This window comes from Vidua chalybeata, assembly GCF_026979565.1.
Source record: "Vidua chalybeata isolate OUT-0048 chromosome W unlocalized genomic scaffold, bVidCha1 merged haplotype SUPER_W_unloc_1, whole genome shotgun sequence".
Taxonomy (NCBI): Eukaryota; Metazoa; Chordata; class Aves; order Passeriformes; family Viduidae; genus Vidua; species Vidua chalybeata.
In genome coordinates, this window is record NW_026530320.1 from 238,013 (window position 1) to 382,191 (window position 144,179).

The 144,179-nt window shown below is 46.0% G+C and overlaps 1 protein-coding gene and 1 long non-coding RNA gene across 2 annotated transcripts; both read left to right on the forward strand.

Annotated features, from left to right (window-relative positions):
- The first annotated feature begins 30,226 nt into the window (after positions 1-30,226).
- On the forward strand, positions 30,227-98,404 carry LOC128782840 (E3 ubiquitin-protein ligase RNF38-like). Its single transcript, XM_053933329.1, is given in 10 exon segments — positions 30,227-30,423; positions 31,720-31,855; positions 31,961-32,182; positions 50,893-51,063; positions 58,811-58,972; positions 61,228-61,334; positions 69,324-69,408; positions 70,797-70,918; positions 78,580-78,679; positions 98,333-98,404. Coding segments are annotated over 10 exon segments (1,374 nt in total).
- LOC128782849 (uncharacterized) lies at positions 62,064-67,470 on the forward strand. The gene is made up of 2 exons (XR_008428904.1): positions 62,064-62,446; positions 67,343-67,470. It is a non-coding gene; the product is annotated as an uncharacterized LOC128782849 (long non-coding RNA).
- Positions 98,405-144,179: the final 45,775 nt, after the last annotated feature.

Sequence of the window (144,179 nt, forward strand, 5' to 3'; positions counted from 1 at the left end):
GCACCAAAACAACAAACAGGTGGATCAGGCTGCAAAAATAGAGGTGTCACAGATAGATTTGGACTGGCAACACAAGGGAGAGTTTTTCCAAACTTGATGGGTCCATGATGCCTCAGGCCATCATGTTCTGGTCTTCCTCCAGATCCCTCGAGTGGTGGTGTCCCATGTCCCCAAACCCAAATATTATATATGCTTAAATTCAGGTGGGGAATGCTTAGCACCTCCCCCAGGGTGGGGAGTTTCACAATGGAATGATGTAATACTGTGAGTCATGGGATATTCTGGGAGTCTTTGATGGTCTAAGTCACTATGATGCCTTAGGATTTTAGCTTTTATATTTTTCATATATTTGTAATCCTGCAATTCTTTAGTGTATAATTCTAAACTCTATATACAGTGTTAGCTACTGCTTTCCCATTTTTGGTCAGACAAAACAATTCCTCTCTAGGCCTGGGAATCAAGGACATGTTACTATCTCAGGCCTTGAGAAATGTAAACAAAAGTGAAGTGGAGGGGGGGAAGCAAACTTTGGGTTAATGCCTTCATTACCTGAAGCTGTAATTGGAAGATTAACCCCCAATAATGCAAATAGACCAAACTTATAAAAGTGTGAAAAGCCGTGAAATGTTGTCCTTTTTTGGGTGTAGCCCCTGGGGGGCTTTGTCTGCCTGAAATGTACCTGAAGGCCCTTCAATAAATATAACCGCTTTTTATTCCCTTAATTTTGTTTAGCCTCTGTTTTTAGGTAGTCTCGATAAGGCATCAAGTACAGCTGCCTATTCTTCTAATGTCATTTAGTCCATTATGGCCCATTAGATTAGATGATCCTCTCAGGATGGGTGGGACTGTGCTGATATTTCCTGGAGGGGAGCTATCACACCTGAGTCATTTGTGAAGAAAAAGAAAAGATATCCTGTCTCCCAGGGTTTACCTCTTTTTCCTTATCACATTTAACACCCAGCTTGTAGCCTGAGGTGTCAGTTGTGCATTGGGCAGCTACTGCAAATGCTCCATCATTACCAGTTCATCAGAACTGACCCACAGAGGAGTACACAGTTTGGTTTGCATCCACATAGTTGAAACTGACACCCTGTCGCTGTTGTATTAGGGATGGCCAAATAAAGCGACACCACAACTCCTATGTTGTCAGAAGGCAAATGCGAAGTTTATTTGACTTCCCATTCTTTTTATAGACAGTTCTGAGAAAGCTGGACCTTATTGGTCCTCAGTCAACACACCTCACACCATTGACTAATTAGGGACAACACCCTTCTTGTACACATCTTACAAGTAAACAAAAAATTCAAAACACCAGCTGCAAAGATGAAAGATTGTTTTAATTCTTTCTCTGAGCTTTCTCAAACCTCCCCAGAGCAATACCTGGGAAAGTTTATCTGACTTTCTCTCTGACCAGACTGTCAGCATCCACATCACCCTACTTCTCTAACCAGGAATATAAGAGGCAAATGTTTTGGCTACTGCTGTTCAGTGCTGGCAAGAAAATTAGAGCCATGCCTCCAACATTCCACCCCATCATCTGTAGGCTGGGTGTGGGCAAGATACTGGAAGGGGACACAACTATGCCCACTGACCCAAACTGACCAGAGGGATATTCTGCACCCTATGACGTCAGCTCAGATATAAAAGCTAAGTAAAGGAGGAAGAAGGGGAGGCATTTCTTATTTACAACTTTTGCCTTTTGTAGCAACTTTTACGCATACTGAAGCTCTACTTGCTGGGAAGTGGGCAAGCAGTGCTTGCTGATCAAAACTAGACAATAAATTATTTCTTTTTTCCCTTTCCTTGTTCATGCACAAACTTTCACTTTTGCTTTAGTAAATTGCCTTATCTCAATCTGCAAGATGTTTTTCATATTATTTTCTCACCGTTGTCCATCTGAGAAGGGGGATTGATAGAGCAGCTAGGTGTATTATGGCCTGGCATTCCCCGAGGGTCCGTCTGGCCCCCGGGGCAGCAAACGCCGTAGGTGTCCCAGATAGCACTGTGCTGATGAGGCGCAGCCTGCCTGGGCCCTCCGGCTAACTCCGAGCCGCTGGCTACTTTGCGTGCACTTGTGAAGTGATTTCAGCTCTTAGTGATTTCAGCTCTGTGCTCGCAAAGTGCCTCAGCAGACGCAGGGATGGAGAGAGGTGAAGGCTGTGTGGACTTCTGCGGAGATGTCTTTATTGGCAGCTTCTGCAAAGGGTTCCAGTGACAGCTCTTCCGTCTGAACTGGGCAATGGTATGGGTTTATATAGGCTATTGAGGGATCAGGATTTGTCCTATGGCTGAGGTCGAGGAGCATACGACCTATAGCCTTACAGAGAGATAACAGGGGTCTGATGTGCGGAAGAGGGGTAGCTCTGTTCCACTCATCATGACTCTGCATTTCTTATCTTAGGCTAGTGACCACCATGGAGGCCTTGCAGGGCCTCTGACTGCTACAACTCCACTTTCTGTATTTAGTAAAAATGCATATCCTATAGTTCTTTTGAAACAGTGGACAAAGCATGAGAACATAGTTAACACAATGACAATTACAACGAAAATCCACAAAATCCCCTTAACCAATGATGCAACCCATCCCGTTAATCCCCATTGACTGAAAATGTCATTAACCCAGTCTGGGTTGTTTTCTACTTTTAAGTCCTTCACAAGTTCCTTCAGTTTCTGGATGTTTGCGTGGATGGATTCCGAGCGTGAAGAGAGGTTGAAACAACACATCCCTTCAAAGTCTTCGCAGCCATGTCCGTGGGCTAGCAGTAGGAAGTCGATCACTGCTCGATTTTGAAGTGATGCATGTCTCATGGTTTCTTCTTCCTTTAGGTAGCATTGGCTTGCTTGCTGAGCCAGCACCCTAAGTGATTTATTTCCCCAAGAGCTTTAGCTGCAGCTACCCAGGGTAGGAATAGGGAGACTGCAATCCTTTTTTGTTTTATTCCAATCGTATAATTTTGGATCGCAATTTTCATCAAATTCTGTGTAGGATCTTTTGTGGTGTTTTAATTCGCTTTCTTTTTTCCAATTATGTAACAAGGTAATATTTGGAGTGACGGTGGAAAGTTTTCCAAGGCTACAGGGACCTCCCTGAAGGCGGGAGGGAATCCCAGCCCATACTCTGTCACCACAGATGAGAAACGTTCCCTTGGGTAATACTTTGGGGTGGAGAGAGGATACAGAGATCACCTGAGCGGTGTAATTGCACCAATCCGGATAGTTATAGGCTTTGTTAATGGGTGATACGTCCTTTCTGTATGTGTTTTTTGTCTGGTCAATTTCTGGCCAATTGCTCTTTGGACATCTAAAGTAAAATTTGATGCAGTATGTTGCCTTGGAGGACCCCAACAGGTCCAATTCTTGGGGTTCCTCTTGAGCATTGGGCAACATTTTTGTCCACTCGTCCCAAGTATCTACCATGTTGGGTCTCTTACCTGTGGTGCGGAGAAGCTCTGAATTGTAGGCGGGCCAATCGTCTGCTACGAATGGAATCCCTACTGAACATGTGGAAAGTGGGTTATCAATGCTTCCCATGGATAAGCACATGTTATCCTGTTTTAATGTTTTCGCTAAGGTTACCCAAACATTGTGGCTAGGCTGTGGGCTAATCCAACCACAGGCATACTGTACGGTGAAGAACATCCAGGCAGCGGTGAGGACAGCAGCGATGGAGATAATTTTCATCTTTGGATAAGGATGGGGCTTCTGATTGGGAATATAAGCAACATTTGTTATCTTTATGGTGGTAGGAGAGGGTTTTCTCCCTTGTTCCTTTCCTTCCCTTCCCTTCCCTCCCCCTTTTTTTTTTTTTTTTTTTTCTTCTATAAGCTAAGGATGGGGGAGTGGGTATAAGGTTAGAGGTTTTTGGTAAGAGTTAACAAGTTAGGAAGGGAAAGCAGTAGGGTTTTTTAGGGTAAACAAAGTTAATAACATATCATTCAGAGAACAATTTGTGTTCAGGCTGTTTCTAGCTTATGGCTTAACTGCTACAGCAGAATGTTTTTCCACTTTCTGTTTTGTCTGCTGTCGCGTGATGGGATGGTCTTTTCTTCTGTATGTGGACATTCGGTGACGTCTTTGTCTCCAGGCAGAACTTGTCTGATTTTGAGGAGGTCTTGTATTTGACTCTGGAGAATTCTTGTCACTATTTGTGGGAGTAGTGTTTGCAGTGCCTAGGTATGGTTTTATGTTTTTTCCTGGGTACCATCTTGGACCCGATGGTAGTAGAACACATGCATACCCTCTACCCCAAGTAATCAACTGGAAAGGCCCAGAAATTTGACATGTTTCTGGGTCCTTCACTAGCACTGGTGGTTTCTCAGTGAGCTTTGCTTGGGTGGTATTTGCAAAGTGGCGAAGTATTGGTGGGTCAGGCTCTGATGTTGTACCATTTAGGAAATTGATGACGTAGAGAGCCTTGCAAAGTCTCTCAACTGGATATATGGTTTTTGTCTCTCTTCGCTGCTGATTGAGGACTCTTTTGAGGGTTTGATGTGTCCTTTCCACGATTGATTGTCCTGTGGGATTTGCTGGTATATCTCTCTTGTGAACTATTCCCCATTCACTGAAGAACTCCCTTAATTTTCAAGAGGTATAGGCAGGTCCATTGTCCATTTTGATTTGTTTCGGTACTCCCAGGGTGGCGAATGCAAGGAGGAAGTGCTTTATGGTGTGCTGTGTAGTTTCTCCTGGATGAGCTGATGCAAATATTGCTCCCGAAAACGTGTCGACCGATACATGCACGTATTTTGACCTTCCAAAAGGTGTGAAGTGAGTTACGTCCATCTGCCCCAGCTGGCAGCTGTTCAGTCCTCAGGGGTTGACTCCTGTCCCCATCGAGGGTATCTGGTAATTTTGACAGTTTGGACATGTGGCGACAATAGCTTTTGCTTGATCTTTTGGAAGCTTGAACATTCTAATAAGGGCAGGTACATTTTGATGGTAGAATGCGTGTGACAACTTTGCCTGGGCAAAGATGTCAGGAACGTTAGCAGTTTCTATTGCCATGGCCAATGCATCCGCTTTCCTATTCCCTTCTGTGATGAAACCTGGGAGATCAGTGTGCGACCTCACATGCATTATATGGTAAGGTTCCTTTCTGTGAGAGATTAAACGTGTTAATGCCGAAATCAATTGATGTAACTTTGGATTGGAAACCTCTTTGAGAAGAGCGTGTTCTGCTCTCATAGCTATACCTGCGACATATGCAGAATCTGTGACCAGATTAAAAGGTTCGTCTTTGAATTTCTCAAAGGCTGTGACAACAGCTGCTAATTCTGCAATCTGTGGAGATCCCTCCACTATTTGGATATCAGACTCCCAATTTTGACTCTTAGGGTCCTTCCAAGTCATTACAGATTTATGGGATGACCCTGAGCCATCTGTAAAGATTGTTAGAGCTTTGAGAGGTGTTTTACTTTGGACTAATTTTGGGGTCAGATTAAAGACTGCATTAAAAAGTTTGTGTTTTGGGATATGAGTGGAAATTTGGCCTGTATAGCTGTCTGTCTAGGGCAAATTGGAGGTTTTCGTTGGTCTGGAGCAAATGTTCCAGATCCCCAGTGGTTAGTGGCAAATATATGCATGTGAACTCACACCCAGCAAGGGAGCGGAGGCGAGTTCTGGCCTTTTTTATTAAATGGACCGTTATTTCCTGGAAGGTGGTAATTGTCTTTGAAGGTTGGTTGTTTGTAAAGATCCATTCCAGTATCAATAAAGGGTCTCGGAATTGAAGATCCCACTGGAAGATCAGTCCATAGAACCGAGGTGCTTTTCCGAGGATGACGAACTGGAAAGGCAGCTTGGGCTTGAAGCGATGGGCTTGGCGTGAAGACAGGGCTTCTTGGACCTTGGCGATGGTGTCTTGGGCTTCTGCTGTGAGCGTGCGTGGAGAGTCTAGGTCTTCATTGCCACAAAGAAGGTTGAACAGGGGAGCGAGGTAATTCCTAGCAAGGGGCGTACCCAGTTGATGGATCCGCACACACTGTGTAAGTCTCTCAAGGTTTTTGGGTCGTCTCGGATAGCAAGCTGCTGGGGTACGATTGTCCTTTCTCGGATCAGGAATCCAAGATAAGTCCATGGGTTGGTGTATTGTATTTTGTCCTCACGGATCTCGAACCCTGCTTTTTCTATGGTTTCAATTTTCCCTTTAACTGCTTTTTCTAAGTAAGTTTTCTCTGATGCACAGACCAGGATATCATCCATATAGTGGTAGATAGTTGCATCTGGAAATAAGTTCTGAACAGGAGACAGGATGTGAGCGACGTACCACTGGCATATGGTAGGTGAGACTTTTAGTCCTTGGAGGAGATACAACCAATGGTATCTTTTGAGTGGAGCCTCTCTGTTAAGAGAGAGAACGGAAAAAGCGAACCGTGGAGCATCCTGGGGGTGCAGTGGAATGCTGAAGAAGCAGTCCTTAATGTCTATGATGTCAAGTGTCCAGTCTCGGGGCAGCATTGATGGTGAAGGCAGGCCAGGCTGGAAGGCACCCATGTCCTCGAGTACCGCATTAATTTTGTGAAGGTCATGGAGGAGCCTCCACCTGTCCGTCCCAGGTTTTTGCAGTGCGAAGACTGGAGAATTCCAAGGGCTGGTGGTCTCGACGATGTGACCTTTGGCGAGCTGTTCTTCCACAAGGGCTTGTAGTGCACGCAGTTTTACTTTAGAGAGGGGCCACTGGTCAGTCCAGATTGGGTCTTGGTATTTCCAGGTGAGCCGAGGTGTATCTGGTAGTGCGCGCTCCTCAGTGGCCCCAGTCAGAAATCCTGACTGGGAAAACGTAGGGAGGCCCCCCATTGGGATAGAACATCCCTTCCCCAAAAGGTGATGGGGGCTCTTACCACGAATGGGCAGATGGTTGCCAGCTTGCCTTCCGGCCCTTCAACGAGGATGTTGTGCTTGCTTCGCATGGACACTGTGGCTCCACCGATCCCTGAAATCATTCCTGCTACTGGTTGTAGTCCCCAGTGTGCTGGCCATTCCGAGCGAGCGATGATGGTCACGTCCGCACCGGTGTCCAGCATCCCTGGCAGGTGGAACTTTTCTCCTCTGTAGGATAGACCGCACTCGATGGTAGGCTTACTTACTCCCACAACTTGTGCCCACATTACTGTCGGATTAAGAGGAAGCTGTTCCCTGTGATTCTTTGGGAGTAGAAAGGCTTGTGCGATAGGAGTTCCCTTTGAAAGAAAAAATGGTAAGTCCGTGCAACACAGCTGAACAGAGATTTCTTGTCCTGGGTGCACTGTTTGTACCTCTGGAATGACCAAGATTTCCTCTGGGCCGTGGAGAGTGTCCCCTATAATTAAGATGTTAAAAGGACCACCTTTTGGCCCATGCTTGCCTGTGGGAACACGATAGACATCCTTATTATTAAAGTCAATGGATAAAGCAGTTACCAACTGGCGCCATGTTCCCATCTGTATCTCTCCGTGGGTTGGATCTTCTCCATGTGGCCTGGAATCTGCTTGGATGTCGCGTGACTGGATCTGGGTGGCTTTTGATTTGTTGTCTTTGCGCGGGTCCTGACCGCACTCTGCTGGAAGTTTCCCGAACGCTGCTGGTATCGCTGCTGGTTCTGGGGTCTTTGGTAGGTGTTACGGGGGTTTCGGGTAGGTGACCTGTCTGGACAGTCCTTCATGAAATGTCCAAATTCCCCACAGTAATAGCAGCGGTCCTGGTCTTTGGAAGTTAGTACTGCATACGCACCAGAAACTCCTTCTGCAATACCCTTAGAGACTGCTTGGGCCACTGTGTTTTCAGTGGACAGATGACGTGTGCAGCTTTCCACCATTTGCTCTATGGTGGGTTCTGTATCCAAGGGTAAAGCCCTCAGAATTGATTTACATTGTTCGTTTGCATTTGACAAAGCAAGCTTGCACAACAGTTCTTTTCTTGCTTCTGTGCTCTCTATCTGTTTTTCCAGAGCATCTTTAATTCTGTCTACAAACTTGATAAAGCTTTCATCTATTCCTTGTTTAATACTAGAGACGTGTTGGGTAGGAATAGAGTCATCTGGGGTAAGAAGCAATGAGGTTTTTGCTGCAATAGCCAAATCTTGTAGTGCTGCCTTAGGTAAGGTCTTAGCTTGGTCAGAGGGTTTCTGTAAATCCCCTTCTCCGGCCAGCTGTTGGACTGTAAAATCTGGCTTATTTGCATCTTGAGCATAGGTGTCTGATAATGTTTTTAATTGCCTTTTCCACTGTCTTTCCCATAGCATATATTCTGCCGGGGAAAGAAGGCAGTTAGCAATGTTTTTAAGGTCATGAGGGACCAGAATATGTGCCGAAAAAAGCACTTCAAGGAAGTTTCTGAAAATATGTGGACTTCTACCATGTTCTTTGGCTATATTTCGTAGTTGTATCAATTCTTTATTTGTGTTAGGTTCCCACATTGTTCTTGTAGTGCCCCCCCCCCTTTTCCCCTTTATATAATTTACTGGGAAGGCAGTAATTCTCTGAGCTAGTTCCCAATCTGCTGCCTGAGTCGCTTCCATTTTAATTAAAGTCCATGGATCAATTTCGTCTGTGTCAGATTCAGACTCACTGTCCTCTGATGAGGTGTGGTCAGCAGGTGCTCTATGTTTTTTTGGGCGTGTTGGAGCGACCTTTTGCAGGGGTGTGGGAGACTGGACAGAGTGTGGGGGGTTGCCGTTAGGTGGGCATTGAGGGTGGGTGGGTGGATGCATCGCTTCGGAATGCAGGCAGGGGAGAAGGGAGGGAGAGGAGGCGGTGGGGTTAGGGGCTGCTGCTGCTGCTGGCAACACGGCAGACAGGCAGGTAGGGGTGGTAACGGGGGTTGGGAGAGTCGCAGTGGCAGGGAGAGTCGCGGAGGTGGTGGGGAGAGGAGGGGATGCGCCGGGCTGCGCGGCGGGCTGCAGGGCGGTGTTGGGGCAGGGCGGGGCGGACCCGATCGAGACTGACGCGGTTATACCCGAGCGTGGGGAGGGGGTGCAGTGCCAGCACCGTGCTGTGCATTGCGTAACCAAAGGAGTTGAGTTCCGGCTTGCCGCGTCCGGAATGGGGGCGGAGGGATGGGGGGAGGTGGAGGGACGGGCAGGCTCCGCGGACCCCGCGGGTGCAGGAAGGGTGGGTGGGGGCGGCGCGGTTCCCCTGATCCCCCCACCAGGAAAGAGGGAGTCGATAGAGAGGGGACTGTTATCTGAGAGATTAGCATTTGGAGGATCTGCTATAGGAGATAAGTTTGGAATTTCCTCAGCTGCTGTTAAGCTGCTTGTGTTAGCTTTTTCCACTGCTTTTGAAATGTAGTGAAAGAGAGGCAGAAATTTAGTTACAGAAAAGTCTTCTTTGGTTTGGAAAAGGTATATTCTTGTCCCCAAGGAGTCCCAAAAGGAGTCTGAATTAATCATGCTTATGTTAGCGTCTGGAAACTGAGAAAGGATCCATGTTATAAATTTTTTCAAGTTAGTTTTTGAAAGATTGCCTTTAGAGAAAGAAAAGTTGTTAGCATTTAGGATTCCTAGGATTTGTAAATATATATCTTTCTCATTCTGGGATTGTTTTAATTTACTAGACTTTGATCCCATTGCTGTAAGTTCCCTTGCCCCCCCCAGCAGTAAAAAAGAGAAAAAAAAGAAAATAAAAAAACCCAAAACGGATCCAAATTACAAGCACGCAGAAAGGCTGTTTAAAACTTACACTTTTTCAGCCGAAACTGGGTCAGAAACTGCTGGGTGGGTGGTCTGCTCTGTCCAACTCCTGAGGACTTTTGTCCCAGATGGTGATGTTCAGGTTCGTTGGACGCCTCTTCCAGATAGCTTCTTCTATGACGGAGAAGTTACCCTCAGAGGGTCGTGGCGGGCTGAGGCAGCAACGATCCCCGAAGGATGCTGCTCTCAGGAGTACCAGGATGTCTGTTCTCCCGTTCGGGCTGCCACGTATTAGGGCTTGGTGGTCCCCGGGGGTCCGTCTAGCCCCCGGGGCAGCAGACGCCGTAGGTGTCCCGGATAGCACTGTGCTGATGAGGTGCGGCCTGTCAGGGCCCTCCGGCTAGCTCCGAGCCGCTGGCTACTTTGCGTGCACTTGTGGAGTGATTTCAGCTCTTAGTGATTTCAGCTCTTAGTGATTTCAGCTCTGTGCTCGCAAAGTGCCTCAGCAGACGCAGGGATGGAGAGAGGTGAAGGCTGTGTGGAGTTCTGCGGAGATGTCTTTATTGGCAGCTTCTGCAAAGGGTTCCAGTGACAGCTCTTCCGTCTGAACTGGGCAATGGTATGGGTTTATATAGGCTATTGAGGGATCAGGAATTGTCCTATGGCTGAGGTCGAGGAGCATATGACCTATAGCCTTACAGAGAGATAACAGGGGTCTGATGTGCGGAAGAGGGGTAGCTCTGTTCCACTCATCATGACTCTGCATTTCTTATCTTAGGCTAGTGACCGCCATGGAGTCCTTGCAGGGCCTCTGACTGCTACATCAGTGGGCACCTGGCATTAAGCCAAAGCCACCCCACCACAGTTCATTTTGTGCTCAAGGTGGGCTGAAAAAACACCAGTCATGTATCTTGGTATAGGAATAGCAGTTATTGAGTAGCAAGCTCCTGTGTGGGCCATGGAGTTTGTCAGGTACGCTGCTTATCTCTTTGTTTTGTTCAGTTTGGGAACACGTTAATATAAACAGTGGCTCTGTGCTTTGTTGTGACATTGATGGCTTTGTTGTGCTGAGGGAGCTGTATTCTGGGGACAATGAGAGAATCCTTCTCCCTATCTGGGATTGATGTGTATTGTTTTAGAATGCAGGCTCCCGTGTTCCTTGTTCTTCCTCATGTAAGCTGTTGAATACTATTAATACTATTAACTAATACTGTTGGCATACTATGGGGTTTGTGGAAACTGATGTCATCCTGCTGTAAGACAAAACAAACTGTAGGTGAGGAGATCTTGAAATGTGCCCTGAAGCGGCTGGTGCCTGGATGGCAGTGTGTGTGGAAGGATTTGGGCAGGTTCCTAGAGTGGTTATCACCTCACCTTGCCTGGGACTTTACACCTAAAGAGGCAATGAGCCCTGGCAAATGGACGCGTCACCTGATAGAAGGGTGCCTTACCTACCCTTATGAAACCCAGCAGCTTCTTGCCCTGTACAGGGGCCTGGCCTATGTCTGTTGAACCACAGTTCAGTACAGTCAGAGGAGTGTGGCTGAGGCAGGGACCCAAAGTGCATTTGAGGACACTATGGCTGAGATAGGGACCCAAACAACAACAACTACAGTAATTGCCCCCCAGAAGTGTCAAAGAAAAGGTGAATAAGGAGAGCCAAGGAGCAATCAGCAAGACTCACCTTTTAGTAGTCCCATGTGGTCAGTGCAAAAGTCTGATGGAGGATGGAGGTTAACAGTAGACCATCGTGGCCTGAATGAAGTAACACCCCCACTGCGTGCTCCTGGTGCTGCACATGTTAGAACTCCAATATGAACTGGAGTCAAAGGCAGCCAGGTGGTATGCTGCACTTGGCATTGTCAATGCATTTTCCTCAATTCCTTTGGCAGCAGAGAGCAGACCACAGTTTGCTTTCATGTGGCGAGGTGTCCAGTACACCAGGAATCGACTGCCCCGGGGGTGGAAACACAGCCCTACCATCTCTCATGGACTGATCCAAAGTGTACTGGAAATGGGTGATGCCCCTGAATGTCTACAATACATTCACGACATCATTGAGTGGAGCAGCGAGGCAGAAGAAGTGTTTGAGAAGGGAAAAGGATAGTTCAGAATGTTCTGAAAGCTGGGTTTGCCATAAAGAAAAGCAAGGTCAAGGGACCTACACGGGACATCCAGTTCTTGGGCGTCAAATGGCAGGATGGCTGCCACCATGTGCCTATGGATGTGGTTAAGAAGATAGCAACTATGTCTTCACCAGCTAAGAAAGTGGAAGTACCGGCTTTCGTAGGCCGCCTGGGGTTTTGGAGAATGCATATTCCAGGTTATAGTCAGCTTGTGAGGCCTCTCTATCGAGTCACCCGGAAGAAGAACCATTCTGAATGGGGCCTTGGGCAACAACAGGCCTTTGAGCAGATCAAAGAGGAAATAGCTTGCGCGGTAGCCCTTGGGCCTGTTCAGACTGGACTAGCCCTCCAAAATATACTCTACACTGCGGCTGAGTAGCATGATCTCATTTGGAGCTTCTGGCAAAGAACATCAAGAGAAACCCGAGGTCAACCATTAGGGTTTTTTAGCCGCGGTTATTGAGGGTCAGAAGGCCCACTACACTTCAGCTGAAGAAGCAATATTAGCAGTGTATGAGAGGGTTTGAGCATCCTCAAATGTTTTTCGAAAGAAGCCTGTCTCCTCTTGGCACTGCAATTTCCTCTGCTACACTAGATGTTCGAAGGAAGCATCCCTTCAATACATCGTAATGTCCTAGATTGCAAGGCAAGATGTATTCTTTTTGCCATCTGTTAGAGGTGTGGCAGTTATCTTCTGTTAATTGGTCAGTTTTTCCTTATCTCTCTCATAAACCAATCCTCCCTCCAGGGAGATATGTTCTGTTAATGGGCCACTGGCTGTCACTGCATGACTGATATAATTACAGCATCTCATTGTGAGATGCTCTCCCCAGAGGGAGGCGCCAAGCATTCATACCTGGATATTATCTCAGATTTTGGGACAGCAGAACAGCTTTTCCACTGGATTCCCAGAGGGACAGCTGCCTCTTTCACTGGACCTTCAGAGGAGGACTACACCCTTCTACAGGATCACTGCTCCAACAGAACCACACCTGACACTCCAGGAGGACTGCCGCCACAATTCTAATTGGACTGCTACCAACACCCTGAGCAGCAGGGTGTCAGGTTGTATTCTGACTCTGTCAGTTTTGTTTTGATTTACTGCATTATCTTTTTTATTTTTTAATTTTCTTCCCTAATAAAGAACTGTTATTTCTGCTCCCATATTTTTGCCTGAGAGCCCCCTTAATTTCAAATTTATTACAATTCAGAGGGAGGGGGTTTACATTTTCCATTTCAGGGGAGCCTCCTGCCTTCCTTAGCAGACACCTGTCTTTCCAAACTTAGACACGTGCAAATAGTGCTACATGGAGTAAGTGGGTGGGTAGCACTGATCACACAACGAGCTCGACTGGGGAAACCCAGTGGCTCAAGAATCCATGAAAGCCGGCAGAGATTTTGGAGCATTGATTTGCAAGGTGGCTACAGCTCAAGAGGCACCACCATATAATGAGTTATCAGAAGATGAAAGAGGCCATGCTCTCTTTACTGATGGATCCTGCCTTGTGGTAGGAAACCATCAGAGGTGGAAAGCTGCCATGTGGAGTCCCACACAATGAGTCGTTGAGGCCGCTGAAGGAGAAGAAAAGTGGCCTGTACTGTGTCTCTACAGTGACTCCTGGATGGTGACTAATGCCCTGTGAAGGCGGCTACAGCAATGGAAGAAGGCCAATTGGCAATGCAAGGGTAAACCCATTTGGGCTGCTGCGTTGTGGCAGGACATCACTGCACGGATAGAAAACATGGCTCTGAAGGAATGTCACGTAGATGTTTACATGCCCAAAAGCCATGCCACTGTGGAACATCACAACAATGAACAGCTTGATAAGGCTGCCAAAATTGAAATAGCTCAGGTAGACTTAGACTGGGAGCAGAAGTGTGAACTATTTACAGCCCGATGGGCCCATGGAACATCAGGACATCTAGGAAAAGATGCAACCTACAGATGAGCTTGTGATCGAGGGGTGGATCTGATCACAGAGGCTATCACACAGGTCACCCATGAATGTGAAGCATGTGCTGCAATCAGGTGAGCCACACGAGTACAATCTCCTTGGAATAGATGGCCAAACTGGGTTTTAGAGATGGCGAGGTTTGGCAAATTGATTGCCTTGGACCACTGCCATGAACATACCAAGGCAAGAGTTACACACTCATCATAGTAGAGGAAACTACTGGCTGGCTGGAAAAATACCCTCTAAGTCATGCTATTGCTCGAAACACCATCTTAGGCCTTGAGAGACACATTTTGTGGTGTCATGGTAGCCCAGAAAGAATGGAATCAATGGGGCTTGTTTTTGAAATAGCCTCATAAACTCTTGGGCAAAGAGTATATATCACATCCCTTATCACCCACAAGCCTCTGGAAAGATTGAGAGGTATGATGGACTGTCAAGAGGGTTAGGCAATTGGGCATGGAAGCATTGGGATGCAAATTTAGCAGAGGCCACCTGGCTGGTTAACACCAGAAGATCTGCTAACCGCGCTGGTCCTGCCCAAACAAAACCACTACATACTGTGGGAGGAGATAAGGTCCCCATACTGCACACAGGGGAGAGGCTAAGGAGGTCGGTGTGGAATTCTCCTCCCATGGGAAAAGGCAAACCTATTAATGGGATTGTCTTTGCTCAGGGACCTGGGTGAACTTGGTGGGTAATGCAGAAGGATGGGGAGACCTGGTGTGTGCCTCAAGAAGATTTAACTTTCAGTGAAAAATAATCTATGTGTAAATTTTATGTTGCAGGAAGTCCCTTGCTGGTGTGACATGAACCGGCGAAGAGACCATTTCGCTAGGAGCAAGGAGAGTGTGATGATGACACAGGCAGGGCTGGTGTTGGTGCTGAACAATGGAGTGTGCTGCCTCTTCTGTCCCGAGCACCCATCTTGATGGAATGGAGCCCAAGTTGCGGCCTGTTTTTAAACATCTGGATGGGTGGAAGAAGCCTGTGAAATGGGAAATAAATATTTATCTGTGAAAGGACAGGGGACAGTAGTTAATAAAAATGTATGCATCTGTGTTAGGCATATAGATGGATTTAGCACGGAATTTTAGTTGTAAACATTGGTAAGAAGGGACTTCAGTCATGACAAATAAATACAATGGAATTATTAGAAGATAGATATAGATCTATATATATAATTCAGTGAGATCTGAGTGTGATGCAAATGGTATGGAGTAAGGAGTGGAGATTGTATTGGGTGTTACTGAGATGGAGTTAATTTTCTCCACAGCAGCCCTCACAGTACTATGCTTTGCATTTGTAGCTAGAATATGTTGATGAAACCTCAGTGTTTTGGCTACTGCTGAACAGTGCTGGCACAGCATCAGTGCTGTCTCTCCAACATTTTGCCCCCATCGATAGGCTTCAGGTAGGTAAGATCCTAGGAGGGGACACAACTATGCCCACTGACCCAAACTGGCCAGAGGGCTATTCTGTACCATATTACTTCAGCTCAGATATAAAAGCTAAGTTAAGGAGGGGGAAGGGGGCACATTTGTTAATTACAAATTTTGCCTTTCGGAGCAACCCCTACATGTGCTGAAGCCCTGCTTCCCAGAAAGTGGCTGGACAATGCTTGCTGATGGGAACTAGCGGATAGAATGATTTTCTTTTTCCTCTTTACTTGTTCGCATGCAAGCATTCTCTTTTCCTTTACTAACCTGTGTCGCAGTGCGCTGTATTGTGCTGGGCAGTGACAGCAGGGGCGCGACTTTCCCCCTGTGAGCTCTGTTCTTCCCAGTTATCTCTTGGTCCGGCACAGGAACAGATAATGACGACACGGGACTTGGGGTAAAACTGGATGGATTTATTAGGTCCACAACCTGGGACCCCAAGATAAAGCCCAGGGTGTCTGCAGAGGTTTTTATAGGGGGAGTGGTATAGGGCAACTAACCAATGAGGGCATGGCAGGGGAGGAATCTAGGGCAGGACTAACATTCTATAAACCTATCAGGGAGAGCAGGGGAGGGGGATAATACAAAGCAACAAATGGGGTATCGAATACTACAAGATAGACAAGGAACACTCTGGAAAAAGGGGTAGGGATAGGGAGGATTGACAACTTGGGAGGGAGGAAGTTAGGGAAGGGCTTGGGGAGATGGGTAACTCGGGAGGGGAGGAGATTAGGGAGGAGAATAGTGGGCAAACACAAACTTAAAGCAAAAACCGCATCACAGCAAACCTGCTTTATCTCCAGTTCCGAGCTGTTTTTCATCTTATTTTCTCTTTTCTTTCTCCTGTCCAGTTGAGAAAGGGGAGTGATAGAGCAGCTCTGTCAGTACCTGGCATCCAGCCAAGGTCAACCCACCACATTTTTTTTTGATGCCGTTCAGGTGGGTCAGGAGAAGAGTCAGAGAACACTTGGAGAGATCTGATCTCTGATTAGTTTATTGAGTTCTAGTTGGTAAATTTATGTCCGTAAAATCTTTAAAAAGTACATATGGGTTTGTGGTAAATAGTCAGCTAGTTACTACACCTACTTTTAGTATGGGATACAAAGATTATCACTAAGCTTGTGAAAAGAATGTCACTTAGCACCCCACCCCATTGATGTCTGGTGTCAGGTAAGGGATCTCTGAGCCTCGAGGGGTAACCTTGAGAGGCGTCCCTTCTTGAGGGGAGTTCACTGCTGCACAGCCAGTTGCTATGAAGAGGGAACTTAACAGACCCTGATGACTGCACTTATTGGTATCATCCGGTGGTTGACTCTTAGTCAGATTTCTGCTGTGTTCATGCAGTTTTGGCTGTTTATTAGCCCAGACTCCAGGCAAAACAGTTTGTTGGCATTGGTGCTGGTTTCTCGCCAATACCCTCATGCAGTGGGGTTTTCTTTGCATAATCCTACTTGTTGATCATCTGCCTGGGCCAAAGTTCAGATAGTTCAAACAGGAGGAGTGAATCCATTATACCAGGTTTTCCCTAGCAATGACCCTAGAGCACTGAGGGCAGTATTCAAGGGCATGTTGGCCCAGGGTTTTTTTTCCTCAGTCCTATTGCTGGTGGGAAATGGCAGGAGAAAGACGGCACTGATAGTGTGCATCAGTAATTGTCTGCGGAGTTTGCACATGCAACAGGGTTTTGCGTTCAATGAGCTTGGGGCCCTGTGCATCTGTATCTGATTGAGAAAGAGGGGCTTCACCTCACTAAGAAGGACAAAGGTTGTAGCAGCCAGAGGCCCTGCAAGGCCTCCCTGGTGGTCACTTGCCTAAGATAAGAAATGCCTAGTCATGATAATTGGACCAAAGTAGCCCCTCTTCTGCATTCAGACCCTTGTTATCTCTCTCTAAGACTATAGGTCATATTCGCCTCGACCCTTACTATTGGACCATTTCCCAAAACCCACATACCCTATATAAACCCCCATTTCTGCCCATTTCGGCAGAAGAGCTGTCACTGAAACTCTTCGCAGAAGCTGCCAATAAAGACACCTCTGTGGAACCTCATACAGCCTTCTCCTCTCTCTCCCTGTGTCTGCCTGGGGCACCTTACCAAGCAAAGAGCTGCAATCACTGAAGAGCTGAATTCACCAAAGAGCTGATCTCACTTAAGAGCTGAGCTACTTGCTAAGATTGCCTGCGGCTGGGAGCTTTCCTGAGGGACCCGGACAGGTTGTGCTTAGCTGCCCAGCGCTATCCGGGACACCTACGGCAGCCAGGGTCAGATAGACCCCAGGAACCCCAGGCCGTAATACTGCTCCTACTATTTGTAGCATCTGATAAGGCAATTTAGAACCCTCCCAGGAGAGTAATGTCTGTAGGAGCGATGTTAAAAGGATCAGGATCACAAGTGATGTTGGTCACCTCTATCAGTCTCCATTCTAAGGAAGTGGTCCAGGAAGGAGGAGACAAATGGAACAGCTGAATGCCGGGCTGCGTAGCTGGTTCCATATGCAAAGTTTTGGCTTCTATGATAATGGAGCTACCTTTAACGAGCCAGGTCTGTTGGGAGCTGATGGGATTCACGTGACCAAGTGGGGCAAGAGGGTTTTTGCACCTGGCTCTCAGCGGCCACGGGATGGAGGTTCGCCGACTAGCTGTCCCACTTGTGGCTGGAGGCCAGACATGCGAGTGGCCACCCCCGAGTCTCTGCTGAGACTGTTGCGGGTGGCGGTGATTGCTGCGGCGTGGGTAGCACATCAGAGGCACAGAGCATGAGGAAACCGAGGCAAAGGAATAAGGGAAGGACACTTGTCTGAATCTCCAATAGTTTAATCTCGAAGTCGGGCAGAGCAAGTGACAAATCTGAACCTGAACAGACTACTTTTATAGGGTAGAGGGAACACGGGGAGGACACAACCTTTGACCAATAGGAGGGCAGGAGGGCATTAGGGGAGGGGTGCAGGGTAAGGGCTCCCCAATAGAAGCCAACATGGGGAAGGAGCAAACCTTACAATCCAATTCTGCCTTGAGGAAGGGATGAAAGACAGGGAGCACACCAGAACCAAAGGAGTGTGCTATCTTTGACAGACAAGGGTATGACAAGGGAACAAGGGAGGTATACAGGTAGATTGACATGTGTATTGACATATATTTTGGTGGGGAAAACTGTGGTAAACAACTCAGGACTGAACCATCAGGGAAGCCAAATGGGGTACATAGAATGAACCATTACGAACTTATAACAAGGAATATTAAAACATACTACAGAAGAACAAACTGTAAAATAACAGACTACCACAGGTCTTCACCAGCAAACTGGCCAGACTTACAAGGAGGGCTTTAAATGAAATTCAGCAGTGAAAGGGGATGGAGTTTTGAGCAACAGAGAAGGGCCAGGGGCTTCTGATGTATCGGGAACCAATATACTTGAGAAATGCTGCAAAGGAATTGGGGCTTGATCCTTGTCCAAAAAAGTGATGTGGCTGACAGCCCAACGGAAGTGCCTCTGTACCAATGCACTGTAACATCCCAAATCATTTAAATGCAAGGGGTTTACCAAGGTTCCCTTTTCTGTGTTAGACGCATGGGAGAAATACTGGCCAGATAGTCTCAAGAGGTCAAAATTGCACAAAGGTTTACTGGCAAAATATAGAAAATCAAGGAACTTTGGCAAATGATGTAATACAACATACAATTAACATAAAACACTTAGCATTAACCTAGCCCATTTAGCTTAGCAAACTTTAAATCAATTCAGTATTATGTTACCCAAATTGTTACAAGAGAACGGGATTAGAAGAAGGAGAAAGAGAGACAAAGACAAAAAATATATAGAAAAACACACATATCTACCAACTCCTGGGTTCCAGCCTAGACTCCAAGAGGGGGCAGGGTCAAAACATATGCTCACCTCATTGTCAGCCTTTTAAACCCCTGGGCCTCCATAGCCCCTGAAGCCCAAAACTGGGCAAGAAAATAAAACTCTATGGTCAGATGGCTACAGAGCAGGAATTTGTTTATTCAGCGCTGGGACAGAGGGGCATCTCTCTGCCAAAAACTCACTCAATCTTCGCTAGCCTTCAGTTACATTTTAAAAGTCCTTCCACACAATGTCACAATTACAACATATCATTAGCATACTCATATTTGCATAAAGCTGTGTCATGGTTTTACAACAGTTTGTTGCTTTTGTGTATGTGTCAGTTCCTTCTGTGGTGGTCGTCAGCCTTCTGGTAGTCTTTTGATGAAGGTTTCTGTAGTCTTCCTCACATTTGAACTTTTTACCTTTATCTTCAGTGCATGTCTGGTGCTTCTTGTTTTTTAGTCTAACCTGTTTTTAGCTAATTTTGCGCTTTTCAAGTTCCATTAAAATTTGCTATCTTGCTCTTGATCGTGCTTGTTAACTCACTAGCTTTGCTATCTTGCATTCTTTGCTATCTTGCTTGTTTTACCTGCACATCTTGTTGCAATGTTACTTGTGGTTAACCTTTTGTTACATACCACTTAGGATTCAATCCTCCATCCCCCAAGCTGGGACATCTGGTCACTGGGCCACTCAGGATCTGGTTTGGGCAAGACTTGGGCACTGCGTCTGGTGTGCCCTGATTGACAGACACTGTGGGGCTGGGGGTGTGGGGGCAAGGCACTGTCTCCCTAGAGCAAGGCCTGACCCGCTCTCTCCCACACACACAAGCATTCCAAAATGTCTCCAGACATCAGTCTCTCCATCCAGTCTCTGACAACCACCCTGTGGCTCGAGACATTGACCGGTAATGCAGCCTGGGGTCCCAGGGGCCCGTCCGACCCCGGGCAGCCATAGGTATCCTGGATAGCACTGGGCTGATAAGCACAACCTGTCCGGGTCCCTCAGGCAAGCTCCCAGCCGCAGGCAATCTTAGCAAGTAGCTCAGCTCTTAAGTGAGATCAGCTCTTTGGTGAATTCAGCTCTTCAGTGATTGCAGCTCTTTGCTTGGTAAGGTGCCCCAGGCAGACACAGGGAGAGAGAGGAGAAGGCTGTATGAGGTTCCACAGAGGTGTCTTTATTGGCAGCTTCTGCGAAGAGTTTCAGTGACAGCTCTTCTGCCGAAATGGGCAGAAATGGGGGTTTATATAGGGTATGTGGGTTTTGGGAAATGGTCCAATAGTAAGGGTCGAGGCGAATATGACCTATAGTCTTAGAGAGAGATAACAAGGGTCTGAATGCAGAAGAGGGGCTTCTTTGGTCCAGTCATCATGACTAGGCATTTCTTATCTTAGGCAAGTGACTGCCCCGGAGGCCTTGCAGGGCCTCTGACTGCTATAGACCGGGACCACAGTAATGGTACCTTTCCTCTCATGGTCTAATCTAGCAGACAGAGCAGAAAGGAAAGAAGAGGAAAGTATACTGGAAGTCTTATAATGGGCAATTGCTATTCCAATAATCAAAGTGTAGTCTAATTAATATCCTTCTATGCAGTTCATCTTCCCCCCCCCACCCTGTGAGTCTCTAAAATTGCATTCAAGGTTCGATTCAAATCAGGATTCAGAGGGAGAGTTCATGAACCAGTCTTTCATCAGTCTTTCAGCACCCAGAGTCCAGCAGCTTGGTCCAAGATTTCCTTTGTGTTCCTTGAGATAATACTCTTCTTCCACGAGTTTCAGCATTGTTGAATGTTATTGTCTCAGTTTGAGACAAGTTTAGGAGGAAACATCCTGAAATGAATGTCTCCTTTAAAGAAGTCAGGTTTTGGTACTCCCTCCCCTACTGATATGAAAGGAATTTCTTGGACAAAAGTGAAAAACCCTGTTTATTTAACAAACAGAGTGCTCACAGTCATGGGAAAAAAAAGAATAACTGTTAATATTGAACTTTCTCACTGCAGAGAAAGCTGGTGGGTTCAGAGTTCTTTCTGTAGCTGTGGCTCGGCTCCTCTTGAGGTCCGGAGCCAGGATGCGGTGTCCCGGGGCCTCCCTGCCGGCTCCTGGCGATGGTGTGATTTTTTGGACCAGAGCTAAGCTGAACAGTTCCAGAAGCCACAGAAATCACCAGAGAAATGGCTATTGCAGTCTCAGGAAAACTTCTTGCCTCAGCTAACAAAAAGAAGCTAGCTAAAAGCAAAGAAAGTACTCTGAAAGAAGCACGGGAGAGTGTGTGTGAGCTTGAACACAAACCTCTGAAAGAATTCCTGTGGCCTCCCCCTTTCCCCTGGGCCCAGCTTAAAGCTGTAGGACCCATTTCTGGGCATAAAGCAGATGATAGGGGTATTGTTATAAAATCACCCCAAGACAGTTATATACAATTTTATACAATTATTTTTTTATACTTGTTGGACTTGTAAGCTGGGCTCCAAAATAGCTTGGTGAGTTCAATTTAGGGTTCTCTATTGCTTATTGATAGTGTAGTACATTGCACTCCTTGTCCAAATCTAAGGATCAATAGTTTGTCCACCTTGCCTTTTGGAGTCTATGATTTTACAAGTCCAGGTATCCCCACAACCCAAACAAATATACATGTCCCACATTGCCACCCTTATCCCTCCCACTGATGCCTTGTGAAGGCTGACCTAGAACAGAGACTAGACGGAGCTAAACAATAAAGTAGGTATTTATTAGAAGGCCTCAATGGATACACCTTGGGTAGCACAGAAGCCCAGCCAGAGCTACACCCAAGATGAACCCTAAATGGTCACAAAATGCACGACCGGTCACGGGGTCTCACACTTTTATAAGTTTTGGTCCATTTGCATATTGAGGTTAAGTGTCCAATTATGGCTTTAGCTTATGGTCCCATCCTTCTTGTTTTTCTCTCTTCAGTCCACCGTTGTTTATGCTCTTGGGCCTGAGATTTGGAGCGATTGTCTTTGGTCCCCAGCTAGAAAAGGAATTGTTTTGTCTACCTACTCTGTGAAAAGAGCTTACTATCCCCTGATATGAAGCTCAGAAGTACACACTAAAGCAGTACAGAATCTGAAAAATATAAAAGCTAAAACTTGAGGCATCACCACCAACCAGGTTTCAGGGAGATTCCCAGAACCTGTTCTCAGGGAAAGAGGAAAAGGTAAGTGGGCACCATGGGAAACAACATTCAGTACAATTCTACTACTTAAAATAATCTAGATTGCCTCAGGGGTGGGAGTCAAAGCTATAACAACACTCAGTCCTTCCAATCTCCTCAGCATATCATTTTAGTCAGGGTCCTGCATTTGGACCAAATACATTTTCAACTTTATCAAACCCTTCAGTGGTTCTCCAACCCAAAATCTTTCTTACCATTAGTGCATGTGCTTTCCTTGGTAATTTTACACTCTGCTCTGAGGAGATAGGAAGAGGTACACAATTTAGTTTCCATGATCATTTGAAATCCTATCTGTGAGTTCACAAAACTAAATTGAGGGATGAACTTTTTCCACCAACTGTGGCAACCAGAGAGAAAATATTAGCATCTTAAAATATTGCAAGCAACAAATTTATATATACATATGTGAATATAATCATAACAGTCAAAATGCAACAATCACTTATGAAACTGAAGCTATCTAGTACCTTAACAATGCTGTTGAGTATTCTCAGCCACATGTAGGTAAAAAAGTTAGAGTAGCCATCCACCTTTTGAGACCTTTTCACTTTTAATTTGTCAAATAACCATCTATAAATGTAGTATTTGTTCTACTGTCAGTGTAGTATTTGTTCTATGTGTGTGATGTTAGAGTGGTCCTTAGTGAAAAGGACACCACTCCTTTCTTGCTCACTTACTCCTCTGGTATTTGCTATCACAGTTGTTTCAAGGCCCTGCTAGGATGGTTGACTAATCCAAGAAGAATTAATAGTGATGGCATGCTGGGAACACTGTTCTGGAAATACAAAAGCATAAACCATTTAATGTATTTTATTTTAGAGTTTTACGTTTTGTTGCAGCTTAATCTGCAGCATATTTCCAGTACAGTTCCTCTGTGTTCGTCTTTGTCTGTAGCTGACTTTATTCTCATCTGAATGTGCACCTAGTCTTTTGGCTGGAGACGATATACTAAAACAACAGACTTGCATAGTGATAAAAGTATTTTTCCTGAAAAGGTGACAGATTCTGCAGCAGCAGTTCCATCCCCACCTCTGGTGGCAGGCAGGGCTCAATATCCACTCTTAAATTTTGGAATAAATAATAATAACCTGGGAGAAGGCGGACGAGGTACCAGCTGATTCTCAAGCATTGGTTGGAAGCCTGCTGCCTCCCACATTCTCCCAGTAATTTTACCACATGTTGGAGTGGGGAGAGGGATAAGTTCTCCCCCTCCAACAAGTTTAAACTTTTCACACAACAATTTGCTTCTTAATCAAAAGACCAGAGCTCTTTCCCATGTGCTTCCTTTAGGGAAACCTTTATTTTATTTCCCCGCATTAGTAAAATTTTCAAAAGAGTCATTTTCTTTGGGATGACTGCTAATATTACCTTGCAACTTAACCAATTCTGTTGCAGGGTGTGATATCATCACCATCGGCTCTGTCTCTTGATATGCAAATTCTGTCTTAACAAGAGAGCAGGGCTTCTGGTGAGGGGAAAAAGGGAGTCAAACCCCTCCTCCAAGGAGTGGAGGGAGGTGACATCAGTGATATGCTCAGGGAGTGCTGCCTCCACCTACTCCTTTTTACAGGACGGTGGAGTTTAGGGTGTGGGGAAGGGTTTGACTTTGGTGCATTAAACTCTTCCCCAAGGCTGAGAGGGGTGAGATCATGTTTGGAGAGGCCTAACTCCTCCCCCAGGCTGACATTCACACTTCCCCCAGTGATGTTAATTTGCATCTCTAAAGCCCTTTGACTTTGCACAGACTTCTTTAACAGGTTTCTCAGGTTTTGGGCTAGGTGCTTTTGGGCCATTAGTTCTTGTTCTGCTCTGAAGCGAGCAATTATTTCATCCTCCAAGGCAGTTGGCAACTTAATCAGCTTTCTCTGGCCATCCCAAAACATGTATCTTTTTCTGGGTAGCCATTTCAGACTCCCATGTGATTCCCTTACCAAAGGGTTTTTTTTCTTCTTTTGCCAAAGTTCCAATTTTCTCTGCTACCAACTGTGGGTGGGCCAGTTTTCCCCAAACCATATCTGGGTCTGATCAGGCTTTACAAGCTTCCAACTATTAGTGGAAAGCAAATTCTGGTTAGGCTTCTATATGTGGGATTCCATAATAATTTTTGCTGGAGAATATCGGTTTTAACTGAAAACTCTCTCTCCTTATTCTGCAGCTGGCAGTTCTCTCCTGTTATAAATGGGTAATGTGATGGTTGGCTCTCACAATTAAGAGATGAATATTATGTGTACGTTAAAAGAAGTTTTATAGATGTATAGTTATGCTATTTTTTATGTTCTCCCCATAGTCCTCTTCCCCTCCCTTGCATTGTAGTCACTAGTTGGGGCATTTAGGGGAGGGCAAGCTTGTTACTAGGAGGCACAGTATGGCAACACCTGACCTCCAATCAAGTTGTAAGAAAGTCATCTCCACCAATGGACGGCAGAGAAGGAGCTGACTGATGAGACTTTGGGAGGGGCCAAGGGTATAAAAAGCAGAGCATCCATTCTGTAGACAGGCATATGGCTGCTGGTCATGGAGACTCCCAGTGCTGTAATTTTTCCTTATTCAGTCTTCTGGTGTATTTTTGTTAAGGTTTAATGAACCTTTGAAATTTTAAAAGTGACCATAGTTTCTCACATCTCCAAACAAAATACATCTTCATCAAACCCAGAGCAACAACACATATTTAAAATGTAACACCCTAAGGCATTTAAATGCAAGGGGTTTACCAAGGTTCCTTTACTCTGGGTTAGACGCATGGGAGAAATAGGGACCAGATATTCTCAAGAGGTCAAAAGTACACAAAGGTTTACTGGCAAAATATAGAAAATCAAGGAACTTTGGCAAAAGATTAAATACAACATCCAATTAACATAAAACTCTCATCATAGTGTCAGGAAAATTAATCCACAAACACCAGAGGTTTATGTCCAAGAAGGAGACAGAGGAGTTCTGCAACTTTATTCGAATAAAGGGAGAGGCTATGGGGCATTTCCCTATGGGGTGTCTCAAAATTTTTAGAGGGACGCAGCCTCCTTTTTATCCTAATTTCCTGGCTGCATGTCCCTCTCTTTATACCATTGGCTGAGGTACTTTAGAGGTACTGACTTCCCGAAATGCCTAATACCTAAGACTCCCTTCTAATGTATATCCCCCGATTTTCTTTTTCCTTGTGTCTCTGTTCTTTTCTCTAAATCCAGAGATTTAGCACAGTCTTGAGTGAGTAACAATCTGTGTCAATTAGTGAAATTCTTATGTGTTATGAATAAGGTGTAGTGATTGGCTCATGCAAATGAGGAGGCATTATTAAGTATGGTGGGAAGAAGTTCTGTTAAGGTTTATAGATCTTTTGACATGTACTTCAGTTGTCTCAGTTTGGTTTTGAACCCTTTTCTGTTCTCCCTCCAATCCTTCCCTTCCCCTTGTGTGGTTGCAGCCTGGCAGCTCTGGCGACAGAGCTGTCAAAACAAGTGGGGGAGGGCATATATTTGCCCCTTTCAAGAGGTGGCAGGGAGTGAGGGGACACTTGTTGCTGGGAGGCTTGGCAGGATAAGCATCTCACCACCAATCAAGATGCGAGAGGGGCTCCACCAACAAAAAGGCACAGAAGACTAAATGACAGACCTTGGGAGGAGCCAAATCTACTTATAAGGATGAGGCCATGGACCCTAGGAGGAGCCAAGTAAAGCCACAGACTGTGGGAGGTGCCGGGAGGACATATAAGAACTGCTTATGAATATTTAATGTGGCTGATGCAACCTTGAGTGTATAAAAGGCGGAGATGCCATTTTGTGAGCTGAGCCTCTGGTGAGCAGAAAGAGTCTCACTATGCTCCCAGTGCTGTACCCCCTTTGCTTTGTAATTTTAACAGGTTATAATGAAATTTTATTTACTCATTCCCACCCGGGGTCTGAGTCGTATATAACACTGTCGTTGTTGAGGTGGTCACGACACAAAGCAGAGACATCAAGCAGTCTTCTGATGGCAACTCTTTATTATGGAAATGGCTGACCTTTTATACACTTTCTAATTGTTTATACTTCTTCTACCCTAACTATTGGCCACAATAATTCAACATAACACCATTGGTGAAAAGTAACAGTGACTTCAGCTAACTTTCTTGTCCAGCTGCAAAGTTCCCTCCTTATCTTTCTTCAATTCCTCTCTTCTCTTGGTCTCCTTGGTAACATCCTTGGAGAAAGCTCCTTATCAGCTTCTTCTTGCTTCTCAGCTTCTTCTCGCTCCTTTAGCTAACAGGCCCGCTGTTAGCCCCGTCCACAATTCCCCCTTTTTGTTTTTGAACTGTAAATACAGCTGCTATGGATTTTTGCAGGGGCCTTTGCAAAAATCCAAGCAGACAGGGGAAACACAAACAACAATCACAACCATCAACAAAAATTAACATTGCCATTCTTAACACAATCATTCCTGTCCTTCATGCATCTATAAGTGCTTTTAAATTTAACTACTCTATCCTATCAAGTTATATGTCTAATAAATTATAACCATCCAAAGTGCTCAAAAGAAGATCCTGATAAGTGTAAACCAAACCCATATCCTTTAATTACTATGAAAACACATGAATACTGATGAGATACATGTCCTGATATATGGCCTTAGCCAGTGTCATCTGCATGTTCTGCTTTGACTGCGGAACCATCCATTCTATTCCTTCCTGCACGTTTCAGATAAGGTTTAATACAGCGAGCAGGAACCCATCGAGGACCATTATCTGTCAAAACACAAGCATAACCTCTCCCCCAGGTTATTAGTTCCACTGGACCAGACCACATACCAGTAATTAAATCCTTAACCCGTACCTTAACATTTCTACGAAAATCTGGTTGCTTAGAATTCAAAGAGGAAAAATGGTGAAAAATTGGAGATAACTGTGAGTCAGGTAGGGGACGCAAAAAATTTAACACATAAACAGCTTTATCTAATCTCACTTGAGGTGACTTCTGTTGCATTCCCCCTTGTTGTTTTTGAACCTGACGTTTAAGAAGACCATGAGCCCTTTTGATGATCGCTTGGCCCATGGGAACATGTGGAATGCCTGTTGAATGCTCAGTGCCCCAAGCACGAAAGAATGCTTGCATTTTCTGCGAAGCGTATGCTGGGCCATTATCTGTTTTTATGTGACATGGAACACCTAGGATAGAAAAGGCATGATAAAAATGATGAATAGCATCACGAGTTTTTTCTCCTGTTAATGCTGAAGCAACCATTGCATGAGAAAAAGTATCCACTGTCAGTTTGCCATTCCTCTGTGGGAATCCAGGGCATCCCTCTCTGGCTGCCCTGGAAGGTCTGGGACCCTGGCAGGGGGTCAGAAACTCCCCTGTACAGAGCCCCGAGAGACACTGTCTCTGATCTCTGTCCATGGAAAAGAGTTTTCAATCTTACAGGAGGAATTACAAGCTCTGAGTGTTTGATATAAGTAGTAATTAGTGTGGCACAGGTGCAAAAGTAGAATTTTAGGATTCTAGATAAGGGGTTCAAAGGGGGCAAGATGGAAGAAAATTGGGCATGCCTTGTCCTTTTTCTTCTTCTTCATGCCCTCCATGTTTCACTGTGGTGTTGGCATTTTTCTATTGGTTTAGGCTGGGGACACACTGTTCAACATGGGTGATAGATATTGACATGTTATTGTAAATATAGCACATGTAGTTGATAGTATATAATGTTTGTAACATCCCACTGAGGGGCAGAGCCCCGCACGCTGTCCTGCAAGACAGACCTGCTGTAGGTCAGAGAGAAAATATTTTAGATAAGAAGAAATAAACAACCTTGAAAACCAGCACAGACGAATTACGACTCCTCCTTTGGCAGCGGGGCTGAAAGACAGAGACTTTCTACAATCTCGGGAGCATTTAAATATCACAGATCCTGACATTCCTCTAAAGCAGATAGACCCCTAGGGTTGGTACCATAATATTGAGAAACATGAGTACAGGTTGAGGCATAACTTGAGTGTTGGTCACCAACATAACTAGATATTTCCAAGGCATGTGTTCCTGCACTTTCTCTGGGGCAATAATCAGACCAAAGGCTTTCAAATTTGTCACAGCACATTCTTTAAGAGCTGATAACTGTTGTTTGTTGTCAGATGCCAACAATATATCATCCATGTAATGATAACAATAACAGTTATTAAATTGCTCTCACACTTTTGACAAGGCCTGTGCCATGAACCATTGGCAAATAGTTGGCGAGTTTTTCATGCCTTGGGGGAGAACTCTCCATTGATATATTTTATTGGGTTCAACATGATTTGTGGAAGGCACAATAAAAGCAAATTTTTCTTTGTCTTGCTCAGCCAATGGAATAGTAAAGAAACAATCTTTCAAATAAATGACAACTATTCGCCATTCCTGTGGAATCATTGTGGGTGTAGGAAGGCCTGGTTGTAAAGCTCCCATTGTTGCCATTACAGCATTTATCTGCCGTAAATCATGTAAAAGTTTCCATTTTCCCGATTTCTTTTTTTATTACAAAAACAGGGGTATTCCAGGGGCTGAATGATTCTTCAGTATGTCCCGCTTGTAATTGTTCCGTAACTAATTCTTGCAGGGCAGTAAGCTTTTCAGTAGTAAGTGACCACTGATCAACCCAGACAGGTCTATCCGTCAACCATGTCAAGGCTACAACTGGACATTCACCGCCCTGCATCACAGTGGCCCCTATTAAAAATCCGTAGTAATTTTGACACCCCATTGAGATAAGCAATCTCGTCCCCACAAACTTTGAGGAACCTCGGCAACACAGGGTCTGATGTTAGCTTGTTGGCCATTGAGATGTTTCACATTAATTACAATGGCTGACAAGCCACCTGTTGTAGCACCACCCAACCCCATGAGTCCAAAACTTGCATGAGTGAGAGGCCACGACTGAGGCCAACAAAGTCACGAGAGTATTGTAACATCTGCTCCAGTGTCAATCAAACCTGTTACCGATATGGTTCCTGGATGATATCCACTGGCTGTGAGGATGCATGTCTTTTCTGGATGGTTTTCCATTACTTTCTCAGTCCAGAACACTTGAGGTACTCCTGTTGATACAAAACTTCCTGTGCCACGACTTTGGTCCACTGTATTGGGAACAGAACTCACAAAAGGTACAAGTTGAGCAGTGCAAGTTCCTTTCTGAATAGTGACAGGGGGGGTCATCAATTGATACCATAGCATGAATCTGTCCTAAATAACCAGCATCAATAAGTCCTAAATGCACATGAATACCTTTAAGTGTAGTACTTGACCTCCCTATCAAAAATGCACTTAATCCCCGTCCTATTGGACCATAGGCATCAAGGGGCACTTTGCATATTTCTTTGGTCAAAATAGTTACTGTGTCGGCAGTGGGTATATCAAACCCTGCGGACCCACTTGTTGCCCCTGTGTATTGTTCGCAAATGGGTAGCTTTGCAGTACCGGGAAGGCCTGTAATTGTTGTTGTGGATGTCTAGCCAGGTAGAGGACAGGGACAATCGGATCTATTGGACTGCGTGGATTCGATGGCCTGGCACGTCGGAACCACAAATATATACAGCTTTGGTTGACACCAGTGCCCAATGTACCCTGATGCCATCAAGATATGTAGGAGCAGAATCCATTTCTATTTCTGGGGTAACAGAAGGATCCCAGCAGCTTACTGTATTGGAGGCTGAAGTGAGTTTAACTGGGAATGGGTGGCAGAAACACCCCATCGTGACTGGCCCAGAGACCCCATGCATCCTTGGCATAGACTATCTCAGAAATGGATATTTCAAAGACCCAAAAGGACATCATTGGGCTTTCGGAATAGCTGCCGTAGAGGCAGAAGACATCAGAAAGCTGAATACTTTACCCGGCCTCTCAGACGACCCCTCTGCTGTGGGACTGCTGAAAGTTGAAGAACAACAGGTACTAATTGCCACAGCAACAGTACACCGTTGTCAATATCGTACCAGCAGAGACTCTGTGATCGCCATCCATGGGATGATTCATAAACTTGAGAGCCAAGGGGTGGTCAGCAAGGCCCATTCACCTTTCAACAGCCCTATATGGCCAGTGCGCAAGTCCAGTGGGGAATGGAGACTGATGGTGGATTACCGTGGCCTGAATGAGGTCACACCACCACTGAGCGTTGCCGTGCCAGACATGTTGGAGCTTCAGTACGAGCTGGAGTCCAAGGCAGCAAAGTGGTATGCGACCATCAATATTGCGAATGCCTTCTTCTCCATTCCTTTGGCAGCAGAATGCAGACCTCAGTTTGCCTTCACCTGGAAGGGAGCGCAGTACACCTGGAACCGACTACCCCAGGGGTGGAAGCACAGTCCCACCATCTGCCATGGACTGATCCAGGCTGCACTGGAAAAGAATGAGGCTCCCAAACATCTACAGTATATTGATGACATCATTGTGTGGGGGAGCACAGCAGGGGAAGTCTTTGAAAAAGGAGAAAAAATTATCCAGATTCTGCTGAAAGCTGGTTTTGCCATTAAGCGAAGCAAGGTTAAGGGACCAGCTCAAGAAATTCGGTTTCTAGGAGTCAAGTGGCAAGATGGACATCATCAGATCCTGACAGAAGTAATCGACAAGATCACCGCTATGTCTCCACCTACCAAGAAGAAGGAGACACAAGCTTTCCTAGGTGCCATAGGCTTTTGGAGGATGCACATTCCTGAGTATAGCCAGATTGTGAGCCCTCTCTACCTGGTCACCCGCAAGAAGAATGATTTCCACTGGGGCCCTGAGCAGCAACAAGCTTTCACCCAGATCAAGCAGGAAATTGCTCATGTGGTAGCCCTTGGCCCAGTCAGGACAGGACCAGAGGTAAAGAACGTGCTCTACTCTGCAGCCGGGAACCATGGTCCGTCCTGGAGCCTTTGGCAGAAAGTGCCTGGGGAGACTCAGGGTCGACCACTGGGATTCTGGAGCTGGAGCTACAAAGGCTCTGAAGCAAACTACACTCCCACAGAGAAGGAAATCTTGGCTGCCTATGAAGGAGTTCAGGCTGCCTCAGAAGTAATTGGCACCGAAACGCAGCTGCTTCTGGCACCCCGGCTACCAGTGCTGCGGTGGATGTTTAAAGGAAAGGTTCCTTCCACACATCATGCCACAGACACCACATGGAGTAAATGGATTGCCCTCATCACTCAGTGTGCCCGTATTGGAAATCCGAATTGCCCTGGGATTCTGGAAATTATAACAAACTTGCCTGAGGGGGAGACTTTTGGATTGTCTTCTGAAGAAGAGGATCAAGTGGCATGTGCCGAGGAGGCCCCACCATATAATGAGCTACCGGAAACTGAAAGACAATATGCCCTTTTTACGGATGGTTCCTGCCGAATCATAGGCACTAGTCGGAAATGGAAAGCTGCAGTGTGGAGCCCCACACGACAAGTGGCACAAGCTACTGAGGGACAAGGTGGATTGAGTCAGCTTGCAGAGCTTAAAGCTGTCCAGCTGGCTTTGGATATTGCTGAGTGAGAGAAGTGGCCGAGGCTCTATCTCTACACCGACTCATGGATGGTAGCTAATGCTCTGTGGGGATGGCTGAGTCTCTGGAAAAAGGCCAACTGGCAGCACAGAGGGAAACCCATCTGGGCCGCCGAGATCTGGCAGGACATTGCCACCCGAGTAGAGAAGCTGACCGTGAAGATTCGACACGTGGATGCACACATACCCAAGAGTCGGGCTACTGAAGAGCATCACAACAACGAACAGGTAGACCGAGCTGCCAAGGTGAAAATATCACAAGTAGACCTAGATTGGCAGCATAAGGGAGAATTATTCCTAGCTCGTTGGGCCCGTGATGCTTCTGGTCATCAGGGGAGAGATGCAACATACCGATGGGCCCGTGACCGAGGGGTGGACCTTACTATGGACAACATCTCACAGGTCATGCACGACTGCGAGACCTGCGCTGCAATCAAACAGGCCAAGCGGGTGAAGCCTCTGTGGTACGGTGGACGATGGCTGAAATACAGGTATGGGGAAGCCTGGCAAATTGACTATATCATGCTGCCCCAAACCCACCAAGGCAAGCGCTATGTACTGACCATGGTGGAAGCAACCACAGGATGGTTGGAAACCTACCCTGTGCCTCATGCCACTGCCTGGAACACCATCTTAGGCCTAGAAAAGCAGGTCTTGTGGAGACACGGCACCCCTGAAAGAATTGAGTTGGACAATGGGACCCATTTCAAGAACAGCCTTATCAACACCTGGGCCAAAGAATATGGCATTGAGTGGATATATCATATCCCCTATCATGCACCAGCTGCCGGGAAAGTTGAACGATGCAATGGATTGCTTAAGACCACCCTGAAGGCACTCGGTGGGGGAAACTTCAGGAATTGGGAATTGAACTTGACAAAAGCTACCTGGATGGTCAACACCCGAGGGTCCATCAATCGAGCTGGTCCTGCCCAATCTGAACCCTTGCACTCAGTGGATGGAGATAAAGTCCCTGTGGTACATATGAAAGGTATTTTAGGAAAGACTGGATTAATCCCACCCCAGGCAAAGACAAACCCATCCGTGGGATTGTTTTTGCTCAAGGACCCGGTTATACTTGGTGGGTAATGCAGAAGGATGGGGAAACCCGTTGTGTACCACAAGGAAACTTAGTCTTAAGTGAGAACTATGTGTAAGGTTTCATCACGATGCAGATGGAAATAGGAAAAGGGGTGGATAATGTCCAAGACTGAGCACCAAGATGTTTCCTATTACCATCCGAGTAGCAGTTGCATCTGGACAGTTTTCCTTATCTCCTGTTAATAGGCCCATCAATGTCTTGCCACATGACTCAGAGATAACAATCTCCAGGAGCCAGTTCTGTTTAACAGGTGATTAAGGACACACCTCGTGACTCAGAATAACATCAGCCCATTGTGAGATGCTCTGCCCAGGGGGAGAAGCTAGGCATTCCCACCTGGATAAATCCAGGAATTTCTAGACAGAAAGGCAGCCTTTCCACAGGTTTCCGAGAAGACACAGCAACCACATCTGCCACTCCAAGAGGACTGCAGCCACTCCAATTTGGACTGCTACCAGCACGCTGGCCAAAGGGGTGTCATGTTGTATTCTGACTTTGTCAGTGGTCTTCCTTTTGTATCATTGCATGTATTTTTGTCTTTTTTTTCCCTTTTCCCAATAAGTTGTATTTCTGACTTGGAGTCTCTCACTAGTTTTGCTTTCAAACCAGAACACTTTGTGTGAGTGGGATGTGGAGGGAGCCACACTCACTGGAGCCACCCACTTGTGAAGGGGTTCCAGTCCCAGCAGTTAAAGTCTCTGGCACTGGGAGTGTGACCGCCAGAGAATCTCTTCAATGGTCAGACTGGGAAGTTTCCTTAACATAGTCTGAATCTTTTAGTCTAAAACCATTACTACTTGTCCTCTTGCAACCGGCCCTACTAAAAAGTCTGTCCCCATCTTTCTTATAAGCCCCCTTTAAGTATTAAAAAGCTGCAATCTTGTCTCCCTGACACCTTCTCTTCTTCAGGCTGAACAACCCCAACTCTCTCAGCCTTCCTTCATAGGAGAGGTGTTCCAACCCTCTCATCAGTTGTGTGGCCCTCCTCTGGACCCACTTGTGTCCCACTCCTATATGGAAGGGAATACATGTTATAAATGGGAACACACTCCCGTAGCTAAAGTGATTTCAGCTTTTATTTTAAGGCCTAAAGCTTAGGGGGCCCGCGGGTTGAGCAGAAGCATTCCCGACAAGCGAGGATGCTGCAGAGCCGGCACTGGATCTTCTTCATTTCTTGAGCAGGGATGTTCCTGATGTTCCAGGTAGAGCAGCGCAGTCTCACCAACTCAGATACCCCATTTTTATACTGTTTTTTGTTCCTTTTATTATAAATGAAAAATGATCCAGCCAAATTAAAAATAAAATTAAAAATTTATTTTAGCAATAGAGATCTAACTAGCCAGCCACAAGGAAAGGGCAGCACTGAGCCCGGGATCGGTGCTGGGTGCGAGACACAGAGGTCAGCCTCAGCGGAGGTTTTCCTCTATGCTCCCACACCACCATCCTGGTACAAGCGATTTTTATAGGGAAAATTTTGCCTGAAGCCAGGATTTTGGCATTCAGTCCTTTGTTTCATTCAGAGTCCCATAAGTTGATGAGATTTCCTTCTTGGCGACAAGGTAGAACAATTTGAAGTCCGGAGTTGTTGAAACCCTTGATGAAATTTATGGGAACACAGTATTCACATGTATCAGCCTGGGGGATATTCCTGATGTCCATCTCGGGTCGTTCATGCGATGATCAGCGCCTGGGTGTCTCCCTATTGCTCCAAATAAGGCCCGTCTCCTGGCAAGGCACAGCCTTTTGCTTGTAAATCGGGTTTCAACACACACCTGGTTTTGCCTGAGAGGGTGGGGGGGGCTTCTAATACAAAAGGGTACATTCTAACAAATATTTAATATTATATTGTGGTAGATAGGGACAGGCAAACGGAAAATCTCGGGACGTGACGGAAAGCAAGACCCTTCCCCCCTCATCCTGCTATAGGTAATCAATCACCCCTGAAGCATGCAGCCCCTCCTAACTCCAGTAGTTTTCCACTCCTTACTAACCCTAGCCGGATCCACCGTCCCCCTTTGACGTAGTAAGACCCCCTTGACTATTTAACCTCACGAGATGAGATAATAAACGCCATTTGACCATCCACCACATTGGTGTCTGTGCATGTCAGTGGCCCGAGTGACCCGGGCGAGGCCGGGTCGCCGTGCTGTGTCTTGAAACCAGGTCGCCTGCCTTCTCCGCGGAAGGCAACATTATATATATGCTAAAAATGGCATGAATTATACCTGTTACATATAACAATCCCCCACCTTTTATATTAACCCATTAATTCGCGCCCTACTTATTACTTCTACTGATTTCTATAGTTTTTATTTTATTTCATATAAGGTCACAGAGCATACAAAAAGTTTAAAATATATTTTTCCCTTAATTCCCCACATTCAAGTCTTCTCCCAGAATTTTGTGGTAGTATTTGTGTGTCTGTTCTCTTCCCTTTATTTGTTTTTTGAATCTGGCTAGGGCTTCAGCTGCCATGCTATGTGGTGTTTCCTCTTCTAGTGTCATCAGTTTTGATACCTGGTTTGTTTTTCCTAGAGCGGATTCTGGATCTGTGAGTAAGGCTGCTATTTGCATCCCCTGTACCACTGAGTGTATGAGCCTTATAAAACAGGGGATGAGACAGGGTAGGAATATGACCCCTGCCACCGAGCATGAAATGAAGAAAATTACCTTTTTCCACCAGGCCCCGTCGAACAAATGGTCCCACCACAATGATTGGAGCAGGGAGTTCCACTTTTGTACTGGGACATGGGCTACTCGCTTGATTTCTGTGGCCAAGTCTCTAATAGTAATCGTCTATCTCCGCACAACACTGAGATTCGTTAAATTTCCCACAGACACCCCCTTCCTCGGCCAGTAAGTAATCAAGGGCTATCCTGTTTTGGTATACAAAAGCCCTCATCTGAGAGTGTGCTTGGATAATAATTTGAGGGCATCTGAAATATGATTGGATACAATCTCTACCACAGCCTGCAGTCTTATTAAGCGGTTCAGCAAATAGATGGGGGTCCTATATCTCCATGACCCATCCTGTGCCCATGTGGCTGGACCATAGTATTCAATAATTCTTTCAGCAGGCCATTCGTCCTCCCCCCAAGTTTGTCCCCCACCAATGAGAGGAAAATTTTCTTTTAAGCTTCTCCTCTCCTGGTTTAGAGATTCATACAAGGGGGCCCCCAGTGAGCTGCTTTCTGACCTGGGTAAAGTGAAGAAAACAGGTCTGATTAGTCCTACCGTGCAGGATCCCTTCCAGCGTTGAGGTAACTCGCTGTAGGCCTTTTTTCCACAGATCCAGTACAACCCATTTGGCGCTTTCCATCTATTCCTTATGTTCTCCGGTTCATCACAGTACTTACTTAACTCGCCGATTGACTGGTATAGGTTGGCTCCAGGGGCTTTTGTTCCAACAAAGCCCGATTTTATCACTCCATTTACACTTATCCTTTTTCTCCTGGCTCCAATACCCAGTAGGGCTTTCGGGCTGCCAGGTCTTAACTTTGCTGGTAGAATTTATGGTCAAAGTGGATATGCACGGAGTGTAGCCTACAACTTCTGAGTATTCTCTACCTTCTCTGCTGAGACAGAAAGTTCCGATTACCTGTTTATCCAGAACCCACCCCTCTGGTCTTTCAATTATTTTGGGGGTCCTGTTGGCCTTCCACTTCAGTAGTTGTTCAGGAGTCAAACCCTTGCCCTTCCAAGGCCATTTCTCAGCAGATTTTAGCCCCCCACAGATCCAGCAATTTGACAACCCTAGTTCAGTGGCAATTTCCTGCACCAGATACACAAATAGATTCTGATCTGAAGCAGGTAATCCCCATTTTGTGTATTGTTTTTCCAGTTGGTCATATTGCTCACTTAGAGTTTTCAACCTTTCCTGTTCCATCCTCTTTTTTCTCATCTCAGCCTCCTGTCTTTTTACCTCTTGCATTACCTGTTTCATCTTATTTTCTGGGTCCATTCCCTCTTTGTCCTTTGTGAAGCAGAATATTTTGTCATACTGTAAACAAACCCTGTCATCCTGGTCCTCTAAAAGGTCCAGGATAATTGGTTCAGTTTTTAGAGGTATCCTGTTTTCATATTTCAGGTTATTTCCCACCCAGTAGGTTTTTCCCCCCATCACACACATACCTAGTTCATCGGGGTTATAACACAGTGAATCGGCTTGAAAATAAGTAACAAAAACTGACTCTTGCTTCCCACCAATCCACACAATACGGTTACATTTGCTACAAGCTGGAATGGAAATTTCCCCTGGGGTCCTTCGGTGCAATTTATGTGCTGACTGTCCATTTTCGAGGTATATTTTTAATTTTTCCTTGAATTTGTATGCCCCCTGTTGAGTGTTTGTTTTAGAACAAGGTTTATTAAGCTTACCCTTTCTGCAGTTCCATGGGGTAAGGGGCACTGACCTCCTGGGTACCTGCCACCGGATTCCCCTGTTTCAGGGTTAGGAAGGTTACTGAGGCACGTGGCTAGACTCAGGCTCGTCAGGATTACTCCCACTGCTAGGATTCCTCTGCCGTTCCCTGCGCCCACTGGGGTGCCTCCAGCGGTGGGGTAGACCATCTTCTTGGCAGCAGGAATCCTCATCGGTGGTTTCATACCAAGACTGAGCTGCATACCTTCGCTTAAAAATGCTTCACCGGCGTAATTCAACAGGATCTGCGCTGCAGGGTACCTTGTTCAACCTACGGCACTCAACAGTAATAATTTTAGCTTTTGTTTGTAATTTCCCCCTCAATCCGTTTTGAAATAGACAAAACCAAATTATTGAATCCAACTGAATCAGTCTCAGCCTGGTGGCCAATACCAGAAAACGGCTAGTCAGGTTCTGTTCTTGTTTAAAGCACTTTGCACACAGCCCACTAGGTCTTATTCCTCTCCGACAGTGAACAACCCACTTCTTATAACAGTATTCGCAAATGAAATATGCAAAGGGGTAACAGTTACAATCTGGCACAGAGCATCTGACCGAGTTATTTTTGGTCATTTACTTGGCCGGCACAAGGTTATCTTCAAATCTCCAGGGGAGGAGGTGACTTTCCACTCCGGGGCTCGGTCCTGAAGGTCAACTTTCTTCACCCTTGACGCGTGTGTCCACCCCTTCTCTGCAGTGTGTATAGCAGTGTCTGTAGTTAAAAGGACAATATAGGGTCCCTCCCAATGAGAGGATAGTGGAACTTCTTTCCATGTTTTTATGAGAAACCTGTCCCCAGGCTGTATCTTATGTATCGAGAAGCCAAGGGGGCTGTGCTGCATGATTACCCCCTGCTTTCACAATTCCTCGAGATTCTTATTTAATGCTATCAGGTATGGTTGCATTTGCCCATCCTCTAATCTCGGATGCCCTACAGGCATACCATGAGTATAAGGCATCCCATATAACATTTCAAAAGGTGAAAGCCCCGTTTCGGAATGGGGCATAGTTCTTATGTTTAATAAGGCAAACGGGAGACATTTTATCCATGACATTTTTGTTTCTAACATTAGTTTGGCTAATTGGGCTTTTAATGTTTGATTCATCCTTTCAACTTGCCCAGAACTCTGAGGGTGCCACGGGGTGTGATAATCCCATCTAATACCTAAGGTATCTGCCAATTGTTTAATAATCTTTGAAGTAAAATGTGTTCCTTGGTCCGAATCAATGTAGCTTGCTAACCCTTATCGAGGTATAATTTCCTCTAATAAGAACCTCAATACTGTCTGGGCTGTAGCCCTGGAGCTTGGAAAAGCCTCCACCCAGTGGGTTAGTTTGTCTACTATGACTAATAAAAATTTCTATCTCCCGACCTTAGGTAGATCAGTGAAATCTACCTGTATTCTTTCAAAAGGTCGGTAAGCTGCTGGGCGACTCCCCAGTGTTAGTTTCCGAGAGTTTGCCCTATTTATTTTTTTGCAGATTATGCACCCCTGTACCTCTTGCTTAGCCAGTTCATATATACCTTTACAGCCAAAGAATCTCAGGAATTGCTCGGCTACTGCTTGGGCCCCCCAGTGTGTTTGTTGGTGCAATCTCCTTAGAATCTTCCTAGTGTATTCTTTTGATAGCAATTCCCTCCCGTCTGGCAACTTCCACTTACCTCCTTCCAGACGCCCCCCAATCTTTTGATAATCCTCTATCTCCTTTTTGGAAGGTTGTGGGGTGGGGGAGATTCCTGGGTTTCCTCTCTTTCAACCTCCGGGATACTTACTTGTAACAAAGCTGCACTTTTCACCTCTTTGTCGGCTAAATTGTTCCCCCGAGTTCGGAACTGCATCCCGGCCTGGTGTCCTTTTACATGGACTACAGCAACTGCCTTTGGCCCTCTGATAGCTTTTAATCTTTGTTTAATTATTCCTTCATGAATTAGCCCATTTCCCCGGGTATTTAGGAGTCCCCTTTCCTCCCAAATTTTCCCAAAGGTATGCACTACCCCAAATGCGTATTTGGAATCAGTGAAAATCGTCCCCTTTTTCCCTTCAAGTCCCAGAAATGCCCTGTATAATGCATATAGCTCACAGGCTTGAGCTGACCACCCTGCATTCAGGGGTCCAGACTCCACCACCTTTCCCGTTTGCCCATCAATGACCCCATATCCCGACTTTCTTTTGCCTTCTACTACCCTTGCAGAACCGTCCACAAACCATTTTTCCCCTTCCTCGAGCTCTTCTTCCTCTAAATCCGGTCTTATTTTGGTTTGTAGTTCTACCATCTCAATACAATCGTGGGACAGGTCTCCTGAAGCATCCCCAAATAGGAATTGGGCCGGGTTTTGTGCCGGGGTGGTTTTTAGCTCCAAGTCGTGGGAGTGAATTAAAATGGCTTCGTATTTCAGAAGCCTAGCGTCTGTCAGCCACTTGTCAGCTTTTTGCTGTAAAATGCTCCTTACATTGTGGGGGGAGTAGATGGTCAATGAAGCCCCGAATGTTACCTTTTTGGCTTCTTCTACCAATATTGCCACGGCCACAATTGCTTGTAAGCAAGTGGGCCACCCCCTGCTGACAGGATCCAGGAGCTTGGATAGGTATCCGACCGGTTTCTTGGCCCCTGCCCAGTCCTGGGTTAGAACTCCGTGGGCAGTGTGATTGCTAACATCTACAAAAAGCTGAAAAGGCCTTTTTACATCAGGGAGACTCAATACAGGGGCTGCCATGAGGGTTTCCTTTAATTCCCTGAAGCCTTCTTCATCTTGTTCAGTCAATTTGAACCTATCTGTGGTAAGTTTGTCATAGAGAAACCTTACCTTTTCACTGTATCCTTCAATCCATTGCCTGCAATAACCCAAAAGTCCCAGCAACTGCCTAACTTCCCTTTTTGTTTTTGGGGGAGGCAGTGCAATTATTCCGGCCACCCGGTCTGGATCTAATTTCTTTTTCCCTTTTGTTAACCAGTGCCCTAAGTATTTTACTTCGGGCTCTGTGAATTGTAATTTAGATTTTGATACCTTCAATCCCCGTTTGCCCAGGAAATTCAATAAAGCTATAGTTCTCATTCCTACTTCCTCTTCGTTAGAACCAGCTACCAATAAATCATCCACATACTGTAACAGTTTGGTCCCAGGAATTGGCACAAATTCGCTAAGCAATCTTTCAAGGGCTTGACCAAAAAGATCAGGTGAATCCACAAACCCTTGAGGGAGGGAAGTCCACCTTAATTGTTGTTTTCTTTGTGTGTCCGGGTCCTCCCATTGGAAGGCAAAGAAATCCCGGCTCCCCTCAGCTAGGGGGCAAGTCCAGAAGGTGTCTTTCAAGTCAATCACACTATACCATATATCTTCCGGGGAGATATTATTCAATAAAGTATATGGATTAGAGGCCGTGGGAAATAAGGTTTTTGTTCTTTGATTTACTGCTCTTAAATCTTGTACCAATCGGTAACTACCATCCGGTTTCTGAACTGCCAAGATAGGTGTATTATGTCTTGACATGCAAGGTTCTAATGTGCCTCTCTTTATTAAATCCTCGATTATCGGTTTCAATCCCTTTCTTCCCTCTAAAGGGATGGGATATTGTTTGATCCTTATGGGATCCTCTGGTCTCTCAATTTCGATGTGAATTGGTTCCATGTCTAATTTTACAGCTTCCCCCAGAGTGTGCCGAACCCTGGGATCAATCTTATCCTCGGTGGTTAGCTTATATAAACTTACCATGAGTTTTGAGTCCTTCGAAATTATGCTTATCCCTAGCACCACCATCAGGTCCCTTCCCAGTAAATTGTATTCTGTTTCTTCTACTAATAAGATGTCCCCCACACAGATTTTATTTTCAGATTCTATTTCTATGTCCCTCAAGACAATGACCTGAAAGGGTTCCCCTTTTGCCCCAATTACTGTCATAGAATCCTTACTTTTTGTGCACCCAGGAGGTAGTTGCTGGACTGTGGTTCTTTCTGCTCCTGAATCAACCAAAAAAAATCAACTCCTGCTTTTGTGGTCCAACCTTTAATTTTATCAAGGGCTCTCCAGATGTTTGCGACCCCAAATTATAAAGCCCCTGACACCTCTAATCTTCCTGAAAAATAATTTCATCTTTCATCCTTTTTTTACAGTCTCTCTTGAGGTGTCCTCTTTTTTTACAGTAAAAGCATTCAGGGGCACTTACCTGTTTGTCCTTCCTTTGTGTAGGTCCTGGCTTTCCCTGGGGCTTTCCCATTGTTTGGGCTTGCTCTTGTTTGTTTGCTTCCCTAACTGCTGCTACCAACACCTTGGCTTGTGTCTTTTGTTTCTCCTCATCCCTCCTCATATATACCCTTTGCGCTTCTTTTAACAATTCTTGTAGGCTTTTCTCTTGCCAATTATCTATCTTCTCCAATTTCCTCCGAATGTCTTCCCATGATTTTGCAACTAATTGCATTTTTTAAAGGATTCCCCCTACAGGGGATTCAGGATCAGTACCTGAGTACATTTGAAGGCTCTTCCTGAGCCTTTCCAACCATTCTGTGGGAGTTTCGTCCTTCCCTTGACACTCCCCTAGTGCTTTACTAATATTTTGTCCTTTGGGGACCGCTCCCCGGATACCTTATGTTACCATGTTTCTTAGTCCGATCATTTTGGCCTGATCCTCCTCCACCTGAGCGTTCCATGATGGTCTTTGTTCCGGCCACTTCTCCACCCCGCTCCCTCCCTGGGGGTTTCTGAATTCCCAATCCTTGATGGCAGCCTGCCTTATCATATCTTGTTCTTCCGCATTAAACAAGGATCTTAATATGGCTGAGATATCATCGTATGAGTATATAATATTTCCCAAGAATTCATCCAACCTCTCTGCCACCCCCAACGGGTCATCCATTAGTTTCCCCATTTCCTTTTTAGAAGCCCTTACATACCCCCTAATTGATGGGAATGTTTACAAATCCGATGACTCCGGGGGCAGTTGGGACTTCCCTTAAACGGTATAGATTAGGTCTGTCCCTTTCATCATCACTACCCTCCATATTTTCTCTCCTTGCTTTACGCCAAATTCTATTGGTGGGAGGAGATGTGTTTTCCCCAGTGTGAAGTGTATGTGTGTGTGTGTCCCTGTGTTGTGTGGGAAGGGGGGGTTGAGAAGGTCCTGGTGCATCTGCAGCCAGTATTTGGGCATTAGGTGGCGATGCAGACTGAGCTGGAGGTGCTGTTGGTGGGACCGCCGGGACCTGTGCTTGTGATGGAGGAACTTGGTATGGGGGTGGTAGGTTTTCCAGGGGTTCCCAAGTTTTACCTGAAGTTACCTTGCTGCCGGAGGTCTTAATAGGGAACAGCTGCGCGCTAGCATATTCCTATAGCCTGGCATACTCCAGCTCCTCATCATCCCACTCCCCTTCTTCATATAAGTGGTCAGATAGTGCTTGGCAAAACTTACTTTCAAAGGTACCAAAAATGGGCCAGTATAGGTATTTTCCAATTTCCCCATACCTCTACACAGTAGTGTATCATTTTTTCTTTGGACTTCCTCCGCCTGAAGCTCTAACATCCAGCCCAAGGGGCTTTCCCTCAGAATTTCGGGCAACCCATCCTTTTTCCCTTCTCCCAATTTATTTTTCCCTGATTTTAAGTTCTTACCTTTTCCGGATTTAGAGCTCTTCCCTTGAGTTCTCCCCTGAACCTTACTGTTCCTTTGTCCCATGTTTAAAGTTTTCCTTACCGTATTTCCGAGTCAGTGTCCGCAAGCCGTTCCAAGAAGTCAGTTACCCGTGTGCTAAATGTATACTTCGGTCCTGTCCCGGACCGAGTCTTACCAAGTGTTTAAACCGGTCTGTCCCTGACCGAGCCTTGCCAACTTAGTAGCTGCACATTGAACCGGTCTGTGGGTTTTCAGTTGGAAGAAGGGTGAGCTCTCTTTTTACCTGTTTTCCTGGACTCCCCGAGTCCAGAAGTCGGTGAGGTTTACCAATTTCTCGAACCCATGAGAACGTACTTTCCCTTCCCCGACCCATCCATGAGTGGATTCCTGTAACTCTCCGAGTTTCAGGTCGTATGCGTGTTGTGAGTGTACCCAAGTTCTTTTACTTCCCCCGTAGCCGACCACTTCCCTCGCGGGATAGTGAAACTGCAGTTTATTGGGTCCGCTCTCGCCCCGTGACAAAGTCACGTCTCACACACACACCCACTCACACCTCACTCAACCACACGATACTTACGGCTCCTTTTCCCGCGTGGATTCTTCGTGCACATTGATTTTATGAGCGAAAAATTTCTGCTGCAGCCTTGGAGACTTGGCACCGAATTCTGAGAGCTCTGGGCCCACTTTTTTTCCTTAACGTGGCTTTTGCGGCTTTTCGTAATCCGGTTGGTTCCGTGGGATTCCTCCTTCCCGTCTGGCCGCTGAACTCAGCGGGGCAATGCCTGGATCGAGGATAGGGAACCCCCCGGATACCCCCAAACCGTATCACGTCAGGGTCACCAAGATTGTTATAAATGAAAAATGATCCAGCCAAATTAAAAATAAAATTAAAAATTTATTTTAGCAATAGAGATCTAACTAGCCAGCCACAAGGAAAGGGCAGCACTGAGCCCGGGATCGGTGCTGGGTGCGAGACACAGAGGTCAGCCTCAGCGGAGGTTTTCCTCTATGCTCCCACACCACCATCCTGGTACAAGCGATTTTTATAGGGAAAATTTTGCCTGAAGCCAGGATTTTGGCATTCAGTCCTTTGTTTCATTCAGAGTCCCATAAGTTGATGAGATTTCCTTCTTGGCGACAAGGTAGAACAATTCGAAGTCCGGAGTTGTTGAAACCCTTGATGAAATTTATGGGAACACAGTATTCACATGTATCAGCCTGGGGGATTTTCCTGATATCCATCTCAGGTCATTCATGCGATGATCAGCGCCTGGGTGTCTCCCTATCGCTCCAAATAAGGCCCGTCTCCTGGCAAGGCACAGCCTTTTGCTTGTAAATCGGGTTTCAACACACACTTGGTTTTGCCTGAGAGGGTGGGGGGGGCTTCTAATACAAAAGGGTACATTCTAACAAATATTTAATATTACATATATCATGCTAAAAATGGCACGAATTATACCTGTTACATATAACACTTTGGATTGGTTTCTGCTGGGATCCTTCATTTGCATGAAGGTTAAAGCAGTTGATTGGCCCTTACAGTTCTGTCCAGGCTGGCTCATTTTTGCTTGGGGGTGGGGGGGGGAATGCACTTTACTTAGGTGTAATACAGTATGTTGAGTACCGTATTTCTTATAACTACCCTTTTAACCCCTTTTACAATATAATAAACAAACTTTTAAACTGTACATGTTTAACAGTTATCAACAATTTTACAACAGTTTCTAACCTATTTTTGACAATTTCCCCCTCTGTTTGATCAGGCTTCCAGCCTCCATCAACCTTTTAAAGTTCAACTTCTACTTTTCTATTTCTCGTACTGTTCAAGCATATCTTTGGCACTCTGATCACACTGTTCTTTTATTAACATTGCTTTTTCGCCATTTTCCCCTTCTATGTTACATTGCAGCATGATGCTGCTTTGGACAATGATGATTACTATCCAGACTAGACATGGAATTGTACATGATAGAAATATACTTGCTAGTGCACACGCCACAAAGAAGGCCAATTTCTTCCACCATTTACCGTTCCAGGTGAACAAGGTGTCCCACCAATCAGAGTCTCCAAACAATGGGGTCCATTTTTGTGTTCCAACATAGGTTAGTTTTCTAATATTTTGAGTAATGTTTTTAATTACATGACTGTGGTCATCGATCTCTAGGCAGCATTCTTAAGTATTAAATTTCCCACAGATCCCTCCTTCCTCTGCAAGGAGGTAGTCTACTGCCAATCGGATCTGGTAAATTACTGATCGTGTTTGTTGTTGCTGCTGGTTTAAAAGATCAGTGGTCAGAGTTGTTTGATTTGAGATTATTTCAAGTACTGCTTGCAAATGGATGATGCGATTGAGCATATATACTGGGGTTCTGTACACCCAGGATCCATCTTGGGCCCAGGTAGCCGGCCCATAAGTATCAATAATCTTTTGTGGGGTCCAAATTTCATTGTTCCAATTTTGAGTTCCGCCAATTAAACTCCTTTTCTTTCTGGCCAGATCATCATATACCGGGACTCCCAAGTTTGATTTCGCATCCTTAGGCAGTAAGAAAAAGGATTGTTTTATTGCTCCAATTGTGCAACTCCCAGTCCACCCTCCCGGTAACTTCGCATATGCCGTGTTACCACAGATCCAAAATAAATTTTTAGGTGCATCCCAGAAATTAGAATCTTGAATTGTTATATGTTTCCAATATTTGGATAAGGTTTCTATTGCCCAGAATGGGTTAATATAATCTCCTAAGCATTCAAACATTTTTTCTCTTTCACTGTATACACATCTACTTTCAGTTTTTACTATTGACCAGTATGAATGGGGGGTTTCTGGGATCCACCTGGTGTGTGTGTCATTTGCTGCTAGATATCTTTTATATGGCGTTTGTCGTACTTCTATAGTATACATTTTCCCTTTTCTTGATAAACACTCTTCCTCTATTGTTGATTTTAGCTTCCACTCCCCTTCTTTTGGGTACTACCATGCTTTTTCTTGAAGTAATCCATTTTAAAATGTCTAGGGGACCTAAACTGATATCATCCCATGGCCAAATCTCACTTAAGTGTGTCCCCCCGCACACCAAACAATCAGTCAAATTAAATTCTCTTGTAATCTTTTCCACCATAATGATAAAAAGATTCTTACCATATATTTGTCCATCTCTATCCCTTTGTCTTTTCAATTGCACTTCTTTCTCTTTGAATGTATCCTCTCAGTTGGTTTTACTTTCTTGTTCAAAACATACCCATCTTTCTTTCATAGGGCACTCTTCTGACATCCTCTGGCTTGGGTTTGCAATATTTTTAGCCAGCCAATATATTTTATTATCCTCTTTACAGGTTGTTAACTGGGAGTGATCGATACATTTGGGATTCATGTTTGTGTGTACTCTGATTAATACACTTACTGTATCTCCTCTATACAAGGGATAGTAACACTTACAAGTGTTTCCTCCACTTCTTCTGAAGTGGATGAGTAGTAGCATTGCTACGAGTGGGAGTCTGGTACGGGCTGGCCTCCTCACCTCTCGATCCACAGGGGTTTTCTTGGTGCCCAGAGAGTATTTCCCAGAGGTAGTTCCCAATCCAGTCTTGCCTCCCACCTCCGGTTTTCCCTTCTTCTGGGCACATTCTGCCATGATCCTTATTGTATCGACTCCCTTCTCTCAATTTGATCCCAATCAGGGTTGCAAGGAGAGTGCTCTATGGAACAGTACCGGAAACAGAGATGTTATTTTGATTGTCACTTCTTAGCTGAACAAAACTAGAACTTATACTGTAACTATAACAGACATTAACAAACTTCAAGGACATAAGGATAACAATGTGGATGCTTCCTGAGGGGGGGTCGTGTTCAGGGTTGTGCTTCTTTCGGTGCTTTCCTCAGGACCAATTTCAAGTCTTTATCGTTTCTGTTGGCTATAGTCCATTCACTTGCCTCAGCTGGGGGTTGTATTGGACCCATCATTCGACTTTCATGAGTCCACCCCCGCTCCTTTGTTCTTACTGCGGTGTTTGTTGTAGGCAGCATCTGGAAGGGGCCTTCAAAGCGAGCAGTTAGTGGAGGGTTTTTCCATGATTTAATCAATACCCAGTCTCCCAGGTTAATACCATGTATTTTACAGTTCAGTGAGGAAGTCTGGGGGAGGTAGCCCTTTTTCCTTAGTTCTTCTAGGGTTGTTGTTACTGTTTCTGTATATTTTTGCATTGTCGTCCCCTGTTCCAGATGTTCCCCAATACTGTACGGGGCAAGAAAGGCATCCCAAACAACAGTTTGTAAGGAGAGACCCCTAGATCTGTTCTGGGTCTCATTCGTAATAGGGCTAGTGGTAAACATTTGATCCAATTCCATTTGGTTTCTAAGACCAATTTTGTTAAGATATTCTTTAAGGTTTGATTCACTCTTTCAACCCTCCCAGAACTCTGAGGGTGCCAAGGGGTTTGTAACTCCCACTTTATTCCCGGGGCCCTGATGACTTGTTGCAGAACACTGGATGTAAAGTGGGAGCCACAGTCCGAATCAATAATATTTACTAGCCCGTATCTCGGAATAATTTCTTCCAAGAGAACTTTTCTCACAGTTTGGGCTGTCTCCCTTCTCGTGGGGAATGCTTCAACCCAGTGAGTTAGATGGTCAACTATGACCAATAGGTGTTTATATCCTTGGGCTGGAGTTAATTCAGAAAAATCAACCTGAATACTCTGGAAAGGTCTTATGGCTAATTTTCTCCCTCCCAGAGTGGTTTTTCGTATCACTTTTTTGTTGACTTTTTGGCAGGTTAGACATTCTCCTGTGATGGATCTGGCTATTTCATATATTCCCATTCCCATGTAATATTTCAGGAAATGATCACATATTCCTTGCATTCCCCAGTGAGTTAATCGGTGTATCTCTTCCATCACTTTCCTGGTTATTATTTGGTTGAATATTTGTCACTCATCTGGGGTCCACCACTTTCCAGCCTATGTTTTTACCCCTCCCATTTTCTCTATTTCTTTTAGCTCCTTGTCACTGAAAATTGGTACCCCCTCTTCCCTTATTTTTCCCTGGTCTTCTTTTACCTTTAGGATTATGACTGGGTCCCCCATTTCTAAGGCTGCTTCTTTAGCCGCCAGGTCTGCTAATTTGTTTCCTTGGATTTCAGGGGTATCTCCTTTTTGGTGGCCTTTAATATGGAATAGGCCACATGACCACCCCTCGCAGCCACGGTGCTATAAAAGTCCTATGGTACTGTAGCCCCCCTTGCCTTGGTGTTGGCTTCTCTGGGCTCCAGTACCACCAGGCCTTCAGGAAGGACCCTGAATCTGGTCGCCTCTGGTGCCAGTTCACCTGTGAGGCTGATTTGCGTGTGACTCACTCTCTCACCACAGCCCCCACATTCCCGGAAACAATGGCTTGTTTGCGTGTCACTCATACCTTCACCACCACCTCCTACACGCCCAGGGGACGGCTTGCCAGGATTTAACGTCGCCTGCATGAGTGCCAGAACAAGGAGGGGTGAGGGGCACCTCACTCGGTCTTCCCTCTTTCGCTTCCCTCCATTCCCAGACGGTCTCCTTGTGGAAAGACGGAACCGTGGTACTAGGAGGTCCTCACTCACTCCAGGGCTCTGAGCCACTCAAGCTGCTAGCCCTGTCTCAAACACTCTGCACACACTTGCCCCCGCTGTCCCCTTGGCCCCTCCCCCTGCTTGTGGATAGGTGATACTTACTGGCTAGCATCTCCCTCCGTTGTGCCTCATGCTCCTCAGGCCTTTTTCCCGGATACCAACACAAGGTCCAGGCTGGCTCGTTTTTGCTTGGGGGGGGAATGCACCTTACTTAGGTGTAATACGGTACGTTGAGTACTGTATTTCTTATAACTACCCTTTTAACCCCTTTTACAATATAATAACCAAACTTTTAACAGTACATGTTTAACAATTATTAACTATTTTATAACAGTTTTTAACCTATTTTTGACACACTCAAGATTTGTAGATACCTGTGGTCAAAAAAGACCAGCAAAAGCCAAAAGGGTCCCAAAAAAAGCTCACAACGTTTTATTAGCAAACTACACACTTGGCATGGAAACTGATGTATGTTTTGCCCCTATCTTCTAATAATAAGAAGAATAAACGAAAAGAGGGAAGAGAGAGAGAGTGAGAGATCAGATAGGAGAGGAAAGAAGGTCCTGGGTCCAGCATCAATCCAGCCAAAAGGGTGTCCAGGGTCTTGGGAGCATCACCCAGGCTTTGTGGGGGCTCCTGTTTTAGGTAAGTTTTCCCTGTCTTGGGATTAGGTTTCTCGCTCTTCATATAAATGAGTTAGCATGCACAGTCCTTTCTTCTGGGCCTTTCTGGAAATGGGTTGAGGGGCTTTGAGGGACTTTTGGTGGTCTCAATCCCCCACTATTGGTCTTGCCCGCTCCTTGACCCCATTTCTGTGCTTCTGCTGTTGTTTATGTTGTGTAGTGACCATGGACCACAGCAGGAAAATTGGCTCCAGAAAGGTGCTGCCCTACCTTTGTACAACCCCCCTTTCCAGGCACATCGTGTTCTAACTTGCTGGCTTGAATGCCTAATGGTGTTTGAGGCATAGCAATGCATTAACTCCTTACTGCCCAGACCTCTACACTGCTCTAACAGGTCAACATCATTCTTGTGTTGATGACCCCATACCTGGACACAGCACTCCAGGTGGGGTCTCACAAGAGTGGAGTAGCATGGAAGAATCATCTCTATCAACCTACTGGGCACACTTTGTATCAAGCACAGAATATGGTTGGCCTTTTGTGCTGTGAGTGAATATTGCCAGCTCATATCAAAGTTTTCATCTACCAGTACCCCCAAGTCCTTCTCTGCAGGGCTGCTCTCAATCCTTTCATCCCCCAGCCTGTACTGATACCGAGGGTTTCCCCAACTCAGGAGCAGGACCTTGCACTTGGCCTTGTTGTACCTCGTAAGGTTCACATCGGCCCACTTCTCAATCTTGTCCAGGTCCCTGAATGGCATCATGTCCCTCAGACATGTCAACCACACCACTCAGCTTGGTGTCATCTGCAAATTTGCTAAGGGTACACTTGATCCCACTGTCTATGACAGTGATGAAGATATTAAAACGTACTTATTTCTATATGGACCCCTGAGGGGCACCAATCATCATTGATATCCATCCAGACATTGAGCTGTTTACCACTACTCTCTGGATGAGACCATTCAACCAATTCCTTATTGATTGAACAGTCCATTCATCAAATCCATCTCTCTTCAATGTAGAGAAAAGGATATTGTGGGAAACTGTGTTAAAGGCCTTACAAAAGTAACCTTCCCCTTTAAGGCTGGGACAGTTTACAACACCACACATTAATCTCCTGCACACATTCCTAGATACTGTGATGTCTGTTGAGCTCGTCTTGTTACATAGCTACTTGTCTGAAGAGCTCTTCTAACTGGGCACACTTTTGTAGCTATGACATCCACCACTGCCTTCAGCATCTAGAGGGATTAGGGGGACTTCCAGATACTGGAGTTCCATGCAGCCTGAGGTCTGGACAGCTATAATCGATCCTTTAGAATTCTGGGAATTCTATTTGGGTGGAGATGTCAGCATAGATAGTCTGTAGTGCTTCTGTTTGGGTTACTGCCTTGCAGTTGCAACAGATGAACACCATTTTCTATCAGCAGATCACCTTGAAGTCTCAGGACACAACAGAAAGGGATAGCAGGTACTAGCAAGAAGGGAAGGAAGAAAAGGGGCCCCAACTTCAGGCAATAGAATTGTTTACAGCACATTCTGAAATTTTTAGGTCCTTCAGTTATAACTAGCATTTATTTTCTTGGCATGTGCCTATAAATGTAACATATGGGAAGAATAGCAACTACTATGGTAAGTAAACCTGCTCCCCCCTTGGGAGTCTATGCCTGATAATGCAAAATGAACACACCCAACTCCTATTGACTTAATCTGAAATAAAAGGCCCTTTGCACCTTGCAAGTTTAGCTGGTATCATTATATTTTTAGACCCTGTTCTGTACTAGAATAACTGTTCATTGAGTTTCTGAATTAATTATTGTGTGGGTTGTGTTTGTAAGCTAAGGATAAGTGGACTGCTTTCTTTTAAAAATTTCCTTTCACTCTAGATATAAAATTTTTCATTTTCTTTCAGATGCTTCAGGCATGCTCAGTCCAACATCTACCAGTACCATATGCAGCGTTCCCACCTCTGATTTCTGATGACCCATTCCTTTTGCATCCTCCTCACCTTTCTCCACATCACCCGTCTCACCTGCCAACTCCAGGGCAATTTGTTCCCTTCCAAGCACAGCAGCCACCTTCAGTAAGTAATTCTTATTATCCCCTCTTCTAAAATATTTGGGTGTTGATCAGCAAATAATACTCTTGTCTTTCTAATAACATTCAGGTTGAGAGAATAAATGGATCTTATTTAGAGTAAGTAATAGGGTTTTGTAGTAGTGCTACCTGAGCAAGACTAAGTCTGAAGAAAAAAAAAAGTACTGTTTGAAATTAATTTTTGATTCTTTTAAGATTTCCTCATCTGTTGCCCACTCTTTTTTCTTGGAGACCTGTACTCCTGTCAGCCTGACAGAAGTTTGCTTTATGTATTGCTTCTGCAGGTGATGTTCTTCCAGAAAGTAAAAGAGAATATAGACCTAAGCATAGTGCAGCAGTGGTCTCAGAGAAAAAAAAAACTTTGTAGAGCGACCAGAAAGCACAAAGCATTATTTCTATTGCATGCTTGTACCACATGAATTCACAGTTTATTTAAAGTGAGTATCCCCCCGAACACTAGTGTGAAAAGTATTATTTAAACCTTCTACGGCCTACTGGAATCTCTTTTCTCCCTGCTTATGGAAATTATTGACTCGTTTCACTTAAACAAACTTCTGTGAAAAGTTAATGCCTTCATAATAGAGCTTATGCAAATATGAGAGAAGATGCTATTTTGAACACAAAGGAAAAAAAATAGATTTTGCAATTTCTACTTATTAATCTTCTGGCAGATGTTAGTAGTATCTGCTTACTAATCTTCTTCCAGGCACATTTGTCTCTTTGGAAGTCCACCAATATTTCATTAATACAGAAATACGTCATTTACGCATTACTGACAAATACTGCTCAGACTGTTTTTAGCAGTAACAAATACTGCTGTGTTAAATATCAGGTTTTATCACTACAGTAATAATTTCATTTTAGTCATGGGGGAACAGTTCCACATAGTTGTCTCTGATAATAAGGATGTTTTCCCCCAGAAAATGTTGGAGCTTCTTTCTTAACTTAGATTGCTAATTTAGCTTCAGAAATAGGCTCCATTGTTAACTTTTAGCTCTGTTTGATAGCTTGGGGTTTTTTTGCTGTCAAGTCTTACTAGAAAAATTATTTCCTTAAATATGCTGACTATTTAAAGTTTATTCACCAGAATGGGGAAACAATTTTCTTTTTCCTTTGCTTCCACAAGATGACTATCATATCTGACTGTTTTGAAGAATATGGAATTCAGTACTGGGAAAAGAAGGATGATTTAGTGAAATAATAAAGGTTTTCCTGAAAAATGAGACCAATATGAGCTGAGATTTGGATTGATCTTTCCTAATAACATAAGTATAGCTTCAAGATAATGTATTTAGCCTAAATAGGGCAATAGAATATTTATAAGTATAAATCATGGTGTTTATAATGAAGATTTTTGCCTCATAGTTCTTTTTGTAAGAAACTTCTTTATTTTTCATATATCACTGTACCTTCAATAATTTCTTATGGTGTTGAAGTAGAAGTATTTTCTTCACTTTGAGAACATGCCTCTATTAAGGAAGTCAGTTGCTGCCTTATATATGCAATCTGATGAAAGGGATCATAGGATCACAGATTCAGATGTGAAGACACCTCAGGAAGTCTCTAGTTCAAATTTCTGTTTAAAACAGAATCAGCTATGAGGCCAGGTGAGGGTGCTCAGGGCTTTTCCCAGTTGGGTCTTGAAAACCTCCAAAGATGGAGACTGCACAAATTATCTAGACTCCTCTTCCAGTGCTTGACTATTCTCATGGTGAAAAAGCTTCTATTTGTATTTAGCTGAAACCTCTTTTGCCCATTGTCTCTTGTCCTTCTACCGTGCAGCGCTGTAAAGAAAGAGCTTGGGTTCATCTTATGGATCAAATCTCTGCAGGTATTGGAAGGCCACTTAGATTTCCGTCCCTGCTCCCCCAAGCCTTTTCTTCTGGCAGAAAAAGCTCAGTTCCCTCAAGCTCTTCTAATAAGACAAATGCTCCAGTCTCCTGACCATCTCAGTGGCCTTCCTTTGAGCTTGTTTTACTTTAACAATTGTGAAAAACACGTTCACTCTCCTGTGAAAATTAAAAAAGTTTAATAAAAGACAATAGGCGACAAAGACCATAGAGCAAAGTTTATTACAGCCGGGTGCATCTTGGCATTCAGCCAAGACCACACTGTTATCTTTAGGGATACCCCTTAAATACCTTTTCCCTTACATCAGCCTGTTGCATATTCGTAGACCCTTATGCATAGTAAACATTTTGCCCAAACTAGTTTGCATGTTCCAAGAATTATTTAGCATGGCTCCTCCTTGGGTCCGCCTTTTTAGAGCATGCGTATTCCTTGGTTGTGGTTTTAGTCCATTCTTATTATCTCCAGTTTTTGGGCCCCGGCCCACACTGTCTTCAGACAGTGAGTGCTGATAGTTGGCATATCTGTAGCAGATGTCCTCATCCTATGTTCATTGGATGTTATCCCATCCAAGCAGGCATTTTAACACAAGCATACTTATATCAGCTATTTCACTAAGCTTAATTAACAACAGAAATAAAAAACTATATCTTTATAACAAAGTTACTTTAACACTATCCATTTTAATATTTGCGAAAAGCCAATATTATAATATGTATCTATAACAACGTCTTTTTTTTTTTTTTTTTTTTTTTTTTTGTATTTGAGTGCCAAAACAGGATGTAGTATTTTATATGAGGGCTAACAAGTGTTGAGTAGAAGGTGGAAAATCACTGCTCAATCTACTAGCTGTGCTACTGTTTGTTAATACAGCCTAAGATACTGTTAGCCTTTTGTGCTGCCAGGGCACACTGCTGTGTCCTGTTCAGCTTGCTGTATACCAAGGACCCCCAGGCCTTTTGAACAGAGCTGCTTCCCCAGCCTGAATTGCTGCCAGGGGTTCTTCTTTCTCAGGTGCAGGACTTAGCATGTGTCCCTGTTGAATATCACTAGGTTCCTACTGGCCCATTTCTCCAGCCTGTTCACATCCTGCTGTATGGCAGCTTTACCTTCCAGTGTATTAACTGTTCCCTGCAATTTGAGATCAGCTGTAGACTCCATGAGCAAGTGCTCTGTCTCTTCCAAGTGACTGATAATTTTTATAAGTAAAAATTAATCGAGCCATATTTAATAAAAAATAGATTTTTATTATGCGACCAAAATTCGGTCTGAGATAGCCACAATCCAATCAAAAATGTCAGTGCCGAGCCCGGGTATCGGCGCTGGGTGAGACACAGGTCTGACCGCTACAGCATAGGGTCCCCTATGTTCACACCAACCGTCCCGTCCAAGCGGTTTTGATACAGTTTATTTTGCCCGAGGCAGAGTCCCTTTTCTTCCTTTCAGAATTTCACATATTCATGTGGAGTTCTTTCTCTGCGAGGAACTGAACAAAACCATGTCTGGGGGAGTGATGTACATCCATGATTGAGTTCCCGGAATCTGGTATTGAGATGTATCTCTCTGATGGCTCCTGATCGCTCCAGCTATCTCAATCTTAGATATTTATCACGTATTCATCGTCCAGGCGTTCCTTGGATCACCTTGGAGAATGACCCATCTCCGGGCTGGCTACATTCATTCGTTTGCAAATGAGGTTCTCCCTCCTCTTGTCCATGGTGGTTTCGAGACTGTGATGCAATCCCTGACACTGACTTGTGCGCTTAAAAATCTTTTATAAGAATGTTTCTCACCAGTATATAATCTATATGTATAACATTTTATATGCACAAATTATGCCATATACACATAACAATAATGTTGAAGAGGATGGGTCCCTGTGGTATCCCACTTGTAACCAGCATCTTGGTAGAAGTATAACCCATTAACCACCATGATCTAAGCCTGATCATCCTGTCATGTATGTATGTGATAATTCGTGCAAATTAAAATATTCTTATAAAAGTTTCTAAGGAAAACTAAAATATAAAATGCACAAGCCAGCAATGGGGATTGCAACACTGCCTCGAAGCCACCTGGACAAAAGAGGGAGGGCTTCATTTGCAAGCTAATAGACGTGGCCAGCCCAGAGATGGATCATCCATCAAGGTGGTCCGAGGAATGCCCGGACGATGAACACGCGATAAGTACCCGAGATTGAGATAACCAGAACCATCAGGAAGATACATCTGAATACCAAACTCTGGGAACACGATCACGGGTGATCATTACTCTCCGGACGGGTTTTGTTCCACTTGCCACAGTGAAAGAACTCCACATGAATGGGTACAGCCCAGAAAAGAAGAAAGGGACTTTTGCCCCAGGCAAGAAAAACCGTATAAAAATTGCTCGGACAGGAAAGTCGGTGTGAAGCATAGGGGAACCTCTGCTGCAGTGGTAGAACCTGTGTCTCACCCAGTGATGATCCTGGGCTCGGCACTGACCTTTTTGATAGTGGCTTTTCGTTGTTATTCTCTAAATTTATATTTGGACTATTTAATAAATTTCCTTTAATTAATAAATTGGAGCATTCCATTTATAACAATCCAAACATTTTTTTATCCATCTAATTGTCCACACTTCCAGACTGTAACATCCAAACTTGGTGTGCTGGTTTTGCATTAAATTTATTATGGTGAGGAGGAAAAACGTCAGCCATGGAAGTGATTTTTTTCTGTGAGGAGCACTAACAACTTCCTCCATGCCTGGCAAGACCAATAGCTGGCTATCTCTGAAGATGGGCACACTGTTAATCCAATTAGAAAAGCTGGACACGCCTCTATGAATCACATTTAAGAACAAAAAAAGCCCGCTGAAAGTTCTTACTTCCTGCTCTCTACAAGAGAGTGGAGGGCCAGCCCAGCCCGGCCCCCTTTCCCAGCAGGGCCGGGGCGGGGGGAGCCGCTGGGCATCTGCGCGGCAGCCAAGATCCTGCCGCTGATAAAGCCATCCCGGTGCCATGAGCAACTATGCAGCTGAGATCAGCACCGGGAAAGGCCCTCACGGTCAGTGCCCGGCAGGGATCACGTGACCAACACCAACAGCGAGAGGCAATTCCCCAATGCAAAGCCTGGATGAGATTAACCTTTTCAGTGCTGGAGAACTCTACAAAATCTTTTCAATTAATAGAGCTTGAGAAGAGATGAACCTACAGGTACCAATTCTCTCCCGAATCAGAGAAAAATGGAAAAGTGAAGACACATGAGGCGAAAAACATGGCAACACCAAGGTCAGTGGAGAAGGAGGAAGAGAAGGTGCTCTGGGCTTCAGAGCTGAGATTCTTCTGCAAGCCATGATGAGGACTATAATACAACAGTTTCCCTGTAATTTCTAAAGCGTATGGGGGGATGTAGTCTTCACCCACAGCCCATGAGAACTGGCATATATTGATGTTGAAAAGCTGTGATCTGACTTGAGTAGAGAGACAGAGAACTTTTGCTTTCAGAGACAGAAGAAGAGGACCCTTAGCTTTTATATTAGAACAGCTCATCCTTATAAACTGTACCCTATAAGCTGAAATGGCCCACAAAAACAGTTGTGGGAAGACTGCAAAGTGTAGGAGGGACTTCATGATTGCAGATTCTGGGCAGGCTGCTTTTTGTGAAAATTAAACCCACAGTGAAAAGTTCACAGAGACTCCTTTCCCTAAGTGAACTGAAGAAAGATTCTTTCTAGAAGTGATAAACTGACTGGAAAAATCCCAGGTTTTGTCTCTTTACTGAAATAGACATTTTTGGAGTTCACTTAAGTTAACAAAATGAATTAAGCATTTCTATTTTAGCTTATAGGGTTATGTGTTGAATTTTAACCTTTTACTTAAGAAACCTCTGCCATGGTTCAAAAGGCATAAGAAAATGTAAATTTCTGAAGCTTCTTGCATAAAAGAACAATACCCAGGGATGCAAAGAACCCAGATAAAGAAGCCCCTCTGTCTCTAAGCCTATCAAGATTGACAGATGTTCACAGATAAGTACTGAAGGACCAAAAGCGCATGTGCAGAGAGGAAAAGTTCAAAAGTTCAGTAATGAGGAAGACTAAAATCTTCAGCCTCAGAAGACCCCTGAGACCCCCGTGCAACCACCACAGCAAACCATGCATGCCCAGAAGGGCGTGGACCTATTTAGCATGAGAGGCAAGGACAGGCGGGGCCAGGGGTTGAATATGCGTGGAAAAGTTGTGCAATGTATTTCATATGGAACATCTTTGTGAATAAAAGTGTGGGCCAGACTGAGGCTCGGCGCACAAGTTTTTGGAGAGCTATCTCACTTGTGCCGGGCACCGACAATACATACCCACTTCATAACTACCCCTGGTTGTTGAGTCTATTTATTTATTCCACGTATCGCTTCATTACACTGTTGGTGGGAAGGAAAGAGGGGCTGGGGTGAGGAGAGGTGTTCTAAGCATTTATTTTTGTTCTTATCGTTCTTCTTTTAATTCTTTTAATAAAGCTTTCTTTATACCTTTTAAAGTTTTGAGCCTGTCTTGCCCTTAAAGTATTTTTCTCCTAATCCTTATCTCAACCCCATGAGCTTTATTTTAACTGATTTTTTTCTTCTCCTCTGCTCAATTATAGCAGAGGAAAATGAGTACATGATTTTCGTGAGTGCACTGGCATTTGGCCAACAGTCAGCCTGCTACCTTTGGTTACAAGAATATTGTGAGAGATAGTATCAAAAGCCTTACTAAAGTTGAGGTGAATGACATCCACTCCTCCCCCTTATCCACAGATCCAGTCATCTTGTCATACTAGAAAATCTGCTTGATTTTCCCTCAGTATAGCCATGCTGACTATTCCCTCTTCCATATACCCAGAAATATGTTCCAGGAGGACTTACTCCATGATTTTCCATGGGACTGAAGTAAGGTCGACTGGTCTGTAGTTTCCCAGATTTCTCCTTTTTTGATGATGAATGCAATTTTTACCATACTCTAGTTGTCACAGATCTCCCCCTATCTCCACGATCTTTTAAGGATTATAGCAACCTTAAAAGGACATTAGCCAGTTCTCTCAGCACTCTTGGATGTAGCCCATCTGGTCCCATGGACGTGTATTGATCAAGTTCTCTCAAGTAATAAATCTCTGACTCGATCCTCATCCACTGATAGTGGTTCTTTTCTAGATTCGTCTCTGCCCTAGTGGCAAAAGAGGGAGGAGATGTGGGGGGTTATGGTCACTGTTTAGCAGTCATTCTCTGCTGCACCTTTCTTTTCACACCTTTCCTCTGCTCTGGCATGGGTTTTTCATGGGCTGCAATCTGTCACAAAACTTTGCTCTATTGTAGGTTCTTCCATGGGCTGCAGTCCTATCAGGAAAATCTGCTTTGGCATGAGTTCTCAATGTGCCACGGTTTCTTTTGGAAATATCAATCTGTTCCAGAGTGGGTCCTCCATGAGCTTCAGGGAATATCTGTTCTGGTGCCATGGAGCACCTCATCATTCTCCTCCTCTGACCATGGTATTTCCTCTGCCATTTCTCATGCTGTTTTTCTTTCCTCCTACTAACCATCCAGCTTTTTTTTTTTCCCTTTCTTAAATAGTTTTTCACAGAGGCACTATCAGCACTGCTGATTGGTTCAGCTTTGACCTGCAGTGGGTGGGTCCATTGCTGAGCCAACTGGAACCAGTTGTCTGGCACAAGGGAGCCCTTACCTCTTCCCACAGAGGCTACTCCTGCAGCCCCCTGCCTCCACTTCCAAAACCTTGTCACAAATACCAACTCCAACAACTCCATAAAATTTTCACAACTCCTCAAAACATATAATTGGAGTTTTGGATTTTTGGTATTAAAAATAAATATCAAAACTGGTTTTCTATTAATACAGTAAACCCTATGTTTCTTTTAGCCACTTCAAAGGATAGACAATGAAGTAGAACTGCTTGGAGAACATCTTCCTATAGGAAGCTTTACCTACCCTCCATCACCTCATCCACCAACATTGACTTCCTCAGCTTCTATCCAGTTCTTAGCCCACAATCCTTTACACCAAGAGATTTCATTTGGAGTAGTAAGTATTGGTTTTGTGCTACATCTTCATGCATGCTCAGTTCAATGTCTTGATCTTTGCTCTAAGTTATATAACCATTTTATTGAAAATGGCATTTTTGCAATTTAATTTCATTAGTGGTTGCAGCTGTGGAAAGTCAGGGTGGTTGGATTTTAGGGTTAGACTTACTTCATAGAGTCCAAGGGCTCAAACTTGGAAGAATGAAAACATGGCTGTTGTGGTTTGGAATAGGAGGAAAATTTAGGGAAGTGATGTAGAAGCTTTTTGTATAAGTGATAGTCTGTTAAACTACTGAGAAGCTGGACATGCTTCTGTGAAAGATATATGTTAAAGACGAAAGAAACCAGGGAAATCTTTTTATCTTTTCTGGTTGGCGAGGAGGTGGTGGGCCCCGGCACTTTCAATACTTCAATCCTCCCTCGAGTGAAAGAAAGGAACAAGATGCAAGCATGTAAAGGAACAACATGAAAACATCGAGGTCAGTGAGGAAGAAGTTAAGTCCCAGATGGGAGGGAGGAGAAGATGCCTTAATCGTAGGGCTAAAATCCTCTTATAAACTATGGAAAAAAGACTTTTTTTTTCCCTATAACACATGAAACTATAGGGAGATAAAAGTGTTAACATTTATATCAAGCAAAGGCCTCCATGCTAAAGTAAGCAAATATTAAAGTAGCTATGATCTCATGAGCAGTTTGAACAGAGAAAAAGAGTAGTCCTGTGCCCCCAGGAGAGGAAGAAGAAGATCAGAAGATCTCTGTTCCCAGGGATGAAGATAATTTTGGAAATAGATAATGAGAAATTTTACCTTTAAACAGCTCATCTTTAAAACAATACCCCATAAGTCAACATGGCCCATCAACAAGCTGTGGGAAGGCTTGTAGAAATGGAAAAGACTTCATGATGGCAGGGTTCCCCGGGTGGCTGTTATTCATGATGAAATTGAGAACCACAAGAAAACTATTTTTTCCTCTTGTGGAGAAGTCTCCATAACTTTAACAAGAGGGACTTGTCTCCCTAAGTGACCTGAAGAAAGACTATTCTAGAGGTGGTAAACTAACTAGAATTTTAAGCTTTATTTCTTTACATTGTCAGTGGGAAAGAAAAGGTTGTAGGGGGAGAAGTGTTCTGAAGGATTGGTTTTGATTCTTACTTTTTTTCTTTTAGTTGCTTTTAATAAAATTTTCTTTATACCCTTTTAAAGTTTTGAGCCTGCTTTGTCTTTTTCCTAATCCTATCTCACAGCAGGAAGTGAGTGTATTGGTGATTGACTAGCACCAAAACCTACCACACTCTTTAGTACAATAGGCCAGAAAATCTTAAAATTAGGGAAATCTTAAATTAACAAATCCAAACCACTACAATGGTTTATACCAGTGAAAGAACTCCTGTATATATGTTGTTTAGAATTCTCATTCCTACCCAACCAACTACACAAGCTGGCGCATTGCGCCAAGTTGAAAGCCCTTGTCTTTTGGTTTGCAGCATGTTCACCAATTCAAGTCCTGCCTGTCCAAACCAGATGATATACAAAGCCATACAAAATGCTTATTAGCTAGCTGTCCTGGTTCTGTCCAGGACAGAGTTAATTTTTGCAGTAGCCATGAGGAGGCAGAGCCTGAAGCCCTGTGAGCATGGCTAGAAAGTTATTCTGTACCACCTCACATCAGTTGTCAGGGGACTCTCTGGCTTCCGAGAAGAAGGGTGTGGCTTTCCAGTGGAACAAAGCATGGCAGGGTAGGGAACCCATCGGCCATTGTTCACTGTCGCCCAGGGTCCACAGTGAGCATTTTTGCGCATGAATCACCCCCTTTTTTGTATAATTTTGTTATTAATATTGTTGCTGTTACTGTAAATTTTTTTATTCCATTGCTGTTTCCAGTAAATTGTTCTTATCTCAATCAGTGATCTCTGCCTTTTGTGCCTCCCATTTGGGGGGAGGGGAGCAGTTAATGATCTCTTTAGTGGGAGTACTAAATTGGGGAAGACAATTCCTAAACCCCAGCACTAACTTACAAGGGTTTCTGGTTAGCATTGTTACTTTTTATTTCCCTCAGGATAGTATAATTGTAAATTACTGATGAGATTTGTTGGTTAAAAATAATTCATTTTGAAAAGGCTGGTACTTTTCGGCTTGGACAGGGCTGGCTTTTTTTTTTTTTTTTTTGATAATGCCTTATTTAAAATGTATTTCAACACTCATTTTTCACTTAATTTCATTATTAAATAAGACAAGACTTTTTTCTTCCTTTTTACAGCTTTACCCACCTTTTATGCCTTGACGACTCACAGGGCACAGTAGATACCTATCACAGCAAACAATGCCACCACACTCATACCATCCCAGCCTATTACCATATGTACTGTAAGTCCAAAGCAGATTGTACTTGTAGACTATTAAATAACTCTGCAAGCTAGTTGATCCCCTCAATATTTTTTTTTTATGTTTGTGCTCTATCACAGGTTATAGACAGTTCAAACAATCCCAAGGAATAAGAAAGCTTGTAGCTATTTTAAAAGTTTCCAGTCTATTTAAACAACTGAACAGTTTGATGATAATGTAGTTTGGGGATCTTCTATGCCTCTTTTTCTGTTGAAATCTCCTTAAAGATATTCAGTGTAGAATGACTGCACTTTGTTCTTGCATAACAATTGAGTTATATCCATGGTTACATCCTGTCGTGGGGACAGGACATTTTCATGCTCATTATCCCAATCGTGGTTTTTGTTTCCTGTCCTCAGTTTGTTTTGTCTTCCTTCCCCCCCCCCCCCGGCTGGCTGCTGGCTTGCCGCTTAGCTTGCTTGCTGCTTTTGCTTGCTGCTGGCTGCATGCTTTGCTGGCTCTGCTTTCCTCTCTTTTTTCTCTGCTTTTCGCTGGCTTGCTTTTTTGCCATTTTTTTTTTCCTTTCTCCCGGTTTCCGTTGTTCCCTTCCCCCCCCCCCCCAAGACATCGGACCTACTCCGGGCAGGAGCTCCCCCGGGGTCTGCGAAAGAAGCTGCGTACCCTCTGCGGCGAAGAGAGATACAGCTCAACCCTCTTGGACTGGTGAAAACATCTGTGGTCATCTTGGGCTATTCCTCTTGTGCTGGGGAGTGTTTTTTGTTGTGCCTTAATAAACAAGTTTTTTCCACTTCCCCTCTGAAGGAATTCCTCCCGAACCCGGTGGTGGGGGGGAGGTTGCGGAGGGTTTGGTTTCCTATAGGGGGCTCCTTTGGAGGTGTTTTCCCCTAATTTGTCCAAAACCAGGACAAATAATTTGGTGGCCCGTACGGGGAGGCCCAGACAAAGTGGAAAAAACTTTATTCTAATAATATTTTTGGCTTTAACCGTTCTGCGGGAATATTGGTATGTCTTTTTTTAAAGTTATGATGTCATTGGGAGTGAAAGCCTGCCTCTATTTGTGGTCATTAGGGTTCTTCGAAGTTTTGATCGCTTTATGGTCCCTGGAGTTATTTTCTTATCCAGAAGTAGCTCCGGTATTGTCCCTAATACGTAGCTTTTGTAGCAGAGGGGCACTAACGAGAATATTTATCGGGCTGGGCTTGGCTGTAATACTCTGCAAGGGGCTTATAAAAATGTTGTTATCGGCTCCAGGAATGTATAACTCGTGGTTGTGGCTGTGTACTAAATTTGTTATGGGGGAGGAGGTTTTTCAGCCTTTGCTTTCCTTTTCCTCCTCCGAATTGTTTACATCTCTGTTAGGAAATGTCCTGTCCTCCCTGACTGCCAAGGATACCATCTTTCTGTTATTTAATTTAATAACCTTTCTCTATACTGTCCGCAGATTATATAAGATGAAGGAAGGATTATCGGCGACAGCCCGACGAATCTATAATTAGTTGGCTGGTCCGCCTTTGGGATGCGGCAGGGGAGGCTACCATTCTGGATGGCACTGAAGCAAGGCATTTGGGGTCCCTGTCACATGATCCTGTCATCGACCAAGGCATGATGAGGGGCGCTAGCCCTCAAAGCCTCTGGGAACGGGTCCTGGACAGCGTAGCACAAAGATATCTGTGTGCCGATGAACTCTATGTCCAGCAGACACGATGGAAGACCATAGAACAGGGGATCCAGCGCCTGAGGGAGATGGCAGTGGTGGAGATCATTTTTTCAGAAGACGTAACAATTAGGAATCCGGACCTTGTACCATGCACACCCGTAATGTGGAGAAAACTGGTGCGACTTGGGCCACCTGAATACGCTTCTGCTCTAGCAATAATGAAGCGGGAGGAGGTATATGAGACTGTGCTTGATATGGCAAAGAAGCTTCGGGCATATGCGGATGCTGTACATGGCCCGACCCATGCCAGAATTGCAGCTGTGGAGACACGACTGCAGGAATTAGAAGGAAAAATAGAGGAAAGCCGCAAGAAACTCAGGGAAGAGATTAAGGAGGACCTCCTCCAAATCTCAGCTGTGCAAATTAGAGGCCCTGGCACCCAACGCAGACGTTCCTTTGTTGGGGAGAGAAGGTACACCCCACGAGCTGAGTTGTGGTTCTTCTTACGTGAGTCTGGAGAAAACATGAGGAAATGGGATAGGAAGCCTACTGCTGCTCTGGCACAATGGGTGCATGAATTGAAGGAAGGTAAGAAAAGGAAAGCAGCCCCAGTTGCCCATAGCCGAACAGCCAGGTATGATGATGACACGTCTGACCCCCTTGAGGGAACCTCCAAGACATATGCCCAAGGAAAGAATGATAATCAGGCATAGAGGGGCCCTGCCTCTAGCCAGGTAGAGGCATGGGAAAATCGTGTTTTCTGGACGGTGTGGATCCGATGGCCTGGCGCATCAGAGCCACAAGAATATAACGCTTTAGTGGATACTGGTGCACAGTGTACGTTAATACCATCGGGATATGTGGGGGCAGAGCCTGTTTTCATTGCCGGTGTGACAGGGGGATCACAACAACTGACCCTGGTGGAAGCTGAGGTGAGCCTGTCTGGGAAGGAATGGAAAAAACATCCCATTGTGACCGGCCCAGGGGCTCCATGTATTCTGGGCATAGACTTCCTCCGGAGCGGCTATTACAAAGACCCGAAGGGACTCAGGTGGGCCTTTGGAATTGCCGCTGTAGAAGCAGAGAGCATTAAGCACTTAAACACCTTGCCTGGACTGACAGAAAACCCATCTGCAGTAGGGCTCCTAAGAGTTGAAGAGCAACGAGTGCCAATTGCGACCTCGACAGTGCACCGCCGGCAGTATAGAACGAATCGAGATGCCGTGATCCCCATCCACAAACTGATTCGTGAGCTGGAGAGCCAAGGGGTGGTTAGCAAAACCCACTCACCCTTCAACAGCCCCATCTGGCCTGTGCGTAAATCTGAAGGAGAATGGAGATTGACTGTGGACTACCGAGCATTGAATGAAGTGACTCCACCACTGAGCGCTGCTGTGCCGGACATGCTGGAACTCCAGTACGAGCTGGAGTCCAAGGCAGCACAGTGGTACGCCACTATTGACATTGCTAATGCGTTTTTCTCCATTCCTCTGGCAGCAGAATGCAGGCCTCAGTTTGCCTTTACGTGGAAGGGAGTGCAATACACCTGGAATCGACTGCCCCAGGGGTGGAAGCACAGTCCTACCATCTGCCATGGACTGATCCAGGCTGCACTAGAAAAGGGTGAGGCTCCAGAACATTTACAGTATATCGATGATATTATTGTGTGGGGGAAAACGGCAGCAGAAGTGTTTGAGAAAGGAGAGAAAATAATCCAGATTCTCCTGAAAGCCGGTTTTGCCATCAAGAGGAGCAAAGTCAAGGGACCTGCTCGAGAGATCCAGTTCCTGGGAGTGAAGTGGCAAGATGGACGGCGTCAGATTCCTACGGATGTCATCAACAAGATCACAGCTATGTCCCCACCAACCAACAAGAAGGAGACGCAAGCTTTCTTAGGCGCCATAGGCTTTTGGAGAATGCACATTCCTGAGTACAGTCAGATCGTGAGCCCTCTTTACCTGGTCACCCGCAAGAAGAACAATTTCCATTGGGGCCCTGAGCAGCAACAAGCTTTTGCCCAGATTAAGCAGGAAATTGCTCATGCAGTAGCCCTTGGCCCAGTCAGGACGGGACCAGAGGTCAATAATGTGCTGTACTCTGCAGCCGGGAACCATGGTCTGTCCTGGAGCCTTTGGCAGAAAGTGCCTGATGAGACTCGAGGCCGACCGCTAGGATTTTAGAGTCGGCGCTACAGAGGGTCTGAAGCCAACTACACCCCAACAGAGAAGGAAATCTTGGCTGCCTACGAAGGAATCCAAGATGCCTCAGAGGTCATTGGGACAGAAGCGCAACTCCTCCTGGCACCCTGACTACCGGTGCTGGGGTGGATGTTCAGAGGAAAGGTTCCCTCCACCCACCATGCCACCAGTGCTACATGGAGCAAGTGGATTGCCCTCATCACGCAGCGCACCCGTATTGGTAAACTGAATCGCCCTGGGATTTTGGAAGTGATTACAAACTGGCCTGAAGGTGAAAACTTTGGTCTCACTGATGAAGAACAAGAACCAGTGACACGGGCTGAAGAGGCTCCACCCTACAACCAATTGCCAGCAGAGGAAACACGCTATGCTCTTTTCACTGACGGTTCCTGTCGCGTTGTAGGAATGACTCGGAAGTGGAAAGCAGCTGTATGTAGCCCCACACGACGGGTCGCAGAGGCCACTGAAGGAGAAGGTGGATCAAGTCAACTTGCTGAACTCAAAGCCGTTCAACTGGCCCTAGACATTGCAGAAAGGGAGAAGTGGCCGAAGCTCTACCTCTATACTGATTCATGGATGGTAGCCAATGCTCTGTGGGGATGGCTGGAGACATGGAAAGGGGCTAACTGGCAGCGTCGAGGAAAACCAATTTGGGCTGCTGAAGAATGGAAAGACATTGCTACCCGGGTAGAGAAACTACCTGTGAAGGTTCGCCATGTAGATGCTCATGTCCCCAAGAGTCAAGCTAATGAAGAGCAGCAAAACAATAAGCAGGTAGATCAGGCTGCAAAGATAGGGGTGTCAAAGATAGATTTAGATTGGCAACACAAGGGGGAGTTGTTCCTAGCGCGATGGGCCCATGATGCCTCAGGCCATCAGGGTAGAGATGCCACCTATAAGTGGACACGAGACCGAGGGGTGGATTTAACCATGGACAGTATTTCTCAGGTTATCCATGACTGTGAGACGTGTGCTGCCATCAAACAGGCCAAGCGAGTGAAGCCCCTATAGTATGGGGGATGGTGGTCCAAGTACAGGTATGGGGAGGCCTGGCAGATTGACTACATCACACTGCCCCAGACACGCCAAGGCAAGCGCTACGTGCTCACAATGGTGGAAGCCACCACAGGATGGTTGGAAACCTACCCTGTGTCTCATGCTACAGCCCGTAACACCATCTTGGGCCTTGAAAAGCAGGTCCTTTGGAGGCATGGTACCCCTGAGAGGATTGAGTCATACAATGGGACTCATTTTAAGAACAGCCTTATCAACTCCTGGGCTAGGGAACATGGCATTGAGTGGGTGTACCATATCCCCTACCATGCACCAGCTGCAGGCAAGGTGGAGAGGTACAATGGACTGTTAAAAACCACCTTGAAAGCATTGGGTGGGGGATCTTTCAAAAACTGGGAGCAGCATTTGGCAAAGGCCACCTGGTTAGTTAACACCTGAGGTTCCACCAATCGAGCAGGTCCTGCCCAGTCTGAGTCCCTGAATATAGTAGACGGAGATAAAGTCCCAGTGGCACATATCAGAGGTTTGTTAGGGAGGACAGTGTGGATCAATTCTGCCTCGAGTACAGACAAACCCATTTGTGGGATTGTCTTTGCTCAGGGACCAGGTTGTACATGGTGGATAATGCAGAAAGATGGAAGAACACGATGTGTACCTCAGGGAGACCTGATTGTGGGGTGAGACTCATATGCAAACATCTCAATTTGCTGGATGTTACTGCCATTGTTTCTACATTAAACCACACAGACATGGGACAGAAGGAAATGTGTAAATGTCGAAAGTCAGAGCAAGTGAGAATGGAAGGGAATGTGTAAGTGTGGAAGGTTTGAGCAGGTGGGAAGGAAGTTCAGTAACATGTTCACGATATGGGATAAGGGGTGGAATGTCGTGGGGACAGGACATTTTCATGCTCATTATCCCAATCGTGGTTTTTGTTCCCTGTCCTCAGTTTGTTTTGTCTTCCTTTCCCCCCCCCCCCCGGCTGGCTGCTGGCTTGCTGCTTAGCTTGCTTGCTGCTTTTGCTTGCTGCTGGCTGCATGCTTTGCTGGCTCTGCTTTCCTCTCTTTTTTCTCTGCTTTTCGCTGGCTTGCTTTTTTGCCATTTTTTTTTTCCTTTCTCCCGGTTTCTGTTGTTCCCTTCCCCCCCCCCCCCCCCACAAGACATCGGACCTACTCCGGGCAGGAGCTCCCCCGGGGTCTGCGAAAGAAGCTGCGTACCCTCTGCGGCGAAGAGAGATACAGCTCAACCCTCTTGGACTGGTGAAAACATCTGTGGTCATCTTGGGCTATTCCTCTTGTGCTGGGGAGTGTTTTTTGTTGTGCCTTAATAAACAAGTTTTTTCCACTTCCCCTCTGAAGGAATTCCTCCCGAACCCGGTGGTGGGGGGGAGGTTGCGGAGGGTTTGGTTTCCTATAGGGGGCTCCTTTGGAGGTGTTTTCCCCTAATTTGTCCAAAACCAGGACACATCCTAAAGTCTACTTATGTAAGATAAAGATCTAACATTCCTTAAAAAAAAAAAACAAACAAAAGAAACCCCACAGGTAAATAAATTTACTCTTAATTACTGAAATATATTGAGAGGAGCCTTCCTGGGTATGTGTGTGTTTTGGGGTTTTTTTGGGTTTTTTTGTTGTTGTTGTTGTTGTTGTTTGAGAGGGTTTCTTCCAATAATCTGTTACAGCTTTTGAACTTCTGCACCTGATTAACCATTTCTGGAAGAGAAGGGATGGTAGAAGTAGCATTAAGGGATTATCAGTAACCTTTTAAAGTAAATCCCATCTGCTGTAGATCAGATGTATGACAGGGAACTTATTGTTCTTTATATGTTCTGTTTTGGAAATTAATACAAAATGCTTGGAAAATGAAGATTTTTTTTAAAGGTGTCATTGATGGAGATAATCTAACTTTGTAATTTGTTGTTTTGCCACAACATCTATAATTTCTGACTCTGCTATTCGACTTGCATCAAAATAGTACCAGGATATATGACTCATTGAAGTTTTTAAATTTTGCATTGTGCATTTTGACAAAGTCTGTTCTGATGTTATAGTTGCTTGTCTGTTTACTCAGGCAAGATTGCTTATGTGTCACAATCATTCCTGATTAATTTATAGTGCCGAGGATTTTTTATTTCTATGGTTGTGCATTAAACTTTGACACATATTCTTATTCTGAGATGGCAATGCTTTTCTAACTAAAGGAAAAACCCCAGAAAAATCACATGCTCTTCCCTTTATATCTGCAGAGGTTCTTCTCTGGCCAAATCCATGTTATATGGGAATGCATAGTTTGGTCTGCTGTCAGTGTGGAAGTTGGCCCAGTACTATGTTGTAATTATCTTTGTTATGTGCATTATTGAAAAGGAGACTGAGGGACAACCTCTTCAGCTTCCTGAGGAGGGGAAGTGGGGAGGGAGATGTTGGTCACTTCTCCCTGGTATCCAGTGACAGGATGCTTGGGAATGGTTCAAAGCTGTGTTAGGGGAGGTTCAGACTTGACATTAGCAAGCGTTTCTTTACTGATAAGGTGGTCAAACAGTGAAACAGGCTTCCCAGGGAGGTGGTTGATGCCCCAAGTGTGTCAGTGTTTTGGACACGATATTTGGACAATGCCCTTAATAATATGCTTTAACTTTTGGTCAGTCCTGAAGTGGTCAGGCAGTTAGACTAGATGATCTCTGTTGGTCACTTCCAACTGAAATACTCTATTCTATTCCACACTATCCTATTCTATTCTGAGTGCTTGAATGCTTTTGTATTGGGAGCTAAATGAATTTGGGTTATTAATCTTCATTGATATATAAGTCAAATTTAAATCTGGAAACTCTGTTCAATATTAATATTAACTATGTGATGCAGGCTATCAAGAGATTAATTTCTGTAATAACACTGAACCTTACTGTAAGTATGAGATTTCATAGTAATATACATGCAATTTAAAAATTCAATACAGCGAGTACCAAAAAGTGATGCAATTTAAGTCTTAATTATTTTAATTCTTAATTTCAAATTTAACCTTTTACTGATTCTTAGAATTCATTGATTTCAGACAGATCAATAACATAACTCTACCTCTGACATATGTTTGCAGGCTTTTCTTCAGGAAGATTTTGAGTTTTACTGTTGTTTGTTCTTCTGGCAGATCATTGCTTCCTGTGCCACCTGCAGTTAGACCAGCTTTCAGTTTTGAGTTGGATGTGGAAGATGGAGAGGTCGAAAACTATGAGGTTGGTGCGTGAAGTACAAATTCATGAAGAACAGACATTAATATATGAACTTAAATGGTTTTTGCTTTTTAAAGACAAAAATTGGATTAAATAAATGTAATGTTTATGAAAACAGAATATAGAAACATTATTTTTCCATACTAGTTTCTATCTTGCTATCTTTACAGATTAGTGTTAACATTGTAGGATGAGTTCAGGTAAACATGCTGTTGGCAAGAATCTATTAATATATATTTTCTCTTGACAATAAGGAGAGCACAGCAAGTCACATATTTTGAAATAAAATGTCAGTCTTAGATAATTGAGGGCTAATCCCAGCTCTTGTCCTTGCTGCTTCTCAGGCTGTTGGAGTCTCATCAGATTCTGTTAAGCAGCCCTCAACTGCTGCCTACCCCTCCTCATGTATCTGTTTTGCCTTGATTCTGCTCAGACATGTATTTATGCTGTTGTATAGCATTTGCAGTGTAATGACAGGCTCTCCTATAATGCTTATTTTGCTAGTTAAAAGAAGCATCATATTGTAGCTGGCATTTTGGGCTTTGGGTTTTGGGCTATTTGAGAATCTGTACTCTGCATCTTTCATCAAATCTCTTAACTTCTGTGCTTCAGTTCTCTATCAAGTTTATACCGATGCTTTTCTGGAGCCCCTCATGCAGGAGCAGAAATTATTTACATGAGGATCACTTAGGTACAGTGTTCTACCTGTATGAGCAAAAAATTTTATCAGAAAATGTCTCTATTCAGTTTGATGTCATGTCTTTGTTTCCAAAGGCTCAGCATAAAATCTCCATGTCTCAATTCAGTTAGCCCAAGAAGTGGAATGTGAGTAAAAAGTTGTCCCTTTAAACTCTTGGACACATAGAGCTAGGCTCATTGCATATTCCTAGAAAGTAAGTTTGTCAACATTTTCTTCTAGTTACTCACACAACTGTGTGGGGGACAGGGAAAAGGGAATTAACTTCCAAAATAAAACACGTATCAAGCTGTGAATACAGTTACAGAAGTGATTAACAGTTAGGTCATGGATATTTGGAAATCCCAAAGAGACTATCTTATTCAATTCAGAACAATTTGTCAATGATCAAACTTCGAAAGACATCTTTCCATAGTGCTTGCAGTTGTAGAGAGAAGCAAGTCTAAACATGCCTTGATTAGCTTGGTTGGTTTGAGTATGGTGCTAATAATGCCAAGGTCACATGTTGAATCCCCATATGGGCCATTCACTTAAGAGTTGGTCTTGATGATTCTTGTGGGTCCCTTCTGACTGAAAAGATTCTGTGATGAGGTGGGTTTTGCCATCTGTGACGTGGCAGAAGGAATCACTTCTGGTAGAGCTGGAGCTTGTTGGGGCAGTGAATGTTAAAAAGTCCAAATTCCTTGTTTCGTAGGCACTGTTGAATTTGGCAGAACATCTAGGAGAAGCCAAACATCGAGGACTGACAAAGACAGACATTGAACAGCTTCCATCTTACAGGTTCAATCCAAGCAATCATCAATCAGAGCAGACATTGTAAGTACATCTATCTCAAAATTACATACTTCACATGACTGTTCCTATTCTTTCAGACTGCAGCCTAAACTAGTCAAATACTGTAACAAAAGTGCTCTAAAAGCACTCAAATAAAAAAGATAAATTGTATTAAACAATTTTTCAAGTCAGATATAATTTTTCTTGACTTTAAAATTCTACCTAGTCTCACTTCAGTTATATGTCCAAATTTATTTATTCAGTATTTTAAAAAAGTATTCAAAACAAATTTTTGGCATACTAGATAACTTGGAATTCGGCCTATATTGAAATATTTTCCAATTACTAAAGTTTAAAGTGCTCCTGAAAGAGCTTTTGAAAGTCTTTGAGGTTAACAGTTATATTTTCTTATTTTTAAGACAAATTCTCTTTGAAAAATCTATAACGGAGAAATGAGATACAGGTTGGAGGCAGTAAAAGTTATATACACTGCTGTCAAATATTTGAAATGGAACTGAAGAGTTTTTTTTTTTTTTTCTCTGATGTTCCACTTAGAGCAATCTTCAGTGTTGTTTTTAACATAGTAGAGAATAAGAAAAAAAAAAAACAACAGAGAACTTAAGTAGATGATATCCCTGTGTCGTGGGGACAGGACATTTTCATGCTTATTATCCCAATCGTGGTTTCTGTTCCCTGCTCTCAGTTTGTTTTGTCTTCCCCCCCCCACCCCGGCTCGCTGCTGCTGGCTTGCTGCTTTGCTTTGGCTTGCTGCTTTTGCTCGCTGCTGGCTGCCTGCTTTGCTAGCTCTGTTTTCCTTTCTTTTTTCTTTGCTTTTCGCTTGCTTGCTTTTTTCCCTTCCCCCCCCCCCCCCCCCCCCCCCCCGCGAAGATATCGGACCTACTCCGGGCAGGAGCTCCCCCGGGGTCTGCGAGAGAAGCTTCGTACCCTCTGCGGCAAAGAGAGATACAGCTCAACCCCCTTGGACTGGTGAAAACATCTGTTGTCATCTCGGGCTATTTCTCTTGTGCTGGGGAGTGTTTTTTTGTTGTTCCTTAATAAACAAGTTTTTTCCACTTCCCCTCTGAAGAAATTCCTCCAGAACCCGGTGGTGGGGGAAGTTGCGGAGGGTTTTGTTTCCTATAAGGGGCTCCTTTGGAGATGTTTTCCCCTAATTTGTCCTAAACCAGGACAAATAATTTGGTGGCCTGTACGGGGAAGGCCAGACAAAGTGGAAAAAACTTTATTCTAATAATATTTTGGCTTTAGCTGTTTTGTGGGAATATTGGTATGTCTCTTTTTAAAGCTATAATGTCATTTGGAGTGAAAGCCTGCCTCTATTTGTGGTCATTAGGGTTCTTTGAAGTTTTGATAGCTTTATGGTCCCTGGAGTTATTTTCTTATCCAGAAGTAGCTCCAGTATTGTCCCTAATACGTAGCTTTTGTAGCAGAGGGGCACTAACTAGAATATTTATTGGGCTGGGCTTGGCTGTGATACTTTGCAAGGGGCTTATAAAAATGTTGTTATCAGCTCCAGGAATGTATAATTCGTGGTTGTGGCTGTGTACTAAATTTGTTATGGGGGAGGAGGTTTTTCAGCCTTTGCTTTCCTTTTCCTCCTCCGAATTGTTTACATCTCTATTAGAAAATGTCCTGTCCTCCCTGACTGCCAAGGACACCATCTTTCTCTTATTTAATTTAATAACCTTTCTCTATACTGTCTGCAGTTTATATAAGATGAAGGCTGAGATTTCTAGAGGGGTGGTGAGACCTCTGATTTAGGAGTACAACCAAGGGTGAAAAATCCTGAGTGGTGCGGGAAATGGGAGGATATGGGCCAAATTTTAAAGGAGTTTTCTGATCCTGTAGTTTGGGACTTTCCATCTGAACACATCCAGAACCCAGCTGAGGTGGTAAAGTACCTGAAAGGGAAATGCCAGGATAACCCTAAGGAGAAAAAGATCATTGCAGTGAGCTGGGCCCTGGCATATGCTTATCGCACTCTGCTTGATACTGTAGGGCAGCAGACAGAGGAAGGGGGGCAGGGAGATAAACCAGCAGCAATCCCAGTCACTCAGGCTGCAGCCAACAGCCCAGGCTCGAAGCCAGCAGCTAAACCAGACTGCAAGCCTCAACCAATGGCTGTGGCTACTAGCACGCGGAGTGGAAAGTGCACAGAGAAGACCGATCGACCAGTGGATGACAATGATGAGTATGATGCAGGAGAAGGACCCTCAACGCCTCCTGACATAAAATCAGGAGTCAAAGCAACTGGCACAAGATCAGAGGCTAATATTGATTCCTTCTCCCTGAAGGCCTAAGGAAGGATTATCGGCGACAGCCCGACGAATCTATAATTAGTTGGCTGGTCCGCCTTTGGGATGCGGCAGGGGAGGCTACCATTCTGGATGGCACTGAAGCAAGGCATTTGGGGTCCCTGTCACATGATCCTGTCATCGACCAAGGCATGATGAGGGGGGCTAGCCCTCACAGCCTCTGGGAACGGGTCCTGGACAGCATAGCACAAAGATATCTGTGTGCCGATGACCTCTATGTTCAGCAGACACGATGGAAGACCATAGAACAGGGGATCCAGCGCCTGAGGGAGATGGCAGTGGTGGAGATCATTTTTTCAGATGACGTAACAACTAGGAATCCGGACCTTGTACCATGCACACCTGTAATGTGGAGGAAACTGGTGTGACTTGGGCCACCTGAATACGCTTCTGCTCTAGCAATAATGAAGCGGGAGGAGGTATATGAGACTGTACTCGATATGGCAAAGAAGCTTCGGGCATATGCGGATGCTGTACATGGCCCGACCCATGCCAGAATTGCAGCTATGGAGACACGACTGCAGGAATTAGAAGGAAAAATAGAGGAAAGCCGCAAGAAACTCAGGGAAGAGATTAAGGAGGACCTCCTCCAAATCTCAGCTGTACAAATTAGAGGCCCTGGCACCCAACGCAGACGTTCCCTTGTTGGGGAGAGAAGGTACACCCCATGAGCTGAGTTGTGGTTCTTCTTACGTGAGTCTGGAGAAAACATGAGGAAATGGGATAGGAAGCCTACTGCTGCTCTGGCACAATGGGTGCGTGAATTGAAGGAAGGTAAGAAAAGGAAAGCAGCCCCAGTTGCCCATAGCCGAACAGCCAGGTATGATGATGATGATGACATGTCTGATCCCCTTGAGGGAACCTCCAAGACATATGCCCAAGGAAAGAAGGATAACCAGGCATAGAGGGGCCCTGCCTCTAGCCAGGTAGAGGCAGGGGAAAACCATATCTTCTGGACGGCGTGGATCCGATGGCCTGGCGCATCAGAGCCACAAAAATATGACGCTTTAGTGGATACTGGTGCACAGTGTACGTTAATACCATCGGGATATGTGGGGGCAGAGCCTGTTTTCATTGCTGGTGTGACAGGGGGATCACAACAACTGACCCTGTTGGAAGCTGAGGTGAGCCTGACTGGGAAGGAGTGGAAGAAACATCCCATTGTGACCGGCCCAGGGGCTCCGTGTATTCTGGGCATAGACTTCCTCCGGAGCGGCTATTACAAAGACCCGAAGGGACTCAGGTGGGCCTTTGGAATTGCCGCTGTAGAGGCAGAGAACATTAAGCAATTAAACACCCTGCCTGGACTGACAGAAAACCCATCTGCAGTAGGGCTCCTAAGGGTGGAAGAGCAACGAGTGCCAATTGCGACCTCGACAGTGCATCGCCGGCAGTATAGAACGAATCGAGATGCCGTGATCCCCATCCACAAACTGATTCGTGAGCTGGAGAGCCAAGGGGTGGTTAGCAAAACCCACTCACCCTTCAACAGCCCTATTTGGCCTGTGCGTAAATCTGAAGGAGAATGGAGACTGACTGTGGACTATCGAGCATTGAATGAAGTGACTCCACCACTGAGCGCTGCTGTGCCGGACATGCTGGAACTCCAGTACGAGCTGGAGTCCAAGGCAGCACAGTGGTACGCCACTATTGACATTGCTCATGCGTTTTTCTCCATTCCTCTGGCAGCAGAATGCAGGCCTCAGTTTGCCTTTACGTGGAAGGGAGTGCAATACACCTGGAATCGACTGCCCCAGGGGTGGAAGCACAGTCCTACCATCTGCCATGGACTGATCCAGGCTGCACTAGAAAAGGGTGAGGCTCCAGAACATTTACAGTATATCGATGATATTATTGTGTGGGGGAAAACGGCAGCAGAAGTGTTTGAGAAAGGAGAGAAAATAATCCAGATTCTCCTGAAAGCCGGTTTTGCCATCAAGAGGAGCAAAGTCAAGGGACCTGCTCGAGAGATCCAGTTCCTGGGAGTGAAGTGGCAAGATGGACGGCGTCAGATTCCTACGGATGTCATCAACAAGATCACAGCTATGTCCCCACCAACCAACAAGAAGGAGACGCAAGCTTTCTTAGGCGCCATAGGCTTTTGGAGAATGCACATTCCTGAGTACAGTCAGATCGTGAGCCCTCTTTACCTGGTCACCCGCAAGAAGAGCAATTTCCATTGGGGCCCTGAGCAGCAACAAGCTTTTGCCCAGATTAAGCAGGAAATTGCTCATGCAGTAGCCCTTGGCCCAGTCAGGACGGGACCAGAGGTCAATAATGTGCTGTACTCTGCAGCCGGGAACCATGGTCTGTCCTGGAGCCTTTGGCAGAAAGTGCCTGATGAGACTCGAGGCCGACCGCTAGGATTTTAGAGTCGGCGCTACAGAGGGTCTGAAGCCAACTACACCCCAACAGAGAAGGAAATCTTGGCTGCCTACGAAGGAATCCAAGATGCCTCAGAGGTCATTGGGACAGAAGCGCAACTCCTCCTGGCACCCTGACTACCGGTGCTGGGGTGGATGTTCAGAGGAAAGGTTCCCTCCACCCACCATGCCACCAGTGCTACATGGAGCAAGTGGATTGCCCTCATCACACAGCGCACCCGTATTGGTAAACTGAATCGCCCTGGGATTTTGGAAGTGATTACAAACTGGCCTGAAGGTGAAAACTTTGGTCTCACTGATGAAGAACAAGAACCAGTGACACGGGCTGAAGAGGCTCCACCCTACAACCAATTGCCAGCAGAGGAAACACGCTATGCTCTTTTCACTGACGGTTCCTGTCGCGTTGTAGGAATGACTCGGAAGTGGAAAGCAGCTGTATGTAGCCCCACACGACGGGTCGCAGAGGCCACTGAAGGAGAAGGTGGATCAAGTCAACTTGCTGAACTCAAAGCCGTTCAACTGGCCCTAGACATTGCAGAAAGGGAGAAGTGGCCGAAGCTCTACCTCTATACTGATTCATGGATGGTAGCCAATGCTCTGTGGGGATGGCTGGAGACATGGAAAGGGGCTAACTGGCAGCGTCGAGGAAAACCAATTTGGGCTGCTGAAGAATGGAAAGACATTGCTACCCGGGTAGAGAAACTACCTGTGAAGGTTCGCCATGTAGATGCTCATGTCCCCAAGAGTCAAGCTAATGAAGAGCAGCAAAACAATAAGCAGGTAGATCAGGCTGCAAAGATAGGGGTGTCAAAGATAGATTTAGATTGGCAACACAAGGGGGAGTTGTTCCTAGCGCGATGGGCCCATGATGCCTCAGGCCATCAGGGTAGAGATGCCACCTATAAGTGGACACGAGACCGAGGGGTGGATTTAACCATGGACAGTATTTCTCAGGTTATCCATGACTGTGAGACGTGTGCTGCCATCAAACAGGCCAAGCGAGTGAAGCCCCTATAGTATGGGGGATGGTGGTCCAAGTACAGGTATGGGGAGGCCTGGCAGATTGACTACATCACACTGCCCCAGACACGCCAAGGCAAGCGCTACGTGCTCACAATGGTGGAAGCCACCACAGGATGGTTGGAAACCTACCCTGTGTCTCATGCTACAGCCCGTAACACCATCTTGGGCCTTGAAAAGCAGGTCCTTTGGAGGCATGGTACCCCTGAGAGGATTGAGTCATACAATGGGACTCATTTTAAGAACAGCCTTATCAACTCCTGGGCTAGGGAACATGGCATTGAGTGGGTGTACCATATCCCCTACCATGCACCAGCTGCAGGCAAGGTGGAGAGGTACAATGGACTGTTAAAAACCACCTTGAAAGCATTGGGTGGGGGATCTTTCAAAAACTGGGAGCAGCATTTGGCAAAGGCCACCTGGTTAGTTAACACCTGAGGTTCCACCAATCGAGCAGGTCCTGCCCAGTCTGAGTCCCTGAATATAGTAGACGGAGATAAAGTCCCAGTGGCACATATCAGAGGTTTGTTAGGGAGGACAGTGTGGATCAATTCTGCCTCGAGTACAGACAAACCCATTTGTGGGATTGTCTTTGCTCAGGGACCAGGTTGTACATGGTGGATAATGCAGAAAGATGGAAGAACACGATGTGTACCTCAGGGAGACCTGATTGTGGGGTGAGACTCATATGCAAACATCTCAATTTGCTGGATGTTACTGCCATTGTTTCTACATTAAACCACACAGACATGGGACAGAAGGAAATGTGTAAATGTCGAAAGTCAGAGCAAGTAAGAATGGAAGAGAATGTGTAAGTGTGGAAGGTTTGAGCAGGCGGGAAGGAAGTTTACGTTGTGTTCAGTAACATATTCACGATATGGGATAAGGGGTGGAATGTCGTGGGGACAGGACATTTTCATGCTCATTATCCCAATCGTGGTTTCTGTTCCCTGCTCTCAGTTTGTTTTGTCTTCCCCCCCCCCCCCCCCCCCCCGGCTCGCTGCTGGCTTGCTGCTTTGCTTTGGCTTGCTGCTTTTGCTCGCTGCTGGCTGCCTGCTTTGCTAGCTCTGTTTTCCTTTCTTTTTTCTTTGCTTTTTGCTTGCTTGCTTTTTTCCCCCTTTTTTTTCCTTTTTCCCAGGTTTCTGTTGTTCCCTTTCCCCCCCCGCCCCCCGAAGATATTGGACCTACTCCGGGCAGGAGCTCCCCCGGGGTCTGCGAGAGAAGCTTCGTACCCTCTGCGGCAAAGAGAGATACAGCTCAACCCCCTTGGACTGGTGAAAACATCTGTTGTCATCTCGGGCTATTTCTCTTGTGCTGGGGAGTGTTTTTTTGTTGTTCCTTAATAAACAAGTTTTTTTCCACTTCCCCTCTGAAGAAATTCCTCCCGAACCCGGTGGTGGGGGAAGTTGCGGAGGGTTTTGTTTCCTATAAGGGGCTCCTTTGGAGATGTTTTCCCCTAATTTGTCCTAAACCAGGACACCCTGGGGAATAAATGTGTTTATAAAATATGTACAATGGAATATAGATGTAATTTAAGGAGAAATCTTTCATAGTAAAAATGTGTGTGATCAACTGTGGCTTTGAGAAATACTCAAAGCAATTTTCTGGGATTTTTTTTTATTTTAATGTAGCTAAAATTAAAGTTAAAACGGAAAGAAATATTCTATAGGGTTTGCACTGCCTGTTTATATCAGCAGTCATGAGCTCAAATATTTTGAATTATGGTAATACAATCTATTTACTACTTGAGCCAGTGAACTCCCTTGTCTGCTTTGGGATTTGAAACTATGGTGAAAAAACAAAAGAAATTCTCATTTTACACTGGTCTGCAAGAGATCTATACCCATGAAAGTTTGATCGCTGTAGATACTCCAGTGGTTTTAAAAAACACATTTGCAGACACGGTTTATAAGTTGCCTGTTGTTATTAAATAGTAAAGTTTATAGATATTTGCTCTTTTTTTTAGGTGTGTTGTGTGTATGTGTGAATTTGAGGCAAGGCAGCTACTTAGAGTCTTACCCTGTAACCACGAGTTTCATGCCAAGTGTGTTGATAAATGGCTTAAGGTAAATAAAATCTGTGTTGGATGCAATTTATGTCCTAGTTTGTATTTTATTTTTTTCTTTAGTTTTCTACTGCATTTAATTTCATTTCCCATTTTTAATATTTAGTCTCTGAAATAACAAAACAGTGCACAAGCAGAATTTTTATTCTTTCTGCTCTCTCCTTACACTATAGAAATATTGATTTTAGTGATTAACAAAAGATGTTTATTTTTAATAATAATTGGAATAAGGTAATTTCAAAAGGAATATGAGGAGAATAATCTTCACTGGTTGAAAGTACTCCTATAAGAATCCTTCCTATCATTATGAATTTGAATTCTTGGAGCAAATAAAAATTTATCTATCTTTATAAGTTTTAAGACATGATTGAGAGATATTTGAAAAAAAAAAGGACTTAGCATGAAATTATGTCTTTATGCATGCTATGATATATTCATTCAAAACAAGTTGTGGGGAAGACCTAGAAGCAGGACAGTGCAATAAGTTTCTTGTCTTTTTAAACAATTCTATTCAGATTTACTTTAATGTATCTATAGTCTGTGTTGCAGTATCAAATATTTCAAAGTCCTATGTGAAGAAGCATGTCAAATATCTCCTAGAGAATTATAGATGCAATCTTATGTTGCATCATTTTAAGATATATTTTTTAAAAAATGTTCTCATGCTTTGCTGACAAATGTATTCCTATAAAGAATACACATTTTTCACTTTATTCAAGTCCTATAATTTCTAGGCTTTATAAAGTGAAGGAAATGACTGCTTCTTGCATACAGTAGAATACCTGTGCATAAAGTGAAGTCTTGGATTTGATATTGGCAGTAGCCTTTTGGGTAATAGAGGATCATGAATAATGATAGAATTTTAAAAAAAGTAATCTGAAAACAACTTTGGGTTAGCATAACCAATTGTCCAGGTTTTGGTCCAGATCAATGGGAGGGGCTGAGGTAAAGACCCTAATGTTATTTGATACCACCTGATGTTATTGCCTGGGGCAGGGAAAGGGATTGTCTCTCTTGCCATGGGAAGAAGGGTGTTCCTTCTTGTGGGAGAAAGCATGGTGGTTGGAATAGTCTGGTATTGTTTTATTTTATGTGTAAATTGCTTCAGTATCTTATACCTTTTGTTATTAATATTGTTGCTGTTACTGTTCATTTTCTTATCTCATTGCTGTTTCCAGTAAATTGTTCTTTTCTCAACTCATGATCTTTGCCTTTTGTGCTTTCAGTTGGAGGGAAGGGGAAGCAAGCAGTGGTGTGGTTTTAGCGAGACTACTAAATTGGAGAACACCAGTCCTAAACCATGACAGCCACAATTGGCACCCAATGTGTGGCACAAAGGGTTGAGATAACAACACATCTGACCAGAGTGGGTTGGAAACAAAATTTGATCTAAGCACATGCTGTATTGGGTCCAGAACCACTGGTCACAATGTTGCTTGGTCTGTTCATGTGGACGTGGCACCTAACCTTGTGTATATTCCTGTATGCGTTCCTCCTGGTGCTCTTTTTCAGAGCAAGGAGAGGGATCAGGATTGCTTTGTTGCTGTACTGTGGGATATCAGCATATGACATGATAATATCAAGGACAATGAGGGTCATTTGGGATGTGCAATCAGTGTTGCTCTCCTACCCTTACCTTGGGTGCTAACTCTGGGAATTCATTAGTAATTGTACCCAGCCTGTGGGGGGAACAGGGGAGGATGATTTTCCTCAGCCTTTCACCCCCTTTTCCTTCTTTAGACCTGTTAAAACAGTTCTTGAGAATTCTGAATTCCCTTTGGATGTTAAGGAAAGCATGTTGTTGTTGCTAGGTCTCCCAGGTCTCCTCAGTGTGGTCCACACCATATTTAGAATTACAAAAGAGATTTCTAGAAAGGTCATTCTGAGATCTGTCCCGAGGGTGGATAGTCAAGAGTGGCATGGAATGTGGGAGGACATGTGTCAGTTTTTGAAGGACTATTCTGCTCCGATGGTTTTGAAGTTTACCCCCAGCAACTACAGGACCCTGATAAAATGAAGGAATATTTGTAAGAAAAATGCTGTGGCAATTCCAGAGAGGTGTAAAGCTATGCAACGTGCTGGGCCCTGGATACTATTTTTCACATACTGCTTGTCACTAGACAGCACCCTCAGAGAGAGGAGGAGGAAAGCAGACCAAAAGGTACTGTGGCCATTCAAACTGCAGCTGAACCAGAGGAACAACCCACGTCAGTATCAGTCACCCCTATACAGAAGAAGAAATCCAATACCAAATCAGTTTGCTTAGTGAGGTATGAAGAGGAAGCAGGGCTCGAAGAACAGAAGGAAGTGGCAGGGCCAGATATAATCACCTGATCTCTATTCCCAGATGAACTGCGAGATGTGTGAAAAGATTTCAGCTGCTAGTTGCATGAGCCCCTGGTGACCTGTCTGCTCTGATGCTGGGATATTGCAGCCCATGATACGAAACTAGATGGTAGTGAAGCCAAGCAACTGGGATCCCTGTCCCGGGATGTGGGCATTAAGAAGGGACTTGATAAGAGGACAGAAACTCTCAGCCTCTGGAGGTGACTCCTATCAAGCATGAGGGAAAGGTATCTTTTCAAGGATGATCTTTTAGTACACTGAGACAACTGGAACACCATGGAGCAAGGTATGCAGTACCCAAGAAAATTAGGTGTGTGCTGGAGGTACTCTATAAGGATTGAAATAATGAGCAATCCCCTATAAATTCAGATGAGGTCCAGCGTACACAAACCACGTGGCGGAATTTCCTATGGCATGTGCCATCAGCATATGCCAACTCATTGGCACTGATGTCATGGAAAGAAAGAGAACAAAGAGTAGATAATTTGGTTACCTAACTCCAGCTATATGAAGAAAGTATGGGCCTGTGTCTCATCTGTGAAAAGACTGTCCAAGGACCTCCAGCAATTTAAAGAGGACTTCCAGGAATTTAAAGAAATGTCTTATGACCCTCCAGTACAGACCAGGGCCTCTGCTATTGCAAACAAGTGCCCCCCCACCTGACATCATTGCCTGAGGCAGGGGAAAGGGACTCTCTTCCCTCTCTTCCAGGAAGGACATTCCTTTCAGTGAGGGAAAGGAATGGTCCAGTATTGGTTTATTTTACATGTAAATAATTTCCTTGTCTTATACCTTTTGTTATTAATATTGTCGCTGTTACTGTTAATTTTCTTATCTCATTGCTGTTTCCAGTAAGTTGTTCTTCTCTCAACCTGTGATCTTTGCCTTTTGAACTTCCTATTGGAGGAGGGGAGGGGGAGCAAGCAGCAGTGTGGTTTTAGCAGGAGTACTAAATTGGAGAATACCATTCCTAAACCACAACACCAATATATTCTAAAGGTAATACTAAATTCTAGGACTGGTATTAATCTTTCCACAATACTGCTCTGTGTCTTTTCTTTGCAGCTTATTTGAATGAAATATGTGCTTGGGTTCAGAATTTGGTAAGAGAACATATCTGAGAATCAACTAGATGATTGTAATGTGTTGTTCGAGCTTGAAATATTTTTTAAAGCAAGTTAGCATTCATAGATATTTACTTAGACTGTTATATAGAGTGATTGTCAACTAGCTCAAATTAACATATACGCAAGTGTCAGTACAGAATATTTTCTAGTCCCCTGCTGTCGCACTACGACACAAAATAACTCACGCACTCACTCAAAGATGCAAAAGAAGGAAAAAAGCAAATTTTATTTCTGACCTCGCAATATATAGAATTCCAAAAGTGACAGTGGATTGGAGGATGAAATTGCCACCTCTCCAACCACACTGGTCAAACCAACAGTCCATCAATTCTCTCCTTCTACAAAGAAGAATGCAAAACAATCATTATTTACATGAACAGTGCATGAGAAACTCCAGTAGAAATATGTAAACATCAGAAGGCATAGAAAACTTTTAGAAGAACTTTAAAACTCTCAAAAGAACAGGGCGACATCTCACCCTTTTTCCGTTAAAAAAAAAGAAAAAGAAAAAAGAGAAATGAACAATGTTAAAAGGGAAAAATTTGAACAATGTTCAGTGTCCACTCATGGAGGAATCATTGGAGTGATCACTTGCGTCGTCTGCATCTGAGTCATCACTCAATGATTCATCCACTTGATGACTTTCAGTTTGGCCAGTTTCCATTTTGCCTGTCGGCCGGATTCTGTCTCTGCGGTCGCAGGTCAGGACGAACACACTTTGAAGGTACCCAGCGTACCCCAGTATCTGTGGATACGCAAGCATACCCACACCCCGAAGCAATAAGGTCATAGGGACCCTCCCATTGTTTCGTGACTAAATTCTGCACCCAAACCTTCACTCGAGGCTGATGTGTCTCATCCGAAGCCTGCAACGAAAGGTGATGATTCAAAATGACAGGGTTATTTGAATTCTGTGGCACAGTAAGATGACTGATGGTATACAAAGCTTTTGCCAACCGACTGTGCGGGGTTTCACCCTGCATTCCCCATTTTTGTTTTTGAAGAACCCACTTCAGAGTGCCATGAGCGCGTTCTACAATAGCTTGACCAGTCGGAAAATGAGGAATACCAAACTTGTGTGACACACCCCACAACTACAGGAACTGCTTCACCTTCTGTGATGCGTAAGCAGGACCATTGTCGGTTTTCACAGCAGAAGGTATGCCCAGAATGGCAAAGGCCTGCCCCCAGTGGGCAAGGACATTGCAGGCCTTTTCTCAAGTGTGAGAAGAAGCCCACATTGCAGAGGAGAACGTGTCCACAGTGACATGCACATACTTGAACCGGCCAAACTTGGCAATCTGGGTGACATCGGTCTGCCAAAGCTCCAAGGCCCTAAGGCCTCTGGGGTTTAACCCCGCTGACAAAGGCGCAGCAAGCGCGTGACAGTCGTCACACGACTCGACAATGTCACAAGCCTCAGCTGGCATCAACTGAAACTGCTTCTGCAAGGTATGTGTGTTCTGATGGAAAAACCCATGCAATGCCTTGGCCTGCGCGAGTGTGTCAGGCTGAGGTGCTGCCCATGCTGGGTTAGCCAACTTGTCAGCCCTCGCGTTACCTTCCGCTACAAACCCTGGCAAATTGGTGTGACTCCTTACATGCAGAACGTAGTACGGATGAACCCGGGCCTGAATGGCACACCACAAAGTCTTCAGTAAATGAAACAAGGCAGGATTACTGACCTCCTTCAAAACTGAATAACCCAACTACCATGTGATGTTGGCCACATAGGCAGAATCCGTGACCAAATTGAAAGGTTCCTGGGAAAATTTCTCAAATGCCATGACAGCAGCCCTCAAGTCAACCAATTGGGCTGACCCATCCTCGTGACCTTCCAGGACCTGCCACTCAGATCCATCCCTCCAAGTAACAATAGCTTTCCCTGTTTCCCTCGAACTGTCAGTGAAGACAGTGGGTCCTTGCACTGGCTCCTGACTATTTTTGGGCCACAATGAGATTTGTGTGAATTTCGCCACCTGCAGTAGCTTGTGGCTAGGCAAATGATAAGTGATCTGCCCTGAAAAGCTTTCCAGAGCACTTTGCAGGGACACACTGTGTGCAAAGCTCCAGTCAAAATCCTCCCGCGGTACTCAGAGTATGAGCTTTGCGGGATCCGCACCCATCAATTGCAAACACCGTTGCCGGCATTTGATTATCAAGTGAGCAATTAGCTCAAACAATGCGGTTGCCGTCTTCTGCAGCTGATGGGGCAGGAAAACCCATTCCAAGATGTGCAAAGAATCGGACCATTTGTCACTCCATTGGCCAATGATGCCTGTGGGATGTGAATCTGGAGTGGTAATGAACACAGTGACATCAACGGAAGGATCAATGAGATAAACCTGGCAAGCAGAAAGAACCTGCTGAACCTCCTCCAGCACCTGACATGCCTCAGGGGTCAGTGTGTGAGGCGACTTTAAATCAGTCTCCCTTTAACAAATGAAACAGAGGAGACAGTTGTGTGTTGGTCAGTCCCAAGTACGGACGTAACCAAGTGATGACACCTACCAATTTCTGGGCATCATTCAGTGTCTTCACCGAATGCACAAATTGCACCTCCTGGTGTCGGATTGTCCATTCCAGAATCTTGACCCCCAAATACTTCCAAGGACGTTGTTGTTGAACCTTTTCTGGAGCCACCTGCAGCCCATGAGAATGCAAAGCATCGAGCCACTGAGGCTGTATCCTCAGCAGCTCATCCTGGGTGGACGCAACCACCAAAATGTCATCCATATAGTGATAAAGATGGGCATCAGGAAACTGCTTGCGAACTCCAGACAAGGCACGGGCCACATACCATTGGCGTATGGCAGGAGAATTTTGCAGGTTTCGAAGGGCAACTAATTTGTCTTGAGGGAGGGGCCACTGGTTCTCCCAGATGGGTTTGTCCACCAGCCACCGTAAAGGAGGCGTAGGACACTGCGCCCTTCATCGCAGGGGCCCCCATCAAAAATCCGTCCTGATGCGCACCCCCCACGCAGACAGAACATCCCTCCCCCAGAGGTTAACACTAGTTGAAGTAACATGAGGCCGAATCATGGCCGTCTGTCCCTCTGGGTTTGTGATCAGCATGGGCTGCTGGCTCACGTAGCAACACTCTGTTCCTCCCAGTCCCGCAACAGGCGTCTCCACCGGATCCAAGGGCCACTCCGGGAGCCAGGCAGCAAGGGAGAGAACTGTGACGTCCACGCTGCTGTCAAGAAGCCCGTGGAGACGGATCTCCGGCAGCATCACACCAGGAATGGACAGGATACACAGCATCTCAGGACGTTTTTCGGTCAGGACAGCAGACTAGTGAACTTGAGGCGGCCCAGTGGATCCAAAGTCGCCGTCACCTCACGACCGATCAACTGTCCTGCGAACAGAAGACTTAAAAGGCACAAGCTGAGCAATTCGTGTCCCTTTCGGGATAGTGACTGGGGGGTGGGTGTGGAAACCATGGCACAAATCTGTCCTATGAAATCTGCATCAATAAGTCCCATGTGCACAATGATGCCCTAAAGGGTGGCACTAGATCTCCCCATAAGGAGAGCACTCATGCCCTCACCCAAGGGACCAAAGGCATCCAGGGGAACCTTGTGTATTTTGCAAGAATCTATGACAACTGTTGCTGCTGTGCAGACATCAACACCTGCTGAGCCACGGGTGCTGGCTGCAAGCCGGCTAAGCAGACCTCCATCGGCACCGGGGCTTGGAGAGAAGCTTGTGTCTGGGCGCGTCTCCCCTTCACCCTCCGCTTCCTGTTTCCCGAGCCTGGCAAAGCCTGGCCATTAGCATGCACAGTCGCCTTACAGACATTTGCAGTATGGTTTGGCCTTCCACACTGACCACACAAAAACAAGGGAGTTGTGACCTGCTGTACCTTCTTTCTCCGTTTCTTGCTGGCCTGAGCATTTCCCTGCTGTTGCTGCCCACTCTGCGGCATTGCCCAGACCGGCTGCACAGCAGTAGCCACGGCAGGCTGCACAGCAGTAGCCAAGGCAGCCATCTTATGACCTGAGGTGCCTACCTTTGCACAGGCCTCTGCCATCAGACGGACAGAAGGATCACCAGGAAGAGCCTCTATGATTCTCCTACAGTCAGCAGTGCAATTGCTTCTCGCAAGGTCCTTGTCGCCTTCTGATGAGAAGGCGGGCGACCTGGTTTCAAGACACAGCACGGCAACCCGGCCTCACCCGGATCACTCGGGCCACAGACATGCACAGACACCAATGTGGTGGATGGTCAAATGGCGTTTATTATCTTATCTCATGGGGTTAAATAGTCAAGGGGGCTTCACTACGTCAGAAGGGGATGGTGGGTCTGGCTAGGGTTAGTAAGGAGTGGAAAACTACTGAGTTTAGGAGGGGCTGCATGCTTTAGGGGTAATTGATTAACTATAGCAGGAAGAAGGGGGGAAGGGTCTAGCTTTCCGTCACATCCCGAGATCTTCCGTTCGCCTGTCCCTATCTACCACATCTCCCCCCCACTTTTTTACTAATGAATGAGGTAGTTATAAACGTAGGCACTAAGGTGAGGTATAAAGTTGTAATGTGATAAGGGAAAAGGGTTTTTTGGTAAACCTGAGTAATCTTTGCAAGGGAAGTTTAGAGAACCTCTGCGACTGGCAGTGTCTTCGGTTTCTGGTTCACAGCATTTGTTGCCGGCCTATGAACAGGGTGTTGGTCCGTTCTAGGCGAGCTTGAACGAATGAGACCAGCCTGTTTAGCAGGCAAGGTCCGAATGTGAAGGTTAAAAGCAGTATCGCTAGCGGACCTACTAGGGTGGAAATTAGAGTGGTGAGCCATGGTGATTGATTGAACCAGGACTCGAACCAGCTCTGTTGGGTTTCCCTGTCTTTCTTTCTTTGAGCCAGTCTATCTCGGAGTTCTGCCATGGAGTCTTTAACGACTCCTGTGTGGTCCGCGTAGAAACAGCATTCCTCCTTCAAGGCGGCACACAAACCTCCTTGCTGCATGAACAAGAGGTCCAGTCCCCGCCTGTTCTGTAAGACCACTTCCGAAAGCGAGGAAACTGATTTCTCTAGAAAGGAGATGGATTTCTCGATCCTCTGCAGGTCCTCATCGATGGTCATTTGCAGCTGAGCAAGCCCTTGGTGTCGGGTCGCAAGGGCCGAGACACCTGTGGCTGTGCCAGCTGCTCCCAGGCTGAGCAGCATTGCGATAGTCACTCCCGTTATTATTTCTCTTTTGTGGAGTCGGCCGGGCTCCTCGAAGATGTGGTACACCTCCTCGTCTGAGTGGTACAGGACCCTAGGAACAATTAGAACTTGGACACAGAAATCGGTAGCGTCATTGAATTTGGCAAGGAACACGCAAGGACTTACCCCAGATTTCTGACAAACCCACATCCCAGATGCGGATGGGACCGCCCACTTGTTGATCTTTCTGTTGGGCTTGACGACTTCGGTGCAGAGGTTGCCTTTCTGCTTCGCCAAGGCTGCATTGCCAAAGCATTTGCCCCGGCCTGTGACTTGACTCAGGGTGATTCCCCTACGGGGGGTGTCCCATCTGCACTGGTGAGGGGCTTCGGCTGTGGAGTAACTGAAGGGGGTGTCTAGAGCGACTCCTTCGTAGAAAGGAGGTTTAACATCGTAACAAAGCCAGCAGGAATTGGTTAGGTTTGGGTTGGATTCGTTCAAGGATAGAAAGGTAGCCTCTAGCATGCGGAAGATTGGGTCTGAGTCCGACTCGGCTAAGCGGCCTATTTGGAAGGCATCTGCATGGCCGGTCGGGATATCGGTGGCCTTTGTGGGTAGTGGTTTGGGATGGGTAACGTTTTCCCCTTTTAGCACGTCCTTAATAACCATATTGGGTCCTACCGGTCGGGGTGCCGGTGGTTGGAGCCTGATAATTCGCACGTTCACCCACTCTTTTGGCGCCTTGAGGACTACCGTCCATGTTCTGCCTGTGGCCCAACTAGGGTGTTCTGGCTGCAGGACCGTCATGTTATAGTCTGTGCACTTCCGATGTTCGGGTTGTGTATGATAGTTGCTATAGACCCCTCCCTTTGAAGGCGGGCTTTTTACAGCCGGTAGGTGCCCAGGGGAACTGCAAGAATCTATCGGGCTCTTGTGGTTCCCACCCTTCTCCCGATGGTCTGGTATCTGTGACAATGGTTTCACAGCCCCAGTGCCCGCAATATCCCCACCCCGGGTAGTTACAGTACTTCTTCCCAGGGTTGGAGGCTGGACACCAGTAGGACAGGTACATGTACATGATGTGCGGGTGATGGGATCGTAGTTTTGGTCGTCCTGGAAACAGGTCGGTGATATGGAACACGAAGGATGGGGTGCCTGCCGTGGTGATTTCTTTGAACACCTTGTCACTTGAAAGATGCTGCATGACCCACCTGAATGGCTGATGGGGGTGATAGTCTGGGTTGGCTCGCCCCTCGGCGATGAGCCCTAATAGCAAGATCGCACAAAACCACCGTTGCTGTCTGGGTCTGACCGGTGTAGGATTCTTGGGTGCTGTCTGGCGTTTTGGCGGCTCGTCGCTTTTCTCTGGAACCGGGATGTACGCGTTACGGGGACGACCCACGAGCATGTCCTGTAAACAGAAACTCGCAATTCTCGTTAGTCCCCTGGGTTGTGGCTGTATTGAAAAGAAGCAGTCCTTGATGTTTAGCACTGCGCATGGCTGCCCTTTGGGGTTTACCAGATTATATATCCTTTGCTGGTTTCCCTCTGGTCCGGTGATCCTCACTGGGAAGGCTTTTACTGTCCCTGAGGGAGCCCACTTTGCACAAGCTATCTTTATTCTAGCCCAGTTGGTAAACTGGGCTGGTTCGCTTTGTGATTGCCTTTCGATGTGGCTTAAGGCTTCATTCGGTTTTGTTTCAAACCGCGTCAGCTCCGCTTTTTCCGTTTCTGAGTCCCCGTCAGCGTCCGTCAGCTCTCCCGAGCTGTCAGAACTGGTGGAGCTCGACTCAGAGCCGGAAGTCGAGTGCCAGCGCGTTTCCGGGTCCCGGTGCCTTTTCGTGCAGCTCCAGCCCCATCCCTCCCCCTCCCTTCAGGGGTGGTGCCGCTCCCGCCCCCTGGGCTTGCCCTGCCGCCCGCAGGGGGAGGTCTCTCCCTTAGATGGTAGCGGCTTTGAGCATGGCTCCTGATTGGGCACGCGCTCTCCGCCGCCCCCCTCCTCCTCCTTTCCTCGCGGCTGCGCACTAGCGAGAATGCGGGTATTCGGGGTCTTCCCGCAGGGAGCATGCGCGCCCCGCCCATCCTCTGGGTCACCGGCGCCATGTTCGGCGGGGTAGGGCGGGGGTGCTGCCCGCGTCTCCTCCCGAGCCATGTTTCCCGCGTCTCTGGCTTCCCTCGCCAAATCCTTCCAAAAGGACTGCGCGCGCTGCTGCGCCCCCGGCGCCGAGTCGCCGATTCGCGGTGAAGGGACGGACGGGGGGTCCACGAGTTTTTCGGGAAGCCCCGCGGGGGGGGTTGGGCTCGGGCTCGGGGAGGGGGGGGACGCGCCTGATCCCTCCGGGTCCCCGCTCCCGGGTACCTCGCTATTGGGGGCGGTTTGCGTTGCCGCTCCTACCCCCAGTTTGGGTGTAGCTAATAAACATGCGCTTGCCGCGCTCCATGTTTCTTGTTCCTCTAACGCCTCGCGCAGAGCCCGCTCGACTTTTCCCCAAGCCTTGAGGCTTTTCCCGCTGCCTGAGGTTTTTGTTTCCTCGGCTAATGCGGCCGTACATCTCCCCCACACCTCCGGGTGTAATATATCCGCGGGACGTTCAATCGTCCCGAGTTCAAGGAGTCTCGCAATAGCGAGGTAAAAATCCTTGAGCTTACACTTAATTCCCCACTGCTTATAAATCGAACTCATGACCTTCGCGATGGCCTCCATGTGGATCGCTGGTCCGGGGACGTCTCCCCTGCCTAGAATCGGCTTGGCCGTTCTGGCCGCTGTCTCTCGTCCAGGAGATTCCCGCTACCTTAGGGTTTCGGCACCATATGTCGCCTTCTGATGAGAAGGCGGGCGACCTGGTTTCAAGACACAGCACGGCAACCCGGCCTCACCCGGATCACTCGGGCCACAGACATGCACAGACACCAATGTGGTGGATGGTCAAATGGCGTTTATTATCTTATCTCATGGGGTTAAATAGTCAAGGGGGCTTCACTACGTCAGAAGGGGATGGTGGGTCTGGCTAGGGTTAGTAAGGAGTGGAAAACTACTGAGTTTAGGAGGGGCTGCATGCTTTAGGGGTAATTGATTAACTATAGCAGGAAGAAGGGGGGAAGGGTCTAGCTTTCCGTCACATCCTGAGATCTTCCATTCACCTGTCCCTATCTACCACAGGTCCTTAATCAAAAGCTTCCTTGCCTCAGGATCTCCCACCTGCTTCTCCACAGAGGCAGACAGCCTGTCTGCAAATCATAGGAAAGACTCATCAGCTCCCTGGACAACAGTCACAAATTACTCCTTTGGAGCAGCCACTTCTATGGTCTGAATCAATGCTGCCATGCCTCTTTTCTGGCACTGATCCAGCACCAGGGGAGCAAAGCCAGCCTGCCTCTGAGGATCAGCATAATTGCCTGTGCCTAGCAGCACATCAGTACCAATCACACGTCTGGGATCCTGTTGGCCCAACATAGCATTTCACTCCACTGCTCTGGCTGCCAGCTGAGTCCATTTAGACTCAAAAAGGTTGTATTCTACACGCTGAAAAAGAACACGAGCCAAGCTTTGAATATCATAAGGTGTCAGCAAATCAGCAGCAAACACTCGAAGCATCTGGATGACTTCAACAGACCCCAGACCATATTTTCCAACCTTATCACAGAGTTCCGTCAAAGCTTTCAATGGTAAAGGCTGATGGGCGTTATGAGCAACACCCCTGAGCACAGGGAAAGCCTGGAGACCCCCTGGTAAGGCGGCAGCACCCGCTAAGTCCCGTCCCATGGACTCCATAGGGACAGAAGCAGATGTCTGACTGGGAGTCAGCTCAACACCACCCGATATCGCGTCCCCTGCAGCATCGGCAGGGCCAGAGCAGGCAGCTCCGCACCCCGGGAGGCTATGCTCAAAGGCACAATCAAGCACATACTCGACCTTAGCTTAGACTTCTCGCCAAAACCGCTCGTGTTCCCTCGGACGTACAGTCACCTGATACGGCGGAAGCTTCCACAAGGCCGAGGAAGAAGACCCACGGCCCCAGGGAAGCACGGGTCTCCCTCCGGCCGCGTCACCTTTTGCAGCAAACGTAAACACCGCAGTGCCCGCACTCGCTGCAGCCCCAGTTCCCGCAGGAGGGACGGGCGGCGGAGACTGGCCAGCCCCCGCCGGGGCCCCCCCGGGACCACCCTCCCCCGGCACGGGGGGAGAGCGGTGCGCAGAGCGAGACGCAGCTCGCAGAGGCGCGCCATCGCTCGGCACCCCGACCCCGGGCCTGGCCGCACCCAAAAGAGTCCCGCCTCCGGCGGCTTCCTCCGCCTGCGCATGCCCGGCAGGCTGCTCAGACGCAGAATCAATCAGTGATGTCGTCCCCGAGCGGGAGAGCGGGGGGAGGGAGCAGCTGACTCCGCTCCTGCCGCTCCCAAGGGATACGTTATGGAAACCCCGCAGTTCGGACAAAGTGTTGTCACCAAATCAGGCTCCAGCAGAGGCGGAGGCTGAGCCAGGGGCGCCCCGTAGCCCCCGAGCGCTGGAAGGGCACGGAGAGAGGGCGTTCTCGCACCGCTCCGCCACCCCCCCCGGCGCAGAAAGGGACGAGGTCGGCACCGCCGACTCTGCGGGACGCCCAGAGGCCCGCGGGGCTCTGCCCTTCCGCTGGCTGGGAGCCCAATCCACGCCGGAGGAACAAGAGTCGCGATCCGAGCTGGAACTGTCACCCAGCGCAGCGTCCTGGGGAGAAGGGGAAGGCTCCGATCCGCGCAAAGACTCAAAATCCACCTCAGCCTCCGAAAAGATTTCAGCGTCACCCAGTTCAGAGGCTGGGGGGCTGGGAGACTCAAAGTCCTGCCAAAGCTTATCAATCCGTCTCCATTTCAACAGCATTGCCACCACGCCTGCACTATAACCAGCAGAGAGAAAGCCCATGAGGTGTTCTCCCAGGAGAGACCACGCCTCCTCAGGGGCTGAAAAGGACCCATGATCTTTGCCCCAGTAAAACAGTTGTTTAAAGCCATCCCAAAGAACAGAAGTCCTCTTTCGCTCCAGAAGAGCTTTCCAGACATCCAAGACCAAGAAATCCTCCATAGAAATCACAGGGGTTGCCCTGACCACAAGCACTGCAGGCAGACAGGAAGGCAGAGAGGGTAGTCAAGAATTAAAAAGACCTCACCCACGGCTGTCCTACACACGGCGGCCACCAGATGTCCTCCCCCGACACGAAATAACTCACGCACTCACTGAGATGCAAAAGAAGGAAAAAAGCAAATTTTATTTCTGACCTCGCAATATATAGAATTCCAAAAGTGACAGTGGATTGGAGGATGAAATTGCCACCTCTCCAACCACACTGGTCAAACCAACAGTCCATCAATTCTCTCCTCCCACAAAGAAGAATGCAAAACAATCATTATTTACATGAACAGTGCATGAGAAACGCCAGTAGAAATATGTAAACATCAGAAGGCATAGAAAACTTTTAAAAGAACTTTAAAACTCTTAAAAGAACAGGGTGACACCCTGCTATTCATGTCTATGGTCTGAGTCAATGCTGAAGCATTTTTCCACACTGGATGTATTAAACCATATTAATTGCATAAAGCTTAGTCATGTCAAGATCAAGTGCCAGGTTCTACACCTGGGATGGGATAATCTTGGCTATACGAACAAACTGAGGGAAGAGACACTAGTGAGAAGCCCCATGGAAAGAGATCTGGTGGTTTTGGATGGGTGGCAAGCTGAATATGAGTCAGCAGCATGCCCTGGCAGCCAAAAGGTCCACCTGTGTCCATGGGTGCCTCAAGCACAGCATAACTAGCCTGTCAAAGATGATGATTCTCCCACTCTACACTGCACTGGTGCAGCCCCACCTTGAGTACTGTGTGCAGTCTTGGCTGCCTCAGTATAAGAAGGACATCAAACTGTGTCCAAAAGAGGGTGACCAAGATGGTGAAAGGCCTCAAGAGAAAGACTTATGAGGAGTGGCTGAGATCACTTGGTTTATTCAAGAAAGAGAAGACTGAGGCGTGACCTCATCTCAGTCTACAATTTCCCCCTGTGCTCAGCACTGGTGAGGCCACACCTTGAGTACTGTGTCCAGTTCTAGGCCCCTCAATTCAGGAAGGACATTGAGGTGCTGAAGCATGTCCAGAGAAGGGCAACAAAGTTGGTGAAGGGTCTGGAGCACAAGTCTTATGAGGGAACTGGGGCTGTTTAGCCTGGAGAAAAGGAGGCTCAGGGGAAACCTTATTGCTCTCTACAACTACCTGAAAGGAGATTGTAGCCAGGTGGGGGTCAGCCTCTTCTCCCAGGCAGCTAGGGACAGGACAAGAGGACATAGCCTCAAGCTGAGCCAGGGGAGGTTCAGGTTGGACATTAGGAGGAATTTCTTCACAGAAAGGGTTATTAGATATTGGAATGGACTGCCCAGGGAGGTGGTGGATTCACTGTCCCTGGAGGTGTTTAGGGAAAGACTGGACATGGCACTTAGTGCCATGGTAATGATGCCATTTGGGTTTTGCCTTTTTTTTTCTATGTTCTCTGTATTCTTCATACATATATTTGTAACTCTGTTGCCTATTGTATTAGTAGCTAGTTTTCCCAGTAATTTTCCACAGCCTTTCCCTAAGCAGAAAGACAAAACAAATTCCAGAGCTCCAAGCCCTGGGAAGTACAAGGCTCTGTGCTACCTTGGTTCTTCCTGGGAACCAAGTCCGAGAACAACTCTTCAAGATACATTCCAATGGACAAAGTACAACTAGTGCTGAAGGAGGGGCTACAGAGAAGGGGTTTGACCGGGGGGGGGGGGGGGGGGGGGGGGGGGGGGGGGGGGGGGGGGGGGGGGGGGGGGAATTGCATCATCACTTGTCCTCCTAATTGGTGTTTTTTATCAATTATGCTAATTTCCTAAAACCTATAAAAATGTACTCACCCCTGGGGGTGTGGGCTTTTGTGGACATCTTTCCACGACCACCTCTGAAGGCCTTCAAATAAAGATCCTCTTTTATAATACCTCCTTACTAAAATTATCTCAAGTTTCATTTTCCGGTTGGGAAAAAGGCAACAGTCTAGTTGACATTGGTGGTGTTAGGTCATAAGTTGGGTTCAATGATCTCAGAGGTCTTTTCCAACCTAGTTGATTCTGTGATTCCTCTAGAAGGGCAGTGGAGGGAGATGTGCTGATCTCTCTCTGGTAACCAGCAATAGGACACAAGGAAATGGAAAGAAGCTGCATTGGGAAGTTCATATTGGACATTAGGAAAATATTCTTCACTGAGAGGGTGCTTGGTCACTGGAACAGGCCCCCCAAGGAAGCAGTCATAGCAGTACGCTTGTCAGAGTTTAAGGAGCGTCTGGACAATGCTCTTAGTCATATTATTTAGTTTTAGGTAGTCTTAAAAGGAGCAGGGAGTTGGACTCAATGATACTTTTTGGTCCCTTACAACTTGAGATATTCTATGATTCTGTGTGGTGTGGAGAGAAAGTAAATAAGGAAAAATAGCTTGCTCTCTCTTCTGAAATGACAACAAGGACCATCGAGTGTCATGCACACCATGACATAATGGATGCTGAAATTCTGTGAAGGTTGCTAAGTTTTTTAAAAAATAATTCTTCTGAGGCTTGTTAATGCAAAGACATTGCATTTGTCTCAAAAAGTACTTGACCCACAGGCTGCTGGAAGTTAGGGAAATGTATCAGGGAAATATCCCAGGCAAATAGTGATAGGAGAAGGGGAAATGGCCTCCCTTGAACCAAGGGAGGTTCAAGTTGGATATTAGGAAAAATGTCCTCACTGAAAGAATGGTTAAGCATTGGAACAGGCTCCCCAGGAAAGTGGTGGAGTCACCATCCCTGAAATCCCTGAAAGTGTTCAAAAAAATGAGTAGACATGGCACTTCACCATATGGTTTAGTGGTGGTATTTGGTCAAAGGTTGGACTTGGTGATCTTGGAGGTCTTTTCCAACCTTAATGATTCTATGATTCTATCATGTATGCTCTTTCTTATGTATCTGCTGTTGATCACTGTTCAATTCAAGAGTATTTGGTTAAATGAAGCTTTGGTTGGACTCAGTATGGCAGTTCTTAAGTTACATTAAGCACTTTCAATTGGTAATCAAAGGATATTGAAAATAGCCCCTGGAGACCAGCAAAATGGGGGAAAAAACAGTTTTGGCAAATTCTTATTTTAGTAATCTGAAGTGAACTGTAGTAATTTTGAGGTGATTTTGTGCTGATGCTTCTCACCAAACATAGAAATTGCCTACTTTTAACACTAGTATTGGCTAAAGGATAACTGACTTGAGAAAAAATGCATCAGCATAACAGTGTCAACTAGGCAGGTTTCTCTTTAATTGAAAGACTTTTGGAATCTGCGCCTAAAGGGAGTACAGTTACACTATGTCAACACAAAAATTTAGACTGTTTAGGGAGTGGGGTAAAATAACTTCTGATCTTTAAATTCATATCTCATGATGATAAATTGAGCAAGGGAACACATTATCATTGGTTAATTTTAGTAAAGCTTACTATTCCATTACAAGCTGGTGATGTGACAGTAGAGGGCATCAAAGCAAACTCTGACACATCTACCTATGAAATTTGAATTTTTGTCTGTCCTATAGTCATAAAACCCTACATAGAAAGACTTTTTCAGGCAATATGAGATTTCCAGAGAAAAACCTATTTTATACTGAATTATTAATTATGTGCCTATATATTAGACTACAGTGAGAAAAAAATCCATGTTACATAAGGCTGAAGACTCATGAAAAAGAGGTTAAACAGTGAATGGGACAAGATTAACAAGAGAGAGAATAATCTTCTTGCTTTTCAGGCTTTTCAGCTCTCAGTTGTATAATGTTTTGCAATATCTGATTGGTTATTGATATCGTAACTCCTTGAGTGTCTTGGTTTGAAAGATGAGTGTCTGCCAAAGAAGGCAGGAACCTCTCTTGGAATGGAAAATGTGACCCCCGTCCCTCCAGATTATTATAACTTTGAAATTACAGGGCTTGCAGGGCAAAAATATGGGAAAAGGAATAACAGTTCTTTATATATATATATATATATATATATATAGCAAGACAAGCAAAAAAATAACATCAGCAACAACAAATCAAAACAGAAAACCCAATAAACAGTCTCTTCCTGCTCTTTAAGCATTTTCCCCTTTGGTGTAGTTATGGTCACAGCCAGCAGGGGCGCTGTTGGCTCCCGGTGGTCAGGGCAGGTGCGATGATTCCCCCTCAGCTGCAAGGGGTGCTGTGGCGCAGGCTCAGCTGCCTTTCTGCATGGGGATAATGGTGGGCAAGCTGGCGGAAGAGATAGAAAAGGGGTTTCCTTTACAAACCCACAAGGGGAGCTGGTCCTGGTGCCCCTCCGGATGGTGAAATGGACTGTAGCAGGAACTTTGGAGCAGCAAGCTGGAACGGTAGCGAGCACACCCAGAGTGACAAACAAAATGTGGCAGAAACTCTGCAGCTGTAGCAGGAGCCACAGTGATCCAGGCAGACATGGGGTGTCAAGTTAAAGTGTAGCGAAAGTCTCGAAGCAGCAACAGAAAACAGTGGGGCTGGGCAGCGGCAGCCGGGCTCCCAAAAACAGATGGGAGATGCTCCCTCGGACAATGAGTAGACGATGAGGGTCCTTCCCAGTGAGGTCGGGTGTTAATAAGGTCCCAGTTCAACAGCTGCTATTGCGAGCAAAGCCTCCCTCATGGTAGGAGAAGCTGTAAGAGATGGAACTCCACGGTGGCAATGAATTCTCCCCACAGCAGCAACAGCACCACTCCTCCTCCAATCCCAAGCACAAGAGAGAGCAAGGAGCTGAGCCCAGTCCCTCACCCCCCAGCCAAAATCTGGAGCCTGCAGCCAGCTGCACCCTTCTTTTGTCTCTTATAAGTACTGTCAGTATCATCTCTTAAGTCAGCAAATGGGAGAAAATTCCCCAAGAGAAAGAAAAAAATAGAAAAATCCTAACTTCTAGCATTGAGTCAAAGAAATATATGAGTAACCTTTTTTTTAAAGCGGGATTTAATCATAATTTCAAAGAAAAACTTGAAAACATGACCTGTATTCACCCTGAAGGCTCAGGCTGGGAATCCTTTTCTTCTGAATAAGGTTTATTTCAGCTAGAATATTTCTATTTAATGTTTCTTATGATAATTGCAGTCCCTTGTGCAGCTCTTATGTTACAGGACATTAGCTTGACTGAAGGAAGAGCAAGTTAAGAGAGCTTGTACATACGTACATACATACATGTATTGCGGCCTATGATATATCATACACACCTAATTAATCTTTACACTGGTTATGTTGAGATGTGAAGGGGAATTAATTTGATGGAATACACAAAAACAAGTAGTCAAACAGGGGACCAGAGATGCTGTGCCGCCCCTTTACTGGATATTTTCAGGACCTAATGGGAGAGAGACTTGAGTAACCTGGTCTGACCTTACAGCTGACTGCTTTGAGCAGAATGCTGACCTAGAGACCTTCAGAGGATCATTTCAACATGAATAATTTTATGAATTAGTGCATTCTCAACAAATTTTTCATTAAAAGGCTAAATTTCTCTGCATGTTCAGCTTTGGAGCTGTTTAGTCAGATTGTGTGTTGTATCTGTTGCTAAAAACCCTTCTTTTTCCCCACCTCACTCACTTTCAAACTTGCATGATAGACTTCAGCTCTTCTGCTGGGATAACAGGATAATGAGAGTCTAAAAAGCTGTGGTTAATAATAAAGACCAGGATGCCCTAATATAGGGCACTTTCTTCCACCTATGTCTTGCTTCTCTAGTGATGGTGGATTTCTCTGCCCACTGTGTTTTTCTTTTGAGTTTACAAAACTTGCAGGTCATTTTCACATACTCCAAAGTATCAGAAAACAGGTGCATGCTGAGTTTATGTTTTTTTTTTTTTTTTTTTTTTTTTTTGTGTGTGTGTCTGTTTTGGGCACTCTTGATCACTGCAAGTGGCAATTTAATTTTGTTTCTGGGTTGCAGACACTGTTACTGTAATGAGTGTATTTGGCAGTGCATTAAACTTTCTCTCACTTCTGGTTCTACAGGTAAATCGTACCTGCCCAATTTGCAGAGCTGATGCTTCAGAAGTGCATCGTGATTCAGAAGGACTAATCTAAGAGCACAAATCTGGTTTGGGTGTTCGTGGTCACATGTATATGAACTATCCATTGAACTTACCCATGTGGCTTCCATCATTCCATTCACACAAAAGAATCAATGGATGTTGCTTTGCACTCTGTGACTTAATCAGTTATAAAGCTTATCATTAGTCTTCACAATTGTGAGATTGTTATACTAACTGTGATTGGAACTCCAAAGACTTTTTTAGCTTTATTTTGTGTGTGCACTAACTTTTCCTGGGTTTTGTGGGATCATTTTGAGTGTTGCTGTGAGATTACAGTGGACATGATCTTTTAGTATGTGCTTTTATAAAAAGTGGTAGCTCCAAACAACATAGCAATCTACCTTCAGATACTGTGAGAGGGAATGAATGGATGAGGGTTTGAGAGGATGTGTGAAGTGCACTTGTGACTGGGTGTGTATATATGTTTGAGAACATATATACCAGCATGTACTAGGAATGTATGTATGTAGTATTAATTATGCTGCAGTGTATAATCTTATGCTATTTAAACAGTTCTAGTACCGTACACTGGTTTCTTTCCTTATATTTGGAGTCACACACTGAATGCAAAGGGTGTTGCAATTATAGACATTTAATATTTCCTCGCCAAAATACTTGATGGTAAAAAAAGACTTTAACTTGCTATTCAAACAGATGTTATGCTTTTTCTTTATTGGAGGCTTTTAAGTGTACCTTTAAAGTGTGTTCACTACTCAGTATGTAAGTAACCTTGGATTTTTACACAGTATATGAAATCCAAATTTCAGTATGACCGGTTTATTGCTTATATTATCAATATAAAGTTGCCATATTGCATAACTCAGTTAACAATATTAACACTTCCAATTGGTGACTTTAATGTTGAAGCTTTTCTGATCTCCTTCTCAGTTCTTCTAGCTGGATTTTATTTACATACAGTTGATTTCAGATTAGACTTGAGTTCTGAAGATACTGTAATTTCTGGCCCTCCTCCAAAAGAAACTTGAAAAGGTGCTGAGGGTCTTCTGCAAAGTTTCTTCACTTTGACCATTATACTTGCTAAGTATGTACTCCTTTAGTATATAAACATTGACTTTAATAATTTATGTTGTTTATAAGAGAGTTGGTATACAATTAAAATAACTTGTAAAAGGATATGATTTTTTTCCTGTGACTTAATGAACAAAATAAAGTTTTTTGTTTTTCAGAAAAGTAGAATTTTTGATTTTTATGCATCAAAAAGGGGTTGATGATCATACACTGCTAGAATACAGTTGTCCTAGGTGTGCTGCTTCTTAGCCTTCTGTATTTTCTTATAGGCTTAGCATGAAAAAATTTCCCTTATTTCTTTCTCTGTCAGGTCTCCAGAATGTTGTGCTGTAGAAGAATAAATTAGTGCCTCATCCAGAACAAATTATGTTGTGAAATGGGAATTAACTTTTAGTTGACTGCCTTTCAAATAATACTTGTAGTTGTGTGGTTGAAAATATTTACTTCTTTAACATTTCAGACTATTAAGAATTTAAAGATGTTTTAGTGAAATAACTGGTTCTAAACATCCCATAGTTAATCAAGGGATGTGATTTTTGGCATCAAATTTATGATCATAAAAATGAACATTTTGGACATCCTAGATTTAATGTCAATATCTTGGTTACAATAGTAGAAGTGACACAACTACTAATATGGCTATAATTTAGTGCTATTTTGAGCTTTGTTCTTTGAAATTTCTGATACTATTGTATGCTGCTATGCTTTAGTATCAGTTGCATTCTCAGATAATGTAATGTTTTCTATGCTGCTTGACCTTTGAAGATTCTACAAACCAGTTCATGACTGCTATTATTTTTGCTTATCTCTTAGTTACACAAATAGTACTTCAGCCTGTCCATAGTTATTAATAGCTAAAAATGCTAAATAAAAAGATACTGTTATATCAACTTTAAAATATTAGAATTTCCTCTCCCCCCAGGCACTAAAGAATGGATTCCTCATAACATCAAAACAATTAAATCACCTATAGTAAACATTATTTTTTTAGCAAATAAAATAATGTGGTTATTTTAATGTGTGTGCTGTATATATCTTATAATACTTAAGTTCTCTAATATATCTGAAAGAAACATCCCTAGCTGTACAGGTTTAACCATAACAAACACTACTACACTCAATATTCTCTTTGAAACACAGAAAGAAAGATGACACTTCATGAATACTGAGGGAAAAGTAATCTTTCTGTAACTGGAGAAATCTTGCTGTGTACTATCCATTTTTTGCCAGTAAAACACTGAAACTGAAGATTTAGGAGATGGAGCAACTAATTTGGTAAAATACTGAATTCCATTGTTACAATCCTATGGCTGGTGTTTTCTGGAATGTTACTTCGTTTGCATGAGACTTGTGCAGACTCACGTCCTGTGGTTGGTCTGTATAAACAGCACTGCATGCATGAGTTCCTAATCAGATCAGACCAGCTACAACCAAGTCTTTCCTATTGTGGCTGTCAAATGAGAAGAGGAAGGCCCACAAGGCAGATATCCTGGTGAGTTTGTTACAGACCACCCAACCAGGATGAAGAGGCGGATGAAATATTCTATAAAAAGCTGGGAGAAGTTTCATGATCGCTGGCCCTTGTTCTCATGGGGACTTCAACTTACCAGATGTCTGCAGGAAATAGAGCAGAGAGGAAATAGTCTAGGGGGTGGATGATGTGGTGTTTGGAGGCCATCTTGGGCACAGTGATCATGAAATGAAAGTTTTCAATTCTCTGAGAAGTAAGGAGAGGGGTCAGCAGAACTGCCACCTTGGACTTCCAGAGGGCAGACTTTGGCCTGTTTAGGGGACTGGTTGAAAGAGTCCCTTGGAGGGCAGTCCTGAAGGGCGAAGAAGTCTGGAGTGGCTGGATATCCTTCAAGAAGGAAATTCTAAAGACATGGGAGCAAAAAGACAAGCCAATGAGGAAGAAGACCAGCCTGACTGAACAGAGAGCTTTGTCTGGAACTCAGGAAAAGGAGAGTTTATGCCCATTAGAAGAAGGAGCAGGCAACTCAGGAGGACTGCAAAGATGTTGCGAGGTTATACAGGAAGAAAATTAGAAGGGCCTAAACCCAACTAGAACTTAATCTGGCCCCTGCTGTAAAAGATAATTTAAAAGACTTATGGTCCAGACCCTTCACCAGCTGTGTTGTCCTTTGGCCATACTCCAGCACCTGTAGTGTGGGGCCAAGAAGTGAACACACTTGACGTGTGGCCTCACCAGTGCTGAATACAGGGGGGATGATCACTTCTCTAGTCCTGCTGGCCACACTATTGCTGATACAAGCCAGGACAACACTGGCCTTCTTTGCCACCCGGGCACAATTCTGGTTCATATTCATCTGGTTGTCTACCAATACCCCCAGGTCCTTTTCTGTCAGGCAGCTTTCCAGACATTCTTCTCCAAGCCTGTAGTGCTGCATGGGGTTGTTGCGACAAATGCAAGTCCCTTGTTGAACCTCATATAACTGGCATCATCCCATCAATCCAGCCTGTCCAGACCCCTCATCAGAACCTTTATACCCTCAAGCAGATCAACATTCCCACCCAATTGGTGATGTCTACAAACTTACTGAGATTGCACACAATCCCCTCATCTAGATCAATAAAGATATTAAACAGAAGTAACCCCAGTACTGTGCCCTGGGTAACACCATTTTTGAGCAGGCACAGACTGTGACTAGCAACCAATACACCTTTCACCAAAACTCTCTGGGCACGACCATCCAACCAGTTTGTTATCCAGCAAAGAGTACACTCGTCCAAGCCATTAGCAGCCAGTTTCTCCAGAAGAATGCTGGGGTAAAGGATGTCAGTCTTGCTTTACTTATGTCCAGGCAGACAACATCCCCGGCCTTCCCTCATCCGCCAAGCAGGTCACCCTTTCATAAAAGGAGACCAGGTTAGTCAAGCAGGACCTGCCTTTCATAAACTCATGCTGACCGGGCCTGATTCCCTGGTTGTCCTGTATGTGCCATGTGATGGTACTTAAGATGATCTGCTTGGTAACCTCCCCTTTCACTGAGATCAGACTGATAAGCCTGTAGTGATGCCTTAGGTTTTAGCTTTTCCATTTTTCAAATTCTGTACTCTTTTAGTGTGTAGTTCTGAGCTTCATATTAAGGGATGGTAAGTTCTCTTTACAGAGTAGCTAGACAAAACAATTCCTTTCCTAGCTTGGGACCAAGGACAACCACCCAAATTTCAGGCCCAAGAGCATAAACGATGTGAACTGAAGAGAGAAAAACAAGAAGGATGGGATTTCATAGCCTAAAGCTATAACTGGACAATTAACTCCAATATGCTAATGGACCAGAACTTTAAAAAGTGAGAGACCTCGTGACCAGTCAACCATTTTTGTGTCCATTTGGTTCATCTTGGGTGTAGCCCTGGCTGGGTTCTTGTACTCCCCAAGGTGTATTCACTGAGGCCTTTTAGTAAATACCTACTTTATTCTTTAACTCTGTCTAGCCTCTGTTCTAGGTCAGCCTTCACAAGGCATCAGTAGATCCCTGGAAATGACAAGAGGTATGGCCTGAAACTTACCTAAAATAGCAAAACACCTTGTTGTGGTTTAAGAGACAGGTGTCTGCCCAGGAAGGTGGGAACCTTCCTGGAATGGAAAATATGACCCCCTTCCCTCCAAATTATTATAACTTTGAAATTACGAGGCTTTTAGGCAAAGATATGAAAAAAGGAATAACAGTTCTGTACTAGAATATATATATATGACAAGGCAAACAAAAAACAACAGCAGCAGCAACAAACAAAACCAGAATCCAAATAACAGCCTTCTCTCGCCCATCAAGCACTTTCCCCTTTGGTGTAGTTATGACCACGGCCGTCAGGAGCGCTGTTGGCTCCAGGTCCAGCAGGACAGGTGTGATAATTTCCCTGAGGCTGCAGGGGGCGCTGTGGCGCAAGCTCGGCCGCCTCTCCACATGACAATAGCGGCTCAGGTGACAGGGGAGAGAGGAGGTGGCTCCCCTTGAAAAACTCACAGGAAGCAGCCAGTCTCAGTGCCACTCCGGTGTAGGAGTCAGAGGCCCTGCAAGGCCTCCATGGCGGTCACTAGCCTAAGATAAGAAATGCAGAGTCATGATGAGTGGAACAGAGCTACCCCTCTTCCGCACATCAGACCCCTGTTATCTCTCTGTAAGGCTATAGGTCATATTCTCCTCGACCTCAGCCATAGGACAATTCCTGATCCCTTAATAGCCTATATAAACCCATACCATTGCCCAATTCAGACGGAAGAGCTGTCACTGGAACCCTTTGCAGAAGCTGCCAATAAAGACATCTCCGCAGAACTCCACACAGCCTTCACCTCTCTCCTTCCCTGCATCTGCTGAGGCACTTTGCGAGCACAGAGCTGAAATCACTAAGAGCTGAAATCACTCCACAAGTGCTCACAAGGTAGCCAGCGGCTCGGAGCTAGCCGGAGGGCCCTGACAGGCTGCACCTCATCAGCACAGTGCTATTCGGGACACCTACGGCAGCTACTGCCCCGGGGGCCAGACGGACCCCCGGGGAACACCAAGCCGCGATACATGGCAGCCCGAACGGGAGAACGGACATCCTGGTACTCCTGAGAGCAGCATCCTTCGTGGATCGTTACTGCCTCGGCCCGCCACGACCCTCTGAGGGTAACTTCTCCGTTATGGAAGAAGCTATCTGGAAGAGGCGTCCAACGAACCTGAACATCACCATCTGGGACGAAAGTCCTCAGGAGTTGGACAGAACAGACCACCCACCCAGCAGTTTCTGACCCAGTTTCGGCTGAAAAAAGTGTAAGTTTTAAACAGCCTTTCTGCGCGCTTTTAATTTGGGTCCGTTTTGGTGGTTTTTTTTTCTTTTTTTTCTCTTTTTTACTGCTGGGGGGGGGGGGGGGCAAGGGCACCTACAGCAATGGGATCAAACTCTAGTAAATTAAAACAATCCCAGAACGAGAGAGATATATATTTACAAATCCTAGAAATCCTAAATGCTAACAACTTTTCTTTCTCTAAAGGCAATCTTTCAAAAACTAACTTGAAAAAATTTATAACATGGATCCTTTCTCAGTTTCCAGACGCTAACATAAAAATATTAATTCAGACTCCTTTTGGGATTCAGTGGGGACAAAACTATATCTTTTCCAAACCAAAGAAGACTTTTCTGTTACTAAATTTCTGCCTCTTTTTCACTACATTGAAAAAGCGGTGGAAAAAGCTAACACAAGCAGCTTAACAGCAGCTGAGGAAATTCCAAACTTATCTCCTATAGCAGATCCTCCAAATGCTAATCTCTCAGATAACAGTCCCCTCTCTATCGACTCCCTCTTTCCTGGTGGGGGGATCAGGGGAACCGCGCTGCTCCCACCCACCTTTCCTGCACCCGCGGGATCCGCGGAGCCCGCCCGTCCCTCCACCTCCCCCCATCCCTCCGCCCCCATTCCAGACGCGGCAAGCCAGAACTAAGCTCCTTCAGTTACGCAATGCACAGCACGGTGCTGGCACTGCACCCCCTCCGCACGTTCGGGAATAATCGCGTCGGTTTCGGTCGGGTCTGTCCCGCCCTGCCCCAACACCGCCGCGCAGCCCGCCGCACAGCCCGCCACGTCCCCTCCTCTCCCCCACGCCGCCGCGACTCTCACCGCCGCCGCGACTCTCCCCACTCCCGTTACCACCCCTACCTGCCTGTCTGCCGTGGTGCCAGCAGCAGCAGCACCCCCCAACCCCACCGCCTCCTCTCCCTCCCTTCTCCCCTGCCTGCATTCCGAAGCGATGCATCCACCCACCCACCCTCAATGCCCACCTAACAGCAACCCCCCACACTCTGTCCAGTCTCCCACACCCCTGCAAAAGGTCGCTACAACACGCCCAAAAAAGCATAGAGCACCTGCTGATCACACCTCATCAGAGGACAGTGAGTCTGAATCTGACACAGACGAAATTGATCCATGGGCTTTAATTAAAATGGAAGCGACTCAGGCAGGAGATTGGGAACTAGCTCAGAGAATTACTGCCTTCCCAGTAAATTATATAAAGGGGAAAAGAGGGGGGGGCACAGGCCACTACTAGAACAATGTGGGAGCCTAACACAAATAAAGAATTGATACAACTACGAAATATAGCCAAAGAACATGGTAGAAGTCCACATATTTTCAGAAACTTCCTTGAAACGCTTTTTTCAGCGCATATTCTGGTCCCTCATGACCTTAAAAATATTGCCAACTGCCTTCTTTCCCCGGCAGAATATATGCTATGGGAAAGACAGTGGAAAAGGCAATTAAAAACATTATCAGACACCTATGCTCAAGATGCAAATAAGCCAGATTTTACAGTCCAACAGCTGGCCGGAGAAGGGGATTTACAGAAACCCTCTGACCAAGCTAACACCTTACCTAAGGCAGCACTACAAGATTGGGCTATTGCAGCAAAAACCTCATTGCTTCTTACCCCAGATGACTCTATTCCTACCCAACACTTCTCTAGTATTAAACAAGGAATAGATGAAAGCTTTATCAAGTTTGTAGACAGACTTAAAGATGCTCTGGAAAAACAGATAGAGAGCACAGAAGCAAAGAAAGAACTGTTGTGCAAGCTTGCTTTGTCAAATGCAAACGAACAATGTAAAACAATTCTGAGGGCTTTACCCTTGGATACAGAACCCACCATAGAGCAAATGGTGGAAAGCTGCACACGTCATCTGTCCACTGAAAACACAGTGGCCCAAGCAGTCTCTGAGGGAATTGCAGAAGGAGTTTCTGGTGTGTTTGCAGTACTAACTTCCAAAGACCAGGACCGCTGCTATTACTGTGGGGAATTTGGACATTTCATGAAGGACTGTCCAGACAGGTCACCTACCCGAAACTCCCGGGGACCACCAAGCCGAAATACTCCGGGAGGCGAGGTGGACTGCAGCAGTAGCCTCAGAGCAGTGGGCTGGAACAGTAGAGGTGAGAAGACTCTGGGGGTGACGATTCGAAGTGTAGCAATAACTCCGAAGTGGTGGCAAAAGCGGGGGGGGTCTGGGCAGACGCGGGGTGTCAAGCTAAAGTGAAGCAAAACCCCTGAAGCTGCACCAGAAAACGGGGGGGGGCTGGGCTGCAGATTGCTCCCTTGCACAGCTCACCGAGAACGGCTGGTCCAGAGGCCGGGCCACCGTGCAGAGGGAACGGCCCGGTGGGGGATGCTCCTGGCTCCTGGCACCACATGCACCAGCTCTGGGCTCCCAAGTGGCAGAGGAGCAGAGAAGCGAGCTGGCAGGCCCTGGTCACAGTGATGAAAGAGAAAGAAAACCAAGAGGGGAAAAAAACAAAAACCTCAGGGCAACAGGATCTCAGGTCAGATTTCCCTACCATGCCATGTGCCACTGTAAAAAATGTTTTTGTGATTCGTGTTGTGAGGAATAGAGGATTTGTCTTTACAAACAAGCTGTGGGTTTGCCGGTAGATAAAACTAGCACTGAGACATAAAAGAAACAATGGGAAGGATTACACTGATTAATGAATGGAAAAAGATATTTGCTTTTACAAAAAAACTTTAGGTTCACTGATAAATGAAATTGGACATTGAAAGATGAAAGAAACAATGGGGAAAACCCTAAATTCCATAAGAATTAAAAATTAAAAGGGAGGATTATACATTAGAGGGACATCTTCAGTATCAGGCATATCGGGAAGTCTGTACCTCTCAAGTACCTCAGCCAATGGGGAAAGAGAGAAGGAAAGTGCGACTAGGAAATTAGAATAAAGGAGGAGGCTGCATCCTCCAAAAATTTAAGAGACCCCAGGGGAATGCCCCATGGCCTCTCCCTTTATTCAAATAAAGTAAAAGGACTCCTTTGTCTCCTTTTTGGACATAAACCTCTGATGTTTGTAGATTAATTTTCCTGACAGTGTCAATTGGCAATGGAATCAGCAAATGCTGGTATCTGCTGTGTCAAAAGTGGACACATGCCCTGGGATAACTACAAAGGATGGTTTTGAAACTTTCTGACCAAATAGCCAAATAAAGCATCGAAAAAGAATATAGAAGCAGTAGAGTCAAGAGATGAGGTGGCAAAAATGACTGATTGTAAAAAACGCCCATCACTTGTTTTAAAATGTTAACAGTTTAATAGTAATAAAATAGTTATAAAAATAGTAATAAAAATGAGAGCAATAAGAATTTGGACAATCAGAGTGAGGACAATAAAGGACAATAAAAATCAAAGAATTACAGACATCCGGGTGCCTTGCACTCTGCCACAAAGCACACCTTGCTAACAAAAGATTACCCCTTAAAAGCAAAAGCCTGTTCCATATTCATATATCTCATGATTCAAAAATTTCTTTTTCAAACAAAGGATGTCTTCTGCTTAGTTTCTGCCTCCCCCTTCATCTTGTAAATCAGTTTCTTTGCTCCTAGAAGTCTGGAGGAAGTCTGAACATTCCAGATAAGGAGGTCGTAATTCTTCTCTTGGATTTTTTGGTGTCTTGTTGCTGTTGTCTGTATGCAAGAATTTCTTGGTTATCTTCTCCATTTCTTGAGCTAGCGTCATGGTTTGACACTGGTGCAATGCCAGTGCCCCCATGAAAAATACACCTTCCCAAATAAATGCTGTGAGATGTGATCAGGAACAGAGCAGAGCAGGCCCAAGCTTAATAACAAAGGGAAAAAAAAATTATTAAACTACTACTACTATAAAAAACACACACACTAAATCCAGGATGAAAACTTTCCAAAACATTCCTCCTCCCCCCCCCCAATTCCAACAAAACCACAGTGAGACACAACTCGGACCCTCAATCAGGTTCCCACTCTTCAGTTAATCAGTACTCAGTCCATCAAGGGAGAGAGGAGCCTCTCCTGTGACATTGACCCCCCAGGAAACACAGTTGCCACCTCCTGTGTTTCCATGTCACACATGGCAACCACCCGGAGAAAATCCGCCAGTGTGACACTCTCCTTTCCATGTCACAGTGCTCTCACCACCGTACATGGACAGACTGCCCGTAGGGCTCCTTTAAGGATGCTTTGCCAAAACCAAAAGAACAACAGTCCAGTTTCTTGTTTTGGGACAACAGTCCTCCCCATTTTTCCCTCCCCTGGGGCCAAGGGTCTCAAGAACAGAGATCTTCTTCTCCACTCCTGCACTTGCAGCTGTTGAAGCAGGTCACTGCCACTTTCGCACTTTCTTGGCTCCAACCATTGCATCCCCCTAAAAATGCAGTCTCGGTTGCAAGAGAGATTGGTTCAGTCTATGGCTATACTAGAAAAGTCCAGCCAAAAGCCATCCCATCATCTCCTCCCACCTAGAATTCTTTTCCCCATCTTCTGACATCTCAGTCCCAGACTGTCTCCTTTCTCTTCCACATCGAGGAGGAATAGTGTTTTGCAAAGCTTTCCTTTCCCAGGAAAGGGTTAAAAGTCTCAGGCTCCCAGGACCAGGCTGAGATCTCACAGCAGGCTGCCGAAATCCCACACTCCAAGGCTGGGCAGTTGTCTCCCCCCCCCCCCCCCCCCAGCCCTGCACCTCTGTTTTCTCTGCAGCGATTTCCAGGTGCCTCCAGGCTCTCTGTCTTTTCCTCTCCGGCAGGGGCTGCCTGGGACATCTCAGTGTTCTTCCACCCTTTGGTCCTGTGGGGGGCGGGGGGCCAGCCTGGTTCCCTTCCCTTCACGCCCCCCACCCCCTTCCACCCCCTTCTCCCTCTGGGGCTCTGGCCTACCTCTCCCAGGCCGCATGGTTTCCCCTCCCCTGCCCGGCCACAGGCTGCACTGCACTCTGACCGGAACCAAAGAGACAGTTCCCCTGAGAGTTCTTGCTTTTAACCCCCCTGTGTTCTCAGAGGCGTGTCCATGCCTTCAGTGGTCAGTCCAAATGCCAATATCCAAACCTGACCACTGATCGGTTTGACTACCAACTTCCGGAAAAATTCACTTCCATGTCAAACCACGACAGCTAGTTACAAAAAGTATCTTACATCACATAGTTTCTATTTTAATATTATGCTATAGCCTAAAAACTATATTTACCACACTACTTAAAAGAGATTAATACAGCATAACTTTCCAACATAACACATATAGTATTAATTTCAATATTTGCAAAAAGCCAATCATATAATATGCATCTATAACAATCCCCCCTCTTATTCTTTATAATTCATTTGGCTTGAGCAATATTTCTTGTCCACTTGCATTCTTTGGACTATGCTGGTAATCAAATAAAACTGGGGATTAAACAAGAAAGAAATATCAAAACAGTTGTAACACATAAAAGGAAGAATCCTGATTTCTTCCACCATCCTATCCCAAATACATTACCCCACCAGCTAGTTTCTTAACATTGCTTTCCAATTTGGGACCGGTACCTGGGTTATTTTTCTGATATATTTTGCTTTTTCCAGGATGACATCCACATTGTCATCTATTTTCAACAATCTGATATATCAAACTTTCCACAAACACCCCCTTCTTTAGCCAATAAATAGCCTAAAGCCAACCCATTCTGATACACTACAGTTTTGTTTGGCTTTGCTGACTTGATATTACTTCCAATGCCTGAGCAGCTTTGTTTGTTATCTTCTCTATAACTGCTTGGAGTCTTATAATACAATTCAGCATATAATTTGGGGCCAATAGAAAGTTAGATTGCTGTGCTGGTTTTACCTTTTTGTTTACTATTTGTTTTTTTTACTGAATCTTGTACTATATCTCTAAGATCAAATGTAAAACAAATCCATCTCTCTCCTTTTGGACATTCAATTCCCATCCTGTTACCACTTGTTCATAAGTTCTCCGCAATCCAATATTTTTCCCCATTTTGTCTGCAGGTACTTAATTTGGATGGGTTATAACAGTGACTGTTGACATGGGTGTGTGTAATAAAAGAGGAACTTTGGTTTCTTTCTATGTAATGCTTTTGGTAGCATTTTTTACATGATCTTGCTGGTATCCCAAAAGGGAAAAGACAACAAATGAGTGAAAGAAAAAGGAATAATAGAGGTCTGGTATGGTTTATACTCCCACCTTCCCTGCCTATGGGGTTGCAGCCCATAGCAGGTGTATATGATCTTCTCAGTGGCGAGTACAGTGGTAAACCCAGGCTTGCCCTCTTTTTCCTTTGTCACTTCTCTTTACTAATTTCTAGGCAAGTCCTTTTTGACACTTTAACTGTGGTTTCCCACCATTCCTCAGGTATCTCTCATTCAACAGACACTAATAATTCACATCCACAAAACAAAGTTATTACTTCAGTTGTTTTGAGTTCTATCTGGATAGGGGATAGATTTAGTACTCGACACTTCCTGCAACGAGAGCATAGATTTTGTGAACTACAATACCAGTTATTCCCACAACTTAAACGTTTACTTATAACCCAGCTAGCGTGTCCAGTATTGGGATGAATCAAACAGAATATACAGTATGGCACTGATGGAAATTGTAATTCCCCCTCTTCCCTGTACAAGTCACAGGCTAAGGACAGAATATGAGAACTCTTTGACCAAAACAGTCGTGATCCTCCTGTTTGAAGTGGCAGTATTCCTCCCCAAGGAAGGTATCAGAGGAGTCTCAGAACTTGTCCAGGAGGTACTTGAAACCACTGACATAAGCTTGGTACATTTCCCAGATCATTTGGGTCTTCCCAGTTCATTACCACTCATTCCCCATTTAAGAGTTAATTTGGTATCACCCGCTTTAGATGTGATAGTCCATTTCTCAGGTTTCTTCACAAGTTCTTTGATTCTGCTGGCATGAATTCACCCCTGGTTTGGATTGTGGTTTCAGTAGTACCTGAAAAGGACTTCTTAATAGCACAGGGACAGTGACAAAAGGAAGACTGTAGCAGTGTGTGGCTACAGTGACGATCGTGATCCAGGGAGGCCGCTACCAGCAGCAGGGAAAACAGATGAGGCAAGTCTTTTTTGTTTAGCAGAGGAGTCCATTTTATTCCCCCCCCCGTGCTGGGGGGGACAGGGGGGAAGAGGCCCGGGAGCCTGGGCAAAGCCCAGAAAAGAGAGGGAGCAGAAAGTGAGAGCAGACCCAGGGCTGTGGGGTTTTATCAGGTTTCCCATGGGAGAAGTCTTAAGATCAGATTACAGCCTCCTCAGAAGGGAAGGCTCCACAATTCCTCCATTTATAAATTGGTTAAAACAGGATTCTCGGGAATATGGCTTAATGGTTTACAAAACTAAAATGAACATTATTAAGCTGAATCAATAGTAACAGAAAAGCATTTGACACTTAATTACAGAGAATACAGTAACAGAAATTATGATACTGAGTTAAATGAATACATTTTTGCTTAGTGGGTTAATAATTCTTTCTCCTTTGGCTTTTGATCTTCTCACCAGAAGGGGTGCTGTTCTTGGTCTCCTCTTTCACGAGGGGCACAGTCCTTAGTGTTTGAGCTCGGCTTTAGTACTGGTGTTGTAGGTGTTTCTCTGTTGGATTCTGATGATGATGACTGTGAAGCAAGGAAGGGTGAAAACAGCAGTGGGACAGCTTGCAGCACACGGCAGGGCTCTGCCCTTTCCGAGGCTGCCCCACTCCGCCCCACCGCCTCTGCCTCGCATCTCCTGCAGGCACAGCGGGGCCGGCTGTCTCTCAGGGCTCACCAGCCTCGCCTCGCCTCACACAGCCCTGCGGACTGGGGGCGGAGCCAGCTGCAGCCGCACGGCAGGAAGGGGAAAGGTAGGTGAGGGGGAAGGGCAGGCACGGGACCAGAAAAGAAGAACTCAACGGGAAAGAGGGGATCTCAAAACCGCGTGGTCACGCCATTTTGAGAAAGAGCGCCCGGGAGAGCGTGGCCAGTGTCTTCCCTGGCAAGGAATGGGAGATATGGAAAGCGACGGGGGTGAAAGAGGACACAGGGCGGCGAGAGGACGGTAGCACTCCCGTGTCAGCTCTGGACGGTTTCCGACCTAGTCCTCGTTCAGGGAAAGGGGGAACGGGGTGGCAGAAGGTCAGAAAGTGACAGAGAAGACGGTAGCAACTCTGAGCCATTTTGGACTTTTCACTATTTGCCGCGCTCTTAGGAACAAAGGGTAAGGAAAGGTACAGGCAGCTTCACAGAAACTGAAAAACATGGGGTTCACAGGACCACAGATCTAGGGCATCGACACGTTGCATTGCAATTGTTCATAACCGTCCATAAGTACCTTCCAGGGCTTTACCGTCCATAAGCTGCAGCAGACATGTCAGGAAAGTTGACAAGAGTCCCGAGTGTGGTCCTTTTTGCAGGCAGACTAGCCACTTGTAGCTCTTAGAAACTCCCTCCCACGAGAAAACTGTTTGTAAGTGTCTCGCTGAGTGATGGTAGATGTTAGTCCCATCGCTCGGTCCCAGTATGCTGGTGTCCTTACTGGGAATTCCCCTCCCCGTAAGCTTTTTACCTCCATGGAAGATGGGGGTCCTGCAGGGTGTATCAATCTGCGGGTGACTCACAGGGGTGCCGGTCGAGGTCCTCACTGGCTGCCCGCATTCTCCACCATTTGTAGCAGCGTGTGGCTACAGTGACGATCATTATCCAGGGAGGCCACTACCAGCAGCAGGAAAAACAGACGAAGCAAGTCTCTGTTGTTTAGCAGGGGAGTCCATTTTATTCCCGCTCCCCGCCCCCCTCCCCCGCGCTGGGGGGAGCAGGGGGGCAGAGGCCCGGGAGCCTGGGCAAAGCCCAGAGAGCCCAGAGCAGAGAGGGAGCAGAAAGAGAGAGCAGACTGTGGGGTTTTATCGGGTGTCCAATGGGAGGAGTCTTAAGATCAGATTACAGCCTCCTCAGAAGGGAAGGCTCCACAGAAGACAATACCACATCAGCTTTATCCAAAACTTTCTGGGTTTAGCAAAAATCTTTTTTTCTCCACAGCCGCCTCCTCTTCTGGTATCCAGCTGTGCTAACAGCTGCAGAGGCAAATTCTTCCTTTTTTGTGAGCCACAAACAAGAAAGGCCAGGCTGATTTTAACAGGAGATGAATCACACCTATTGTTTTTTATCTTTTGGGCAACATTTAACTATTTTAGTATTACAGAGTCATTCCTCAGAACAAAAGCCTCCTCTTTTTAACAGCAAGAGAACAGAAAGAAAAAAGAAGTCTTGCTTTAAAAAAAATATACAACTTTGTGAGGTTTGGAGAGCCAGCGAGAGATTAAGGCTATCTCTGCCTTGATCTTATTTCTAGCACTGGCCCCTCTCTTTCTTTTTAAATCCAGTGCTTTAAACACTGTCTCTCACAGACTGCCACCCACGCGGGGGTAGGCCGGGGGCAAGGCCCACACCCCACCTCCCTCTCGCCCTCTCTCTCAGCCCTCAGCGGTGCATGCCAGGTCCAAGGAAACCATCCCGGACTCGGGACCTTGACAGGCTGGGAGCCAACCCTGGTAGTTCCGCCACTGAGCCAGCCCACTTCTCTGTGGCAAACCCACTCAATCCGCACCCAGCACCACTGGGCTGGCGAGTGCATCTGGCAACCCTGCACCTTCCAGGACCCTGGCACAACCAAGCCAGCTCCCAACCCCCAGCAGTGCCCCACGCAAACCATGCTCAGCGACGCCTCCACTGAGTGGGAGAACACTGGCAGTGGCCGCTCCAGGGTGCCCCACGCAAACCATGCTCAGCGACGCCTCCACTGAGTGGGAGAACACTGGCAGTGGCCGCTCCAGGTTGCCCCCCTGAATCGGCCTCTGACGCAGCCCCTGAGACCTTGCCGCTCACATGAGAGCGGTCAAACACCTCCTAACTTTGACAATCTTTAACTTGGCATCCCCAGATGCTCCTGACATTCTTTTTCCTTAGTCTACATATCCTCTTTTCCTGTCAAGAAGGGCTTGTTCTGCTAAACTTTTTCCAGACCCCAATTCAGCACTGAACAACCTCTAAACAGCCATGAGTTAAGACACTTCCCTGCCCCTCATACAGAAACTGCATTCAAACTCCTGTCCTCCTCCAGCACCAAGACTTTATCATCCCACATTCCAACATCCCAGAGTCTGCCTACCATCCCTCCCCCCTCTTCAACTTCTCTCTTTCTTCCCCATCTTTTCCTCTTTTCTCTGATTCAATACACCTCAGACCACACAAGGTGTACACACAACTAGTTTACTTCCAAAAGTAAGCTTACAACTTTCTTCTACCAGGATTACAGTAGCTGCTATAGCTTGAATACATACAGGCCAGCCGTGGCTCACTGGGTACTCCTCCCCACTCCTGAACCAGAACTCCCTGAGCTACCCCATTTTCTATATTTACATACAGATGAAAGGTTTTTTCTAGAGAAGGTAAGCTTAAAGCTGGTACTGAGGCCAGTTTTAACTTCAATTCTTCTAATTTAACATCATCTTCCTTGATCTACTTTATATCATCTGTAAGTCTCTTCCTAATAAATTGCTACCTGCTCCAGGGACCAATAAGACATCTCCCATCCAAATTCTTGTTTTTCTTTTAATTTCCACATCGTTAATGACAGGAACTGTAAAACTCTCTCCTTTTGACCCTGTTACCTTTACAGTGTCTTTACTTACACAATTAACCTTTTGGAATATTTAACAGTGTCTTTGTTTGAAAAGACAGGAGTCTGTGAAGGAAGGCAAGGGCCTCCCGTGAAATGGAAAAGGTAAACCCCCTCCCTCCAAATTACCACAATTTCAAAATAAAAAGGCTCTCGGGCAAAGATATGGGAATGGGAATAACAGTTCTTTACTAGGAAAAAAACAAAATTTAAAAAAAATGTAATTAGTACAAACAAAACTACTGATAGAGTCAGAAACCTGACACCCTGAGGAGTCAGGGTTTTAGTGATAGTCCAGTTAAATGGTGCCTGCTCCTCCTGCTCCTGGAGTGGCAGATGAAATGCTGCTGAAGCGATGGTCCAGTAGAAGGGTGTAGTTTTCTCTGAAGGTCTGGTGATAGAGTAGATGGGCCTGGTCTTCCTCTGGGAATCCAGTGAAGAGGCTGAGTTGCTGTCTCAAGAAATGCTGATTTTATGCAGGTAGGGATGCTTGGCTCCTTCCTCTGGGTGGAGCATCTTACAATGGGATGATGTAACTTTCTCAGTCATGCAGTGAGCCATTCAATGGCACATTAACAGAAGATATCTCCCCAGAGCGAGACATTGTTCTTGGAAGAGATAAGAAAACTGCCCAACAGATGGCAAATAGAATATATGCTTATCTTGCAAGCCAGGACATTATCCACCCCTTATTCTATTTCCATCTGCATCACAATGAAATTTTACACCTAGTTCTCACTTACTACTAGGTTTCCCTGTGGTACACAGTAGGTTTCCCCATCTTTCTGCATTACCCACCAAGTGTAACCAGGTACTTGTTCAAAAACAATCCCACGGATGGGTTTGTCTTTGCCTGAGGTGGGATTAATCCAAACAGTTTTTCCTAAAATATCTTTCATATGTACCACAGGGACTTTATCTCCATCTACTGTGTGCAAGGGTTCAGACTGGGCAGGACCAGTTCGATTGATGGACCCTTGGGTGTTGACCATCCAGGTGGCTTTTGCCAAGTTCAGTTCCCAATTCCTGAAGGTTCCTCCACCAAGTGCTTTCAGGGTAGTCTTAAGTAGTCCATCGCATCGTTCAACTTTCCCGGCAGCTGGTGCATGATAGGGGATATGATATATCCACTCAATGCCATGTTCTCTGGCCCAGGTGTTTATAAGGCCGTTCTTGAAATGGGTCCCGTTGTCTGACTCAGTTCTCTCAGGTGTGCCATGTCTCCATAGGACTTGCTTTTCAAGGCCCCGGATGGTGTTCCGGGCAGTGGCATGAGGCACAGGGTAGGTTTCCAGCCATCCATTGGTGGCTTCCACCATGGTCAGCACGTAGTGCTTGCTTTGGCGTGTCTGAGGCAGTGTGATGTAGTCAATCTGCCAGGCCTCCCCATACTTGTACTTGGACCACTGTCCACCATACCATGGGGGCTTCCCCTGCTTGGCCTGTTTGATGGCAGGACACATCTCACAGTCAAGGATAACCTGAGAAATGCTGTCCATGGTTAGATCCACCCCTCGGTCTCGTGCCCACTTGTAGGTGGCATCTCTGCCCTGATGACCTGAGGCATCATGAGCCCATCGAGCCAGGAACAACTCCCCCTTATGGTGCCAATCTAAGTCTATCTTTGACACCTCTATTCTTGCTGCCTGATCTACCTGCTTGTTGTTTCGGTGCTCTTCATTAGCCCGACTTTTGGGGACATGGGCATCTACATGACGGACTTTCACCGTTAGTTTCTCCACCCGAGAGGCAATGTCTTTCCATATATCAGCAGCCCAGATTGGTTTTCCTCTATGTTTCCTGTTGGCCTTTCTCCACCTTCCCAGCCAGCCCCACAGAGCATTGGCTACCATCCACGAATCGGTATAAAGGTAGAGCTTTGGTCACTTCTCTCTTTCAGCAATGTCCAGGGCCAGCTGAACGGCCTTGAGTTCAGCGAGTTGGCTCGATCCACCTTCTCCTTCGGTAGCTTGTGCAACTTGTCGTGTGGGGCTCCATACGGCTGCTTTCCACTTCTGGTTCATCCCTACGATGCGTCAGGAACCGTCAGTGAAAAGAGCGTAGTGTGTTTCCTCTGCTGGTAGTTGGTTATATGGTGGAGCTTCTTCAGCCCTTGTCGCTTGTACCTGCTCCTCGTCATCAGTGAGACCAAAGTTTTCACCTTCCTTCCAGTTCATAATTATCTCTAAAATCCCAGGGTGATTCAGGTTTCCAATACGGGTGCGCTGGGTGATGAGGGCAATCCATTTGCTCCATGTGGCGTCAGTGGCATGGTGGGGAGTTGGAACCTTTCCTTTGAACATCCACCCCAGCACTGGGAGTCGAGGTGCCAGGAGGAGTTTTGCTTCCGTGCCAATCACCTCCAAGGCGGCTTGAACTCCTTCGTAGGCAGCCAAGATTTCCTTCTCTGTGGGGGTGTAGTTGGCTTCGGACCCTCTGTAACTTCGGCTCCATAATCCCTGGATTTCGCGGAAGAACCAATCACCCTAGACCATCTCATGGGTGAGGGAGAATGGAGTGAAAGGCAACTACAGGCTCGGGGAATTCCAACGGCCATGCTGGACATGTCCAGGGGTGCAGCAGAGCGTGCATTCCTGGGCATGCCCACCAAGGATCCAGTGGTGCCCTACACTGCAATTAAACAAGGTGTTGCAGAGCCTTTTGTAGATTTCGTAGACAGAGTCCGGGCAGCAGTCGAGAGACGGGTGGAGAGACCTGAACACCGAGATGGACTCGTCCTAGAAATGGTGCACATGAACGCTAATGCAATGTGCAAAAGAATCATCCTATCACTGCCGGCCTCACCACCGCCGACCCTCGACCAGATCATCTAGGAGTGCACCCTAAAAGCACACCTGATGGAGGAGGAGGCCCCAAAGAGACCAAGAGACAAGCTGGTCACATCAGCTGCTGCTCCTCCAAGGAACTCAGCTCCAAGGCGATTTCCATCCACGCGCCAGTGCTTCCACTGCCATCAGGAAGGACACTTTCAGGATCGCTGCCCACTTCTAAAGACTGCACTGCCCAGGGCCGCGGAAGGAGGGAGGGGGGAACAGAAACCCCACCATTTCAAGAAACTAGGGAATGAATGCGCACTTGCCTCACGTGTTGATAAAAATGAGGCAAGTCGCGGTGCCGTGAGAGGACCCGCGATTCACCATCTAGTTCCATCTGCGAGCGGCTGCCTCTCAACCACTGGCATCAGGGAGCCTTATTGGCTCTGACTCACTAATTCTGTACACTTTCGTTCCCAGGACTGGCAGTTCTTCATAGCAGACGCAGAGCTTCTATCGCACATCTGCCGCTGTGAAACCAGGAAGAAGGAAGACCTTCTGAACTGCAGGTACCTCGTGGTTGGAGACACAAAAAGCACCCCACTAGAGATAGAGGTTCCTCCGGTGATTTCCACCCTTAATCCGAGGCTCTTCTATCTCGCGGCACGCTGTGTCCACCCCCCCACCTTCCTACCTAGGGGCCAAGTTATTGCACAGGCAATTCCTATTCCTTGTGCTCTGTGCAATGACTTGGAACTCCCAGTCTTTTATGCTGGGAAGTTGGGAGAGGAAAAACTCCTCATATGGTGTAAACTCAAGTGCAAGGGGCGTTCTACCTATCTTCAGGGGATGTTGGACACAGGGGCAGACATGACAGTCATCCCACCACACAAGTGGCCATCACACTGGGAGCTGCAGAGCGTGGCCACGCCAGTCTTAGGACTAGGCGGGCCACAGCCTGCAAGGCAATCCAAGAATATTGTCCAAATTAAGGGTCCGAACGGGCCGCTGGCCTCAGTACGTCCGTTCGTGATCGATTGCAAATTTACATTATGGGGAAGAGACGCCACAGCTCAGTGGGGGACCAAATTGGAATTTCCGGCCCCTCAGCATTTTTAGGTGTGGCCACTGAGGAGCGCCCCACTCAGAAATTAACGTGGCTCACAGATAAGCCCATCTGGGTGGAGCAGTGGCCGCTGAGTAAACAGAAACTACAGGCACTCACAAAATTAGTGGAGGAAGAATTGGCAAAGGGTCACATAGTAGAAAATAACAGCCCCTGGAACTCGCCGGTGTTTGTAATTAAAAAACCGGGGAAGGACAGGTGGCGACTCCTCCACGATTTAAGAAAAATTAATGAAGCTGTAGAAGATATGGGCTCTCTCCAACCAGGTATGCCATCTCCATCAATACTACCCCAAAATTATAATTTGGCTGTGATTGATATCAAGGATTGCTTCTCTCAAATCCTGTTACATCCGGATGATGCTCCCCGTTTTGCCTTCTCTGTACCCTCCATCAACAGAGAAGCCCCTATGAAGCGCTACCACTGGATGGTACTACCTCAGGGGCTTAAATGTTCCCCCACTATATGCCAGTGGTATGTCGCCAGGGTTCTGTCCCCCATGCGTGCCAAGTGGACATTCTGCATTTTCTATCACTACATGGACGACGTGCTGATTTGTGCCCCTGACAGCAAAGTCCTGCAAGCAGCTCTGGAGGACACTGTTAGGGCCTTGTCGGTGGCTGGATTTGAGTTGCAAAAAGAGAAGGTACAGTTGCTGCCACCCTGGAAGTACCTGGGCCTGGAAATTAATAATCGAACAATGAGGCCTCAACAAATTCAGATAAGTAACAACCCCAAGATGCTGAATGACATCCAGCGCTTGTGTGGATCATTAAATTGGATCAGGCCTTGGCTGGGACTCACCATGAGGGAACTATCCCCCCTTTTTGACTTATTAGCAGAAAGGGAGGGGGATGAGGGTTTAAGTTCCCTGAGAGTCCTGACCTGGGAGGCCAGAGCCGCACTCGAGAAGGTCCAGACCACCATAGCGAACAGGCAAGCCCATCGCTGTCAACCAGTGCTGCCTTTCCGCTTCATCATCCTGGGTGAGTTACCCCATTTATATGGTATGATATTCCAGTGGGACAAGGGCCAACGGGACCCCCTCTTGGTAATAGAGTGGGTGTTCCTTGGCCACAGACAGTCCAAAAGTATCACCAGGCCACAAGAGCTGATGGCGCAGCTCATAATACGGGCCAGGGCTCGTCTGCAGGTACTAGCTGGATGTGACTTCACATGTATCCACCTCCCCATCAAAACATCCATGGAGAAAATGACCAAGGAGACCTTTGAACATATTTAAGGCAAAATGAGAATTTGCAGTTTGCTCTAGACAGCTTCTCAGGCCAAATTCAAATTGGACATCCTGGCCATCATCTGTTCAACACAGAGTTCAAATTCTTACCAAAAGAATTACAAAGTAAAAAGCCACTCAGAGCACTAACAGTGTTCACGGATGGGTCAGGGAAGTCCCACAAGTCAGTGTTGACTTGGAAGGACCCAGAGACTCAGTTGTGGGAATCTGATGTTAAGGTAGTGGAAGGCTCCCCACAAGTAGCTGAGTTGGATGCTGTCGTGAGGGCTTTTGAAAAATTTGATCAACCTTTCAATCTGGTAACGGATTCTGCGTATGTAGCAGGAGCAGTGTCTAGAGCAGAACATGCAGTCATCAAAGAGGTCCCAAATCAGGTCATCTTCGGGTTGCTCACAAAATTGGTACACCTGGTTTCTAACTGTGAACATCCTTTTTATGTGGTGCATGTGAGATCACACACAGATCTTCCAGGCTTTATTGCCGAAGGGAACCGCTGAGCAGACACCCTGGCAGCCCCAGTACAGCTGGGAGGCCAGCCGAGTATAGTCGAGCAGGCCAGGCTGAGCCACCAGCAGTTCCATCAAAATGCCACAGGTCTGGTATGCCAGTTCCATCTGTGGCGTGACCAAGCCAGGGAAATGTTGGCCTCATGCCCCAACTGTCAGGAGGCAGCTTTACCAACACTGGGAGCAGGTGTGAATCGCAGAGGTCTCCGCAGTTGCGAGGTATGGCAGATGGATGTCACAAAATTCCCCGAATTTGGGAAACTCAGACATGTCCATGTAACCATGGACACCTTCTCAGGGGCAGTTTTTGCCTCAGCACACATAGGGTAAAGGGCCACAGACGTGAGAAAACACCTCATACACGCCTTTGCCACCTTGGGGGTCCAAGCCACAATTACAATGGATAATGGTCCAGCATACACTTCCAGGGTATTCAGCAAATTCCTGCAGGAATGGGGGGTCCAACATAAGACCGGGATTCCTCACTCCCTGTTCTGGCTTGTAAGATAAGCATATATTCTATTTGCCATCTGTCAAAGGTGGGGCAGGTATCTTCTGTTGGGCTGTTTTCTTATCTCTTCCAAGAACAATGTCTCGCTCTGGGGAGATATCTTCTGTTAATGTGCCATTGAATGGCTCACTGCATGACTGAGAAAGTTACATCATCCCATTGTAAGATGCTCCACCCAGAGGGAGGAGCCAAGCATCCCTACCTGCATAAAATCAGCATTTCTTGAGACAGCAACTCAGCCTCTTCACTGGATTCCCAGAGGAAGACCAGGCCCATCTACTCTATCACCAGACCTTCAGAGAAAACTACACCCTTCTACTGGACCATCGCTTCAGCAGCATTTCATCTGCCACTCCAGGAGCAGGAGGAGCAGGCACCATTTAACTGGACTATCACTAAAACCCTGACTCCTCAGGGTGTCAGGTTTCTGACTCTATCAGTAGTTTTGTTTGTACTAATTACATTTTTTTTAAATTTTGTTTTTTTCCTAGTAAAGAACTGTTATTCCCATTCCCATATCTTTGCCCGAGAGCCTTTTTATTTTGAAATTGTGGTAATTTGGAGGGAGGGGGTTTACCTTTTCCATTTCACAGGAGGCCCTTGCCTTCCTTCACAGACTCCTGTCTTTTCAAACAAAGACACTCCCCCACCGGCCAGGCCATAATAGAAAGAACACACCAGACGCTGAAGCAGGTCCTCCAGAAGCAGCGAGGGGATGTGCGAGTGCTGTCACTGCATGAGAGGCTCTGCAAGGCATTGTTTACCATCAATTTCCTAAACTGCTCTTTTGACAGACCAGAACCGCCAGCCCTGAGACATTTCAAAGAACATCAGGAGCTCCAACCGGAAGAGAGGCCTCAAGTGTTAGTGAGGGATCCGGACTGTAAAGAAATCCAGGGTCCATTCCCACTTTTGACCTGGGGACCGGGATATGCCTGCATATCCACGCCCTCAGGAGTCAGGTGGATCCCCAGGAGGCGGGTCAAACCTTACATTTCAGGACAGTCTGTGAGTCAGAGCCATACAGTTCCAGTGGATGCAACCAATGATCCCACCAACCAAGGGGTTGCATCCAATCGCAGGCGCTGCAGAAAGAGAAGGGACTCAGCATCTCCCTAACTAACATTCATACAACTACCTCAGTCCGGTTATGTCCCCAGTTCACATGTTTATAATAAAGTTGTTGCCCCAGTTCCCCTATCCCCAAACACCCAGGGAAAAACCAGCTCCAGCATCATCTCCAGGCCCTCTCCACCTGCAAAGTGGCCACCGCAGTCACAGCAGCAGAAGAAGCTGGGAGAAGAGGCCACCGCATGAAGATCCAAGTCAAAGCAACTGCCTTTTTAATATATTTTTAATGCAGGGAATTGTTGCCTTCTGGGTTTTAGGTTCAGATTTGGGGTTCTGGTCTTTGTTAGCTTACTGGTTCCATGTATCCCCATGTATCCCCCGTGTTTCCCCCCTCCCCCCCCCCCACAGAAGTTAGGCCCAGGCTGCCTGCCATTGGGTTTTCCCCCCTGCCACTCCTGTGCCCACTCCCCCGCCCAGCCCCTGGAGTTCCCATTGGCCGTTGTGGCACACGTCACCGCCACGGCATCTGCGCTCATTGGGCGGAGGGTTCCTGTCCTCCCCTGTCCCACCCCTATATCCCTCCGCGGCACCCCAGCCTCGGGGCCAGATCTGTCCACGCGAGGTTGGGAGCGGCCGTGGCTTCTCCATCGCGGCTTCTGTGACCAATAAAGCATCCAGCCACCACGCGGACGGATTTGGACAATTCCCTGCCTCTTCGTTTCCTTCCCTCGCGCTGACGGCATCACGCGGCCAGCCCACCCTGGGGTGCAGCCGCAGAAGCACCTGGAAGTAGCGGCAGCACCGACCCTGACGAGAAGCCGAGGCGCCAAGCCGTGCTCTCAGGAGCCGACTGGGGCGGGAAAAGTAACGCGCAGCCGCTGTCTGTCTTTAAGTGAGTTTCTTGAGTTTCGATAAGGTGGATCTTCTTCAGGGAGAGAGTTTTCCTGAACAGCAGGAGCTGTCGTTACCAAGGGAATGGGACCCAGGGCAGGGACGGGAAGAAGGGGGGTGAGGGGAGGGATTAGTGCCGAGGCTTGGTCCTACAAGGGCAAGGCGTAGGCAGGGTCTGCTGCCGGAACCGCCAAAGGAGGGGGATCTTCCGGTGGAAACCAAGCCGGAGCGAGAATGGCCCTCACGTGGTTCATGGCAGCTGGGTCGTCAGCTCCCGGTGCAGGCAAAGCAGGTGGGGTAGTCCCGGCAGCAGCGGCAGCGCCCAGCACTGTCGGCACAGGCAGAGCAGCTGGAGATGGGGCAGTGGGGACAGCTGTGGGAAAAGAGGTCGGGGATGGGACGGCCGGGACCGACGAGATGCCCCCCCTGGCGCAGTCAGCGCCGCAGCCACAGACCACAGGGCAGGTGGGACCCCCGGCACGACCGGGACAAACAAATTCACTGGCGGGGCCAGAGCCAGGATGTGGGGGGGTGTTGACTTTCCAACATAACACATATAGTAATCATTTTAATATTTGTGAAGAGCCAATAATATAATATACATTTTTCACAGGAACAAGAGGGACTTATGAATACAGCTTCTCAGACTGAGGAACATCTCGTTACCCCTGCTCTGCCAGCATTTTAAAATGGGAGCTTTCTGTGGCAATACGAGGAACTATGGGGGTTCCAGAATCCAGCATGGAAGCAAAGGTAATTCATAGGTGGTAAAAGGCAGTATTTTGTTGCTAGAATTTGTGGGTTTTGCATTTGGAGATCTCCTGTGGTTTTGTTTGGGGCAGGGAAAGGGGCCAGGGGCCCGTAGCAGGGCTTTTGTCTTTTTCGTTCTCTGCTGGTTTCCACAGGCGTTCTGTCTGGCTTTGCGGAGGGAGGGGACACCTTCCCTTAACACTACCTTAAGACTGTAATTGCTAAGCCTGGCCTGTGGCCAGGTGTCACCAGTGTTAAGCGCTGGTCTTTAAATCTCAGGGACCCGGCTTCAGATCCCAGATGGGACAACTTTTTTGTCTCGTGCGTGGGCTCTCTTTTATCAGCGGCTTTTTCTGTTTGCAAATAGAAACATGGAATGCATATTCTCAAGTGAGGAAGAAATAGAGATCCCCGAAATTCCCCATTAAATTTAATATTAAAACATTGGCATATTCTAACAGGCAAAAAGACACCTCTTATCAGGGAAGAACTAGTTCGGCTTTCTATGCAGGTATGGCCTATGCAGGAATTAGAGAAAAAAATGACCTGGCCTCTATTTGGCAGCTTAGAAAGTGAATTAATATCAAAATTATTATTCCAACTCCACCAGGAATAGCGTTGGCAGGAGAATTTGTATGTGGAGATTTTTATGATTTTTTCAAATTGACCAGGCTTACATAAACCTAAGAAAGATCAGTTTTTGATGGTTCTAGGAGTGTAAAGAAGGAAGGATAAAAAGGAGGAGCCTCTTCCTGACCCAGTCTGTGTTAATAATGCAGACATGGCTGATGTGGATATGGTAGCACCCAGGCTGAGGGGAGAGACACCCCCATGCTGCTGCCTTCCTCGACGCCGCCACCTCCTCTCCTGTGTCCCCACCTCCCTCACCACCCCCTGAATGACAGGGAGGCAAGGACAGGAGCAGTCATTGAGAGGACAGGGGCAGGACCTCCCATCGAGAGGGCGGGGGGGGGGGACCTCCCATTGAGACCATGCGTAATTTTGCATCGAAATGGCGCATGCTTGGATTTCCATGGAAACTGTGTGTGCCCAGGTTTCCATGGAAACTACACTTACCCTTGCCAGGCCCATGCCTGTGTGAGGATGGGCGCAGGGGATGATGTAACTCCTGGTGCCAGCGAAGCCACAGAGTCAGAGGCAGGGACTGCCCTGTGCCACCATGCGGCTGGTGTTGGGGCTAGGAAGGGATCTTCTGACCACCACCCGGCTGAAGTAACACCCAGTAGCAGCAGAACAGCCCTGATTAAAAACGAATCAGATAGCATGGATACAGACAGTTCCCCTGAAGAGGAAACTGAGGACAAAGTTGCTGCAGCCAAAAGGAAAAGGGGAAAAGCTGCACAAAAAGTTATAGAAGCACCCAGTTTTGTAGCTAAACATACCAGTTCTAAATAGGAAGAAACAGAAAAGGAAGAACCAGCAATACAAGCCCCTTTGAGGCAGGCAGTCAGTAACCAAGATCCTGTCTATATTAAAGTTCCCTTTTCTTTTGCTAAGCTGCAGCAGTGGAAAGCCTCAGTTGGATGGTATAGAGAAAATCCAGAAAAGGTGGCTAATTTTGTAGACAAGGCTATTAAGACACAAAACCCAGACTGGAGCGATCTAGATGCAATGATGGACATGTTATCAGATGAAACGGAAAGTGAGATGGTTAGAAGGACTGTTATAACTGCTATAGAGGCCCAAATAGCAGCCATAACTCGTCAAGGGCCAGTTAATGATATTTTCCCTTTAAATGACCCAGAGTGGGACCCTAATATAACAGAAAAAACGGTGAGGTTAAAACGTTATCAGAATTGGGTGGTGTTTGGTATAAGATGTGCTATTCCTAAACCAGTGAATTGGTCCAAATTATATGAAGTAAGACAAGACAAGAATGAAACTCCTATGGACTTCTTGAATAGGCTTAAAGAGGCTGCACGAAAATACACAAATCTGGATCTTGAGGCACCTGAAGAGAAGTCCCACCTGGTTTACCTGTTTATAGGCCAATCTGCAAGTGACATAAGGAAAAAGCTGCAAAAGACAGATAAGAGACATGACAGGTAAATTGTTGGACATAGCTTGGAAAGTATATCAAAATAGGGATTATACAGATGGGGATAAACACCAGCAGGGTAAGAGGGGTGATCAGGAAGAGTCATCTAAGGCGTCAATAAAGAGTACTTCTCTTCTGGAAAAAGATCAATGTGCTTTTTGTAAGAAAAAGGGACACTGGTGTTCTATGTTGGGTTGGTTCAGTTAGGGATTTTAATAAATGTTAGTTAGGTTGGTTCTCTGTACCCCTATTTTCCCTCACAATGGTTTGCTCCAAGTTGCTTACCAAGGGAGCTCTTACATGTCAGTCTTGTAACCACTCCCTGCTTATTCTTGAAAGTTCTACATCAATCACCCTAACTTTGCAATGCTATTTGTCCCAGAAAACTGTACCCACCTCTGTTATGTTCCCATATGTTGTTATGTTCTATGTCACTCCCCTGTTGTCTGTCCCTATTGGGCGAGGGGGGTTTCCACCCCTATCCACCCACCCCCTACTTAATCTAATGCTTTCTTTGTCCCGTTGCCATTTTGCCTTGCACCGCGCTGGGAGAGGTCGCTCCGACCATCGCTGCAATCACGAGTGGAATGAAACGTTCTCAGGCAAGCAAGAAAAGCGTGCCTCTCTCGTCCCTTCGCTTCTTCTTAGCATGAAGCTACCAAAGCTGCTTACGCACACCAGAGCACTCCGCACTAGCAGGGAGGCAAATGCCATAACCCTAGAGCGCCCGCGGTTTGACATGGAAGTGAATTTTTTTTCAGGAAGTTGGGTCAAACCAATCAGTGGTCAGGTTTGGATATTGGCACCTGGAGTGACCACTGAAAGTATGGACACGCCTCTGAGAACACAGGGGGTTAAAAGCAAGAACTCCCAGGGGAACTGTCTCTTTGGTTCCGGTCATCAGAGAGTGCAGTGCAGACTCTCCCCTGCCCAGCCATGGGCTGGGTGCGGGAGGGGAAGCCACGCGGCCTTGTCCAGGTAGGCCGAGGGGCTGAAGGTCTGGAACCGAGCCAGCTCCTGCAGACGGAAGGGTGGAGAGAAGCGGAGATGCCTTTGTCCCGTCCCCCCCTCCCCAGAGGAAAAGTGATAGAGAGCCTGATGGCACCTGGAAATTTGCCAGCAGAGGAGAAGGAGAAAGGGGGGGGGATGATGCTCAGCGTGGGAGATGGGACGCTGGACCGAGATTTCAGCCGTCCAGGGAGTCTGAACTTTTAACCCTTTCCAGAAAATGAATGCTTTGTAAAATATTACTCCTCCTTGATTTGTAGTGGAAGAGAGACAGTCCGGGACCTGAGATGTTAGAAGAAGAAATATTTAGGTGGGAGGAGATGATGAAGTAGCTTTTAGCTGGACTCTTCTTGTTAGCCATGGACTGAACCAAAATCTCCTGCAATAGAGACTGCATTTTAGGGGGATGCAGTGGTGACCCAAGGAGACCTGCTTCAGCTTCTAACAGCACAGGAATGGCAAGAACAGAAGAAAGCTGAGGAGGGAATGGTGATGCCCTCTGTCTTCGGGAAGAAGATGATCTCTGTTCTTGGACCCTTGGCCCCAGGGGAAAATGGGGGGGACTGTATTCCCAGGATGAGAAGCTGAACTGTTGTATCTTTGGGTCCATGGCAAAGCATCCTTAAAGGAGCCCTATGGGCAGTCTGTCCATGCACGGTGGTGAGAGCACTGTGACATGGAAAGGAGAGTGTCACACTGGCAGATTTTCTCCGGGCAGTTGCCATGTGTGACAGGGAAACACAGGAGGTGGCAACTGTGTTTCCTGGGGGGTCTGTGGTGCAAGAGAGACTTCTCTCTCCCTTGATAGCTTGAGTATTGATTATCTGAAGGGTGGTAATTTGATCAGGAATCCCGGGTGATGTTTCATGGTGGGTGTTTTAGGAATTGGGAGGAGGAGGGGTGTTTTAAAAGGTCTTCATCCTGGATTTAGTTTATGTGTTTTCTGTAGTAGTAGTAGTTTAATAAAGTTTTTTCCCTTTGTTATTAAGCTTGGGCCTGCTCTGCTCTGTTCCTGATAACATCTCACAGCATTTATTTGGGGAAGGTGCATTTTCATGGGGGCACTGGCATTGCGCCAGTGTCAAACCATGACAGGAGTTCCCAATGTTGACAAAAATGACACTCTCAGCTTCCAAACTAGCTGTGAATGTGGCCTGAGGAGGACCGAAGGGATCTATTCTGGCCGACCCTTTGGTTATAGTTAAGCTGGGGAAAGATGACGTTGAATTTTTGGTGGATATGGCGGCAACATATTCTGTGTTAAATACTTTAAAAGGGAAACTGAGTCAAGCAACTGTAAATGCAATTGGTGCCAAAGGGGTAAGTGAAACAAGGCCTTTCTTCCAAGCTTTAAAATTTTAATTGGGAAAACACTGGGTGACTAATCAATTCCTCTATATGCCAAACTCCCCCAAACCATTGTTGGGTAGGGATTTATTGGAGAAATTAGAAGCAGAAATTAAATTTTGCAGCTGCCCTTTTCATACAGGAGAATTGTGGTGAAATTCCCAAAGAAGTTGAGGATGCTATCATTCCAGTAGTGTGGGCCAGTGATTTTCCTGGGAGATCCAAAAGAGCTGAGCCTATGAGTATTACACTCAAATTAGAGGCTACACCCGTAAGGCAGAAACAATACCCTTTGAAGTTAGAAGGCCGTAGGGGATTGGCACCTCTAATTGAGCAGTTCCTTAAATTTGGGTTATTAGTGGAATGTGAATCCAAATACAGCAGCACCCCTCCTGCCAGTAAAGAAGGCTGATCGTCAGAGTAATCAATTAGTGCTTGGTTTAAGGGGAATTAACAAAATAACAGAGGATAAACACCCAGTTGTAGCAAACCCCTACACTCTTTTGACCACACTGAGAGATGAATTAGTGTGGTTCACTGTTTTAGATCTCAAAGATGCCCTTTTCTGCATTCCTGTGGATAAGAATAGCCAAGAATTCTTTGCTTTTGAGTGGGAGAATCCTGAAACAGGGACGGAAAATCAACTTACCTGGACAGTCTAACCTCAGGATTTGAGGAACAGCCCAACAATATTCAGAAAAAGCTAGCAAAAGAAGTGTAAAATTGGAAATGACAAGAACCAGGAGGAGTTACTCTTCAATATGTTGATGATATCTTGATTGCAGCAAAAACCAGAGATGACTGCATCCAGCTCACTCTAAGTCTGTTGAACTTTTTGGGACTGAGTATAGAGTCTCAAAAGAGAAGACATAGGTTGCCAGGGAAACAGTATTTTATTTGGGGCTAGAAATCTTCCATGGAAATAGACAACTCAGCAAAGAATGGAAAGAAGCCATCTGCCATCTTCCAGAGCCACACACCATGAAAGAGATGCAAGCCTTCCTGGGAATGGTAGGTTGGTGTTGTTTGTGGATAGCAAATTATGGACTACTGGTAAAACCTTAAGCCCTTAAAGCAGCTGAAAAGAGAACCATCATGTGGACGGAAAGCACAAGCGCTACATTTAAACAGCTGAAACACTCCTAGATGTCAGCCCCAGCTCTGAGACTGAATCGTTAAAACCAAAAATCATGGACAAAGACTCCCTAACTAGTCAAAGTTAGAAAGTAGTATGTTTATTACATCGGCGGGCAGCACAGGGGTCGTCCCCGAAATGCGTGACGGCACCGCACAAGAATTTTTGCCTTCTATTTATTTCCCAAAATAATACATATGTATAACCCCAGCACCTCCCATCCCCGCTTTGTATTAAAATGAGGTTATGAGTCCTTCACGTGTGTGCAATTCTTCTCTTGAATTGGGTCGGTGGTCTCGAATTGGGTCAGTGGTCCCAGAGATGAAGTCAGGAAGGTCTTTGTCAGGTCTCTGTGACCCTCTGGCACAATCCAAGGCCCCCTGCTTCATGATGGATTAACATAGGGTCTAGGTGCTGGGCATTGTTCTACTGGTTTCAATATGTTCCTATAGTGGTTCACTTGCTCCACTTCCTTCTACAAATGAGCTCATAATTTAACAATTAGCTTTAGATTAAGCATCTAATAATCATTAACCTATCGTTGGTGTATCTAACTTCAATATGAATTGGTTCTAACCCTCAGCTAAAATCTTAAGCCTTTAAAATCATGATTCAGGACTGCTGGACTTAACTAAGCCTTTTGAACTCTTTACATATGAGCGACTGAATGTTGCTCTGGGGGTACCGGCGCAGCACCTTGGAGACCAGCGAAGGGCAATGTCCTACTTTTCCAAACAGCTAGACAATGTTAGTGAAGGGTGGCCTGGGTGTTTGAAAGCTGAGGCAGCTACTGTCATCCTGATCCAGGAGGCCCGGAAATTCACCCTTAGACAGCACATTGTAGTGTACGTACCTCATGCAGTGATAACTGTACTTGAACAAAAGAGGGGGCATTGGCTGACCCCTAGGAGAATGCTTAAATATCAGTCTGTGTTATTGGAACAGAATGATTTTACCCTAAAAACAACATCTGTCATAAACCCTGCAATTTTTTGTCATCTACATTAATTGCCACTGTGCCTGAGCATGACTGTTTACAGATAATAAGAGGCCTATTCTAGCAGACCAGATCTGAAGGATGTGCCTCTTGAGAATCCAGATTGGGGAACTGTTTCCTGGTGGAAGCAGCTTCATGAGAGATGGTAAGTGAATGACAGGTTATGTAGTGACAACCACGGATAAGGTAAGCAAAGTGAAAGCCTTGCCACCAGATGTATCATCACAGAAAGCCAAACTGATTGCACTGACAAGAGCTCTAGAACAGAGGGAAGGAAAGAAGGTCAATATATGGACTGAGTCTAAATATTCCTTTAGTGTTGTCCATGCCCATGGAGTCATCAGAAAGGAAAGAAGGTTGCTAACTGCTCAATGTAATGAAATTAAACATGCTGAACAGATCCTTGCACTCCTGCAGAGTATTTGGAAGACTACAGAGGTAGCTTTGATGCATTGCAGAGGTCATAGAAAAGGGAAAACAGCTTGTGAATTAGAAAATCGCTTTGCTGATGAAACAGCAAGAGGGGTTGCAGGAAAAGGCATTCTTGCAGAGGTACCACAGAAAGGAATAGATCTGTCAGGGTTTACTGCAAAATATGATCAGAGAAATCACAAGCTAATTGAGTTCCATAAGGCTGAAGTTAAACAAAGCAGGTGGCTTGTTACCCCAGGGGGACAAGTTGTAGTTAGACCCCTGCTCCTTCGAGAAATAACACAGCAGGAGCATGAGTGTACCCAGGAACAGGAAATCTTTTGAAACATCTAAGCAAGGTAGTAAGAGGGAGAAGAATGACTGATATTGTACAGTCTATAACAGGCAAGTATAAAATCTGCTGTAGAAACAACCCCAACACAAGAAAAAGAGTAGTGTAGGTACACAGTTTGTGGTAACTGGGAGTGGGGCTGCAGCCAAGCCTCATCCCTAATGGGCTACAACTGTGCAGGACAGGTGAATAATATTGAAGGTAATGAGACATGGAGTGCCGAGGTTTACTGACCAATCACAAAAGGGTACAGAGGACACACAGGTGCAATGCATGAACGATGAGGGGTATAAAAGGTTGGGCTAAAGAACAAGAAGGGCAGATGCTTGCAGGCTTCTGAAGTGATATGATGTTGCTCTGTATGGGCAGATGCTTGAAGCTTTCTGGTATGGTATGGTGTTACTCTATATGGGCGGATGCTTAAAGCCTTCTGATATTGTATGGTGATACTTTGTGTATCATGGCCATCTCAACTGCGACATATGCTGCAACAGAGTAGTGATAGGAATAACACAGACAGGGGATGTCCCTGGAGATTACTGGCAAATAGGTTTTGCTGAGTTACCATGCAAAAAAAGATACAGGTACATATTGGTATTGGTTGACACCTCCAGTGGATGGCCTGAAGCTTACCCCTGTTGCACCAACACAGCAAAGGAGGTGGTGAAAGTTTTGCTCAGTCATTTAATTCCAAGGTTTAGGGTTCCTTTGGGGTTGTCATCAGATATGGGACCACATTTTGTTGCAATAGTGGTTGGGGGAAGTTAGCAGAATTCTAGAAATGGCCTGGAACCTGCACATACCCTACAGGCCCCAAGCAAGTAGCAAAACTGAATGTATGAATGGAATCCTTAAAACCCAAATTAGGAGAATTTGTCAAGAAACATCCATGACATTGGTTCAGGCCTTGCCTATAGCTTTACTAAGAATCCATATACAACCAAGGTGAAGAGACAACCTAAGTCCTTATGAAATATTGCATAGCAGGCCTTATCAGATTCCACATATCCCAGGAGAAATCCATGTGAGGGGGAAAATTGACTTACAAAAGTATTTAATGGCTTTAAGCTCCACTTTGCAAAAGCTTCAGAGATTAGTTGTGTTATCCAGACAAATAGGACTGGACACACCTGCTCATCTGTTCCATCCTGGAGACTAGGTCTATGTTAAATGGTGGGACAATGATCCCTTGCAAGCTAAGTGAAAAAAAAACATTCCAAGTCGTGCTGACTACCCTCACTGCAGTCAAGGTCACTGTGAAGGGACTGTGGATCCACTGCTCCACAGTTAGGAAGGCTTCTGCTCCTGAAACAACTGTAAAACAGCAGCTGATGAGACTGATGCAAACCAGGATGATGTGATTTGAATTGTTCTTTTTAGGCCTGCTATCTGCACAGTTAGTAACCATGGCTCAGGTTTGGTCCCAAACTTTTCATGTGAGTTTAGTCCAAAATGTATCCAAAGCTCTTAATAAGAACAACTGCTGGATTTGTACTCAATTACCACCTCTAGATGGGAATGGTAACTGGCCACTGAATTCCAAAAAGTGGGAATGCCTGGAGAAGGCTTATCAACCTCCTTTACTCCCAAGCGGTCTAAGTGATCACGAAAATTATGCAGTTCCCTGCACAGTCATAAATGCCACAGGAAAGATCATTCTTTCTTCATACAGCCATAATACCAAATTCATACAAAGAGTAAATCCAAAATCTGTAGAAAAGATGGCACAGACAACATGAAGACTAATTGCCCTCCACGGCACAGTGTGGTATTGGAGATGTGAAAATTAGGCCTGGAAAATTCTGCCCCTAGATGAAAATCGGGCCTGTTCCCTTGGGGCTGTAATTCCAAACATAACAATGTTTGATCATATTGAGGATCCAAAGGGAAGGATGAGGAGAATGAAAAGATCCATTAATCCCTTTGTTGAGCATCCCACACTTTTCCCTAGTGTAATCAGAGCTCTCATTCCCTCTGGGAGTAATTGAGCTGGAGAGAGCAGTTTTGAACATCTCCGTTGCTTTTTTCTCAACCTGGAAATGAAACTTGAGATAAATTTAGTAAGGAGGTAATATAAAAGGGGATCTTTATTTGAAGGCCTTCAGAGGCAGTTATGGAAAGATGTCCACAAAAGCCCACCGCCCCCAGGGGTGAGTACATTTTTATAGGTGTTCTGGTTTGAAAGCAAAACAAGTGAGAGACTCCCAAGTCAGAAATACAATTTATTAGGAAAAGGGAAAAGAAACAAAATCCATGCAATACTACAAAAGAAAAAAAAAAAAAAAAACACTGACAGAGTCAGAATAAAACCTGACACCCCTTTGGCCAGTGTGTTGGTAGCAGTCCAAATTGGAGTGGCTGCAGTCCTCCTGGAGTGGCAGATGTGGTTCTGTTGGAGCAGTGGTCCTGTAGAAGGGTATAGTCTTACTCTGAAAGTCTAGTGAAAAGCCCCAAGCTGTTCCTCTTGGAAACCTGTGGGAAGGCTGACTGCTCTGTCCCAAACCCCAGAATATATCTAGGTGGAGATGCTTAGCTCCTCCCCTCTGGGCGGAGCATCTCACAATGGGCTGATGTCATTCTGAGTCATGCAGTGGGACCTTGATTACCCATTAAATAGAAATGGGTCCTGGAGGGAATTATCTCTGAGTAACTTGGCAAGACATTGATGGGCCCATTAACAGGAAATAAGGCAAACTGCCCAGAAGACAACTGCTACACAGATGGCAATAGAAAATATCTTGCTTCTCAGTCTGGGACATTATCCACCCCTGTCATGGTTTGACACTGGCGCAATGCCAGCATCCCCATGAAAATGCACCTTCCCTAAATAAATGCTGTGAGATGTTATCAGGGACAGAGCAGAGCAGGCCCAAGCTTAATAACAAAGGAAAAAAACTTTATTAAACTACTACTAATACAGAAAACACATAAACTAAATCCAGGATGAAGACCTTTTAAAACCACCCCTGCTCCTCCCAATTCCAAAAACACCCAGCCATGAAACATCACCCGGGATTCTTGATCAAATTACCACCCTTCAGGTAATCTATGCTTAAACTATCAAGGGAGAGAGAAGTCTCTCTTGCACCACAGGCCCCCCAGGAAACACAGCTGCCCCCCTGTGTTTCCCTGTCACACATGGCAACCGCCCGGAAGAAAAAAATCTGCCAGTGTGACACTCTCCTTTCCATGTCACAGTGCTCTCACCACCGTGCATGGACAGACTGCTCGTAGGGCTCCTTTAAGGATGCTTTGCCACGGACCCAAAGATATAACAGTTCAGCTTCTCATCCTGGGACTACAGTCCCCCCCATTTTCCCCTGGGGCCGAGGGGTCCAAAAACAGGACTCATCTTCTTCCCGAAGACAGAGGGTATCACCATTCCCTCTTCAGCTCTCTTCGTTTCTCGCCATTCTTGTGCTGTTCGAAGCTGAAACAGGTCTCCCTGGGTCACCACTGCATCCCCCTAAAATGCAGTCTCTATTGCAGGAGATTTTGGTTCAGTCCATGGCTAACAAGAAGAGTCCAGCTAAAAGCTACTTCGTCATCTCCTCCCACCTAAATATTTCTTCTTCTAACATCTCAGGTCCCGGACTATCTCTCTTCCACTACAAATCAAGGAGGAGTAATACTTTTAAAAAGCCCTCATTTCCTGGAAAGGGTTAAAAGTTCAGACTCCCTGGACGGCTGATATCTCAGTCCGGCGTTCCGCCTCCCACGCTGGGCATTCCCCCCCCTTCTCCTTCTCCTCTGCCGGCAGATTTCCAGGTGCCGCCAGGCTCTCTGTCTCTTTCCCTCTTGGCGGGGGGGCAAAGGCATCTCCACTTCTCTCCACCCTTCCGTCCACAGGAGCTGGCTGGGTTCCAGACCCTCAGCCCCCTCGGCCTACCTGGACAAGGCCGTGTGGCTTCCCCTCCCCCACCCAGCCTAAGGCTGGGCAGGGGGGGAGTCTGCACTCTCTGACGACCGGAACCAAAAGAAAGAGTTCTCCTGGGAGTTCTTGCTTTTAACCCCCTGTGTTCTCAGAGGCGTGTCCATACTTTCAGTGGTCACTCCAGGTGCCAATATCCAAACCTGACCACTGATTGGTTTGACCCAACTTCCTGGAAAAAAAATTCACTTCCATGTCAAACCACGACAACCCCTTATTCTATTTCCATTTGCATCATGATGAATCCTTACACATAGTTCTCTCTTAAGACTAGGTTTCCCTGTGGTACACAACGGGTTTCCCCATCCTTCTGCATTACCCACCAAGTATAACCGGGTCCTTGAGCAAAAACCATCCCATGGATGGGTTTGTCTTTGCCTGAGGTGGGATTAATCCAAACAGTCTTTCCTAAAATACCTTTCATATGTACCACAGGGACTTTATCTCCATCTACTGTGTGCAAGGGTTCAGACTGGGCAGGACCAGTTCGATTGATGGACCCTTGGGTGTTGACCATCCAGGTGGCTTTTGCCAAGTTCAGTTCCCAATTCCTGAAGGTTCCTCCACCAAGTGCTTTCAGGGTGGTCTTAAGTAGTCCATCGCATCGTTCAACTTTCCCGGCAGCTGGTGCATGATAGGGGATATGATATATCCACTCAATGCCATGTTCTCTGGCCCAGGTGTTTATAAGGCTGTTCTTGAAATGGGTCCCGTTGTCCAACTCAATTCTCTCAGGTGTGCCATGTCTCCACAGGACTTGCTTTTCTAGGCCTAAGATGGTGTTCCGGGCAGTAGCGTGAGGCACAGGGTAGGTCTCCAACCATCCTGTGGTTGCTTCCACCATGGTCAGCACGTAGTGCTTGCCTTGGCGGGTTTGGGGAAGCGTGATGTAGTCAATTTGCCATGCTTCCCCGTACCTGTGCTTCAACCATCGCCTACTGTACTAAAGAGGCTTCACCCGCTTGGCCTGTTTGATTGCAGCACAGGTCTGGCAGTAATGCGACCTGGGGTTCCCAGGGTCCGTCCGACCCCGGGCAGCCGTAGGTGTCCCGGATAGCACTGGGCCGATAAGCACAACCTGTCCGGGTCCCTCAGGCTAGCTCGCAGCCACGGGCAATCTTAGCAAGCAGCTCAGCTCTTAAGTGAGATCAGCTCTTTGGTGAATTCAGCTCTTTAGTGCTTTCAGCTCTTAGCTTGCTAAGTGTCTCAGGCAGATGCAGGGAGAGAGACGAGAAGGCTGTTTGAAGTTCCACAGTGGTGTCTTTATTGGCAGCCCCTGTGAAGGGTTCCAGTGACAGCTCTTCTGCCAAACTGGGCAGAAATGGGGGTTTATCTAGGGTACAGGGGTGTTGGAAATTGTCCAATAGCCAGGGTCAGGGCAAATATGACCTATAGTCTTACAGAGAGATAACAAGGGTCCGAATGCGGAAAAGGGGCTTCTTTGGTCCAGTCATCATGACTAGGCATCATGGGCCCAACAAGCTAGGAATAATTCTCCCTTATGCTGCCAGTCTAGATCCACCTGTGATATTTTCACCTTGGCAGCTCGGTCCACCTGCTCATTGTTGTGATGCTCTTCAGTACCCCGATTCTTGGGTACGTGTGCATCCACGTGTCAAATCTTCACGGTCAGCTAATGCTTTTTCTCTTCAAGCCAGGTCTTATAAGCTCTCACAGATAAGCATTATACCCTTGATAGCTCAGCTGCCTCAGGTGGCATAAAGAAGCAGGATGGCTCCTGTGACAGTGTTGGAAACAAAAAGTTTTAATAAAAGGCAAAATAAAAAAGCTCTTTACAGAGAAAAACCGAACCAGGACAAGAGGTTCTTGCTCTTGCTAAAACACTTCACAAAAGCGATTAGCTCTTTTGTTCTCTTTTTCTAGTGAATTGCTCAGGTGGGACTTTTTGGCTCCTGTCCAATTACCTATCCTTATGTTTGAGGTGAAGTCCCCAAGGTCCTATGAGGTGTTGTCCTAGGGTGACAGTATGGTGCTTGTATCCCAAATCGCATGTTCTGTTTATGCCTGATATTATGTTCTGTGCCTTCAGGACTGACTCTGAAAGTGAAGGATTGTTTTGTCTTGTTATCAGCCGGCTCACCTCCCCCCATGGTCTGTGTCTAGGAGAGGCTTGGCTGGCTTGGCTTGCTTGCTTGCTGGCTTGCTTGCTTTTGCTTTTGCTTATTAGTTAGTTTAGCTAGGCAGTCCAATTTTTACCCTGGACTGTTTCTTTTTCCCTTCCCTTTCCCTTTCCTGAATATCATCTGAACCTGCTCTGGACCTGGACCTGGACCTGGGAAACATCAAGAAACACCGACAGTCTGCATTTTTGTGACCTGCAGCAGCCATCCCCAGTGCCGGAGACTGATTGCTGGGTGAGCACTCCCAGGAAAGACTTTCTGGATTTGTCATCTCTTCAGAACGGTGAAAGAGTTTTGTCATCTGGTGTTGTTTTTTGTATTGGGGAATGTTTTGCTTGTTAAATAAACAGGTTTTTTTTCCACTTCTCTCTGAGGAAATCCTTCCTGAACCAGGTGGGGGAGGGGCCGTGGGGGGTTTGCTTTCTGGGGGCTCCTTCCGGAGGTCTTCTCCCAAATTTTGCCCTAAACTAGGACAAATATTTTGGTGCCCAACATGGGGCTCGAGAGAGTGGAAAAAACCCTGTTCTAATCATATTTTGGTTGCAATTACTCTGGGCTGGTATAGAGCAGTTACTGGCTATGTTGTTTGAATTCATAATGTCTCTTGGGGTGGAGGCCTGCATGTGTTTCTGGTCCTTAGGGTTTTTTTTGAGGTCTTAATACCTCTATGGTCCTTAGGTTTATTTTCTTATCCAGAAGTAGCTTCGGTAATGTCCCTAATACGTAGTTTTTGCAGTAGAGGGGCACTGACCAGAATATCCATCGGGCTGGGCTTGGTTGTAATGGCTTGCAGGAGGTTTATTAAGGTCCTGGAGTCTGTTTCAGGAATGTATGGTTCATGGTTATGGTTGTGCACCCAGTTTGTTAGAGGAGAAGCAGGAGATGAGGCTTTTCAGCCTTTGCTTTCCTTCTTCTCCTCTGAATCTGTTACATCCCTATTGGAGAATGTTCAGTTTCCCCTGAATGTTAAAGAGACCATCTTTCTGGTATTTAATTTGGTAAGCTTTCTCTATACAGTCTGCAGCTTCTCTAGAATGAGGGCTGAGATTTCTAGAAGGGCTGATGAGACCCCTGACCCAGGAGTAGACCCAGGTGTGAGAAATCCTGAGTGGTGTGGGAAATGGGAGGATATGGGCCAAATCTTAAAGGAGTTTTCTGACCCTATAGTCTGGGACTTTCCATGTGAACAAATTCAGAATCCAGCTGAGATGGCAAAGTACCTGAAAGAGAAGTGCCATGATATCCCTAAGGAGAAAAAGATCATTGCAGTGAGCTGGGCCCTGGCATATGCTTATCGCACTCTGCTAGATACTGTAGGGCAGCAGACAGAGGAAGGGGGGCAGGGAGATAAACCAGCAGCTATCCCAGTCACTCAGGCTGCAGCCAACATCCCAAGCTCGAAGCCAGCAGCTAAACCAGACTGTAAGCCTCAACCAATGGCTGTTGCTACTAGCACGAGAAGTGGAAAGTGCACAGACAAGACCGATTGACCAGTGGATGACGACGATTATGATGCAGGAGAAGGACCCTCAATGCCTCCTGACATAAAATCAGGAGTCAAAGCAACTGATACAAGATCAGAGGCCAATATTGAGTCCTTTTCCCTAAAGGACCTCCGTGGCCTAAGAAAGGATTACACTGGACAACTTGATGAGTCTATAATTAGTTGGTTGGTCCGTCTTTGGGATGCTGCAGGTGAAGCTACAATTCTGGATGGCACTGAAGCGAGGCATTTGGGATCCCTGTCACATGATCCTGTCATCGACCAAGGAATGATGAGGGGAGCTAACCCTCACAGCCTCTGGGCACGGGTCCTGGAAAGTGTAGCACAAAGATACCTGTGTGCAGATGATCTTTATATGCAGCAGACCCAGTGGAAGACTATAGAACAAGGGATCCAACGCCTGAGAGAAATGGCAGTGGCAGAGATTATCTTCTCAGATGAAATAACAACTAGGAATCCAGACATGGTACCATGTACATCTGTGATGTGGCAAAAACTTGTATGGCTTGGGCCACATGAATACACTTCTGCTTTAGCAATAATGAAGTGGGATGACAGGGATGAGACCGTGCTCGATATGGCAAAGAAGCTCTGAGCATATGCAGATGCTGTGCATGGCTTGACACATGCCAGAATTGCAGCAGTGGAAACACGTCTACAGAAATTAGAAGACAGGATAGAGGAGAATCATAAGAAACTCAGGGAGGAGATTAAAGAGGACCTTCTCCAAATCTTGGCAGTACAAACTAGAGGCCCTGGTATCCAACGCAGATGTTCCCCAGATGGGGAGAGAAGGTACACACCACGAGCTGAGCTGTGGTTCTTCTTGCGTGATTGCGGAGCAAACATGAGGAGATGGGATGGAAAATCTACTGCTGCTCTGGCACAACGGGTGCGTGAATTGAAGGAAGGCAAGACTCAGAGAGGAAGTTCCACCAAAAGGAAAGCAGCCCCAATTGCCCGTAGCCAAGCCTCCAGGTATGATGATGATGATGACATGTCTGATCCCCTGGAAGGAACCTCTAAGACATATGCCCAAGGAAAGAAGGATAACCAGGCTTAGAGGGGCCCTGCCTCTAGCCAGGTAGAGGTGAGGGAAAACCGAGTTTTCTGGACTGTGTGGATCCATTGGCCTGGCACATCAGAACCACAGAAATATAAGGCTTTGGTTGACACTGGTGTGCAATGCACATTGGTTCCATCAAGACATGTGGGGGCAGAATCTGTCTCCATCGCTGGCGTGACAGGGGGATCAGAGGACTTTACCTTGGTGGAAGCTGAGGTGAGCCTGACTGGAAATGAGTGGAAGAAACACCCTATTGTGACTGGCCCAGAGGCCCCGTGCATTTTGGGTATAGATTACCTCCGAAGTGTGTATTTTAAAGACGCAAAGGGACTCAGGTGGGCATTTGGGATAGCAGCTGCAGTGACAGAGGGCATCCAGCAATTGAACACCTTGCCTGGACTGTCCGAGAATCCAACTACAGTAGGACTTCTGAAGGAAGAAGAGCAAAAGGTACCAAGTGCCACTTCAACAGTGCATCGCCGACAGTACAGAACAACTCAGGATGCTGTGGTTCCCATCAATAAGATGATTCGAGAGCTGGAGAGCCAAGGGGTGGTCAGCAAAACCCACTCACCCTTCAACAGCCCTATTTGGCCTGTGCGTAAATATGAAGGAGAATGGAGATTGACAGTGGACTACCGTGCATTGAACGAAGTGACTCCACCACTGAGTGCTGCTGTGCCAGACATGCTGGAATTCCAGTATGATCTGGAGTCCAAGGCAGCAAAGTGGTACGCCACTATTGACATTGCTAACGCATTTTTCTCCATTCCTCTGGCAGAAGAATGCAGGCCTCAGTTTGCCTTTACGTGGAGGGGAGTGCAGTATACCTGGAACCGACTGCCCAGGGGTGGAAGCACAGCCCTACCATCTGCCATGGACTGATCCAGGCTGCACTAGAAAAGGGTGAGGCTCCAGAACATTTACAGTATATTGATGATATCATTGTGTGGGGGAACACAGCAGCAGAAGTGTTTGAGAAAGGAGAGGAAATCATCCGAATCCTCCTGGAAGCTGGTTTTGCCATCAAGAAGAGTAAAGTTAAGGGACCTGCTCGAGAGATCCAGTTCCTGGGAGTAAAGTGGCAAGATGGACGGCGTCAGATTCCTACAGATGTCATCAACAAGATCACAGCTATGTCCCCATCAACCAACAAGAAGGAAACGCAAGCTTTCTTAGGCGCCATAGGCTTCTGGAGAATGCACATTTCTGAGTACAGTCAGATCGTGAGCCCTCTTTACCTGGTCACCCGCAAGAAGAACGATTTCCATTGGGGCCCTGAGCAGCAACAAGCTTTTGCCCAGATTAAGCAGGAAATTGCTCATGCAGTAACCCTTGGCCCAGTCAGGATGGGACCAGATGTGAAGAATGTGCTCTACTCTGCAGCCGGGAACCATGGTCTGTCCTGGAGCCTTTGGCAGAAAGTGCCTGATGAGACTCGAGGCCGACCGCTAGGATTTTAGAGTCGGAGCTACAGAGGGTCTGAAGCCAACTACACCCCAACAGAGAAGGAAATCTTGGCTCCCTACGAAGGAGTCCAAGCCGCCTCAGAGGTGACTGGTACAGAAGCACAACTCCTCCTGGCACCCCGACTACTGGTGCTGGGGTGGATGTTCAGAGGAAAGGTTCCCTTCAACCACCATGCCACCAGTGCTACATGGAGCAAGTGGATTGCTCTCATCACGCAGCGTGCCCATACTGGTAAACTGAATTGCCCTGGGATTTTGGAAGTAATTACAAATTGGCCTGAAGGTGAAAATTTTGGTGTCACAGATGAAGAACAAGAACCAGTGACACGGGCTGAAGAAGCTCCACCCTACAACCAATTGCCAGCAGAGGAAACACGCTATGCTCTTTTCACTGACGGTTCCTGTCGCGTCATAGGAATGAATCGGAAGTAGAAAGCAGCTGTATGTAGCCCCACACGACGGGTCGCAGAGGCCACTGAAGGAGAAGGTGGATCAAGTCAACTTGCTGAACTCAAAGCCGTTCAACTGGCCCTAGACATTGCAGAAAGGGAGAAGTGGCCAAAGCTCTACCTCTACACTGATTCATGGATGGTAGCGAATGCTCTGTGGGGATGGCTGGAGAGATGGAAAGGGGCTAACTGGTAGCGCAGAGGAAAATCAATTTGGGCTGCTGAAGAATGGAAAGACATTGCTACCCGGGTAGAGAAACTACCTGTGAAGGTTCGCCATATAGATGCTCATGTCCCCAAGTGCAGAGCTAATGAAGAGCAGCAAAACAATCAGCAGGTAGATCAGGCTGCAAAGATAGGGGTGTCAAAGATAGATTTAGATTGGCAACACAAGGGGGAGTTGTTCCTAGCACGATGGGCCCATGATGCCTCAGGCCATCAGGGTAGAGATGCCACCTATAAGTGGGTACGAGATCAAGGGGTGGATTTAACCATGGACAGTATTTCTCAGGTTATCCATGACTGTGAGACGTGTGCTGCCATCAAACAGGCCAAGCGGGTGAAGCCCTTATGGTATGGTAGACGGTGGTCCAAGTACAAGTATGGGGAGGCCTGGCAGATTGACTACATCACACTGCCTCAAACCCGCCAAGGCAAGCACTACGTGCTCACAATGGTGGAAGCCACCACGGGATGGTTGGAAACCTACCCTGTGTCTCATGCTACAGCCCGTAACACCATCCTGGGCCTTGAAAAACAGGTCCTTTGGAGGCACGGTACCCCTGAGAGGATTGAGTCAGACAATGGGACTCATTTTAAGAGCAGTCTTATCAACTCCTGGGCTAGGGAACATGACATTGAGTGGGTGTACCATACCCCCTACCATGCACCAGCTGCAGGCAAGGTGGAGAGGTACAATGGACTGTTAAAAACCACCTTGAAAGCATTGGGTGGGGGATCTTTCAAAAACTGGGAGCAGCATTTGGCAAAGGCCACCTGGTTAGTTAACACCCGAGGTTCCACCAATCGAGCAGGTCCTGCCCAGTCTGAGTCCCTGAATATAGTAGACGGAGATAAAGTCCCAGTGGTACATGTCAGAGGTTTGTTAGGGAAGACAGTGTGGATCAATTCTGCCTCGAGTACAGACAAACCCATTTGTGGGATTGTCTTTGCTCAGGGACCAGGTTGTACATGGTGGATAATGCAGAAAGATGGAAGAACACGATGTGTACCTCAGGGAGACCTGATTGTGGGGTGAGACTCATATGCAAACATCTCAATTTGCTGGATGTTACTGCCATTGTATGTACATTAAACCACACAGACATGAGAGAGAAGGAAATGTGTAAGTGTCGAAGGTTTAAGTGAAAGATGGAAGTTTTACTTGATTAAGTTTTTACATGATGTTTGGTAGTTATGTTGACAATTTGGAGATAAGGGGTGGAATGTCCTAGGGTGACGGTATGGTGCTTGTATCCCAAATTGCGTGTTCTGTTTATGCCTGATATTATGTTCTGTGCCTTCAGGACTGACTCTGAAAGTGAAGGATTGTTTTGTCTTGTTATCAGCCGGCTCACCTCCCCCCATGGTCTGTGTCTAGGAGAGGCTTGGCTGGCTTGGCTTGCTTGCTTGCTTGCTTGCTGGCTTGCTTGCTTTTGCTTTTGCTTTTGCTTATTAGTTAGTTTAGCTATATTGCGGCTTGGTGTTCCCCGGGGTTCCGTCTGGCCCCCGGGGCAGCAACCGCCGTAGGTGTCCCGGATAGCACTGTGCTGATGAGGCGCAGCCTGTCAGGCTCCTCCAGCTAGCTCCGAGCCGCTGGCTACCTTGCGAGCACTTGTGGAGTGATTTCAGCTCTTAATGATTTCAGCTCTTAGTGATGTCAGCTCTGTGCTCGCAAAGTGCCTCAGCAGATGCAGGGAAGGAGAGAGGTGAAGGCTGTGTGGAGTTCTGCGGAGATGTCTTTATTGGCAGCTTCTGCAAAGGGTTCCAGTGACAGCTCTTCCGTCTGAACTGGGCAATGGTATGGGTTTATATAGGCTGTTGAGGGATCAAGATTTGTCCTATGGCTGAGGTCGAGGAGAATATGACCTATAGCCTTACAGAGAGATAACAGGGGTCTGATGTGCGGAAGAGGGGTAGCTCTGTTCCACTCATCATGACTCTGCATTTCTTATCTTAGGCTAGTGACCGCCATGGAGGCCTTGCAGGGCCTCTGACTGCTACATAGCTAGGCAGTCCAATTTTTACCCTGGACTGTTTCTTTTTTCCCTTCCCTTTCCTGAATATCATCTGAACCTGCTCTGGACCTGGACCTGGACCTGGGAAACATCAAGAAACACCAACAGTCTGCATTTTTGTGACCTGCAGCAGCCATCCCCAGTGCCGGAGACAGATTGCTGGGCGAGCACTCCCAGGAAAGACTTTCTGGATTTGTCATCTCTTCAGAACAGTGAAAGAGTTTTGTCATCTGGCGTTGTTTTTTGTATTGGGGAATGTTTTGCTTGTTAAATAAACAGGTTTTTTTTCCA